Source organism: Melozone crissalis, unplaced genomic scaffold (assembly GCF_028551555.1).
Source record: "Melozone crissalis strain CALT ecotype California unplaced genomic scaffold, PUWL_Pcris_2 ptg000002l_1, whole genome shotgun sequence".
Classification (NCBI taxonomy): Eukaryota; Metazoa; Chordata; class Aves; order Passeriformes; family Passerellidae; genus Melozone; species Melozone crissalis.
In genome coordinates, this window is record NW_026535780.1 from 5,916,108 (window position 1) to 6,060,286 (window position 144,179).

The window sequence follows — 144,179 nt, forward strand, 5'->3', positions numbered from 1 at the left end:
TCCAAAGAAGAACAGGTGAGACCACAGCTGCAGACCCTCCATCCTTGGAGGCTTTCACACCTGGGTATGTCAAGCACAGCTGCTCCGATCCAGATACATTGATATTGACAAAATCCTGCTCCAAGCAAGCAACTGGGCCAGATGGTTCCAGAGGTTCCTTACTACCAGCATTGCTGGGATTGCACTTTAACATACCGTGGAAAACACGATAGGAAAGGATGATTAAATAAATTACATGAGGATTTCTTTCACACCCAATGACGAAAGAAAAAAAGCCTTCAGCTTTTGAACCAGAGGCACACAAATAAAAAGTGCCCTCATCCTATTTCACAGTGATGAAGGATGAAAATTGTATAAACAACATTATGCAATGGAGGGTGCAAAAAGAAAAATGCAGGTGATTCAGGCTACAATTCTCAAACAAAGCATTATTATTCCCTTTGAAAACAACCACCTTCTCACAGGGCTCCTTACTGTCTAAAACATATTTGCCACATGACTGATGTTGTCACACTGGATACAAATGGAACCCATCTGGAGGAAATATCTGAGGGAACCAGATGTTGAACCAGCAAGGGTTTCTTTGGGCTACTGTGTGAAAAAGCAGTAAGTCCCTCTAATTTGAACTCTACTAAGTGAAACTTGGATTCCCCTTCTACTGTTGTATAGAGGATTAAAAGGTACCTTCCATCTTTGCACAGCCCCAGGACACTCTTTCACTGGTATAATAATTGTTGAAATGCATCTGTGATGACTACAGCTGGGCAACATTCTCCTAACAAACCAGAAATAATTTGCAAAGCTTTCAGTAGTCTTAGGCCAACTTCTGGCTGGTTTTCATTCAAACTTGCCCATATTCTGAGCATATTCCCATGCCAGATTTTGGCTTAAATTCATGCAGGAATGCAGGTTTTTCAAGGTCACTTGGAAGTCACACCAGCTGTTTGATTTCCTGTTTACAAAGACTTAGCAAATGGAAATTGAGTAGTTTCAGATAAAATGTATTTTTGAGCCCCCTGGGAATGGAGCTGATATCCAAGACCCTTGAGTCCCAAACTACAGAACATAAACCACAAGTAATAAAAAACTGTCCTCCAAACCCTTTGGCATAGAAATCCTCTGGTTCACACAGCCTCAGCTGGAATTTCTTTGCTTGTTTAATTAGGTCCATATTCTTCAAAGGACTGTTACATGTAACTTCTTTCTTTTGCTTGCCTTTTCATAGCAAATAAATTTAAGTCCACAAGTTCAAGACAACCCCCTGAGACAAGTACAGTTAGCTATGAAATGGAGGAGAAAACTCCAAGTGTAACAGAAAGGTCCCTTTGCCTGACACGTCTCCTTAGATTTTCATAAGTGTTTTACTTATCTATCTGTTCACAGCTGTCTAAGAAGCAAGACTGTAAACAAGCCTCAGATGGCCCAAAGGCTGTAATACAGTTTCAGCCCTTCTTCCCCCAAATGTACTAGATATATACATTTATGTGTCTTTAATATGTGTATATATCCATATGTATGGAGAGAAAGGAGAGGGGAGGAGAAAGATTGTCTATTCACAAAGGCTCACGCTGGTCTTTGAATGAAACAGACCATGGCCTTGGAATAACAGACTCACAGAATGGGTAAGGTTGGAACACAGGTGGGACCATCTGGGTCCAAGCTCCCTGCTCAGGCAGCATCATCCCAGAGCACACAGCAAGGGATCATGTCCAGATGGCTCTGGAATTTCTCCACACCCTCTCTGGACCATCTATTCCAGTGCTTGGTCACCCTCAACATAAAAAAGTTCTTCCTCATGTTCAGGTGGAGCTTCCTGTGCATCAGTTTCTGCACATTGCCTCAGCACCACCAAATGGTCCATGCTCCTGACACCCTCCCTTCAGACCCTTGTCTGCATTGTTCCCCCTCAGCCATCTCTCCTCCAGGCTAAACTGGCCCACCTGCCTCAATCAGGGAGATGTCCTCTTAAGACAGATGTTCCAGTCCCCTTATCATCTTTGTAGCTCTCTGCTGGACCTGTTCCATGTCCCTCTTGAACTAAAAAAACCTAGAACTGGACAGACTACTCCAGAATAAAAGCAAAAAACCCACCAGATTTAGGAAAAATTGCAAATTTGGATTAAAGCTATCAGCTGCTCAGTTGATATGTGTTCAAAGATGTTGTCTAAATGCAAAGAATTACTGACAGGTATTTGAAAATGTTATGGAGCAGTTCCAGACATTTAGACGTGGTATCAATCTTCTAGCATTTGACCTTGGTAATTATTGCTTTGTAATGTAACTTTAATTACCTTCCACACAACAGAATGATTTTCAGGAAAAAAAAAAAAAAGAAATTACAACAGAGAAACAAAACCAAATCCTTACCCATGTACAAGATATTGTATCTCTGAGTAACAAGCTCTGTGAGCTTGTAAGAAAAGAAATCATAGCAGTCAAACTTGATTGCTTTTCTCAAGAATCAGTGAATAAAAAAAAAAAAACCACAACTATAACAGATCAGAAAATATACCTGGATTATACTAAGACACTGGCTATGGCAGCACAGTAATTTTGAACTTAAAAAGTGACAGCTTGAGCACAAACAGGCTATGGGGCCACAGAATATGACAGTGGAACAGAAAGTTTGTGGGATGCATCTAAAGCAGGACAGAATCAGCAGCATGCTGAGTCCCACCAGCTTCCCAGCAGTGACTTGACAAAACAAGGTGAGCAGCATAGTAGTGAGTAGAAAATATTTGTGGCAAGTGATGCTGCAAGGACCAGTGGAGTAAAAATTCCAGCAGAAAGGTAAACTCAGCAGCAATATAGGCTGACAGCAAATAATTAACCTATGCCCATGTTCTAAAATACAAGGCAATAGTCTGTCATGGCATGAGCAAACATGGCATCACACTGGGAACAAGAACACCTCAACATTAATCTTATCTCTGCCACAGATTTCGGGTACAATGGTGGGCAAGGCCTCCTTTTTTAATTTTTGAATATCACCTTTTCCTCCAGCTGTTGGCCATTTCCTGAATGTAAACTCTAAATTTTTCATAATAGCAGATTCCTATTCAGGATTTTTACCTCACCCAGCACACTAGGACAAGATCTAGACCACAGCCACTGTCATCTATATTCCATATAAAATCATGGAACCAATGCAAACAGTCAAAATTTACTTACATCTGGTCTAGCAAGAGAATGAATCACTGATTCATTGATTCACTGATTCATATGATTGAAGATGACACCATATGTTCTATGAAGTAAAATCCACAGTTTCCCATGTGAAGCTGCATTTATTCACTATTCATTCAAATAAGGAACAGAAAATGATCTTGTCTAGTAGAAAAAGAGGCATTTCCCTGTTTCCCATGTATCTGCCACTGTTTGCCATAAAAACCACATCAAATTCTAATTTGAATATTTGGGATATTTATAGAAAAAAAAAATAATTACATTGTCCATATTCAGACAAATGTTAAAAAGTGAATGTGGCGAGGATGTGAAACTTCATGGATCAAAAAAAAAAGCTGAATTAGCTTACATTTCATCCAGGGTAAGAGCTCAGTTTCCCAAGAGCAGGTGACTCACTGATATTTCAAGGGGTATATTGGCAATATGGGTACATGTCCACCTTGCCTCACCTTTCCTCCAGAGGATCAGCCTACCTTGCTTCTTGCACAGTCTCCCACCCTGCACCATCTCTGCATCCACCACATCCATCACCAGGATTCAAGGCTCAGAAAGTCTCTGAGTTCTTTCTTACTTAATAATCTCCATGAGATCATAAAGCAGCAGAGATCCTTGTAAATAGATGCCCAAGTAAACAGAATGCCACCATTTAAATAATAACTTTTACAGAGTAACATTTACTCCTTGAGCCCAAAGCAGAATAAATACAGACAGTACATCCATTAGCTGCAACTGAATAAAATGTTATTTATAAAACGGGTAATTTAGATCTGATTAATGTTTATAAATGTGTTTACATAAGAATCAGATATTAACCTATAGCTTTAAAGGATTTAATTAGCCTTGGAATATTGTGTCAGTGTACAATGAAAAATAACTAATTCACAAAGGACATGCAAAGAAAATCTGCAAGCTCAAATGAGGTCAATTAATTAAGCAATTTGCATAAATTGGAATGGTTATTTTCAGAGCATTACTGACATTTTGCACTTCCTATTCCCATCACACCGGCAAAAGCAGTCTTCTGTCACCCTATTTATATGGTACATCAATCATCTCATGGGATCCCAGAATACCAGCACACACCCCAGTAAAACAGCTTCTACACACAGGCTTTCTGAACCGTGCACAATCCAGCATCCCATTTCCAGCTGTACTATCTTATCACCAGCAGATGCATTTCAAGGCTGTTATAGCTTCATTCTTACCTCCAAATGGAGGAAAAAAATATGAAATATGACTTCATCTCCATTGCATTTTTACATCCTGAATACCAAACAGATGGTAACAATTACAGATGGGTGTATATTTCTTACACGAGAAGCCAAATGCTGCACAGCTCACCAGTTGAAATCTGGAACGAGTCACTTAATGAATTTAGTATATCCAGAACTTAATTGGTGAAAAAGGGTAGAGGAATTTGGCCTAACAGTTGCATATTCCCATGGTTACCCTGGGAATACAGTAGCAGCAGACTCCTCTTAATACAGCTGTGTCCACACAGATCCTTTGGTTTCTTCCTATTACCCATGGATCAATCAAGGCACAAATTAATATTTTGCTTTAATGTAATACTGCACCTACTCCAACATCTTTTTTGCAATACATTTGCCTGTATGTTTCATAGACTGCACTATTGAGAACTGTGATTAATTTTCTGAGTCCTATTTTGTCCCCATCTGTTTATTATAGTCCCAAGTGAATTTTTCAATTGTGTATTTATTTATGCAGCAATTCCTAGGCCAGAACTTCAGCTGATGCAAACAAGCATTTGCTGTACTGAAGCCAATGAAATAAAACTGCCAAATATCAGCTGAGAACAAGACTTTTGTACATGTTGTATGTCAAGTGTTAGCATGGAACCAAAAATACAACCCAAATATAATTAAAAGAAACACTAAGGAAACCTGGAATAAATATTTTTAGTTTGCTTCATTTTGTATCACCTGGAGACATCTGGGATTTTCAAAAAGATCTATTTCAAAATTAATGCTAATGTCAAGATATTTAAACATGTGCCCTAAAATCTGTAAAACTTTCAGGAGCTGAAAGAATGTATTTGGACTGTTTCATGTTTGAATTGATTTTTATTCTTTTTAATGACTGCAATTCTTTGTCTGTAGATCAATATATATTTCAAAATAAAACACAAGTTTAATTCCAGGAAGATCAAAATTGTTAATTTGGAAAATGTAATTTTCATCACTTTCAACACTTGTCCCTTTGCTTTTTTTACCAGACTAGCTCTTTTTCTACAAGCATTTGTAATCAAACCGTTCCAAGATGGTTTGATTAGATGAGACAGATTTCTTTCTCTAACTTGCTGGGTTTTTTTCTGTTACATGAAATTACAAAATTCCTACAAACAACCAAGAAAGTAAGCTGTCACTTTATGCCTTTCCTGCTCATTTTTCCTTCTTTATGCTGTTTTTACCGCTAGGTCTCTCAGGTATATAATTTCAATTGCTAAAAAATAACAGCAGCAGACGTTATTTCTCCAACTTCCACACACTGCTTGTTTCTCAGCAGAGCCTGTTTCTTCATAGCTCATCGTGTCTCCATCTGTCTCAGGCTCAGCCTAATCATGTAGAAAACAGAATTTCCAAAGAGCATAAAAGAATAGATGTATTAAGAAAAGATGTGATTAAGACAAACAACAGCTGGTAAAATACCAGAGAAGGTCCATAAGATCAGGAGATTCACTTTTCCCATACTTTTTCTGCTCCCCCTCTGCTTGAGGGCTGAGCATATTTTGATACAAATTGTCCAGCAAAACCTATTTTATGACACCCTGGATCCAGAATTTCCTCCTCTTAACCAATTCATCATGAAACAGAAATCTTTCTGACCTAGGTGGAATATTTAGTGACAAACATGTTAAAAAAAAAGCACCCTTTCAGTACTCTCATCAATTTGGCAGTGGAACAATTCACCAGAGATGGAAGTGTCTTGTTGCATCTAGGATCTGTACACAGTTTGTGAGACTGCTGGAAGGGCAAACTACGGTTATGGTATAGGTCCTTATTCTACTATTTTCCAACCCCCTTTCATGAGAAACTTGGAAGATTTTACTGTAGTCCTAATGGAGAAGCAACACCAACAATAATAAAAATCCAAAATATTTTACAAGATGGTAACAGCATGACCTTCCCCTCCGTAATTGAATGTAGATTCTTATCTGGGGTTTTTAAAAGCTGAAATATCTGTTATAAAGTTTACAATTCTCTGGGAATTAGTCTTTTCCTCCCATTAGTAAACTGAGTTGAAAATAGTGCTTGGTGAGCTGAAATTCAACTGCTCTGTGCAGAGAAATGGAGAGTCCAGGCTTGCCTTTTCAGGATGAAGGCAACACTTTTATCTGCTGCACAGTTTGCAGCAAACAGATTGCTGACATCCTCTGATAGAAGATTAAGAATTAAAGGATATATATGATTTCTGGAGGAATCAGTCAAAAAGGACAATTTAAAATTGTCTAAGCTATCTGCCTGTATCTTTGGCCATTCTTATGGCATTAAAGTTCATGCTAGTCATCGACTGAAGTGTGGAGGATAAATATGCCACAAAGTCTTGCAGCACATGAGCTGCATTCTGACACAAGAGTCTCAAAGAGCACGTGGGGATCTCTAGAAAAGCAATCACAGACCCTGGGCTGTGCTGTCACAGAGCACACAGACACATCACCTCCATGCTATTCACTCTCCCACCACATTTCCTCATTTCCCCAAGTAACTAGAATCAACACCAAGCTGGCATTTTACAGAGAGAGGTGCCAGGCTTGCAGAGTACAGCTCTTGCTCCGGGGCATCCAGCGGCGGCTCCATGCCCTGGCTGTCCATGCAATGAACGCAGCAAAGAACTGACTGCTGCACCTGCCCCTGTGGAAAACACACCAGAGCACTGCTGAGCACTGCTGGCTGGGGCAGACATAGTTCCAGGCAACGATATAGAGATTTAGATAGAATTTGGCAAAAGTGATTTTGGTCTGTAAAGGGTTTAAATGCACATGCTACCAAGTTTTCCTTCAATTTCTCTGCAGACGCTCCAGCTATGTCTTAACTGATAAATCAGAGACAGAGCAGAATTCTGAGCACTGTCCTGAGATTGTCACTGCAGATTAATTGCTACCACAGTTGCTGGATTGGGTTTTGCTCCAGGCAAAGCTCAGGTGTGTTCTGGGATTTGTCACAGTGGGCTGTGTGGAGGAGGCTACACTGTTTTGAAAGGGGAGAGAATTAACTGTATGAATGTGAGCAGTTATGTCACTTGCCTTCAGAGCCAGAAAGCAAGCTCTGTGCCATACTGTCTGTTTTTTGACAGAAATATCCTCAGTGTAGGGAAGAAAATCAGGCTTGAGAGTTGCTTGAGAGTGTCAGAGGGTTGTGCAAGCCCAGGGCACACAAACCTGATATCTCCACATCCCCTCTGGAGCTTGAGAGGGTTCATGCAATGAACTGGGCCAAAAAACAGAACTAAATTTTGTTTTGTTGAATTGATTCACTCCAAAAGAAAACTCAGAAGGCATGTTTTGCAAATTGGAATAGCAGTGGATCCAAGGTGTGGGGTTTCACTGCTGAGATATTTATTTAGCTGTAAAACCCAGCAGATCCTCAGCTGGTATAAGTTTATTCCATTATTATTGAAAAAACCCATCATCTATCTCCAGGAACAATGAACCAAGACCAAGGCAGCAGGACTGTTACAGGAGGGGGTGACAGGGATTACTCCTGGTCTTTCCGTATAAAAAGTGAGATGGGATTTGGGGAAGCCATGAAGCCTTCCAAACCCAGGAATAAGCCCACAGAAAAAGGAGAGGGAGCCCTGAGTCAAACACAGATGATGAAAACTGGAGAGGGCAGCAGCATAAAAAAGAAATCCAAAGTTTTCCAATAATCCTGCCTAATTCCACCAGATTGTCTCTAGTAGAGTCACGGCTCAAAAGAGATCGAAGAGAACTGCATTGACTGAGGGCTTGATCCAGGGTCCTTTCACAAAGCTTTTTCAAGAGCTGAGAGAAACTGATGAAACCTTCAATAAAAAATAAGATAGAGTCTCTTGCCTTCATGCTAAAATTATTTGATAAAAGGAACTCCTCAAGGGTGTTTCAATACTCTAATCTGAAAAGTGGCTAAGCATGAAATGGATGTTACTGGACTAACAGCTTCTGGGTGACTGTTCAGAGGTAATGGAATAACATCCAAATGCATTGAGAAGGAAAAATATTTGCTGAGATAAATGAGTTTGGGGTGATTTATGAGTGAATTTCTGGATTTTCAGCAGGACTGTGCAGTTTCATAAAGGCCTATATGAAGGTGTGTTTTCATCTATGTATAACACAAATTAGAGAAGCAAGTATTGAGAGGAAAAGAAAGATACATTTCTTAAGTAGAAATTTATAGAAGTTTTTCCCACAATGAAAAGAGTTATTACATGATTTTGTTGGGAATACACCACTTCTGTTACAAGCCTCTGCATCAGATGACCTCTAAAATATGAAAGCAATCACTCTTCACTAGCTTTTTCTAAGTCTCAGCTCTGGCAGACAGACTCATCAGCCTCAGGTGCTACTCCAGCCATCTCCCCATGCCTTAATCATTTCAATCTCTGCTTGAATTGTAAGCCTGAGAGCCCCTGAATGCCCCCTGGCTGGTGGCAGCCAGACTGACTTTGTGAAGTCTGGAAGAAGACAAGAAGCTGGTTAAGCTTGTGAGCTCAAATTAAATGGCTGACAGTGAGATCTGCTAACACTGCTCCTAAGAAAAGCACGGGAGGGTTTTGGATAGTAGCTAGACCTGACAGCTCCTTACAGATTTGTGGCTTGTCCTTGGAAAGAAAAGCAACAGGAAAACAAACCCTACAACAATACCTTTTCCAAGCAGTGCTCAGTTTGATGGTGGTTTTTATTGTTTAAAATCGAACCTTGAAAATATCCTCGTGACAGCCATTATCAAATGTCTTTTGGTAACACTGAGCACTGCATTTTCCAAAGGCATTTGACAAGGTTTATAAAGAAAAAGCCACTAAGAAAACGGTTTGATGAATTGAATTTGCTGTGGGACAAGAGGGAACATTTGATTCTGAGATTTCCTGAGCCATAGGTTGTTCCTTAAGAGTTTTGGTGACCTTTTCATCCATTCCTTTTTTTTTTTTTTTTACTTATATTTTGGTTACATGAAAGCTTTTGGCATCTGCAACATCAAGTTTAACAGATGATCTGTTTGCAATAGAAGACACAATGAACCATCATTTCCAATTTATCTTCTCCAGTCCAGTCATGACCATACAGAATTAAATCCTCTGCTGTTCAAGCAGCTCTTTGCAAAATCATTCTGCTCCTTTTTTTCCTAGAATCTGCAGCAGGCCATTTTCAGAGGAATTCTACTGGGTACAAGGATTTATAATGTGACCAAAGAGAGAAGTTTATGTTCACATGTCACACAAAACTGTTTCCTCTGTCCATACCAGTGTTAGGTGTAAATGCTGATAGCTGTAGAGAGTTATCCTGCAGGTTATGGCCCCACTCCCTGTAGCAAAGGGGGAAATGTCACTTGTCACTTGGCTGTAGATTCTCAGTGTAGAATTTATGCTGTTATCTGCAGCTACAAGGACCTCACAAAAGAGCTATCCATAGCATTTGGGAGATCTATGCCCAGGTTCCCCACTAATTGAAACCAACACTGAGTCACCAAAATTTCATCCAGAAGAGTTCCTGTTTCATTTTATACTGTGGGACGAATTTGGAGTTTATGAATCCTCACCTGAAGTTGGTTAAAGTCATCCTTCCCTTCAGCATGTATTCATCATTCACTATTTAATGTTGGATTTTTGGGGTGTAACCCATTAGGAAGATCACAGGTCTGGCTGAAGTTAAAGGTCTTTTACTTTCCTCAGTGTTGAGAGGGTTTGGGGGAATTTCTCTGATGGATTTTCTGCAGTATAATGTTAATTGTTTTAGTGCAGGATAGTCTGTTAAACGCTTAGCTGGGAAACTGCTGATGATCCTCCATGGCTTCTTCATTAACTTTCAGACTGATGGGACAGCCAGGTGAGTTTCTGGGCTAGGCTGTAAATCCTAGCTGATACCCCTAAATGCAGTGTATTTCTAGGGCTAATTTCACCTTGTCTTTAAAAAAGATTAGTAGTACACAGACTCACTTTAAGGCCTGCTTCCACAAATGAGTAGTGTAAGAGCTCTTCATCAGATCCTTCAGAAGTTTCTGATGAGCCCAAGTAGAAGCTGAAGCCATGAGCCATGTCTGAATTAAGTTTAGAGTTGTTTTTTTCACAGTGCAACATTGCAGACAATCTCACCATCTTTCTAAGCAAAGCACAAGAAACAGACAGAAAATAAGAATGTCGAAGTCACTGTCTCTTGCACCAGCCTTCTCTGTCACTTGATATTGTTGAAGCCTCATAAATAAAAGAAGGGTGACATACACAGTATTCCAGTTTAATGGGGATATATTTCATAAGTCACAAATTTTGAAAAATATTTCTCCTTTGTAAGCAAAACTAAAGCCTCCACTTCAGCATGTTTCATTTTCCTCTCCCAATGAAAGATTTCATGATTTTTCCTTAATACTTGCTCAGAAGAGAGTTCAGATTCATCAAAGTTAAAAATGAAGGAGAAAAATAAAAGAGGAAGGAGATAAAGATGATGTGAGCAAGGTGAAATGTACACATAATTTTATTTGGTTGTATCTGGAACATCCACAATACTGCTGTTTTAAAACTACAGGAGTTTTATCCAGGTGATCTGCCAAGAGCTACCACTAGACCATGAAAGTTTTATTGTACTTCTACAGTGCTTTCTAATTCAATGTTGCCTAAGCAGTAGGCATGCATATCCATATCACTTTCTCCTTTTGTATATTACATTTTCAGTTTAGCATTGAAATATTTATAGGGGAAATCTTAAATTAAAAAAAACAATCTCAGGTATATATTTTTTTAATAAGATGAAAATTGTGCAGAAATTAAAGATTAATTTTCCCTGCTGTTTGCAACAGTTTTCCATCAGTATTTCCAAAAGATTCCATGTTTTATTTTAATTACAGAAATCTTCAAAACCTTCCCAAAGCTTATTCAGTTTCCTCTTTCCATTTACAGCTCTAATGTATTTCAGGGAAAACTTGATATTCCCTTTGAGATCTTTGAGAGAAGATTGATATTTTACCATTCATTCTTTTTCGTCCTCCTCATGTGTAAATAGCATAATATTAACTAGGTCAGATAAGGTATGTTTTTATCCCAATAAAATAAGTCCTTTAACATGGATGGACAAACATGTTTAACTAATAAAAACTCCCAAACACATTGATACTGTAGTCAGGGAGCTGTTTTAGCATTCATTTGAAACAAACCTGAATTCTGAAGCCTTTGGGAAAGACTGTTTACAAAAACATGGGAAAATATCTCATAAAAAATATTTTAAACAGTTTTATTTTAAAAGCCTTATTTTTTCAAACCTAGGCTTATCTGCATGCATTATGCAAGACTGGTAATGAAGGGGTATTTCTAACAAATCCATGAAGGGATAGCCAACAGCATTTTAATGCACAGATAAAATCCAAATCCATTAAGAAAAGTTCATATGGAAGGTAATGCCCCTTTTCAATTTTTTTTTTCCTAAATTTATTGCTATATATTGCGGGTAGGAAAAGAAAAGAAAGAAGACATTTTTGAGTTCTGATCTTTGTGTTTGAAACAAATAGTGGAATTCAGGTTGAGCATAGGTTTAGAGTCTTAATCAGATCAACAAGTGACATAAATACAGTTGGTACTTAATCAGAAAGAAAAATTCTTAAGCATGTTAGAATGACAGAGAAAAAGGAATTTTCACAGCACTTCTAACTGCAAACAAAAATAAACATAAAATGGCAGTTCTTTAGCACTAAAAATTTTATGTAAAATATCTCAAGGATGTACTCAAGTGAAGTGTGCATTTTTGTAGAAAGACTCTATGTATTTTTGTATTTTTTAATCAATAGCCAATATTTAAAGCCATTAATATAAAATTGGATACATATAATCAGACCCAGAGATATAGGGGTGCTGCATATTAAAAGTAAGGCTCTGCAATACTCCTGGAAAGAAAAATACCTCTTTACTCTTCAATATAATATGTAAAGAATCTTAATTTTATTACAAAATGGAAGAGAATTTAATATAATTTGAAAAAAAATAAAATCAGGGAAAATCATCTGCTCTGTGCCTCCATCAATAACTTATCACATTGAATCAAATATCCAGGAGAATAATTTCATGAGCAGGTAGAAGTAAAGAACTGTTAGTTTCCAGTGAGCCAGCCAATAAGCTGGACATAAACCAAGTTTTTCCAATGTGTATGTCATAATAATTTGCTTGCAGTTTTTTAATCCCTGATTTGGAAGCATCAGATAACTGAGGGGTGAGAATCAGGTATTTTAATGAGATTTCTACTGCAAAATAGTGTTGGACAGTGTGCAATTAGCAGTGTGCATTTGCCTCAGTTTTTCTGAAGAATTTGTGTCAGAGAAAAATAAACCACCACCAAAAAACCTCCAAACAGAACACAAACAAACCACCCCACATGAAAATCAAGACTGGGATGATATCTTATAGTAAATCACTGGAAAAACTAAGACTATTCAAACACAAAATAAAATTTGTATAACAACCATTGATACAATGTAAGTGGGGGTTTTTTAATGCTCTTACATCAAACATTCAAAATTCCTTTATAGGAGTTAAGGGTCATCCCTAAAATTGGATCACATGGTATTTCTGGTCATCCTTCACTAGTTCTGAGCTCTGTTGAGTTAGAATCTATGTAATTTGGAATTTTTTTGGTTCTATTTTGATTTATCGAATTATCCCCTCTTCATTCACAGAAGTAATATAAGTCTATCACTTTTGCTTTACCAAATTTATGACAGTATTCTGCTTCTTGGCACTTGAAAGTGTCTGGAAGTAAAGATATCAAATAAGCACTCACCCTTGATAATTACTTTCTGTATTTTATATGTAAAATGTAAGACCAACAGAAGGCTATTTCATCTGACAAGGAAAAAGTAATAAAATTAGCTTTCTATTGATCTCCCCCTGCTGCCCTCCCAAGAATGGCAAAGGTACAACTCCAGCAGGAACATCATAGTTTTGTTGTCAGCTTGAATCTAGAGGAGCACCTTACCTGTAATGCTATTAATTAAATGTAAAATGTTTTATCTAGCTCTTTATATATTGAAGGGCTGAACAACTCCAATTTTCTAAACCTGTCTTCACAAGGGAGGTGTTCCAGCCCTCCCTATTGTGTGAGGCCACTGCTAGGAGCCACTCATTTTCTTGAGCTGTATTAAATACTCAAAGTGAAGCTTTCATGACAATGGAGAAGGAGATAATAACTTCCCTTGACCTGTTATCCTGCAGCCCAGCATATGAGAAGATTTCTGGGCTGAAAACAAATTTTTCCAGTCCATGTCTAACTTTTTATCTACCAGCATTGCCAAGTCCTTCTTTGCAGGGTTACTCTCAATCCATTCGTCACTTGGCCTGCATTGACCCTGGGGATTGCCTCAACCCAGGTGCAGCACCAGGTATTTGGCATTTTTAAATGTCATGAGGTTCATCTGGGTACACTTTTCCAGCCTGGCAACCACAGCCACTCATCTTGGTGTAATCTGCAGGGAAGCTGAGGGGGCCCTCAGTCCCAGTTTGTGTCATTGGTGAGGACAGGAGTGACTTGGCAACTACAGCTGCTGGTTCTGCTAGGGCCTTGGGACGTGCCTCATCCAGTCCCAGCATCTCCCAGGAGTGTTTCAGCCATAACCCTCATGCTTTGGTTTACTCCTGTCAAAAGGGAGAATTCAAAAGGGCCCCTTGCCCCAAACAGGCTGGAAAGCATTTGCTTTTATAATAACCAAATATTACACAAGGCAGTCAAAACCCATTTGATATATTGCATTTGTCAGGTTATTTTTCATACTGTAGGTAAATCAATGTAGTAGTCATTAAATTAATGAGATACTAAAATTATCAAACTTTATGATTGTCATAATTTTTATGAAATTAATAATAAGAATCAGTTTCTACAGTTATGAAACCTCTTAACATTATTAATCAGTACCTAATGCTGATAATAGGACAAGTTAAAGGGATAGAGTTGTAGACTTGAAAATCAATAGGACTCATCAGATTTCATAATACTAAATCAAAGTTAGTCAAGTCAAATTCAATATCTGATTTTTGAGAACAAGGTCATCTCATTTTGCTTAAGACTTAAGTAAGCCTTCACTTAAATTCTTCTGTCTCAGTGTGTCTTTAGTTCATTCTAGTTTTGAATGCAGTGCAGCAGGAAGATATATTGTGTGTTGAAAAGATTAAATGCCTGAGAAATATATTTTCTTTATTTTCCATGTAAAATGCCAGCTGGAAAAAGTCTCTGTTTTGCTTTGTTTTACAAAATCCGGGAGCAGTGGGGAGGAATTGCTTAGAAAAATATTGAACAACTATAACAGCTTTATGACTTCAATCTAAAACAGGCATAGGAAATTTTCAGTATTACACAAAAGGCAATGAAATTATATGTACACAGGATTGTAAGGAATTTGTATCCAATATATCCCTTTTCAGCTGCACATTTCTGTAGTCTCTATGAGCTAATGATATGTTCAAAGTCACTACTTTGTGCATTGATAAACAAGTGTAGATGTGTATGTTGTTTTTCCAGTCCATTGCTTCCAATTCTATTTTTTATCTTGATGTTCTCTCCTCGTAGTGAACAGAAAATATATTTTCTGCCTGAAACCGTAGAGGTCTTGTCCAGCCACAAGTAGGCAAGGAAGAGGAACCATGAGGAGTTCTTGGACAAAGTACTGCAGTACTGGATAGTAAATATAAAGTACAGGAGGATCTGAAAATTTTTCAAAAAACTGAGAAGCTGTATATATCTAAAATGGAAAACAAAACACTCAAATCCCAAGTGAACTGTGCCTTCAGCTGCTCAGAATATGGGAAGCAGCTCTGACTCATGTCTATTCTCTAAGAGCAAATGTGTAGAAAAAAGAATTTTTTTTACTGATTGAAAGGAAAAAAAAATTCTAAAATTAACTCCATAAAATTAAATACACTATTTTGTAGATATTGCATAAGAAAAACAGATTTATTGATTTTCCCAATGGAAAATGAAGTTAACAAAGTAAAATAAATCATAAAATTAAATACTAAATAAAAATCACCTGCAAAGTCTGATTTTTCAGAGAGTATTTTAATTCTTGCTTACTGTTTTTTGTTAGGCCTTCATATCTTTTATTTATGACATTTACATTCTGGTTTGCAAAAATACTTAGAGCCAAAAAAAAAAAAAAAAGGTAGATCAGTTGAACAGCTGAGTATTCTGTGCTGGCCAGCCAAGCTTCTTAAACCCAAACCTTGGATTTCACTTTGCTAGGAGGGATAGAGTATTCAGGTAGCAGAAGTACTGAAACAAAAAATAGCCTGTTTTGCATATACAAATTTGAGGATGAGTTCAGTTTTCTGAAAAAAAAAAGACATCCAGTGCTTGTTAAGAGGTTTGAGAGTAACCGAAATATTCACAAAGAAATTGGGTGTGACACAGAGCTGATAGAGACCTTTTTGGGACTGGTAACTGGAGATCAAGCAGCATGGGATATATAATACAATGTAATGCCATATAATATAATGTAATATGGTATGATATAATATATATTATAATTAGATAATATAAGGTAAGTATCATATGATGTGACATCATATAATATAAATGATAGATAATATAAAAGGCCAATGTCATACAATATTTTATTGTATTATAATATTCCCTGCAAAATTGACATTTCCTCAGGGAATATTTTGATTCTTGCTGATTGGCTTTTTTATATTTCCCTTCTGGAAAACACACTTGGGCTAGCTCAAAAGATCACAGGCCAGTCACTAAATTGATCCCTTTCTACTTCTACATTGAATAAAATTGAACATAGCCGAAATAATTTAAAATTTATTACACACTCATTTTGTTTTTCCATGTTTCTATGTTAACCAGTCATCATATCCATTACTTTTTTTTCCTCTTATAAAAGGTTTCTCATTTCCTGCTTGTTACTGCTGGTATCTTTTAAAAATAAAAATAATAATAAAAAATAATAATAATAATAAATAACTGTTCTCCTTCTATGATCAGACTCCGTCTCCAAAATAGGAACTCCCTTTAGGCAGTGTAGACATATTTTAGGCATCTAAATGCCTATTTATCTATGTTCATTATTATTTATCTATATAATATCATAGTACCAATGGTAAAGTGCACTGGGTTACAGTGTTTTGAATACATGAAAGCATTTCTTTTTGCATTTTGGTAAATAGATGCTTCCAGACCCTTTCAAAAGAACATCCCCTGAGAAATAGTTTTTTGTGCACATGTTGGCTTTTATTTGAACCCATTACAACACGCCAGATTTTTTTTTCTCCTTACAGGCTTTTTAATGAGTTTTAAAAGCCTTGTAGTTACTCTTCAATAACTGGAAAGAACTCTGAATTTCTAATTGCCTATTAAGCGAGGTCAGAAGGGCTTGTGCTACAAAGCAGTTCAGATCCAAGGGAGATTATGTTATTACATTATTTTTGGATTGTTACTTTTGCAAATTGGCAGATTTCTTGGAATAGCATGGCTATAGCTGTGTATATATATATATATTTTTTTTTTTACTGGTAGATACGCTCATCTCACTCTAGCAAAGAATACCAAGACTCAGCAGCAGGATGTGTGTAGGAATTGATAACTGTGAGCAGAGCTTCAGCTAACAAACCTCAGCTAACAAACTGTGCTGGGTGAGTGTTGGTTCCACAAAGCTCATCTGGAGGTTACCAGGGATGGCTGAGCAGGGAGAAATCAAGGAAGCAGCAACAGCAGCAGTTCCCAAAATATTTTGAATGTTGTTGTACTTTGGTTGTTGAGTGAAAAGTCTTTCACCAGAGCCTTGCAAATGTTGGATTGTGGGTGAAATTAAACTGGGTTTTGTTCAGCCTGGGAAAGCTGATTCTGACTGTTTCAAGTAAGCCAGCAGAGGATTTTATAGGTACAACATCCAAGGTGTAGTTGTCTCTTTTCAGTGAGGCTTGCAGACTAACAGTGCTCTGAAATTCCAGATTCCTTCATGCATGGCAATTAATGAATAAATGAGGACTAGAAATCTTGACTTTCACTTAATGCTGTTTCTAATCCTCACATCATCGAACCAATTGTTGAGTAAAGCAAGGAAGAGCAAGGAAGTGTGTGTGAGGCAAAAAAAAATCGAAGTACAATATCTTTACAAACAACATAAACTGTGTTATCTGAGCACTTCAAAACTGTTAATGGACTTTATCTTGACAGCTTCACTGTGAAGTAGGGTAGTGATAATAAATTTTAAATATAAAGACCTGAAATGCAGAAAGACCAAGGGTCAGTATTAAAAACAAGCCAACCAATAAATATATCACAAAACAAACAACTCTCCCACGAAAACATGAAACAAAGAAATGAACAAAAAAGTCTTTAAATATTCCTAATCTTTCAAGAGTGCTGTTCTCAATTTTGTGTTCTATGATTAACATCTATATTTGGGACAATTTGGAAAGCAAAAAATACCTGAATAACTTACAATCATGCTCTTTCTTAAATGTGGACTGAATAAGAAAGCAGTCCCAGCTCTTCTTGGCTTTAGGTACCAGACAGATCCTGTACCTGAATTGCATCACGGTGGGTTTGGAAGGAGTTTGGTATTTTTACAGACCAAACATAGGGAAGTCCTAGTCTTCCCTATGTAAAAAAAACCCAAAAAAACCCAAAAAAACCCCCAAAAAACAAAAACAAAAACAAAAAAACAAAAACAAACAAAAAAAAACCACAAAAAAACCCCCCCAAAAAAAAAACCCTAGCTTTCTTGACCCTAAACCTATAATAATTCAAAGACTTTCTCCACAATATAACAGCTGAAGAAATAAGATCCAAGTATTTGTTACTAAAGAAAAAACTACTCATTAACACAGGTCATATATGGGCTAAATAAAACCCTAGTCCCTTCTATCCAGGAAATGGTGCTGGGAAAGACAATAATAATTAAACATTGAGAATAGCAGAAGGTTAATCTGATCTTTCTTTTCATCCTAATTGCTTTATCCAGACCCCCAAACTTAAATCTTTGTATTTTAAAGCTGAGACTTTTTAGATGTTCAATAATCTGTTGCTTGTATAAACATCTACTTATTGCAAAGTTTTAGTTGTTTATTTTTATATACAAAATATTTTGACTTGATTGCAGGTGTTTGAATATTGTTGCATGCATAATTGAGATTTCATATAATATAAAATTTGTGGTGATCTATATGCATATACACAAGGAAGTAAAAGCATATTTAAAGGAGAAAAATAATTAAGTAAGTAATATTAGCTATTAATGGTCCATGAAAGTTACTGAGGTACCCACTTTACTACTGAGAAATCTTTTCTCTGAGTGTTATTGAAGAGCCATGCCCAACAGACAGCTCAGCTATTGAGCATCCAATGTCAGTGCAGTCCCATTGATTTTGGTAAGATTTTGTGTTACTGGATCCAGGTGCAGAATTGGAGTCAAAGTTAGACTAGAGGGAACATTGATCCATGGTGGTATTGTGATTCCTGTGTCTCTGTGCTATTGAATCACATGTTTGAAAGTCATTGAATTAAAATGAACATGCCTGCAAGTAAGTGTGAGGCTTTTGCAGACCGCAGCACAAAGTATGTCGAATTACCCTCTGAATGATTCAGCCAGAATTTCTAAATGACTGGCTCACACAATCCATGGAATTTATAATTGACAGCATGCAGGTGCATGAATATGGGTGAATTTTTCTTGGATGTGTTTCAGAGACCCATAAAGCCTCAGACATTACTAGAGATGTGCCGAATCAACCATAAATAATTCAGGTAGCCCAAGAACCTCTGCATCTGCTGTTTTGCAAGGAATCTGCATGTACTGCTGTTAGCTTTCCTTCTACTCACAGCAATTATTTTGGAAACAGCAGCTTGCTTTTTAGATGTGCAGCAGTTATTTGAAAGAACAGTTCTTTAAAAACTGAACATCCAGATGTGCTGTATCGAGTTTCTCCAAGATGTGTCAATGCATTATTTTGGGGTCACAGACTGATGTTATGTGATTCTAAATGTCAAACGTGAAAAAAAAAATAAATTGCTTCTCTGCTTTGGACAGATAGACCTGTTCTTATACAAAGTATTCTATCTAAGATTTTGATTGCTTTTTAGAAGATCATGCCCCTCATAAAAATTCTCCTTCTGCATTTTTGACTTTGCCTCATCATTTTTGTTTTCCTCCCTTTTGGTAAAACTGATTCATGAGGCACATTTAGTTCTCATATGCACTTAGTTATCCTAGAAATAGAGTAAATGCAGGGAATTAGTTAAAACTTAAAAGAGCTAACAAAACAAAGCATGTTACTTTAAATCCAAAAGAAAAAAATTGAAAGAGACTGACTATTTTGAGCTCAGTTCAGTTGTATGATCTGTAGTCCCTTGAGTAAAGATAGGTGTAGTGTGTTTTCCTCCAAAAATACAGATTTGTGTCAATCATAGAAGCCATTAAAAAGTAACTTAAAATAATGCCTTTATTTCAAGACATTTAAAAAATATTTTTTTCATTAAATTATTTTTGCAAATGCACTTGTGAAAGCAATTTGAGGCAAAAAAAATGTTTGTTCTTTTGCAGATCTTGAAATAAAATGTACTTTTAATAATGATCTAAAAATCTTTACTTTTGAGAAAAGTAACATAGTTTGTTCAGTGCAAAATATTTTTTTCCAGAGCTCACACAAACCCAAGATTTAATTGTTTGCTCAGTTCTACTCCTGAGTTTAAAGGAGCTCCCTGAAGGCTTTTTATAGCCTAGATATCTTTTTGATTTCTTTTCTCAATGAAAATTTTCTTAACTTTTATACTTATATATTAATTATATATATTATGTGCTTACATAAGTGATATATTTCAGGAGAGGATGATAATCTTGAGATATCAGTCTGCAGTAGACTGCAGTGATCTCAGTGATCTCAGTGATCTCTGTGTAAGTTCCAAAGTGGTTTTAAGGAGGTTTTGCATTCTTGTGGTTGTACAATACCCACCAAATCTGGCTTATTCTCTTGAATTATTGCACATCAGCTGAGAGGTTCCTGCCTCTCTCAGGTCAGACCACCCAGCTGAGGTTCACAGTCTGACTCACAGACTGGTTTTAAAATGAGACAGCAAAGGAGACCCTGCTGAGAGGATGAAACCCTGCTCCAGCTTCCTTCAAAGCACAAGTGGAATGACACAAGATCCCCCTAAGGAATCATTTTTTTATCAACAGCTAGACACCACATCAGATATGTTTACTCTAAGCAAGCAAAACTGAAGCTGAAGGAGATTTGATCACTGGAGGGAATATTAAGTTCTTATAAGTGTTGCTTCTGGGATCCCAATGCTGCTCCTTAATGATGTTTTGGACCTCAGTTTCCACTGCTTGTTCTTCTCTATCTCCAAACCTTATCACCACTCTGTTTAAATTCTTATGTACTCTTCAGAATTAATTTATCTTGTCCAGTTTCTTTGGGGTGTTTAATGACTCTCAATCCTCATATCATATTCACTGCTACCTGTAGCATTCATAACTGACTCTGCCCACTTCCTGTTGCTATTACATGAAGTACAAGGCAAGAAACACATTTATATTTTTATAAAGCTTTTCACTCAGTTCTTTGCTTTCTGCTTAGGCTGGGTGGTTCTTAAAGGCTCCCTTACCACTGGAACAATGTTGGCTCTGTAAAGCCCATTTAATAATCATGATATGTTGCAAAAGAACTTCTAGGAAGGTCAAGTGCACAGGCAGGATGCTGCAAAGTTTGGTGACTCCATGGAGTGAGGATCAGCAGGGGATTCTTGGGGAACCAGAAGAAGAGATGGGATAAATCAATATTAACCCCCAGCCCAGAGCCCCCAGCACTGTGGGGATGTTGCAGCTCCACAGAACAAAGTTAGGCCATTTTATATACCAGAGCAGATCTGGTAATCTCTTTCCAACCTCCAAGATAAACAAGAAAACATCCAAAAGTTGCTCCTTTGGATGTAACTGTAGTCTATTTCCCTGAAAGAAATCTTTTCTGGAAACTAAACCCATTATTTTGCTTAATATAGGCAAAATAAATTGGTTTTTGTTTTTCTCTGTACTATAAAGTAGTTTTCCTAGTATGTATTCTAATTATATCTCCAACTGAGTTTCTCTTCACTGTATAACAATCAATACTGTGATGAGCTTTTGCAACTTCTAAACTTGCTCAACAGTTTTGGAAAATAAATTTAACTGCACATGTGTATTAAAAAGTACACATTTCAAAAGACACATATTTAACTTTGAAAGCTTTAGGGTGTTTCAAGATTATAAAGATAATATAAAATATTTTTTGTGAGGTTTTATACAGGGCAATACATGACCTATCTGGAAAAGAAAGGGAAACCTGAATTATAGAACACAGAAACCCTTTAAAAAAGGCACAAGGCTACTGAATATGGAAATCCAAGGATTTTCAAGTTTCTGACTTTCGGCATCTTTATTTTGGTGAGCATTAATAGCAAAATTGCCCTGTTAATATAAATCCCAGCAGAACTTGCAAACCTTGAATCAGAATTCATTTCCTATTGTCTCTGCTGTAATAATGAGTGTATATGGAAATAAATCTCCCCTTTCTGCTTTCTTAAAGCCTTTGAAGATTGATGAGAGGGGGATTTTTAGCTAGATGACAGAAGTAAGGCTGTGTGCAGCTCACAGTTCTATGTTGCACATTTGCTATTTATTTTATAGGGGTGCACACTGGGGGCAGGAATCCACTGATTCACAATAAGTGAGTTTTCAGATTCCAACATCATCCCAGGCTGGCAAAGCCTGTGCAAACACAAATGCCAAGACATTTGCCAAAGGTCACAGAACAAGCTAATGGCAAAGCTCAGGAAATACTCTATTTGCATCCAAGCAAGGGTCTGAATGACTTGACTGGGCTGTTTTTCAAGACTTGGTTTTGGAGGATTGTTTCTTCTGTGAAACCCTGTATCTGAATGATGCAATTCACATTCTGATCTGTTAAGATTCAGCCCAGAGTCCAAACCAGCTGCTTTGTGGCTTACTGGTGAGGAATTTCTGGACCTGTTATGAATGCACCCATCCTTTCCGTGCTGAATGAAGCCTGTCTGTACATGGCAAGTGTTTTTCTCAGGTGTTTGAGTAACACCAACACAATCTCCCCTCAGTGGTGGATCTGTGTTAGAAGAGCAGCAATAATACTGCCACTATCACTGTGTTGATATTTTCCTGATATTTCCTGTGATTCTGGGCACAGGAATTAATAAGCTTATACTATACTGGTGTTTGAATAAATCATTATGTCAAATTAGGTTGTACTCAAACCTATATATTATTGCTCCTCTAGTTCTGTGGAAAACAGAGTGGTTAAATTTCAAGATTCTACTTGCTTTCTTTCTGGGTTCAGAAATTCAATATAATTTGTGGAATAGAGGGCCAAAACCTATAAAATCAAACTCTCCTCCCCCATTTACATACAACTTAAGAGGAAAAATGCAGACATTTGCCCTGAGTGCAGGCCCTCTACACCAGGAAACTAACAGGAACCACATTATTGTTATAATCACTGTCAAAACATGAGATTTAGAGGAGACAAGAGTTTAAATTTTAAAGGACTTTTATGAAAGGACTTACATTCTCCCAAGTAATATCTCCCATTAATTTAACATGTTCATTGTTCTCTTACCCGTAGCCATCAAATTATTCTTCCTTTTTCGCATATAGTGCTGATATCTGCTGATGGATTAGTTTGTTTACAAAGTCTGCAGCTCAACAGATTTTGAAAAGTGCTGCAATTCAGAATTTAATAGCTGGTTCTCTTGAAAGTGGAAGGTCAGAATTAAAACTGTATACCATGAGGCTGTCACTGTGAGTATGGGTTTGGTAATGGTCTCTGAGGCACAAACAGAATACACTACAGCAAAATTTATTAGATAACTTTTAAACAATCAGGAATATGTTTGAGATTGATATGTAGGCATTGGAGGCACTTCAAAAATGGATCATTTTGGAGACCATTTTGACAAATGATGCTTCCTTCAACAATTGGCCAGCAATGGAAGCTGTGTCACTTCTAAGTGCATCTAAATTGCCTAGTACTATTAAGAAGTCATTTAAGCTTCAGCAGTGTTTTGTCTGATTCTGAAACTGAGCACTTAAAATGTATGTCTTGTCCAAACACACAATGAAAACATTATTTTTAACTTTCTTTTTAAGCCTGTCTTTCTCCACAAACATACACACATCCCCAGCTGAAAAGAAATAAAATAGTAAATGATGATGACATGTTCTATCAAACGCATGAGTGGAATAGGATCTATCACTGTGTCAGTCTGGCTATAAGAGCTTTCTTCTAGGACTCAAGGGGATATTAAAATAAGAAAGGCTTTTTTTAGCACTTTACGTGATTCATGATTTAGACACAACATCCTTGAGTTTCATAAGCCAAGGAAAAACTTAGGTAGATGCAGAATAATACAGAATAAATGAAATAGATTTTTGGATTTAACAAACCACTCAAATGGACCTAATAATCTAGATACATTTCCACAGTAAAATGAGTGGGAGAAAGCTTCTGTGGAAGTTTCTAGGTATAATTTACAAAGTCAAACAGACTATTGCAATTTATTTCTCTTACATCCGTATATGATGTGCTGTGGTTAAAACTGGTAAAAGTTAAAGCAGCGATGGGTATCAAAACCAAATCCTCTATTCAGTAGCCAATGGAAATTCAGCTTTTTTCCTTTGATGAATGTGGTACCTATTTTCTCCACCTCTTCCAATGTATGGGGAAATGTATAGGCAGTTACAGCACAGCCATTGCTCAGTCCTGCAGTGGTGCGCAAAACAATTTAGAAACTGATGACAGTATAAGTGTTGAGAAGTGGCAGCTCAATGAATGTAGAATGATCTGACAGTGTATTCTTATGAAAGGATGAGGATAATAATGTGCTGGCTATATGTACATCTTACAATGATTCCCATTGCATTTCCTTGAACTCCACTTTTCAAATGTGTCTTTGTGTATTGAGTAGGAAGACTTACTTGTTTGAAAAAAAGTAACTACTTTTTTCTTAGGGTTCTTCTAAAAATTCCCTTTTGCTCTCACAAAAAAATAGATAAATGAACAGCAATTTGCTGTTATGCCAAGAAACAATCCTGGCTTTCTCAGGGTCTCCAAAGCTGTCTGTATTTCTGAGATTTCTACTTAGATTTGCAAGATTTCTTAGCTAGAGAAAGTCTTCTTTTTCTTCTTTGTTCAAATTCTGTGTGGTCCCCACTCAAACAGGAACCTTATTCCACAGCATGGGCTTCCAGGCAGTACAGAGCTTGAGACATCTATTATCAGGAAAGTGGTGTGTAAGTGCTTGGTAAGTGGCTGACTCCTCATGCACTGATGGTAACTTAAACAGTAGGAATGTTCAGAGAGCACTGGGATGGCACAGAAATTGGAACAGCAGCAGCTGTGTTCCCAAGATTGAAGACTTCGTCACAAGAAATCTGCAGCTATGAAGGTACAAATCCAAAACTATCTTTGATTTACCATATGCAATCACTGAAGGCAGAGGAAATTAAAAGAAAGAAATAAAAAAAAATTGCACTGCTTCAGTGGAGAAAGGAATGTAGAAAAGAAAAAGTTCCTCTCCACACAGAGGTCCAGAATCATCAGTGATTTAATATTCAAATCAGTTATAGATCTGCGCATGCTTATCTTAGGAATTAAATGTACTGTTATTTGCTTGGCTGGATCAAAATCTTTGCCTTTGAGATGAGAGCACAAAATAAGCAGGGAAGTGACTAAATTTAGTAGCAGGTGAGTAATTTGCCCTTGTTTTCCTGACCACCAAGCTGGGATTGTTTGACATGCTTTTTCCATTAGTGTTCTTGAACAACATACCTCCTGAAGAAGAGACTTATATGCATTTTGAAAATCTGTGAAGAAAAAAGTTGTTTCAACCAGGCAACCTTAAAGCCACAAGAGCTCTTGGTGATGTATATCAGAAAACATTTTTTAACAACAATATTTGATGAAATGCAATGCAGTTTAAAAAAAAAAAGCATTGTTTATAGCAAATTACAGTGAAACTGAGATTCTATCTCTAATTATCCTTTGAAATACAAACTGTATGGTGTACTGTAAAAAGGACTGCATAAGAAACGCAGACATACCACTGCATTGTTGGACAGCTATTTCATCTTTGTCCAATTTATTTATTTAGTGGTTAAAATTAGAACTGGATTCTTTCCAGAAGGTTTCAGTACCTGATTTGCTCTAAAGCACAGTATCAGAGCCCTGAATACAGTAAAACAATATGCTTTCACTACAATAATTACTGAAATTCAGCACTGACATGCAAACAGGTTCAACTGAGTCCCTTCCTTCAGCTTCGTTAGAGTCCAGCTGACTAATTGGTGACTGAGTCAGCCCTTGCTGCACTCAGTCCAAAGAGATGAAAATGAGAAGAAAATACTGTTCTTGAAAGTGTAATTTCCAAGGGATATTAGCTTAAGAGTTCACAGTTACATGCCACCAAAGCACTGACTCAGCCACTCAGATAAGATGTCACTGGGAGAATTTATCTTTGGAGCAACATGAAATTTTTGAATATCTACAGAGGTTCTTCTGGTTAGACAATTCTATTCAAAGTGCATGGTGGACAGGGTAACATGAGAAATACTGAATTCAGGTAAATAAGTAACTTATCCAAGAATTCATTTGTATTGGAGGTGTGTGCTTGTGAATCATTCAGATTCACCCTCCAAAAGAAAACAGAAAATACACCAATACTACATATGCACCATTAGAGTTAACTGATTGGTCAAGCATCCCCCAATTCACAAAAAATTTTCAGGCATTTATCATAAAAAATGCAGTTTCTGCTATTGTGAAACAGGTCAGGAAGCAAAAGAAAAGAGATCTGTCTTTTAATATCTATTTATTCTTCATTATCCTTTGTTTTTTAATTTCAACGATTACAGGAAATCATGAAACCGAGGTAGCACTTTAAAGTAATCTGCTTACATTTTTAAAAACCCTCACCAAAGGCTCTAGTAGCTTGCTTATCCTATTTTTTTAGAACTAGCAAATGTTTAAAGTACTAACCTGGAAGCCTGAACTAGGATGTGGCAGTCATGGCATCAGCAGCTCTGTCTGTGGTTTTGACTCCTGCTGCCTGCCCTATGGCTTCTGGCACTTTTCTCTGCACTCTGCTTGTATCACAGCCTCATTCTCCTTTTCCAAGGGCCATACTGTTTGATGTGTTTCAAAAAGCTGCATTCCTGCAAATCTGCAAAAATATTCTTAGGTTTTTTTTTTTTTTTTTTTAGCAAAGAAATGCTGGAAAATTCAGAAATACATAAAGAAGAAGACTGGGAGAAATAATAGGGTTTTCCTAACATTGCTGTGATGAGAGCCTTGTTCATCTATTTCATGTTCCTTAAAGAAGTTATGTTCATGCAATTATACATTATTTTGTACATTTGTGAATAAGTTTACCCAGTATATCTCAGGAAAACCGTTTTGACACCCAACTGAAAAGGCCTTTGGAAAAGACCTTATCTATAATTCTAGTTCCTTAAGCGGCACCTGAAAGGTGCTTCAAAGAGAAGAAAGTCTGTTTACATCCCTTTCCCTGCTACAATATCCTAGGAAAAGACATGACACAAACTCTGTGACATAAAACCCTCCAACTCATGGCAAGTCCAATAGCAGAACCCATTGCCAAGAGAGCAAGGCTTCAGTGCTCCTTTGTTTCATGAGAGAATCATTAGCTTGTCAGCAAACATGTCTAATTTCAATGTTTTTCATAAAAAAGGATCTATTGAAACAACTTTTAAAGGTATTTAGCTATCATCACTTAAGCAAAAAGGAGACCATCTATTTTTAAATGGAATTGTTTTTAAGTTAGGTTGTTCTTTTATAATATTTGGGGTATAACTACAAAAGAAATAGACAGCCATAAGATTATAAATTTGGGTTGAGAAAAACCTGCTGTGGTGCTGTGGATAGGATGAGGATTGCAGGGCTGACACTGCCTGAGAGTACAGCACTGATGCCATTAAGGTGATGGGGAAATGTTGCAGTAAATTTATTTTGGATGAAAGAAGTCCACAGGGCTTCTGTTTCATTCTTTAATATTGGAAAAATGTGTGAAATGTGCTTATTTTGTATAAATTCCTGTTCTATTTCCAAGTGCTCAAGTCCTTTGGAAGGGTAAAAGTACATGCTTAAACTGATATAGGTATGATGGTTCTTCCCTCCTGAGGCTAAGACACAAAATCAGCTGCAGGAGTTCTTTCCTGGAGCTCAACGTATTTTTCAAAACTGGGAAGAAAAGAATCCATCGTGCATTGAGTTTTCTGTTAGATCAGGAAAAAAGTGAGAAGAAATTATTAACCAAATGAAGTCAAATCAACCAAAGCATCACTTAAGAATCAGGCACAAAAGAAAAAAAAAAAAAAGAAAAAAAAACCAAGAAACAAAACAAACAAAAAAAAAAAAACAAACAAAAAAAACCAAACAAACAAAAAAAAAACCTGGCCCAACTATTTGTCTTTACTTGTTTTGTAAATTTATTTTCTTTTCCTACAGGCCCATCGTTGTCACCTGTGTACTTCTTGTTATCACGAAAAAAATTTAAAAAAGAGAAATAAAAAATCAATATGAGAGACCATTCCCCTTTTGCAAAGCTCTTCTATATGGTGGCTGCCACAGTTCAGTAATATGACAAAACATAACACAGAATACAGCTGGGTTTTTTTATTTAATTTTCATAGTTAAAAGACCTTTCTTGAAATTGCTTTTCATTTTTTTATCTTATTCTCACTTAAAAAAGCAGGACCACCTGCATATAGATAACAGGAAAGGAAATGAGTTTTGGTATCTCCTATTTAAAGTACAAACATTGCTCTTTATAGTCCAAATCTTCTAAGGGATTGATGGTATCTTGACTGTATTTGTTTTACTTCTCCTCAATTCAGTTTACAGAAAATGTCCTAGTGCAAGAAGCAACAGAGTAAATACAGTGATGCACAGAATAACAGCATTAGGTTTCTCTCATTTTGGTCACTTGCCAATACTCCACATGAATATGAAACAAAGATTCCAGTGTGTCAACAATTCAGCCTTAGAACTTTGTGATTTGTCTGAATCACTTAGTGATGCTAGGACAGAGAGCACAGAAATGAATATTTTTGGAGAGCTGAAAAACCTGCTGTTTGTCATATAAATCCAGCAGAAAAACCTGCTGTTTGTGTCCCCATAATCTGCCCGGGAGATATGCAGAGCAGCCCCTGTGTCCCTGCTTCACTGGTGTGAAAATCCTATCAGGAAGGAGGGTAGAGGGGAAAGGAAATAGATGGCTGGCATTCCCATATCATTTTGCTAATTTGGGATATTAGTCAGGACACGGAGTCCCTGGAGCTAGAATACAATTCTAATTTTCAGTATATACTTCCTTTTATCATCTCAAAGTACCATTTATACCCTGGTGCAACTGGGATCTAAACCCAACTTTACTGATCTAAAATAATTCTTAAAATCTTTTCTTGCTTAGCTTGAAATATAATTCTGTGTCTGAAAAGCATGACTCTGAACAAGTCTAGAACACTTCTGTTAATGATTGGATAGTCTTGGAACTGTCTTAGTCCCAAGGGAGTCAAGGTACCTTGGCATATTCTGCAAGGATTCTGAAAACTCCTGAGGTTTATGTGGAGACATGGTACAAAACGCTGTTATGGCACAGCATTCAACTTTCTAGGTGACTTATTAGCTGGGACAATCAATCTGAGTTTTGGCCTTGGATCCAAAAATGGCATCTACTTTCTGTTCCAAGAGCTATTTGGTGTGGGCTGTGTAAAACTGGAGAAGCAAGACCTGTACTCAAAATCTTCCATATAGTTCAGTGGCTTTAGCACAGAACAGAGTTCTTCTTGTGGTTTTTTTTTTCCTTCTGCTTATTCTTCCACTCCATGTCTGAGGATGTCACCCATCTTTACTGACAGGAAGTGTATCTACAGTAAAAAGAGCAAAAAGTTAACTTGCTTTCTGTTTGTTATCCTGCTACTATATTTAAGGAGAAACCTAATAATGTCTTTAGAGTAAATTTTCATTGGAATACAAACTAATGTCATGATAAGTTCTGCTTTAGATCAATTCAAGACTCCTTATAGTCTTAATATATTTTTAGATATTTTTTGCACTGGATTGCCTTAATTCATCCTGGAGTAAGAGTGAAGAAATTGAGCATCCCTCAGAAGAGGTATACCCCATTTTCCCCAACAATTTCATGAAAAGTTAAGAATCTCCTACAATTATTAACAAAACAAGCCCTGAAACACATTATCATGTGAGCATGACTTCTAGTATTTTGGGATTGCAGTTGTTGGTGTGTTCTGCTTCTCCTGTCTCTTCTTTGCACTCGTACCATACATTTGCTATAAAATAGTTACAGAGGGATGGGGTTTACTTTTCAATCAAGAACAATTCATAGTTATGTTTTTCACTTTCAAACTTTTTTTTTTCATTTTAATTCCTTCAATGCCAGGAAAAGGGATCTGACTGTCGGATAGTAATTTCTGAATTTGGATGATTTAGAGGTAGCCTTAGGTGGCTGATTTTTGGTATAAATTCTCCAATAGGCTTTATCTCTGTGTTTTGAAAAGCCCAATTGACTCTTGCTCATGAAACACATTGGATTTAAAGAAATTTGGCAACCTGAGAAACTTGGCACCTATTTACTTTTTTTTTTTTCATCTCTGATCTTCAAGTTCTCTACACACTGATGCAAGGTGAGATGTTACTCATAATTTTCCTGAATAAATTGTAGTAAAAAAGAAAACTGCTAAGCAAATCTGCCACTAGGTGTGAAGACGAAAATAACAGGGAATCTGTGTTCCTTTGAAATCAACATTTTCTTTCACACCAGCCACTACCAGGTAACTGCACTTGGACTGCAGACTTAGGCTAAATAAAACCAATGTCTTAGTGTGATATCTTCATGTCCCATTAGCCAGATTCCCTGAGTCGTGCTTGCTGCAAATGAAAAGTCAGTTGCTTTATTTCGTTGGCTGGGTTAATGGCAATGAAACACTACTACTTCAGGAAAACTTCTGACCTTTTGCTGCATCTTTTTGAGAACTGAGCTGCTAATGACTGTTCATATTAATTGGAAATCTGGAAAACAGATGTTTCAGTACAATTCTTCATTCCGTGATGTTCAGTCATCCTGCCACCCATCAAGAGATAATAACCTGAATATAGTGCAGGAGGAATAAACCAAGTATTTGACTAACATCAGTGCCTAATCTCTGTGCCAGATAACTCACCCAAACATTTGAAGAAGTTTTATTTTGTTTACTTTGTTACAACACATGTTGAACCTGACCCTCTTAAAAAGCCTAGGATATTATCTAGTGCTTATAAACCAATGGAACAGGAATTGAGTACGTGGTACTTGCTCAGATCTGCCAATCCTGCTGTCAGGGCAACAACCTTTCTTCAAAGACCAGCATGGGCTGGGTAATAACTCCTGAGAGAGCCTCCACATCCCTAATTTCAGTTGTAACATATTTAGTCACTGTGTATCAAAGTGGTTCAGTTGTTCAGATGAGCTGGATCAGTTCAGTTAGCTTTTGTCTTTCTGTTTGTTCCATTCAAAGGGTGAAATTAGGAGACTAAATGTAAAGTCATCATGCACCATAAAAGTGAGGAAACACATCTTTCAAACACTATTTTGATAAGATATTCAAAATATATTCCTATTTTTTTCCACTACAGTTAGTTTTTAAACTTGAAGAGCTTGAGGTGTGTCCCAGACAGAATCTTGGAACCACATTCTTTTTAGATCAGTTACAACAAATATGTATTATGTACATATGTGTAGTATATAGTTCTTTTACAGTGATTAGGAAAGGGTCGTTCCCTGTTCATCCTTATTTTCATCCCATGGATGTTTTGACCTAATGAGGCTGATCTTTATATCAGGGATATAAATTAGTGTTTTGAAAGCTCAAAGGGTTTGTGTCTTTACTTTCAAACCAGTTGAATATGTCTATATTTCTGAGGGACTCATGCATTAACAGAAGGATAATATAAACCCAAATCTAACTTGTAATATAAATCCAAAGGTAACTCGAATTAATATACATTATTTTAAGACTAAATTAAAATCTAAATTAAAATTCAGTTCTGTCTACAAATATGGAAGCATTGGGTGTGGACCTGTGCCTATAAGAGCCCTCATGTATATATTGGAGTTTTGCTCTAAGAAATACTATGCTAAGAGGTAGAAGAGGTAATAGCAATTGTCCTGACAAATTGCCTCCCTGACTATATAAATAGCACACTTTTGCAATATTAATTGAAGAAGGATACAGGAATAGTAAATACACATTTTATTCTATAAATCAGTTTGACATACTATGGCTCACTTGAAACATATCCATCAGTGGTGATCAGAAAATTAATTAATATAAGAAAAGGGAAATGAGAACAGAAGACATCCTGTAAGATTGTTCAGATTTCCAAAGGAGCTTATTAACAAAGATATATTCCTGTTGTCAAAACCCTTTTTTCAGCCATCTTTCTTCAGGGCTTGCTATGAATAGAACCACAGCCATTTACAGGAGAGCTGAAGACATATGGCAAATCTCTTACCAGAATGTCTCTCTAACTTCACTGTGAGACTACACATATTTTCATAACTTTCTGAGCCATAAATCTTCAAATCAGGAAAAGAACTTTAAGTCTTTAAGCTTCATGTAAGACTATGACTTCTTATACACCATGTGATGTCTCATAAGGTTCTTTTCATGTGACCCAAATTCAGGGAACATCCCTGCCATCCAAGCTGGTAATGCCTGAGGGAGAAACAGTTTCCAGAACAGGCCAAAGGCAGCAGTGTCAGAGGAGGAGGAGGCCAAGGAAGGAGCAGCAGCAGAGAGACCCCAAGGGGGATGAAGGACAGGGAGGGACAGAGGGGCTCCAGGCCCAGGGCAGGAATCCCTGGTAAAGGATTTCCCTGTCCTTATCTCAACCCACAGATTTTTCCACCCTATTTTCTTCCCCATCCTGTTGAGGATAGGGAGTGAAATGCTGTGTGAGAGTTTGACCCTCAGCCATGGTTAACTTTCTCTGGTTCTCTTGACTTTTAGATGTGATGTAAGTTTAAGGGTCTCACAAGAGAAAGGGAATAGGACAGTTCCCAGTTTAGAATGACACCTTCTGTGAATGCTATTTTAGCACTTGGACCTCCTATACTCTGGGGTTTACCCAAGGTGGCTCAGATTAATGAACAGTGGGTTTTTTTTTACAGTCTTTAAGTCTGTAGAGTAGGTCTCGTGCCCATCAATAAATAACAGGAAGGGCCTTCATGACTGCCAGAATCCCCCGTTTCTGTGCTCAACAGCTTCAGCTCAGGTTCTCATGGTGAGTTATATCTCAGAGCAAGTAAAAAGTTTCCTTCTTCATCAGCTCCTGCACAGGTTTACCCTGCAGACCCATGCTAAGCACATTGCAGTCTCCTCTTGTAAAACCACATCACAAGGATCTCAGCCACACCAGTAACATCTGATGCTGTCAAAACCATCAGAAAGATGTGAAACAAAGTTTTGCTGACCATTCCCAAATTTGACTAAAAGCACCTGCACAACTGACTCCATTAATCTGTAAACAGCAATTATTGTCTGTTCACATAACGGAACATTAATTGAAAGAATGAATGCTAATGTAATATATAATTATTGTAACAGGTCTAAAAGCACATGCATTAGCAAAGTAAGAATAAGTCAGTCATACCTTTAATTATCTATTTATGTTTGGGTTGTTTTCAGTGAGAGAGAAGCATAGATTATAAAATCCAGAAGACCTTTCAATTTTTCTCTTGTTTGTTCAGCAACGAGCGGTATATTTGGATTATTATTAGCAAATAAATTTCTTGCTTACAGCAGAATATAACCTGCAGACATATAAATCTGATATCAGTCCTGTTACTAGTGAACTAGTTACTAGTCAGGTTTGTATTCCTTAAGGATTTAACCAGTATTTACACTATTATAACTAAAGATTTTTCATTATTTTGACAAATTTTAGTTGCAGAAAATGTAGCTATCTAGCATTAGCTAGGTTGTGAAAGAAGCAGAGCCATGGTAAACCAGTGTTCTCTAATTGTGATAGACTATGTACTCGCAGACTACATCTCTCAGGGCTTGGGATTTTTCCTATGAAACTCCAACACCTGCCAACAGGAATTGTGTGGATGTATGTACAGCAGAATACAGCCATATTTCTTCATAAAGAGTAAAAATACAAACAAAAATATTAAAGCAACATTTGAACCATCTTGTTGAGATAAACAATTGAAGAAGATGCAAGGACAAACAAGGGTAGGAATGGAGGGAATGACTTTAAGCTGAAAAAGGGCAGATTTGGATTAGATGTTAGGAAGAAATTCTTTACTGTGAGGGTGGTAAGGCACATGTTTCCCAGAGAAGTCATGGATGCCCTGCCCCTGGAAGCCAGGTTGGATGGGGCTTTGAGCCACCTGGTTTAGTGGAAGGTGTCCCTGCTGGAGGGGTGTGAGAGGTGTTTGGAAAAAGGAAGGAATCATAAAGGTCCCTTCCAACCCAAACCATTCTATGATTGTGTGAATCTGTTCAAGATCAAGAAGCTTTTCAACAAGATCAAGAGCCTTTTGTTTGAAAAGATGACAGCTGGAAGCAGAGGAAGAAGGGACAGAGAAAAAAAATCAATACAGTTAAACCATATCTGGTGTGGAGAAGGTAAATAGGGAAAACTGGAAACTTGGGGGGAAAAAAAGTCAGCATTAATGGATTTCTAAAATAAGGAACTTTTTGACAGGGGTTAGACAAATTAATGAGACAAGTATATATCACAATCTATTAAATATGAAGAAAAGTCTTCTGATTAAGGAGGCCTCTGAATCACCTATCATGGTACTGGAAAAATATTCTAGAAATTATTACAATATCCTTGTTCCACTTTTGTCCCTTTTTCTTACACCATTCACAGTGGTCAATTCTACAGACTGAATATGAGGCTATATGAGCTTTTAATGAAACCCAGAACCATTTCCTAGTTGGAAAATTTAAAAAAAATGTTATCAATAACAGAGAGTATCTCATTTGTAGGCATAAAACCAATAATTCTTTTGTCTTCAGTGAGCATTAACAGTACAGTCATCTTAATTACTGAAATATATCCTAAGTTACCTTTGTTTTTAAGAGCTGGTGCCAGTTAGTACAAACCATTATGATGCAAACTGCAAAATATCTGCATTTTAGCAGGTAATATTTTTTAAGCAGCTTTCTTTCTTATGTTTCCAACTTTTAAAAGTTGCTTGATTCCTAGCAAGTCTTGTGTAGAAATGTTCCTGGAATACTCTGAGATTATTGTCAGAGTGAGCAAAGGTCAGGCAAAAGAAGAGCACTATTAAATCTTAGAGGAGATGACAAGAGTGTTCAGCAGATATTGACTGATTGAATTATGCTAATCAGCTTTTACTTGCTGTCCTGGGTTTGGCTGAGATAGAGTTAATTTTCTTCCTGGTTGCAGGTACAGTGCTGCATTTTAAATTTAGGATGAACACGGCATTGAAAACAACTGGATGTTTTAGTGGTTACATTCAGTCAGGGACTTTTCTGCTTCTCACCCCACCTCACCAGCGAGGAGTCTGGGAGTGCAGGAGGAGTTGGGAGGGGACACAGCTGGGACAACTGACCCCAGCTGGACAAAAGGATATTCCAGACCACACTGTGTTGTGCTCAGTGTATAAAATGGGGAGGAAAAGCTGGCTGGGGGGCAACTGCTCAGAATCCAGCTGGACATCAGTCAAAAGATGGTGAGCAATTGCATTGTGCATCACTTGTCATGTAACTTCTAATTATTTTATTATTGTTACTATTATACCTTCCTTTTTCATCCTATTACATAGTCTTGATTTCAATTCATGAATTTTACATTTTTTTAATCCTAATTCTCTCTCCCATTCCCCAGGATGGGGTGAGTGAGCAAGTGACAGTGTGGTGTTGAGATACCTGCCAGGTTAGACCACAATGCAGCTCAAACATGCAGTTCCTCCAGATGGGTTTTGAATAAAGTGTATTTTTAACAGGATAAACATCAAAGCTTATCTTTCTGCAGGGAAGCTTCCAGCAATGATGTTGTACTGTATTGAGTGGAAAAACCTGTGTAAATGTGGATGTGCATTCCTGCAGGGATGTGCACAGCATTGATCCAGTGTGGTGAGAGGAGAGTGTTGTCTGCACAGCCAGAAGCTCACCAGGATGTTGGTGCATATTAGAAAATAAAAGCTTTTTACCAGTCTCACCCATGCCCACTAAATATACTTACTCATTTACTCACATTCAAACACTGCTTTGATTATATGCTAATTTCTCCATTTTTAGTATTGCAAAGGGCTGTGAGGTAGATAATTTGTGACTATATCCTTTTTAACTAGAGAGCAAAAGGATTTTCCATTAGCCAGAGAGAGATGCCTCCATACTCTAGGCCCTGACTGGTAAGTCCTGCTTCTCCCAATTTCTGGAAGCTTATTCTCAAAGCGGCTGAAAAGAACAGTCACTGGCATTGAAGGAGATAGCCCATCCATTTATTCTCATTTCTTAATAGTTTCTATGATGTAGTTTAATTTTCAATTAAGTTCTAGCATATGCAGAATCAACATTTTGAAATATGCACTTTAATAGATAAAAAACCTTGTATCTTTGAAAGCTCTCTTTTTTATTACACTTTTCGTTATTCCAATGAGCAAAATCCTCTACAATTATATTTATCTTTCTATTCTATTGAAAGGATCAAAATCGTTTATATAGCTAGCAATATATAAAAATCATAGTTCATATCAAAATCAATACTCATTGACTTTTTAAAGCAAAACTGTTTCTACCTCAAGAGTCTTGGTTTATTTTTGTGTTGTATCATGAAACATCACTTTGTCTAGCAATTCATATTTTTACTAATAACACTTATCCAGCACATTTTCACTTCAATTTATTTCATGCTGATCATCCAAGCATAAAGAAACACTTTGCAAACATTATCTAACTTCAAAAAAATGAAGAATGTTAGCAAAAATAACACTTTTCTTCATAGTTCTTCTCCTTGTGTGTTTTCAGAGCAAGGTCTGTTGAGTTAGCTAGCAGTTGCATATTTTTCTTACATTTATTTATATTTTTCTTGCCAAAGTCACTCAAGGTTATGAAGGTACCACTGCAATATTTTTATTATTACAGTGAATCTATCTTTATGATTCTAATTTAAATCTCCAGGTCTGCAGGAACCAGAAACCCAAACTGAGCTCAAGACCTGTTTTATTAGATATTATAGAACAGTAGTGTAAGGATGGGATTCATATCTTAACTTTATGATAAGTGATGAAGTAATAAACTCTTATAATGGCCACTACTACCAAGGATAACAAAACTATCACAAAGGTCCTTTAAGTAGGAGATACTCAAATATGCCTCTGAAAATAACTCATAATTACTGTAAAGAAATATATATGTTAAGAATTTATTTCTGTTATTTGCCATAGATAAATGGTACTAAAGATCCTAAAACAAAACCCCTAATATTTTTCTAAAATGGAAAACCAGCATCCATGACTTACTTCTTCATATTTTACTTGCTGATATAACTTCACCTGTTCACATTTACATTATTTTTATGTTTCAAAATGTAGAAGGAATTTTAAAAAGAAAATGCATGGAATATTTTGGTTTCTGGATAAGGTATTTTTCGGGTTTGTGTGTAATAAACATTTTTTTCTGAGTATCAATGCTTATTGCCCTTTAGGGTAATTAATTTTCTTTTCAGCTTAGATCAATATTTGTAATGTTAAGTCAATATGCCATGACAAAATACTTGAACTTTATTGCTTCAAAATACATTTTGCATTCTCTGTAAGGCAGTGTTCAGTTCAACAGTGGACACCTCATGCCAAGGTTAGAGTTGTCTGTGCAGTTTGGAAAATCCAGAAATGGTCAGCATGGAGTGAAACTTCGCAGGTTTTTTCCATTCACAGAATCACAGAAACACAGAATTATTAAGGCTGCAAGAGATCATCGAGTTCAATCCCCACCTTCTCAGCTAAAGAACAGCATTGAGTCCCATGTCCAGTTGTTTCCTAAACTCCTTCAGTGATGGAAACTCCTCCAGCTCCCTGGGCAGCCCCTTCCAAAGCCAAAGTCCATTCCAAAGATTTCAGTTCCATGCTGTGCATTCCAGGTTGTCCATGTCTCCTCCCTGTGACCCAAGCCAGGTTTGTCTGACAACTCTGCTCTTCCTCACTTGCAGATCTTTGGGTTTGGTATTTGTTATATTATTTTCTGCTTAACTTGAATTCCCTGCAGTTCAGTTCATCTCCAGATGAAGATGAAAACTTAACTCTATCTCTCTCTTCTGCCTACTTATTTACTCCCTCTTTTAAGCCATTCCATGATCTTTTATGGTGAACACTAACTCCATAACATTTTACTCCCCATTTGTTAAAAATAAATATTCAATTCCCTCATTTCTGTGCTCTCTTCCACTTAATGTTTGTCTAGAAACCACACCTTTTTTAACTGGATCATCTGTTTGTATACTGCTGTAGCACAAGCTGTAATTAGGTTTGTAAGTTTAGATTTTGTGGTCTTTTACCAAGTTGACAATAACTGAAGAAATATTTGCTCTGTGTTTTTCTTCCTTCTTCCTGCATATAGAACACTTCAAAGACCTCCTGTTTCATTAAGAGAGCACAGCAATGTAAGGGTTATTTGTACCAGAAATTAGTACTGAATTTCTACTGTATTGAGCCCTGAATAAGTGCAGATATAACCCTTACCTGAGAAAAAAAGGCTACCAGCAAAATTCTTCACACTCCAAACTGGGGAGCACATAGCAGATTAAGAAAAATTATGGTTTTCAGGACTGAATCATGAAGTATCAGCAATAAACAGGCAATATTCTTCCAAGGGGATGCAGGAATGAAACACCATACTGCCTCAAAAGGTAACTCAGTAATTTCACAGAATTATGGAATACCCTGAGTTGGAAGGGACCCACAAGGGCCATCAAAGCCCAGCTCCTGGCCCTGTACAGGGCAGCCTCAAGAATTCCACCAGGTGCTGCAGAGCATTCTCCAAAGACTTCTTGAGCTCTGCCAAGTTTGGTGCTGGGACCACTTTCCTGGGGAGCCTCTTCCAGTGCCCAGCCACCCTCGGGGTGAAGAACCTTTCCCTGACATCAAGCCTAAACCTCTCCTGGTACAGCTTAAATTTCCTTGATGCAAAGCCCAAGCAGATGAAAATCGTATTTCCCAATTATGACAATGAAGGCAAAAACTGCCATTAAGGTTTCCTGAATTCACAAAGAATATGGATCAAGGAAAAGATGCACATGAATTCGCTACTAAAGTCTAAGCTCACAATCACTATCAGACAGGCCTTTTAATTAATGAGGTCTTTTTAAGAATTTTTGGGTTGCTTCTTTCTTTCCTTCTATTTTTTTCCTTATTCTTTGTCCAGGTACAAAAGCCTGAAAACCACACTGCAAAAGTACTTGGATCTGCAGTTCTTGTCATAAGGATTTTTAATATGACCTTTTTTTTTTTTCGCAGGTCTTAAGTGGCTGTGAAGATAAGTACACCTCACACCACAAATGTAATATTTTCTCAGAGAGTATAGATAATGCAATTTCAAAGGCAAGTCCTAACTAGGAGGCTTGAGAATTATTTAATGAAACATCTTTTTTTTGCTATTTTGGAATCATGTGTTTATTGCAGCAGACAGATTTTATAAAATCAAATTATCAATAGAATTCATATCAGAAAAGGTTTCTTGGGGTGCAAAATGTCTGCTCAACACAGCAGACATATATTAGCCTGAGAAAAATTTGGTGAGGAGGCAGTTAGGATGTTTGGGGAAAGGAGAACGCAGGGCTGAAACTGTCCCTAGATTGTCATCCAAAATTAATTCCCAAAACTGCACACTGATGGAAGGGTCTCTCAATTTCATTTGAATTTCACACACACCTCAAAATAAAGTTCTTCTTACCAAGAACTTGTCAACAATATTTTTTTCTCGCATCTCAAAGCTTCTTTTACTACTCTTACCTAATATATTAACTTTTTACATGATTCCTGTATTTTGCATATGGACAAGCCATACCAGAAAAGGCTGCATTTAATAGGCCTCCTGTGCTACATCTGCCACAGCCATGGATATAGGTTGTGAATACCCCAAAGCATCATAAATAGCAATAGGTGTCTGTTCATAGAAAGCTGAACTGAATCCCTTAGTAGAAATACAGGAATTCAGAGGAACATTCAGATGACTTGTCAGTAAGTAAATTTAAAATATTTTCTCTCTAGTCTCTTAGAATTCAAAATTCCATTTAAAAAAATAAAAGGGAAATTGGGTATGGATGGCATATGAAGACACCAGTATTCACCTGTCTTAGTCTAGAGCGGAAATCCTAACTTTAACTTTAGATTCATTCTAGAATTTCCATGTGATGTCTTGTAAGTCAACAGTAGTTTTACACCAAATATTCTCAACTTAATACATGTGCTCTGGGGAAGGGCACTGTGAAGATACATGTTGTTCTTAAAGTGATATAAAAAACCTAGATGCATATATTTTTCAGAAGTACCACCTATCTGCAAGGTATCATTTATGGAAACATTTCTGCCCAACTCTCTTTGACATAGATGGCAAAGGCTGTGCACTTCAGGATGAAGTGAATAAGAATACAATACTGTGAGGCTGATGATCTGCAGTACAGCTCTTGAGCAAATCAATAGATCTATTCAGCTTTAAGAACAATGTGCAGCAAATGGGACCCTAAATTATGTGCAGTCAAACTACAGGCCTGCAAATCTGCAAGCAAAGCAAAGTATTATTTCACATAATTCAGTGAAGTTCTTGTCATTAGGTACTACCACCAAACAAACACGAAACAAAAAAAAAGCATTGAAGAATTTTACATAATTTGGTATCTCAGTATTCATCTCATGGAATGCATGACACCAGCAGGATTTTATGAGCTGTACGAGGTCACTCCTACACCTTGTGGAGAAAGATGGATGCTTTCACCAGCAAGGCATTTGACCTGCTGTAAGTCCCTACTTTAGAAAAAATTCTCTTGTTTCTTCTCAACAGATAAAATCTGTTTTCCTATAACAACTGATAAAAACTCCCAGACACCCAACTCAAATCATTCATTTTTAATGCTCAGCAAGGTAAGGCTGCCTCCATATGAGTGTTTGCTGTCATTCTGGGCACTGTGGGACTGGAGAACAACTTAACTTTCCCAATATCTGTGACACATTTGCCGTCTGAGTGCAGATGTCTTTAGTATCCTAGAACATTGCTAAAGACCTTAAATGCCCATTTTAAAGCAGCTTGGTTTACTCTGGTGAATTCACTTTTCTCTTGCTCAGCCCGTCTAGAGCAGCCACTTTTCATTCAGTCTTGTGTTACTTCAAGCCTTTTTCTACATCACACCTAGAAAAAAAAAAGGAACGTAAACAGGAAATAGAAAATAAACAAACTATTTCAGATCACTTACTATACCCAAAAAACCCTAAAATCAAAACAGCAACAGCAACAAAATCAGTGATAAAGATTATCATGGAACAGAAGTAGACAAAGAACATTTGAGTTTGGTCTGCCAAGCAGTCTGTTAATTTTGAGTGGACTTTTTAAAAAAATGAATCCTTAATGGAATCAAAGTACAGATTTACATTTTTAAAGTAAATATATGCAAATATAAGCAAAACTAGATACTATATTTAAATTCATGTTATTTTCCTATATTTTCAAAACACAGAAAATTACCCATTAATGATTGTTTTGATTGCAGCTTTTTTTGCCCATTGAAAGACAAACACTGAAAAAAACCCCATCATTAATACACCATCTATATTTTCTGCTATGCAAAAGCATAAAAATATTTAATTCAAAACTTTGTTCTGTGCAAAAGGAAACATAGCTTCTATGTAAAATCCAGAACATGTAATTGAAATCTTAACAACCCACACAAAGAATTGGAAGTAGTCTAGACAAAAATAAGGCAGGAAAAACTATATATAGCATTTTATACATATTCATTGGTGCTTTACACCTGCTTTTGCATCTGTGATTTGCTGCCTCATGCTAATGTTGAACTTACTGTGTGTGAAGTGTCTTACCTTTTCTCAATCTAAATGGTGTTGATATTCTGGGAAGCTGTGGTATGTATGAGAAAATTGAATTTACTAAACTTAAGGGTTACAGAAGTAAAGTATAATGGCATTTTCACAGCTAAGGTTGTTTAGTACATAAACCATGACATTGGTAATTAAGACATTTTAATTCCTTTGCTTAGACCTTCCCAGATGGATCATGACTTTTACCTTTCATAGTTCATTTTAGTGTCCTAAGAAACAGAGCAATATTGCATTTGTTGCAGAAATATCATGAAGATCAATTAAATAATCCTTCAGAAGGATTTCAAGATCCTCTGAAGAGCCTTTATCTGTGGTGAAGTGCAGAACACCACAGCTTTATTGCAACATTTAAACACACATTTAGCCTGAACTGCTGGGACTTCTCATACATTTAAAGCTGAACACAAGAATGAGTATTTCAAGGAAAAGAATCAGAATGCACAGAACAAAAAGCACCCAGCAGGGTTGAACTCAGAAAGGTAACTATGCAGGATTAAAGTATTATTTGAATTATTTTCCCCTTCCCAAATCTTGCCAGGCAACCATGAAAACCAATGTGCACTGTGACTGATACCTTGGGTACTTTAATCTGTTGTGAACATCAGTGAGACTAAGTTTGCATTCCTTGATCTTCTGGAGCATCCTTAGGATGTGTCTCAGTGAAATCACTGGAAAGGTACTTCTGCCTAAGCCACTTCTTAAAATTAGTATCACTATCAGAATATGGAAACTTTATTTTTTTTCTTTTTCCCCTCTCTTAATTTTTCTTTTGCCCTATATTAGTCTATATTTTCCTTTTTTTCCCCTTTTTTCCCATCTCCCTCTCCCTTTTTGCTTCATGTCTCCCCTTTTTTTCTTTTTCCTTTTCCCTTCCCATTTGACTATTAATATTTTATTCAATTCTTTCTAAAGTAAAACTCACACTGAAATCAGAATGGAAAAAATGGCCACAGGAACCACAGGAGCCAAACAGGACTTGTCCATTTAAATAAGAATACCAGAAAGACGCAAGGAGATTGCTGAGATTTCCTCCTTCAGTGGCTTTCAGCAGAGGTAATTCAGGCATTTTCCTGGGAAGAAGATGCTTTCAGAGATGCAGAGCTGCCATCACATCTCTAATTTGCTCATACTACACCTCAAGACTGTTTTGGAGTAATGGTGATGGGTGGGACAATAATTCCTGAAGTTCTGGAAGGACAGTAGCTCCTACTGCAGAAGTGTCCACAAGTGACATAATTTTGTTGGACAAATTAAGCCCAACATAATTTTCCAGAGGGAGCTGATGCTAGGGGAAAATAGCAAACCAGACCAGAACATGTGGCTGTTCTTGGTTGTCGTGAGCACACTCTGCCCATTCTTGAGCAAGAAGCATCTTCAGGACAAGAGGGAATGGCCTCAAGTTGGAGCAGGAGAGGCTTAGATAAGGTATTGGGAAAATTTTCCTCACTGGAAGGATGAGGGTCAAGCATTGTACCAGGCTGCCCAGGGAAGGGTAGGAGGGATTTAAAAGATTGCAAATATGTTAGGTGGGACATGGTTTCATGGTGAACATGGCAGTGAGGGGTTAAGGGTTGGAGTGGGTGATCTTAGAAGTCTTTTCCAACATTAATGATCTTGCGACTTTAAGGAAGACTGTTCTGAGCACAGCTTATTTAAGATAACATGCATGTAGACTTTGCACTTGGCCTGAGAATCCTGAAGGACACCAGCATGCCCTCCAAGCAACACAGTCCAGTGGGGAATTAGAAAACTTAAGTATTTAAAAATCTTCCTAATCTTTTTACACACAAGCTCACAGTCAATGGGCCTCCAGTGCCAGCAGCAGATGGGTTCCCAGTCCAAGTGCATGAACAATGCACAGCAGAGCCCTTTTCTGCCTCTGTGGGCTGCTGGGCTATTGGAGATTTGAGATGTCAGATGTCATTGTGTGGACCTGTGATGTGTGGATACGTTTCAACACAATCTGTGCTGTTACATTGATTAAACTATTTCAGTTATCTGGGTTATCAGACTACAAGGCCAAGTCATTGATTCATTGCACAAGGGTGAAGGAAAAAAGGTGGGCATTTATTTTCCCTGGTTTTATCCCCTTATCACTGCAATCAAATTAATATATTATTTTTACATTTGCAAGACACAAAGGCTTTTATTTTTTACACAAATTTAGAGAGAAGTAGCTTGTTATTTAAGGTCTGAAACTCTTTATTCAGTTCAAAACCATGAAACTGCAAAATTTTAAGTACCCTTGGGAGAAGCTGCTCTGGCTTGATTTTCGAGAAAGAGTCAATTTAATTTGTTGCATTACTTTATATCTGATACTTCCTGAGTCCTTCTCTTGCTTAGTGAAAAAAAGTCTAATATTTGATTAGTTTTTCCCTGATTGGACAGGATTTTAATATATCCCCACAGATATTTATATTTCTGAAAACTAGAAAATAAATATAAAAAAGATAAGAAAATATTATTAGAATGAGAAATTTAATGGTGTTTTAAAGTTGTTTTTTTTTTTAAAACATAGACAAAAACATATCTGAGTAAAGTAGTGCCATTGGGTGTAACAATTTAGAACTAGCTAAGGAAAAAATACAGATATTTTAAATCTTTTTTCTTCCTTTTTACATCTACTTACATCCTAAGACCTCAGAGTTAGAGGAGGTGATTAGAACATGAAGAAACAGAGCTCCAGTATATTGGCTTTGAAGTCTGTGGCAAGTTTCCCATTGACTGACAAAACCACAGGCAGTAAGGCAGCCTGGTGCTTGGTCTGGCCTGCAGAGAGCCAGGATCTCAATCAGGTTATCGAATACCTGCCTTCAACAAGTGTAACAAAATGATTAAATTTTGAATAAAGCAGTGGCAATTCACACCAAAAAGAATTCAATTTTATCTATCCATGAACTTCAAGTCTGGGTTACATGTGTACGTCCTCACTTTCGGGTAGTTAAGAAAGAATTAACTTCACCTTCAATGGATGGACAAATCACATTCACCCTTTTCAGACTCAATTGTTACTGCCTTTATGGTGTTTCCCTTTTCAGAGAAATGCTGCTTAATCTTTGGATCATGTGCCTGAAGGTGGGAAGGGTACTATCAAATCAAAACCTTCCATTTTGCAGACATGGGTCTTGGTGGTTAAGAAAATGGTGTAAGAAGTGAAAAATTTGGTCCCAGTCCACACATCATTTTCTTCTATATTTCAGATAGTGAAAAAGTCTCTTGTTCCACACTGGATCCTGAATATCCAGTTACTTGTGCCTCTTCTTATTGCACAGAAATCAAGGTAAAAAATCTGTGCTTCCTTTTTTTCTTTAACTTTTTTATGTGATAGAAGGCTGAAGGTTTTCAAAACCTCTGCCTTCTATTTCTGCTGAACTGATCAGTCTGTGCTTTGGTAGGTAAGGGGATGGAACAGCTCTTCTCTGGGCTGGGAGGTAGATGCAAGTCTCTTGCTCCCTGCAGAAATGTTCTGACTTCATGCAAAGGAGTTTTCACTTTCTCTGACCCCATTTCCAAATGTCCTGTCTGAGCCTGCTGCTTGGCCTGTGCATTTCTGATAGAGGAAGCTGTAGTTTCTTCACAGCAACAAATTGCCTTACCACTCACACTGGAGCACTTTGGAACCAGCTCTAAATGTCAAAGTATGCTTGAGACTGTGCTCCAAAGTAGAGAAACTGATTAAAACTGATTAAAGTTCAGATAGTCCTAAAAAAACTGGCCAAAATCCTCCCAGAGTCCTGCCTAACACAAAAAGTAAGCAATATAAACTTGAATTTCAGATATTAAAGCTGTGGAAAATGAGATTAGTGAAAAAAAAAAAGAAAGTAGTGATTTCTCGCTGATCTAGACTGCCATTTAAAGCAGGAAATGCTGAAAGTATCATCCAACACCATGAAGCTTCAGCAGCAAAGACAGCAGAATTGGATTGGAGAGCTCTGACAACTAACTATTCACCAGCTATAGATGAACCAAGGACAATATCCTTGCTGAACTAACAAGAGACCTAGAAAATTTGCCTTTTGGCTAGAAGACTGAAGGAAAATGTTCTTCAGAAGTTATTTGTTACAAGATACTTCCTCAGTTCTGCTTTTAATCTTTACTCTTCAGAAAGAAACCCTTGCTGCCTTGGGAGGTTCACAGTCTCTGCTGTTCCCACTCCTTGTGTTTCCCACTCTTTGGATGAGTCACTGCTGAGTTACCTCAGTATTTCAATGTGTAGCTGTCAATTCTCTTGGCATCCTGCATAAAGAAAGACATGCAGCAATAATCTGAGATGATCAACATACTTCACATCATAGCAAAGAGGAAAGGTTAACTTACATGCACAATTTCTTTTTTTCTTATGTTTTCCTGCATTGTGTTGGTGCCAACAGAGGAAATTATTGTCTTTTTATAGCTCACTACTCCCTTACCATCATTGCTTTGCAGCCTCAGGTGTTTTTCATCCACCTGATGGGATGTAGCTTCACAGGTACTTCCAGGTCTGACAGTGCATTTTTCAGCCAGCAGATTTGACTGTTCCATCACTTCTCATTGACTCATCAGTGGCACCCTTGCTATAAACATTCACCAATCCTGCTGTATCTGCCTAGGGTTTTCTGAAAACACTTTGTGGGATGAAAGAGACTCTCAGATACATTTTCTGCAGAATTTTATTTTGCAGTTAAATTCTATTATGCTTGCTGAGCTAGAGTATCTCTGTTCCTGGTCTCCTCTCCTGCAAACTACTGGGACATTTATTTCAGGAAACAATTCGTCATCATCACATATTCATATCTTCAGACTTTTTAATACTTTTCAGGTATAACTAGAAATTTGTTTCAGCCTTCATCCAAAAGAAAGGATTTCAAAAAGTAAAATATTTCATACCTTGACGTACAGCTTCCTTTAGCTGGATATTCTTCAAAGACTGTATTATATGGAAATTCTGTAATTTTAAAAATTTAATATGACCTTCTCTATTACATAATCTCTATCAGATTACTTTAAGATTACAAAATATTAAAATTATTCCCTGTCTTTTTCTCAACCTATGTGCTTTTCCATCTTATTTTTTGCCTTTGTCCTGTTGATGAGGGGGGTGAGAGAGCAGTTGGGTGGACTTCTGGTATCCAGCCAAGGTCCACTGGGTAAATGTATTTTTAATGTTTGATTGAGGAAAAAGAAGCTTGTCATCAACAGAAAATTTAGGAAGTCTTTGGAGGACTTTCAATGTGAAATAAGAAAAAAAACTGTTTTGGGACATTGTTAAAATGTCCCAAGGAGACACAAGGAGAAGTGTTGCAGATAAATTAATGCACACATGTGTATTCTACACTGTAAATTCATTTCATTGTAGCTGTCAATCTTGGAGAACTATCTGTGCTCTTTAATAGAGATCTCTGTTCCTCAATCATGGAAACAAATGTTGTTTTTTTATTACCACTTGACAGAGAAATGTATTTGTATTTAGACATTTTTAATGTTCTTTAAAAATTTTAAAATATGGGCACATTTTGTTGGAAGAAAAAATATTTATTTTCTCAATAAATAAATAAAAAAGTAAACCATTAATTGTACTACTTTGTAAAATAATTTAGGACCACACATAATCTTGCTAGAGGTAAAAAGCAGAGATTTCAAATGTTACTTTCACTAAAAGATTTGCTCATGTTCTGCATTAAAAAATCAAAATACAGATGTAGGCCATCAAGAAGAAACATTGGGGACATAAAATTAGACATGTCTAGTTGCAGAACAGCCTTCCAAATATTTGAAAAACCTTTCAGTCTTGCAAATTATCCGCTTCCTTCAGGCAGACACTTTTAGGGCCTTCTTGAGGGACTCATCCAAGAAAGGCATCCGTAAAGGAGACACAATTTTGTCATGACCTATTCTGAGCTCGGGCCAGGCAATCTCCCTGTTTGCCTTTCCTCACCATTACCTGGGGGAAAATACACCATACACTCACAGGGGTGCTCTTCATGTGAAGCCTGGTCCATCTCAGCAGAAGTTTGAGCCTTTCAGAATTTCTGTCAAACCACAGGTGAACAAACACGCATAAAAATACATGCACACGTGTTCTATCAAGTCATGTCAGTGAGCCCCATCCTGGAATTGTGCACAATTTACAAGAGAAACAACACCTAATTGAAACTTAAGAAACAGGAAACACAAATAAATAACATTTTAAACAATATATATAATTAATAATTTAATAAAATTCAGTAGAAAGAATGTTTATACTGATTCCAATACACAGGCTTGGAGTCATATCACATGTCTTGGCAATTTTTTCTTTTTAGCTCCTGTAAAAGGCAACAGATTGCAAAACAATAAAGTATCACTCAAAACATTCCAAAATTACTTTTTACAAATAGATCTGGACAGAAAGCCTTTCTTTCCCCCTTCCATTGAGATTTAGCAACATGCTTTTAGCAAATTGCAAAGTAATCCTATCACAAGGAGCATGGCAGTTTCTGTGTTACATCTTATTTCCAGCAATTGACTTACCATGTGGGTGTGATGGTGAAAAAACAGCCCTTAGAAATCTATTTTGTTTCATTAATTTTTACATAAAATTTAAGACCACACAGTCATATATCATAAATCAGGTGTCATACTGCATTGATCCTTTACAGAAAAGGAGGTTGATCATTCCTGTTTTATTTCACAAGGAAATTATTTGACTGGATTACTTGAATGTTTAATTAAATTGTCATATAACATGAATAAAGTATAAAATATCGAATAAAGTAGTCTTTTGCTGTGACACAACATTAATTTTCTGTCATCAGAAGTGTTTATCTTGTTAGCTGCTTAACTTAAACTTGCTCAGCACCAATTAAGTGTTATATCTGAACACACTTAGAATATTTAAATTCCTTCTTTTATTGCCCTCTTGTTAAACTTTTAATTTTCTTTTTTGTTGCAATTAACATTTAGGGAGCGCAATTTCTTTAATAGGCTCCCTTTAATTTACATTTTATATTACTCTACTTGTTTTTCATGAGATCAGTGGAGCAACTGCAGATTTGGTTAGTGGAAAAAAATGTGCAATAGTATACAGTTTATGAAATTTTTAATTCACTTTCTTTCCTAAGAAGGAGAGATTTATTCATTAGGTTTTTTGAACTTTCTGTCTTTTGAGTCCCCATACCCCTCATGTCTGAGTGCAATATTTAGTATTATTCAAATCTGATAGAGAAGGATAGATCTCAGTGATAATTAGGTTGATATCAGCAGTCCCTAGAATATTTCCTGCCCATGGCAGCATGGTCAAAACCACCTCATTGGGTACAGAAGTTAGAACAAGCTGAGGACTCTTCACAGTGCACAGATTGTTGCCCCTTTCTGGAGGCTAAGGAAGTTCAGCACCCGCCATAATAGAAAACAGATTTTCATGGCCAGTCATCCAGAGAGTTCCAGGTACATTCCATGCATTCCCCATGCCCAGTTATGCCTCAAGTATCACCTGCATTGCAAGCTCAGATCCAGGCACCTGGAAAAAGGCAGAATAAGGCAGGATTTGCCATGTCAAAGTGGCTCTTGTTTCAGGGCAGCACAGAAGCCAATGTGGGGAGTTGATGGGTTTGTGGCTGTGTGAGGTCGATGTCCAGAGCAGGGTATGGTCATAGTTCTTGATGTCTCCCAAATGTGCAGACTGCCCAGGTCACCATCCCTTGGTGTCAGACACTGTGTGCTAACAGGGACATCCCAGCCTTGTCGGAAGTCATCTTGCTCTTGAGTCTGGCACCCTTAAAAAGCGCAAAGTTAGTGCAATTAAGATCAAGCCCTTCATTCCCTCTTCTCAAGTAATAACACTTTGGAGAATTATTTGAAGCTTAATATTTTAACATACTTTGAGATCATTTGCTTTAAGTGGTGTTACAACAGCAGACAAAACACTCAGAATACATGGGTGCATTTTTCAAAGGCAGGAACACATCCTTTGCTTTAAATTAACCCAAGAGCCAAAGTACTTTTATCTACTTTCTGCCCACTTGTTCCAATTTACTAGGTAAACTTCTAGGGAAACTCAGTAATTTTCTCTCCATCCAGAAATAAGCTAAACAAAAAGTCCTCCTTTAGTCATTGTCACCCACTAATTTTGTCCAGGCATTTGGAATAAAGAGTTTTTGAGAGAAGTTGGTGTTTGGTGTGGTTAGTTTTAATTAGTTACGTGTCTTTCCAGTCACCATTATCCAAAGTAAGCACTATTAGTTTGAAATTAATGGGAGGATAATGATGCAGCACAGGTTGCAGGAGCAAGGAGCTTGATTGTGCTGGAATACCATTTTTTTTCTCCTTGCTGGAGGCTAACACCTGGTTGAGGAAAAACCCATTCTATCTTGTTTACATAGCATTCAAAATTGTAGAAATTCTGATGGTTACAAGAAACAAGAACTTCTTGCCTCTGAATAGCCTTTAAATGGTCTTTGATACAGGAAGAGGTGGATGTAATATGAAGAGAAACAGTAGAATGGCTCAAACACATATTTCAGGTTGAGCTGGATAGATTTTAGATGTCCTAAACTAAACTCCACCCCTACAATGTGAAGTTGGATCCCACCCATCCAGTCTGTCTGCACACCATGCACTTCAGGGAGGGAGTTCTTGATCCCCACTTGACCCTGGCCCAGGTAACCTTGCAGTTTCTGTCTGCTGGCAGAGTGACAATTGCAGTAAGTGGTTATTAACCTTGGCAGCCATGGTCCCAGCCTCTTCAAACTCTAGCAGAGACTTCAGGAACACCTTCCCTATGGCATGATTCACACAAAAATGCCAAGCAGCATAGAGTAAAACAGCACTGAATTGTCATGCAACACCAGCATGTGAGAAAAAGACACTTAAGTGGGATTAAGTAAGATTAATTGTATTAAATATGTTAAGTGGGATACATGATGTGGGGGCAAGTGGGTGTATTGACAGTCAGTCTTAGGAACTAAAATCTACTACAAGAATCAGAAAAATATGTGATCACTTTTATTTCCAAATTCTAAATTATTTTTTCTAAGATGGGACTCATTTGACTTGTGATTGAACACATTTGTAATATTTAAGTCCTGAAATCATGAACAGAAGTTTCCCCATGTTGTGGCATAAAAGCTGCAAGCACTGAAAAGACAAGATGTACCCTTAGAAAAGCAGACACTTCTGTCTCTTCCATAGCGTTACTCTGATAAAGGAAATTTTAAACCACAGGATCTCTATACAAATGGGACGCATTTTTTTCCTGAAAATGCTTTATGCTCTATGCACAACACTGATGGCACACACCTTGTTTCCACCTCAGAATTCTGAAGTATTAATTATAATTCAGCATCCTTAAGTTGCCTATCAAGAGACAATAAAATATTACATTTTTTTTTTGTCCAGAGCTAGAAGCTTTCAATATTCAGCTACACTATAAAATTTTTGCTCTGAGTTTGTTTTCCTTTCTTATTCATTTAAAGGCATACGCTGCCAAAGCCTGGCGATGTATTAAGAATTATTTTACTTACCCTTGATTGTAAGCATAGTTTGAGACCTAGAATTTTGAAAGAACAGTGTTTCAGGGGAAAGTAAAGAAAAAAATGTGTGTCAATTATAGGCACAACTTGATTCACAAAGCAGCAAAACCACTGGTGTGTTTTAATGAAGACATTGCCCTTCTCAAGGTAATCCTCCAACAATCTTTTCCACCAGAGCAAACCTTATCCAAGCAGAGAGCTCTTTTGAAATCCATTGAATAAGCTCCCTCCCACTGGATGAAGAGGTTTATTGGTAGCTCTGAGATGGCAAGGTGGGGGTACAGCAAATATTTCTGCTATTGTTGAAACCCAGCTGCAAAGGTTTAACATAACACAGCAGTGGGTGGTACTAATACCAAAAGTTCACCAAGTCACAGGAAGCCAACTGGCCCCACTGTATCTTATCAGCTGACAATTATTATTATCTATTATTGTTCTATATTTATAATAAATACATCAAAATCTTGAAAAAAATAATCCATTTGGAGATGTAAGAATTCTTGCCAAAAATAAAGTAGGAAATTTAAATTAAACCCAGCAGCTGCTCCTAATCAGCAAGCCAAAAAGAAATAGCCAGTAGTAATAAACTGAAGTCCAGCCCGTTCCTACATTTCATGCAGATTTCAGACCTTACTGTGTCACTTCCTGAGATACTGCCTAAAGAGACAGACTGAAAGCAAATCCTTGGAGTTCCTTTTATTTAATCTGACCTGCAGTACCAACCTTCTCTTCTATTTTACAAGGATGCTTTTTCTTTTACTGCCAGATTGCATTCTGGGTCACCTTTAAGATGTAGCTTAACATGCCATTTACCTGATGCTCTAAACCCAAGGGCACAGGAGAACAGAATATAGCAACTAAATCTGCTTTCTTTCCAAAGCTGGCTTCTTTGATATTGCTGTTGTGGGATTGCTGAACAGCAGCTGGAAATTCAATCAAAAAAAACCCCAGAGGTCAAACTTCAGTAGCTAAACACAGGTGCTGGATTCAAGCTGCTACTTCTGTCTCCACTATAAAGTCAGTGAGGGCCAGCTAATCATGGAGTGCTGTATCCTCTGTGTGACTTGTCTGATGTCTCATGTAAGGGAGATAAATATGTTATTTAAACCTGGGTACCAGAAGGGTGTCAACATTACAGTAAAATGTCTGCTATTGACCTGTACCCTTTTATTTATGTTGAACAGAAGGAAATGTGGTACTGTTTTGAAATTTGTATTGAAATATCCCTCGGAGCGAAGAGAAATTGTACAGATATTGTTTCTGGGAATAATAAACCAAAAAAGACTCCAACCCATGCTGACAGCTGTATCATTTTCTCTTCCAGTGTGGTCAAACATGTTGCCAATCCTTACCACTATCAAAGGAAATTAGCAATATAAAATATAAAATTAGCAATGTAAAAATCCAGTTTAACTCAGAATCGTGTTTACATTGGACATTCATACATTAGTGGAAAACAAAAGTCCAGCAAGTGATGATAACTTATGAAAATTCATAAAATACTCCATCCTACATAAACTTTTAATCACTTTTTCAGCTTTCTTTTTTTAAGTTTGCTGAGATTCTCTTTGAGTTTATATTATGGCAAAGCATAGTAATGGTTTTCTGTGGTATTTGCCCTGTCTTTTGTATTTATTCGCTGCATTATCACAACAATTGAGTTCTGTTTTAAAGACTTACAAACTAATATTACTAATAAAAGACTTTAAATAATTTTTCATGAAACTTTCAAGGTTCACAAACCTGCTCCAAAATAACTGTCGGGGGTTTGCATAATCAGTAGTATATCAGACAAAGCTTGCAGAAACATTAACGAATGAAAACAAAAAGCACCAGTGAAATTCCTGCCTTTTCAGTGAGGCATATTGGAAAATTTTCTGTAGTTTTTGGTTCAAGAAAAATTCTCATTTATCAAAACTGTTCCATAACATTTTCACTATTTCTTCAATGGTTTTTATGAGGAGGGTTGGCTCTATAACCTTTATTTTATTTTATGACATTCAACATTGAAAAATTTTGATCTCATTTCTGGTATTTAGGCACTACTTTATTCTGCAAAGCAAATCATCCAAGGAAGGAAAATTGCAGTTTTAGTAACCTTTTCCATGACTGCTGTAAAATGTCCAAATGCATCATTAAGGTCAACATTCCTATATTTGTTTCCTTACTAAACTGATATAAAACTTAACATTTATTTTCTACTTTCAACTTCTTTCCATAACTTTTTGTTTATATTTGGAACTTGTATGAAGCCATCTCACCTCCAAATATATTTTAACCTGTATATAGTCTTTGCTGGTTCTATTTTGTTGTTCCTTTAACATAACATGACTTTGGTCATTTTAATAAGCACTGTCCTTTAGAGAAAACTTTTCTTCCTCTTCTGTTTTCATTTTGAAATAGTCCTTCCAGGAAAACATGAGTGGTAATGAAAACAGAGTTTGAAATTCCATGTGCCAATGGGAAATGTACATTGAATGGATGTGGCATCAACAGAGCCTCCAGCAGCAGCATTTCAGCAACAAAATGAGGCAATCAACCAGCTGCTGGCAGAGTGATTCCTGGTCTGATGGTATTCCAAATGCACCCTTTTCATTTGCTGGAATTCATCTGAATACCAATCTCAGATTTCACACCAGCATTTCTACAAATTTCCAACAGGAAACAGGTTGGTTTCAGGTGCTTTTTTAAGTGCATCATTCCACTTGGTAGGGCAGTGTTCATTGAATGGTGATGTGTTATCACCTTAGATAGGGAAAATGTTGTTTTCTTTTTGTTATTATGTCTATGTTATTTTTGTTTGCTTGTTATTTTTAAATTCTGTTATTTCTATTATTTCCCCTCATTTCTAATTTTAATATTTAACTTGCTGCAGTTGCATTTAAGAAAGCCCCAAATGCCTGCAAATCTTTGCTGATATTAATTCACACGATGAAAATGTGAACAGCCTTTTGATTCTTACCTCACAGCAAGGAATTCTTATTTTTCTCTATTTACCTTTCTTCGCTCTTTTTATTTTTCTAATGGTTGCACTTGTTTTGCATCTATTCTTCATCACTACAGATATCTTAGTGCAGAAGGAAGCGCTCTCAGCTCTGTTCCTGGGAAGCTGTTGACACAATCTTTGTTTACTTTACCACAAGCAGGACTTGAGGTAAAGTCCTGTACTGAGGTAAAGTTTGTACTGAGTGAGCATTTATTTATATTCAACTTTAGCATAAGACTCCATTTTAAAAAGCACTGAAGTTTCACAATTTCAGGATCCAAGCTACCACATGAACAAGAAATATTAACCCAAATACATTAGCAAAAACTTTGCAGAGGTAAGATTCATCAATCAATTATGTGAATTATAGATTTTTAATTTAAACAGATTAGGTACCAGTAATCAAAGTTCCTAACAGGATACTTTTTAGGTAGAGAAAGAGGAACAAAGTTAAGCACAACCATGATTTGTCCCTGCCAAAGTAAAGCCAGGACAGACAAAGCCCTGAAAAGATAAACTACGTTAAGATGCTAAGGGAAGTTGCTTTTTCAAAAGGCAATTCTGTAAAAAATCTCTTTACAGGATAGCACTGACAGTCTAGATGAATGAGCCTAGAGCTAGAATATGAAACTTAATGGCCTGTGACATAAATGTAGCCATATCAGGAATGAATTTAGGTGAACAGAATGCATTAATACACAGATAATTCCCAAAGTAAAGTGAATCAAACCAGTATCAATAAATTAACAGGCAGAAAAATTTGATATTCTGTCAGACTCGGTGTTTGTGCTGGAGGAGAAGTAATAGTCCTGAAAAAGACTAGTAGGATGTTTAAACAGGATCCACTTTAAGGACTAAGTGTGCTTTGATATATCCAAATAAGATAGCGTGCAGATTACAGTGCTCAGTTTCAGAAAACTCATTGAGTTTCAGAAATCAAGTTGCCCACTCCACCAAAGAAAATAATTTTCAGGTGCTATTCATGGGAACTCACTCCTATGATTTACCCTGGATTTTCAAGCCTTGCTGTGTCCACCTGAGGGAAAGGGAAGATGCAGTTCTGTGCAGAGGAAAGAGAGCTGACCCTGCTGATTTCTGTGTTTCTATGGCCTGCAGGGGAAAGAACTGTGGGAGCAGGATCTGGCTCCCAGCACTTCTGAGTGCAGGTAATTTCCTCTTAGAGAAAAAACCTGATTTATCAAAGGACCATTGAATACAGCACAGCAGGAACAAAATGGAAAAACACTCAGAGCCTTTTGTAGACAAGTTACATTTTACAAATCATTGTTTATTAAGTTCCAGAAGAAGAGATTCTGACGGATCTGGCAGAACCTGGATATGGTGACAGTTCAAGATTCTTACATGTCAGCTTCTAGAAATCTGTGGGTTTTCTTGTCCCCAAATGATATAAGCCATTTATTATAGTATCATGAAAGCAATTTTTAGAATTTTTTCAGCTCAACAAAGGTGGAAGAAAATATTCTAAGAGTTGTTCTCTTTCTTGGGGTTTTTTTTTTTGATGTTTTTTTGTTTATTTCTTTCTTTGGGTTCTTTTTGTTTGTTTGTGTTTTTTACTTTTTTTCTCTTATATGAAACCTGTAAAAAAAATCGTGCATTTATCCATTTGGAAATTTTAATGCAGAAAGCCATTAAAAAACTGGCAGAGATGAACCCAATGAGGACACAATGCTGCCTTTGTACCATGTTTCAAAAGTGTACAATTAAGGCAAGCTGTTTTGTTAAGGTTTGGTACAATTAAAATTTTCTGGGGTTTTGGGTAATTTCAAGCTATGTCATTTTTTAAGTCTTATTTCCCCTTTCCATCTTTTGTAACATTGAACATATATAGCAAGAACTGATTTTGTTGATCTAAGAAACAAAAAATTTTGAGCTTTCTGTTTTCTGCACAGACCTAGGAGGACAATAAATATGGAGATAAGAAAGGTCTAAAGTATGCTAGAGTACAAAAGAAAAGGTTATAATTTACTCCAGCTCAAAGGGTAATATTTTACTCTAAGGGTAATAATTTTTTTTTAAATCTTCTAAAATGGACAAGCCAGAAATTTTTAGTGGTGCCAGAAATTTTTAGTGGTGCTAGAATTAGAGAAAACGGAGGAAAAAATAAAAGATTTTTACTTGCTGATTTGAATTTCCACTATAGTAGTACATTGCATTTATTTGTTGCCATCCAACTAATATTAAAGGAAATATATTTATTTCACTAGTGTTACCAATTAATCCTTATGTGACAATATGGGATTTCAGAATTTTTCAGAGAAGTGGCAACTTTCTTTTCTAGGGAGAAGTTCCACTACAAAGTGGTTTAATGTATGAAAAATGCACTCAGAAAATTTACCAAGCATTAATTTTATATAATTTATTTGTGAAATGTGTTGCAAGAACATTATCTTCATGAATATATCAATGTACTTAAGATTCTGAAAATTCCTAATAGAAAGCTAAATACTGTCTACAGGAAGCTGTGTAACATTTGAGATATCAGAGTAAGTCTATAAATAGATGAAAATTCATGTTTAGAATTACTTGACATTTTGGAAATGTCTATTTGTCACTGTCAAATTTCTTTTAAGGCTTCCTAAGTGCTACAAATTGCAAAGAGCAGACAGGAACTAGTTCAATATCTCTTTATTGCCATCAATGGCTCTGTTTTCCTCCAGAAAAAAAAAAAAAAACCAAAAAAAAAAAAAACCAAAAAACAAAAAATTCTTGTGAGTTTTATTCCAGTTTCAGAATAATAAAACATTATGCCTGTAGAGTGCATTAAAATTGTCTTTGTTCCTAGTCTCACTGCTGTGTGTCCAGTTGAAAAGTTGAAAGTTACTCCTGGGTTCCTTGGTGTCTAGCATGAAATGTGGAATTCTTCATAACACCTTTAAATTAAAAAATCTCCAAACCTTTCCTAGCATGAGCCTGCAACACAGCGAGTGATATATATTATATTGCACAGATTCCCCTGACCCTCCTCAAAGCAGACAGGGCTGTAAGCAAGTGACAGAACAAGACGAAAATTGCACCAGAGGAAGTAGAGAAGCTGCAAGAGAAAGGTTTGTAAAGCATTGGAGCTGACTGCCCATGGAAGTAGTGGGGTCACCATCCCTGGATGGGCTCAAAATGTGTGTACACAGCACTTGGGGACATGCCCTAGTGACAAACATGGAGCTGGTGCTGGGTTGGACTTGATCATCTCAAAGTCTTTTCCAGCCTTTATAATTCTATGATTCTGGGATTCAGCCTAGCTGGAAATTGGTCATTGTTGTCTCCCTATGCATAATTCCTGTTATTCCATGCTAGGTGTCCTAGAGCGTCCCACAGTTCTGTGTGTGCTGGAAGACACAACACACACCAGCATGAAAACTGTGTGATGCAAGATCAGCAGCTAAATGTCGTGCAGGATGACACAGACATTTCAAACAACAACAAATGTTTGGTTCAGACAGCTCCATCATGCTCTTTAGTTCAAAATGCTTTCAAATAGCAAATAGCAGGAAGACGTTATGAAAAGAAACATCTTTCTACCACTATACTTTGTGTGTGTGTGTATGTGGATTTGTAGTCACTGATATCTGAACAGGGAGTCAAAAAAAAAAAAAGAATTTGTGATGGTGTTTGTACCCCTCCAGGGAGTAAGTCTCACTGGTGAATTTGAATCTTTCTGAGATAAAACCTGATTCAAATAAATACTAAAGCATGAGAAATCAGATAGTGAACTGCTGCACAAAACATCCAGCCCTGCTGCTTGCCTTGTCACCTCAAGTGGAGGGACACTGAAGTGCCTTCATTTTCTCCTTGACCTTAGAACAGAATCAGACTTTCACTGTGCTGCATTCACAGACACCTAGAGCCAGCACTTGTAACAAAAGTGCCCAAAAAGTTCAGAACCTAAGGTTCTAATGCTGTTACTGTACCAGAGTGCACTGATTCCTGCACATGGATAGCCCTATTGAGTTAGAGAACAATTATCTGCTCAAAAGGAGGTCTGAGCTTTTGAAGGACAAGAAGCAGTATGACAAAAGCACTCCAACATTGCAGAGGAAAGCAGAAGCTCTTTTATCCATCCATCAATACAAAGGGCAAACCTAGAAGTTGTTCATTTAATCATAATAATCTTGCTGCCACTGTCATATTTGTTTTTCCTCCTTTGTGAGCTTACTTGCTGCATCAGTCATTCTGGTGCATGCACAAGCATCTTCCTCTCTGTATATTTTGTCACAGGGGAGTGCTGGCATTTGTGCCAGATGATTGTCTTTGCAGCCATGCTCTATATGTGCATCTTGAATTGCACAGAAATGTCTGCAGCATATGGCAGTTGCCACTCAGAAACCCAGGCTGGCTTCTAAAGAAGTGATCATAGTTTTTTATCAGTTTGGTGAAAGCTTTTATATTGAGCTCTCCCATTTTCACACAGGTTCACTGTACAAATTCTAGCATAAAGTAGCACTTTAAAAAAAGCTTTCTGGATTTCAAATAAGAGACTTCAGAAATATAGTGATGTGGGTGTTTTCTCTCCTCATTTAATTTTTCTTGCTGTAGTATGTTTTCTGCCATTTATATGTTTTTCTCTTTACAGAGGTTTGCAGGTCATATGCAAACAAGATTGGCTCACAAAGAGGAGAGAAATCAGCTACAAGAAATATACTACAAAGAAATCAGCTTCAAGAAATCTGCTTCTTGCTTTACTGCTTCTTCCTTATGTTTTTCATGCAAGTTCCAACATTTCCCAAACTATATTCCTGTTTTGTAATTTTTTCCTTTTTCTGTCTTTTCATCCTTTCTTTCCTAGTATGAATAAAGTCTGCCCATATTCTTTTACATATCCCTGTCCTCCCTCTTTTCCCCTTTTTTTTAACTCTCAGAAGAACGATTAAACCTGAAACAGGTTTGCTGTTTGTTTTTAATTGGTTATTGTTAGGGTTTTTTTTTTTTTTAATTGAATTAATCTCTTTAAATTCTGAACAGAATGCATCTTATGTCAGTGAACAAATAAGATTGTGGTATTCTTTGCAAAGTTGTTCTTTGCTTCTCAAAACTGTCACTGAAATTTCTGTTTGCATATTCTGGCTCTGAAAATTTTAGCTTGTATAAATGAAAGGGTGTACTAGAGCAACCAAAAGTTAGAATTAAGTCACTTCTTTGCTGTTATGATGCAACATTTGTGAACTGCTGAGCAGTGATGATTTTTCTTTCATGTGAGATTCAGTGCTCAACATTCTGGATAAGGTATTTGCTTATAATAAATATTGTAGTGAAAACATTGATAAACCTATGAGAAATTCAAAAAAGGCAATGTTGTCATTTTGTAGCAATCATTGCCTGCGGTAATTACCAGGTACCCCCTGCATACAGCACTGACTTGGAAAAGTGAAAAGCTGTACGGATCAATCTGTTTTGTTGTAAAACCATGAAAGATGTTGAAAGAAATCAACAGATTCTCTCAATTAATTTCTAAAATATAGAAATAAATACTCAAAAAAATTAAAGTGCATCATTTTAAGAACAACATTAAAGGAAAATATTTCATACTTTAAGTATGCAGGGTAGTGATTGTCTTGGTTTGGTTCATTAACTGTGCCCACTTTAGAAAAAAAAAAAAGTTAGAAAACTTCAAGGGTGCTCCCAAGCAGATAAAAAACCTGTTCATTGTTCAGAGAATGACTGCAAATCCCTGTTAACTACACAGGCCAACAAGGAATGTAAAAAGTGAGATTTTATGCCACCTTCTCATAATCTCATAAGAAGACCTTGGGAAACCACAAGAAGCACCAAGAGCTTGGTTCCAAGGAGATTGCAGAGTGGCTCGCCAGCTCCTCATGGCTGAAGTTGCATTCAATTGCATTTTGAGAAGCAGTTATGGAAAAGGTTAACAATAAATATAGATACTTTGCATCTCTTACGAAAGAAGAAATAGAAGCATAAGGTATTCTGAGGAAGATCTGGGGCAGCAAGACTGAGAGGAATCCTCTCAGTAGTCCACTAAGGGTATGTTAGTATTCTTTCCTCAGTCATAACTCCCTTCTGTCTGTAATTATTACAGAATTATTAAAGCAAGTTTCTTTTTGTTTGCTGACTGATACATTTGCTGATATGTTACTTCCAGCAGGATTTTCTCCTTTGTTCCCAAATTCAATGGCTGTGAGATAAATTTCTTCCACATGTCCTCCTTTTATTCTATAAAATTGTATCTCTTCAGTAATTCAAGAGAACAGCCAAGATATGGGTTTGTTTTTCTGTCTAAGGGCAGCTCTGCAGTGCAAATAAAACATTATCAAATTCCTTTTTTCTTGTTACATAGAGTGATTACACTAAATCCACTAAATCATTCAGATGAGGAATGTTAGCAGAGGATATGTAATGTAAATATATGCACAGTGCAATCACAGATTTGCCTCTTCTCTCAAGCAGCCAGACAAGTAGAATTTCATGACAGAACTATCCTTGTCCTCTTTTATTTTAACTTTTTTAAAATATTTTTTTAATTTTATTTTTTAGTTGAAACCTTCAAAGCCATATCATGGTAAAGATACACAATGAAGAGTCTGCCAGAAGAGTAACACTTCCTCTGTTCATTGTGAATCTCCAACATCCTTCATCAGCCAATACTGCCTTCAGTTTTCTCTGGGATGTTGGATCCTATTTAAATTAAAAACTCTCCAGGGTGCAGATACCAGGAATGCCTACAGTACCACATATGTCTTCAATGTGTTGATTTGCTGCCCATCCAACCATTTCACCAGATGTAAGAATGTTGCAGTCAGACCGTGCAAATCCTAAAAATCCATAGAGCAAAAAAAAAAGACAAAAAAAAAAGAAAGGAAGTCCTTCAATTATAATATTAGCATAATGCATCTTTCACTTCCACTTAATAGCAATTGGGACTGGTTTCATTAAGGTAGTAATAAATTGCACTGTGAAGATTTCTCACCTCAGGGGGGAACAAATAACTCTTCTGCATGTGTTTTTTGACCTCGGTCACACAAGTAGGTGATGCTTTTCCAGTGTGTGGAATTCAAAACACACATGTGTCAGAATCTGGCCCTGAGGACTCAGCCACTACTGCCACAACCCCCTGCATAGACCTCTAAGGTTTTTATTTCCAAAGCATATGGGTAACACATTCCTGTGACAGTTCAGCTGTAATGTGGATGTTTCCTGACCACGGCAACACCTCTGCAGGGATGTGGGCTGAAACCACCAATTTCAGTCCTGCAGGCCACAGAGCTTTTCTCCTTTGCTATTACTCGCTTGAACTGGTATTGAACTATGTTACCCAGAGGTTAAAAAGCTGCTACTGATCCCCAGAGCCTCATGAGGCCCTCTGTGCTAGCATTTATTTGTACAACAGCTAGTTCCCTGTGTTTTTACAGTAATTTAAAGGATGGTACTGAAATTTGTGCCATCTGCAGCTATGCATCTAAGCAATGGCTGCTTTATTTCCCAGTAGCATATTGTATATTAGAAATATAAAGCTGTACTCACCACAACCAGCTCTGGAATTAGATAAAAAAATACCAGCTGGGACAGTGACTACCCTGAAGAAGGCATTTTATGGGGTTATACAGGTATTCTCTATCACTTTCATAGACACTTGCATGGTCCTAATGTCAAATGGTATAAACATGTTTCCTAAACCTGACTATACTTCTGGCTTTCACATACCATCATCTATTTAGCATTTTTCAGGTCCTTTTTTTCCAAATTTCCTTGGATAGAAAGGGGCAGGGAACTTTTCTTCCCATATTTTTGAGGTGTTTTAGTCTCTTCCTGCTGATAATGTGCCCCCTCAAGGTGATGTGTGTGGTTGTCTCTGAATATGGGTCTTTATCCAAGCCTTCTCACAGCATGCCTTTTCCACTTCTTTTGAGTAATCACATTTGCTTCTCTCCTTAGCTTGCTCATATTAGACTTTCTCTAACCCAGTTTCTTTAACTGTATATGATTCATTAGTTCTTTTTCTATGCATGGATTTGAAAATTTCCTGCCTTTTTCCCTAACCAATTTTATTAGTTTCATTCTCTTCTTAATTCTTTTCTCCCTTCCTGTAGGCTTTGAATTTGGGCATACTGAAGGCAGAAAGGTGTGCAGAAATATACACAACACTTCTCAGTCTATTCCCATTTTTATGAGCTATCCTACAACCTTCTTGAGGACAAATCCCAAATATTAAAAATAAAGATGTACTCAGCCCTCAGAGATTTCCCAGAAGGGCCAGAACCAAGCTACAGGATTTGTTAGCTTGGATACAGACACTTACTGCAAACCAGTTAAACTGAATATTGGATCATGATCCACACTGCATTATAGAAGGAAAGAAACATTTTCTGAGCCATGCTCTTAGTCATATGATTTGGTTTTAGGCAGTCCTGCAAGGAGCAGGAAGTCAGATTTTATGGTCCTTTTGAGTCCCTCTCAGTTTGAGATACTCTGTGATTCTGATTCTCTGAGTGCTTTTTGTGGTTTTCAAGGCTTCATCTCCCAGTTTTTCCACTCTCCAACATTGCTGTGTCCAAAAGCCTTATTCCTTCCATAGCTCTTTCTTTTAAAACCAAGATTCCTTGGGGTATAAATAGCTGAGGCATAAACCACGTCACTGAATTGCAAGCCAGCTTCAAGGAGCAAGCTGTGCTGTTTTATTTCACTTTACTCTGCCTCTTCTCCGGTTTCAAAATTTAAATCAGATGTATCAAAACTCTCATGCAAGCAATTTTTAAAAGAACTCAACATCTGAAATCTGAGCATTTTCAGGTGAGTGCTTATTGAGGTATTTAAAATAAAACTGAGCAGAACAGATTCAAGTCAAACTAGACATCCTAATAAGCTCAGTCTGCCCATTTAGAGAATGGTTTTTAGGAAGCAGATTCACATTTTAGGCACTAAACATGCGCACATGTAGGGCCTCTTTGGAGGCTCTTTCAAGTATTGTTGACTTTTAAAACCTCACAACGACCAGAAGAATTTCACTACAAATCAATTAATTCTATTAATTCTCCCCATATTCAGCCTCCTAATTTTTATTTTACCAAAGTATATTTTCCAGTAAGTTGTGGCTTCTAATAACCAGAACTGGAGAATTTCCTGTTTCCCTTACTAGAGAGGTTTTTTTCAGGTTTTTTTTTTTTTGCTTTGAATAAAAGTGGATTTAAAATAGTTTGTATTTCCATATGCCAATATAGCCACTTTGTCAGTGAAAGCAATAACAGCTGAAAGTCATCACATCACAGCAGCCCATAAAGAATGTGATAGAGAAATACAAATAAACAATTCGTGTAAATACATGATTGTCTCCTTAAGCAGTGATTTTGAATGCTAATTATGTCTGACTCTAGTTAGACATCAGTACAGACAGTTTGTGCTCCTCTCAACCTGCAATTAAGAGACTCACTTAACAAATTTGAAATTGCATGAAGATACATTATTTTGTGAAATATTCCCAAAGATGATTTCTTCATTAATGAAAATGATTTAAGAAGCATTATTTGCTTTGTCACTGGAACTCAGTGTGCTCTTCCTGGCCCTTATTATCTTTTTGATGGATAGTTATCTGGTCTCCCATTTCTATGATGTAGACATTTTTGGTAGAAAAAAAGAATAGGTTTGGTTATTAATTACATGGATGTATACTTAATCCCTTAATCTCTTTGAATTTTAATGGAGACATTACAGAGAGTAAGACCCACTAAGAATTACCCTGTGACTTGCAGATGATTACAGAAGTTTTAACATAAAACTCCACTACCAGCCCTGGGAGTGATGTGGAGTCTGCTTAAATTTCAGTGTAAAAACCTAAAGGCCCAGAACATAAAAAGTGGAGAACATATAGTAAGATTCAGTCTATTTTAATTTTAAGCAGGAGCTGAGGGAGCTGGGTGTGTTTAGCCTGGATAAAAGGAGGCTCAGAGGGAACTTTGTTCCTCCCCACAACTACCTGAGGTTATGTTCAGGTGGATGTTGGTCTCTTCTCCCAGGCAAAAGTGACAGAACAAGAAGAAATGGCCTTAAGTTGAACTAAAAGCAGTTTACATTTGATATTAGGAAAAATTTCTTCACTGAAAGGATGATCAGGCACTGGAATAGGCTGTCCAGGACAATGGTGGAATCACCACTCCTAGAGGTATTTAAAATAAATGTAGATGTGGCACTTGGGGACATGGTTTAGTGGTGGACCTGGCACTGCTCAATTGAAATGTTGGACTTGGTGATCATAGAGGTCTTTTCCAATCTATACATTCTATGATTATATTATTCTATGTTTCAGAACAGTTAAAATCATGTTAAAATCCCAGTATTAGACAAATACGAAAAGAAGGTTGAAGGACTTTTCACAAGGCTATATCGTGTGAGGACAAGTAATCATGGCTTTAAACTGAAAAAGGGTAGATTTTACTTCAATAATAGGAACAAATTCTTTATTGAAGTGTTGTGAGGCATTGGAACAAATTGCCTAGCGAAGCTGTAGGTGCCCTTATGCCTCTGTGAAGGGGGTGATGGTTATTGGAGTTGTATTGAATAGTCTGGGACCTGAAACGATGTAAAGTACATGGAATAGAGTGTAAGGTGCTGGTTTTGGTTGGGGTGGAGTTAATTTTCTTCATGGTGGCTGCTATGGAGCTGTGTTTTGGATTTGTGTTGATAATACAGAGATGTTTTTGTTATTGCTGATCAGGGCCCACACAGAGCCAAGGCCTTTTCTGCTTTTCATACGGCACACAAGGAAATTGGGGGTTCAGGGGAAGTTGGGAGGAGACACAGCCAGAACAGGTGACCCAAATTCTGCACACAAAGTGGGGGAAGAGGAAGGGGAGACATTTGGAGCATTGGTGTTTTTCTTCCTAAGTCCCCATTACACATGATGTGGCCCTGCTCTCCTGGGAGATGGCTGAACATGGGAAGCAGGTAATTAATTACTTCTTTTAATTTGCTTGTGTGCTTGGATTTTGCTTTCCCTATTTAACTGTGTTTATCTCAGCCCATGAGTTTTCCAGCTTTTACCCTTCAGATTCTGTCCCAGATCCCAGTGCTGAGGGAGCAGGTGCCTGGCTGCGTGGGGCCTGGCTGCTGGCTGGGGTTACACCATGACAATTCTCCATCCTTGGAACTGCTCAAGGCCAGGCTGGATGGGGCTCTGAACAACCTGGTCTAGTGGAAGGTGTCCCTGCTCATGACAGGGGTTTGGAATAAGATGATCAAAAAGGTCCCTTCTGACCCAAACCAGTTTGTGTTTCTGTGGTTCTGTGTAGTACATTGAGCAACTGAGGTACATCCTAAGACCTCACACATTACACTTACTGTGTCTGAGTGAAGTGAAACTCAGATGTACATAGACAATCAGAAGGGGTTATTTATCCAGGTGAGCAGATACTGCTGGGCTGGATTTCATCTGAACTGAATTTGGAGAGAGAAAATTCAGCTCCACACTCCAGACACACGTGTGTAAAGGTGCACCACTGATCAAGATGTAAAGGAGCTGATTATAATTGGTGATAGCTTAGTGGCTGAACTCTGGATATCTGAATCTCCTTCCTCTGAAGGGAATCCTTCTCTGACAGGACACAGGAAATGCTTTTCCAACACCATCTTTCCTTTGTTGACTGTACTGATGAAATAAAGAAACAATAACTTTGGGAAGGGCAGGTTTTATCTCATATTCAGCCGGTCTGAAATGTAAATAGGATTCCTTTGCTTCCCTGCTATAAGCAATATCCCCTGAAGAAAAGATCTTGCTGAATGTTTACTTTGGTTTTTTTACCACTCTCTTTAATCAGCTTAAAGATTAGACTGATTTGCAGATTTAATTAGTAACAAAAGCATAAACTCACACATACATGCAAAAAACAACCCCCCAAAAAACACCCCCCCCAAAACACCCAAAAAAACCCAAATCAGCAAAAACTCTCTAGTTTACTTCACATGTATCAATATTACTCAAGACAGATTTAAACCTAACATATTTTTACCTTCAGTGGACTAATCTGGCTAAAAGCTTGTCCATGAAAGAAATGTATCACACAGAAAGCTTGGGTCCTGATGTGTTTTGACAGCAACATATAAAACAGTAGTCCAGGCATGTGGAAATTATGAACAAAGAATCTTTTTAAGTTCATGACAACCTGAAAAAATTGCATGCTGAGAAGAGTTTTGAAGTCAGTGAAGTTGCCCTCTGCAAATACGCTTCTTAAAAGTTAGACTGAACTGTTGCAGTTATGTTAGCTGTTAGAACTGAAAATTACTATGATGGCTGAAACTATAAAAGGAAAATATGTAAGATCTGAATCTGTGCTTTTCCAAAGGGAAAATAACCTGATGTCACTCACAAAGGCAGCTAGACCTTTGTTGTCAGCAGCCTCCTCCAGTGGTCTAATAATTTTATGGCTTTCACAACACAAAACTTTGCCAGCATTACACAAAAAAACACAAAACATTTTGATGTGGTGAAAAAAAGAAAAAAAAGGCACTGTCCTGATTGTCTGCAATCAATGGCAGTCTGTGTGTTGTCTGACAAGGAGGCTGGTAGTAATTTTCAACTTTACCTTCAGTTCTGAAATGGTCATTTGTGACATTTATTTATAAATATGATGCCTGAGTCAGAAACTCAGAAATGTGAAGCCTGAATATATGACATTCTCTGCATTCATTAATTTACCTTGAAGATGTTAACACATTTTGCAAGCTATATACAAACCAGAGTATTTTGCCCTCCCAGATGGCCTGCAGCACAGTCCATGTTTGAACCTGAATAATGGACAGTAACACTCTTCAGCAGTTGATGGATGAAAATGAGAAAAAGTGTTTCCATGTTGTTTAGAGTAAAGAATTTGAACCAGAACAACAAAAACACCACCCTTAATGTATATTAATGTATATTAAATGTGAGGGGAAAATTTTAATGATTTCTTAATTATTTTAATAATATCTTATTAAAGTACTTTCTTAATTTAATAATTTGATAAATATTTTAGATTTATCTTCTCTTTTTTTTGCTTGCTCATGGACCAGTTTCTTTTAGGGTCAATACTCTGCAGATCATTGGTTTGACCTGCTAAGGAAGCAGCATCACAAGAGGATAACTGGATATGCGGCGGTGCGTATGTGGCCAATAGGGCAAAGTCCGGCTAGCTGATGGTCTGTGGCCGACACCCCAACTGCATGGAGGGCCAACCCCCTTCGGCGTCCTGGCCTCAGGCTGGGTTGGATTGCGGATTGGATACTCACGGCGCTGAAAGGACGAGGAAAGGAGTAGCACACCTTGCTGGGGGTGAAAGGTCGGTTTATTGGATGACACGGAGGTACCAACCAGGGAGGACACCAACCAGCAAAATGGCCCCGAGGGGCGGGAGAAGCAAGGTTATAAAGCCTAGGGTGGATAGGGGAGGGATCCCCAGCAGACCAATAGGGAAGGGTATAGGGAGGAACTTAACATAACAGGCATGCAGAAACATCCAATACATATAGAGTGAGGGAGGGGCCCCGGGACCACAGCCAACCACAACCCCCAGAGAGTAGAAGATTCTGGAAAGTAGGGAGGAGTGGGGGGTGATTGACTGGGCCCAGGGAGGAGAGAAAGTCCCCAAATAAGGGCATACATGGGAGGAGAAATTATATAACTTAGTTAACGGACAGAACCAGGGGCAAGGGTTACCATAGCAACTAAACTGTCAGAAGGGCTGTGGCGGGAAAACTGGGGAGGGCAGAACCATCTCACAATACAAGAGGGGGAAACTATACATAAAATAGGAGAACAAAACAAGAAATTTATAAACACACTACAACATCTCCCCGTTTCTTAACAAATAAAATAAAGGAACGGGAAGTCCGTATAAACTTAAAACACAGGGGACCCGCGGCTGGTCCGGCCAAGCCTCGCCTTCCTCAAGCTGGAGTCCGCTCGCCCATGAATGTCCGGGGGGCGGCGCGGTCGCCCCCTCCTCATCTGCAGCTTCTCCGGCCTCCGAGGAGGGGTCCTCTAGCTCGACGGACTCATTCTGTGGAACGATGGCGTGGTTAACTTCAGGCGAGGCTACTTTGGCTATCAGTCTTTTTGCCAAGCCGCGGACCAAGGCAACGAAAACTAAGAGTATAATGAAACTTAAAACAACTTTACACACAGATTCTATAACAGAACTGGCCCACCCGCTAAGGCCCCAACCCTTAAAAATGTCCCCCAGCCAGTCCGATGTTTCCAACTTCACTTGGTGGACAAGGTCTTGAAGACGTTTGATGGAGTGTCTGGCGTCCTCGGCTCTTGAGGACAGGTTCAAGCAGCAGAGGCCCTCAAACTCCTCACAATGATGGTGATGGAGCAGCAATAGAAAGTCTATCGCTGCCCTGTTTTGGAGCGTCGCCTTCCTTGTTATTTCCTCGTCTGTGAGGAGGTCGTATAGCGCGGCTGAAGTAAGATTGGCTTGTTTAGCCACCCAACACTCTAGGCGGCCCAATTCACCTAGAGACTTTGCCACCGATACCCAAGGCAATAAAATGGTAAAGGCGACAGATTTTGAATGTGACCAATGAGTAATTTCATCATCACAATCCTCTGTGAGATCTTTGAGATCTCTTTTAGCTCTGCCCAATTCGGATGTGATGTTAGTTCTTTTCCAATTAATAATTTGAGTCATGTTGGGGGTAAACAGCATCAACCGGCCCAATGTGCACGGCCCTCCGACCAGACCAGAGGGGATGCCTGCCCACGCTCGGTCGCCACAAATCAAAAATGTTCCCCTAGGAAGGGCGTAAGGGGTCCGTCCAGTAGTGGTGGGGCCACTGATCTTCAGAACAGCCCGACACCACTGACTGGCTTGGTACTCTAGCTTGGATTGTTGGACCACCTCACTACCCTTCTCAATGGGGGTAATAGTGTAATCGAATTGAAAACAAATAGAAGAATTGGCGGAACCGAGAAGGTGTAGTTCGGTGGGCTCGGAGGGTGCAGGATCCAGCCTGACTACTCCGTCTCTCCAGGCATTGGAGGAGTCAAAACTGGGGAGTATGGTGAGGCTCCGGGCCAAAATAGGGGAAAGGGCAGATTGGAAAGCGGAAGGGAACTCGCCCGGAGAGAAAGGGATCCCCACAAGGCAAGACGACATCGGGTCCTCTGCTGCGCCGGTGTCCAGGCAGATATGATCTTGCCCCAGGGATTGAGCCAAGGCACGCCAGACGTTGACCTTTGGCTGGGGGATGACCCACGGCTCCGAAGATGGCAACAGGAGTCCGTAGGTCGTCAGTATTGCTAGTAGAAAGCCAGGGTTGGGAGCCAGCGATGTCAAAGCGGGGGCCATCGGGGAGATGTGCTAAAATAAAAGAGAAATGGTGAAAGCATAGGGAATTCACTAAAACGGTTCTGCCTCAAACAAAAGGTTGAGGTCTCCTGAGGATCGGGAGAAAACAGGCGAGGAGGGTCTGGAGTCCCAAAAGAGCGGGAAGTCGAAGGGAGGAGGGGAAGAAGGAGGTGATGGCTCTTCAGGGATAGGGAGGAGACTGGAGGAGTAAGAGAATCTCCGGAGGGAGGGTTTCCTCCGCCGCCGCCAACACGCCACCTGTACCTGTGGCACAGCCCCTTTCTGGGTCCTCTGCTTCGGGACGAAGGGCCGGACCCATTTTGATGGAATCCAACGGGGGCCTGAGGGAGTGGACACGCAAGCATATCCTCTCCCCCAGGTCACCAGGTCGAAAGGCCCTTCTGTCCGCCAGGTCTCCGGATCCTTGACAAGGACCAGAGGCCTGGCCTTAGGCTGCAGCTGCTGGTGGCTGCCGAAATGCCGGACCACTGGAGGGTTCTGGTTGTCAAAAGAGCAATTCAAGAAATTGAGGGTGTAAAGAGCTCTTGACAACCGGACGTGGGGGGTCTCCACCTTCACGGCCGCTTGCTGACGCGTTAAGATCTTTTTCAGGCTCTGGTGGGCCCTCTCCACCATGGCTTGGCCTGTCGGGGAATAGGGGATGCCGGTCTTATGCACTATTCCCCATTGCTGCAGGAAGCTCCGCAGCTCCTTGGATGTATACGCTGGGCCATTATCAGTTTTGAGGGCCCTAGGGATGCCCAAGACCGCGAACGCCTGAAGCAGATGCTTCTGGACATCCGTGGCCTTTTCCCCTGTGTGGGCAGAGGCGTAGATAGCTCCGGAGAAGGTGTCCACTGAGACATGGACGTAACACAATCGACCAAAGGAAGGGATGTGTGTTACGTCCATCTGCCACACCTCACAGCTCGCCAAACCTCGGGGATTAGCCCCCGAGGCAATGGCGGGCATTTGATCTTTCTGGCATTGTGGGCATGTGGCCACAATCACCTTAGCCTGGTCTTGGGTCAGGTTGAATTGCCGGACCAGGCCAGGCGCATTCTGGTGGAAGAGTTGGTGGCTGATCTTAGCCTGGCCGAACACATCTGGGAGCGGGCTCATCGCAACTGCAGCCGCGGCCAAGGCATCAGCACGACGGTTGCCTTCGGCAATGAACCCCGGCAGATCGGTGTGCGATCTCACATGCATCACATAAAATGGATGCTCTCGGTGGGAGACCAAGTCGACGAGCCTTGAGAGCAAATCAAATAATTTTTGGTTGGAGACCTCCTGAAGAACTGCAGATTGAGCTCTGGACACTACACCGGCGACGTAAGCGGAATCTGTGACCAAATTGAAAGGTCCTGGGAATTTCTGGAACGCCCTAACGACTGCGTCCAACTCAGCGATTTGTGGAGAACCCTCCACAATGGTAACATCGGTCTCCCACCGCTGAGTCTGAGGATCCTTCCAAGTCATCACTGACTTGTGGGATGCTCCAGATGCGTCTGTAAAAACTGTTACAGCATCCAGTGGCTCCCTGCTCTGGACCTTTTTCAGTGACAATTTGAACTCCGAATTAAATAATTTGTGGGCCGGCCGATCGACCGCAATGCGCCCGGTGTAACTGTCCAATGCAAACTGGAGGCTTTCATTTGTTTGCAGCAGTTCATTGAAGGTCTTCAATTTTAATTGGCCTGTTTCCAATTTAATTGGTATGTGAATACATGCGAAATCGCATCCTGCCAGCTCCCTGATCCTCGATCTTGCCTTGAGGATCAGTTCGGCTACCAACTCTTGTGGCCTTGTCATTCTTTTGGACCGATGGTGACTCAGGAAGACCCACTCTATGATTAAGAGTTTATCTCCAGAGCCTTGGTCCTTTAAACTTTCATCCCACTGATGGATGATGCCATGGAGGTGTGGCAACTTTCCCAGCACTATAAATTTGAATGGCAGGCCCGGATGGTACCGGTGGGCCTGCCTAGCCGAAATAGCTTTTTGGATCTTCTCCAGAGCTACCCGAGCCTCTGGGGTGAGAACCCTAGGGGAACTAAGCCCCTCTCCCCCTCTTAACAAATTAAAAAGGGGGGCCAGGTCTTCGGTGGGGATTCCTAGCCAGGGTCTCACCCAATTTAAAGACCCACACAGTTGGTGGACATCCGCTAGGGTCTGGACTTTTGTCCGGATAGCCAATTTTTGCGGAACAATGGTCCGCTTAGTAATTTCAAGGCCCAGGTACCTCCAAGGTGGCATCCTCTGAATCTTTTCCGCTTGGAGCTCGAACCCTGCAGCAACCAACGCATCGGTTGTCAGGCCAAGCGCATGGGCAAGTAGATCATCGTCGGGCGCACACACGAGGATGTCGTCCATATAGTGATGGATCACGACGGCATCCCCGAGGGCTGTACGAATTGGGGACAGCAGAGAAGCGACGTACCACTGGCAGATCACTGGGGAGTTCTTCATGCCTTGCGGAAGGACCCGCCAGTGGTAGCGCTTGTCTGGGGACTCACGGTTGATGGAAGGAACCGTGAATGCAAACCGTGGGGCATCGTCTGGGTGTAGAGGAATTTGGAAAAAGCAATCTTTGATATCTACAACAGCCAGATTCCAATTTCGGGGGAGCATTGCTGGGGAGGGCATCCCTGGTTGGAGAGACCCCATATCTACTATTTTTTCATTAATTTGACGAAGGTCGGTCAGGAGCCGCCACTTATCTTTATTGGGCTTTTTTATAACAAACACTGGAGAATTCCAGGGAGACATGGTCTCTACGATGTTGCCCTTAAGAAGCTGCTCCTGAACGAGCTCGTTGAGCGCCTTCAATTTCTATTTATTAAGTGGCCACTGTAAGACCTGTACTGGTTCATCAGTTATCCAATCCAGCTTCCAGGTCCGGCGCTCCTCAGTGGCCACTGCCCGAAAAACCTGGGGAGCCTTAGGTAGGTCAATTTTGGCTCCCCACTGGGCTAATAGGTCTCTCCCCCAGAGAGGCTCGGTGTAATCTAAAACAAACGGGCGCACTGAAGCCAATTGCCCATCGGGTCCCCTAATTTGTACAACGCTCCTTGATTGTTTGGCCAATTGGAGCCCTCCTACACCCGAAATCGTGCCAGCCGCGTTTTGCAAGCCCCAATGTGACGGCCACTCCCGGGAGGGAATGATCGTCACATCTGCCCCTGTGTCCAGAAGACCCCTTACAATTTTGCGATCCCCGCCCAACGAGAGTTGACATGTCAGGCGGGGCTTCTCCCTCCCCACTACTTGTGCCCAGGCCACTGTCATAGGTGTTCCATCCTCTGCCGGTCTGTTGTGCTGATCTTCTTCTGGGACCGGAATGGCCTGGGCGATGATTTGACCTTTGGGGAGGAAGAGTGGGGGTCGGACACAGTACAGCCCTACCGCGAAACGGTCCCGGTCTGTAGTGACTAGTCCCGGGACGATGTAAAGGTCTCGCGGCGTGTGCTTGGTGTCTCCGACGATGGTCCACCTGCAACGTCCAAGCTTCCTCCAGTGACCGGGATGTTGGAGGTCGACAGACACCAGCTGCACATTACTGTTAGGAAGATGTAAATCTTTAGTGAGCTGCAGCCTGTATGGGGAAGCAGAGGACAAGGTGTTAAGTGCAGGTTGGGGCTGAATTCCACAGGTATATTTCGTAAATGGCATGAGGTACGTCAAATCCGGTAGCGTGTGAGGCGGTTCTCCCTTTTCTCCTCCCTCCCCGCCGGATGTTACAGTTCCCGCCACACTTTTGTCGTTGCGCAGGGAGGGGCTGCGCTCATGTCCTAGTTTTTTTGTTGTTTTTCTTTTTCCTCCCTTTCTCTCCTATACTCTAGGTAGTCTCTCCTCATAGGGCATTGGGGCATCCAATGCCCTAATTTGCCACATAAGTGGCAGGGGTGGGTGGCCGCTGTTCTTCTGCCGGACCCTGGTGTTGACGGTCCGGCGACGGGGGCAGCTTCTACGTCGAAGAAATCAGGCTCAGGGCATTCGGCAAGGGCTATAGATGTTCTCTTGGGTCGTGATGTTAGTGAAACCCTACCGACCACGGCCTCTATCATCGCCTCCACCGTGGGCCGGGGACTCCTCGGGAGGCTCCGAATAGCCTTTTTGCACTCCGAATTGGCATTGCTATACGCCATTCTCAGGAGTGTGTTTTCCCGATCTGAGTCCCCGGTTGCTAACGACTCCACATAACGGTAGAGGCGCTCGATAAAGGCCATGTACGGCTCTTGTGGCCCTTGCCGAATCTCGTCATCCTCCCATTGGGAGGTCACCACAGCTAGCTTATAGAAGGCCCGCTCCGCTGCCTTAGCGGTCTCTATAAGCTGCTGTGGGAACAAGGCCCTGGCCTGAGCTGCCCCCTCTGCCCATTGCCCCTCGCCCAACAGATGGTCTTGAGTCACCACCTGACCATCCGCGTCGTGAGATGTTGGAGGATTCCCCCAAAGCATTGGGAGAACCTCCAAGATCTCCCTCCTCCATTCACCCACCCAGACCCTAAACTCCATGGGTCGGGTGAGGCTGGAGAAGAGGGCCCTCAGGTCAGCCGGCACCAGATCTCCCTGCGCAAGGGCATTACGGAGCAACCCCCGGAAGTACTCGGACTCCCGGGAGTAGTCCTTCTGCGCCTTGCACAGTTCCTTGATCCGGGCCTGTGCAAGTGGCACCCATTGAGCCTGGGGGCTCCCCTCTCCGCCCAGGTGGTATGTGACCGGAGCGGCTTCCAATATAGGCGCCTGCTCCGGCTTCCGGTTATCCACCCCCCCCCCTCCAGCACCCCAAGCGTGGGAACCGGAAGGAGGAGCGTGGGAACCGGAAAAGGAGGAGGTTGAGGCGGGGTCCGGCAGGGAGGTGGGACGAGGGCATGGGCGCGGCACACCACCCTGCTCCGCCCCCTGGGTGGTATTCGGAGGCGGAGCTACACTCAAGGGAGGGATGAAGGAGGAGTTAAAACGGGGCGGAACTGTGGGCGGAGTAAAGGAAGGAGTTTTGGGAGGAGCCGAGGGCGGAGGACAAGGCGGGTAAGAAGGAGGAGCCACGGGAGGGGCAACGAAACTCGAAGGAGGAGCTACGGGAGGAGTCACAGAACTCGGAGGAGAAGCAACCGGAGGAAGGGTTGGTTCCGGGGCAAGGAAGGGGTTGGGTTTAGGGAGAAAGGGATTAGGGGTAGAAGAAGGGGTAAAGGCGGGAAAACCCATGTGGTCTCCGCCATTTTGAGCTCCTTGGGAGCCATCTTGTGTGTCCTCGTGAAACCGAACAACTTTAGGAGGGACAACTGGGGACTTAGGTGCAGGGAAGGAGGGAGCGGAAAGAGAACTCCAAGGGGCTTGGCCAGGGTCCCTTGAAGGGGGAGGCCGAGCAGGTCGAGGGGGTGCAGGGGCTAGATGGACGTCCTGCTTCTTGCCGGCTTTTAGGATCCCCCTCGAGGGCTCCTGCCTATGGGTAGAGGGTAGGGATGAAGGGGTAGAGGGTAAGGATGAAGGGGTAGGGGTAACTGAACTGGGAGAACCGGGGACCAAACTAGAACTTGAGGGACCTTTCTTCATTCCCCCAGGCGGGCGAAGTGCAGCTTGCACTTTGCGCGCCCAGTATGCCACGGTTGCCAGATTGGTTTCCCCAGAGTCAATGGCATTATCTAATTTGGCCACAACGGCTGCCCAAAACCGTGGCTCTTTAACAATCTCTGGGGAAACCTCGGGGAAATGAGAAAAGACCCATTTTATTAACAACTTCAACTCCTTCTTGGGGGCTGAATGCCCACCCTGAAGTAACGAACCTTTAACAACATTATAAACTCCTTTTTGGGTTTTTCCTAAACCAGCACCCATGGTTCTTTCTAAGTCAGAAAGCCTGCCTTAGAAAGGGAAAAACCACTGATGTATCACCACCCGCTTGGAAAACAAAGGAAAACTAAAACACTGACGCGCCCGCCGCTGGCCCCTGCTCCTCCCACTGTCCCCAAGTCTGGGGGTTCAATGGAAGGAAAGAAAGGATTTAGGGTGGTGGGTCCGGGCCCCAAGTCTGGGGAAGCCGGCCCCACAGGAAAGGGAAAAATAAAAAACGCAAGGGATGAGGACTGTCCCCGAGTTGGGGGATTCAGTCCTTAAGGTTAAAAGGGAGGGAGTCGGTCCCCAGGGCAGGGCATGAACTCCTTGGGAGGGTTAAAAAGGCAAGGGGGAAGCACGGAGAGCCCCCAGGTCAGGGCCCGGGCTTACCTTTCCAGCGGCGACGAAAATAAAATCCAGGCGGGGGTCCTCGTCCTCAAGGTCCTCCTCGATGGGTGCGGGGAGTTGCGACCTCGATCCCCAGGGAGCGCCGCCCCTAAAACGGAGCCTGCTACAAGCTGGGGTAGCTGGACGGCCAAAGGAAAATTTTATTTCCAATCCGCGGGGTCCGGCGGTCAACTGTCCAGATGTCCACTCTTGGGCCCCACGTTGGGCGCCAGCTGCGGCGGTGCGTATGTGGCTAATAGGGCAAAGTCCGGCTAGCTGATGGTCTGTGGCCGACACCCCAACCGCATGGAGGGCCAACCCCCTTCGGCGTCCTGGCCTCAGGCTGGGTTGGATTGCGGATTGGATACTCACGGCGCTGAAAGGACGAGGAAAGGAGTAGCACACCTTGCTGGGGGTGAAAGGTCGGTTTATTGGATGACACGGAGGTACCAACCAGGGAGGACACCAACCAGCAAAATGGCCCCGAGGGGCGGGAGAAGCAAGGTTATAAAGCCTAGGGTGGATAGGGGAGGGATCCCCAGCAGACCAATAGGGAAGGGTATAGGGAGGAACTTAACATAACAGGCATGCAGAAACATCCAATACATATAGAGTGAGGGAGGGGCCCCGGGACCACAGCCAACCACAACCCCCAGAGAGTAGAAGATTCTGGAAAGTAGGGAGGAGTGGGGGGTGATTGACTGGGCCCAGGGAGGAGAGAAAGTCCCCAAATAAGGGCATACATGGGAGGAGAAATTATATAACTTAGTTAACGGACAGAACCAGGGGCAAGGGTTACCATAGCAACTAAACTGTCAGAAGGGCTGTGGCGGGAAAACTGGGGAGGGCAGAACCATCTCACAATACAAGAGGGGGAAACTATACATAAAATAGGAGAACAAAACAAGAAATTTATAAACACACTACAACATGGATAGACCCAGGATCTACCTGGTCTGATAGTGAGTGTCAGCTGATGTTTGATAGTGGGTATAAGGATTGAGTTATGACAAGAAAAGATTTAGTTATGACGGTTTCTGATAAGCAGTAGTTTAGAGGTTTCTTGAGCTGAAAGTTTTAGCTGTGTTTTTAGTAGTGTTAGATAAATGGATCTCCTTGTTTTGTTTGATTTTTTTCAATTCATGCTCTTTCACAACCCATAATACCCATTCCTTGTAAGTTGTGCCATTAAAGCCTGGTATACACAAAATTACTTTATTTTTTTCTAGTTTTTAATGTGTTTACTGATGATCTCTTGGGGCATTCCTTGTTCTGGTATTATAAATGCATTTAGATAAGTATCCTTCCATCATCTTTTTTTCCATTCCCACCCTCTCCTTTCCCACTTCCCAGAACACCCATGTTTTCACACTGGTCAGAAATGGATCATTATCTTGGATGGCTTCTGAAATGTTTTATTTTCTGAGATTCTATAAAAAATGAAAAAGCAGAAATGAACAGAGAGATTACAATAAATCAAGAAGCAGCTAAAACAATACATATCCTTCTCTGTGGGCATTACCCATTATTCCCCTCTGGTCATTAGCACGGGAGAGCTGACTGTGCATGAATTCATACAGAGGAATTAATGGGCCACAACTGAAAAGATAATAGCTGAGCTATTAAAGACAAAAAAGAACCTAAAGAAAGAACAGGCAATGCTGAGGAAACATTAGATGAGAAAATACTGCACCAGGCACTTTGTATATGAAAAAATATCCATATTCTGTGTTACAGTGTGGTTGGTTGCATGTCTTCTGATTGCTTTAGTTTCATATTTTCAGAGCAATTGTGTGTAAGAAACACAACAGAATGAAGCCACCACATCTGTCCATGCCACCACCAGCACAGAGGGTGCCCCTCAGCAGCCTTGAACAGCATTATATGAGTGAGGAGATCTCAGAGGAGACCTCATTGCAGCCCCCAGTACTTAAAAGGGGCTTTGAAAAAAAGGAGAGATTTCTTGCACTGGCAGATAGGGATAGAAGGGGAGACAGATTTAAGCAAAAAGAGGGGAGATTGGAATATATGTCAAGAAGGAATTTTTAAATCAGATGATAGGGAGGCACTGGAACAGGTGGCCCAGAGGAGCTGTGGATGCTGCATCCCTGGGTGAGCTCAAGGCCAGGTTGGATGGAGCCCTGGGAAACCTGGACTGGTGGAAGCTGTTCCTGGCCATGGCAGATGTTGGAACCAAATGATTTTTAAGATTCCTTCCAACACAGACCATACTGTGATCCTATGAAGGGTTCTGCCAGGACTTAGTTAAAAGTGAAATTTGAGATGGTCACTTACTAAAACAAACAAACACAAACAACAAAAAACCAACCTCCCCAAAAAACAACCCCCAGAAAAACAAACCAGAAAGCAAAAAATCAAAACAAAAAACCAAAAGAGAACCAATATCACTCCATACCTCAACCAAACAGGACTCCTAACAATTATACTGACTCTTCCAATCTTCAGTTTAATTTTCTTTTTCTTTCAACAAATGTGAATAAGGCAGACAGTATTTTTGTTCCTTTTTTGTTGGTAGTGGTTATGCTTTTGTTTTCATTTTGTTTTGGTTTTGTTTTTAATATAAAGAGAGGAAAAGATATCAAGATAGATAAAGAAGCAGACAGCCTGTTTATATAACTAACTAATTAGACCAGTAGCAATCAGCTAGGCCAACCAAGTACTTTCTCTTTCCTGTAACAGTTTTCTTTCTTTTAAATGTTAAAGTCTTCCTAGTCACAAGAGGCAAACTGCAGCTGAACTGACCTTTTGATGTTTGACTGTGCCAGCAGTGCCTTCCTTCACTGTCTCAGCACAGCTGAGCTTTGGTACCAGCACCTTTCTCAACCTGCTCCCCTCTCTTATAGGTACTTTAGTGCCAGCTTAAGAGCTTTGTACAATATTTTTGCACAGCATTAGAAAATAAGAATGGATGACCTATAGCCTCTACTTTTGTCCCAGCTCTAAGGGGATGACTTGATAAAAGATGACATTTTTCTCTAGATCATACTGCAGAAATATCATATAAAAATTAATTTCCTTCTATTTTCTAATTAAAAAAAAGCTAGCTTCCTTCCTTCCTTCCTTCCTTCCTTCCTTCCTTCCTTCCGCCACTTCCTTCCTTCCGCCACTTCCTTCCTTCCTTCCGCCACTTCCTTCCTTCCGCCACTTCCTTCCGCCACTTCCTTCCTTCCGCCACTTCCATACTGCTCTTCTCTTCTCTTCTCTTCTCTTCTCTTCTCTTCTCTTCTCTTCTCTTCTCTTCTCTTCATTTTTCCCCTCTCTGCTGCAAACAAGTGTTAAGTTTATGGTAACTTTTTACTTCCTCCTGAATGTGCTCAACAGAGTTAATTGGGCTGGATTTCTGTACTTACAGTCTTCTCTGCTTTATGCAATCTTTTTTTTTTTTTTTTTTTTTTTTCAAAATAATTCCCTAAAGGAATAGTGTGACTTCTTAAAAATTGTGCTTTGCCATGCCCATTAGTTGTTTCAGTTTATCTAATGTCTTGCTCCATGAGAAGTTTCCTTCCACAGAGCATTCCTCCTCTGGTGGACTCCCTTCCCTCCCTTCCCAGGTCACTCTTGAAGCAAAGACAGAGGATTTACTCAGATGAGATAGCCAGACAGCAGTGCAACTCCTGAAATGTGATGAGTTAGATAAAACCTGATTTTCTCTCTCATTTATTTTATGCACTACAAATTTTAAGGAGAACTGAAATATTCACCCCAGGTGTAGATGTGTCTGCCAGAAAGCACAGAGGCAGTGGAGGGTGAGTTGTGAGAATCTGAATGTAGCAGGCATCAGTAATGTGCTAAAGCTGTGGTGCTTACAGGCAAAACAAGACAGTTTGTTTTTAAAACCAGTTGGAAGGGAAGAAAACTATTTCCATACTGAATGAGTGGACAAATACTCTTGGTCTCTGTCTGTTTCGAAAGACAGGTGTCTGCTAAGGAAGGCAGGAGCCTCCCCTGAAATGAAAAATGTAAACTCCCTCCCTCTGAATTGCTATAAATTTTAAATTAAGGGGCTCTCAGACAAACAATATGGGAGCAGAAAATAACAGTTCTTTACTAGGGAAGAAAATAAAAGGATAAAATTAACAATGCAGTAACCTAAAACAACACTGTCAGAGTCAGAACCCAACCTGACACCCTGTGGGTCAGGGTGTTGGTAGCAGTCCAATTGGAATTGTGGCTGCAGCCCTCCTGGAGTGTCAGGTGTGGTTCTGTTGGAGCAGGGATCCTTTAGAAGGGTATAGTCTTCCTCTGAAGATCCAGTGGAAGAGGCAGTTGCTGTTCCTCTGGGAAATCCAGGGGAGAAGCCCTGCTGGTGTTCCAGAATCTCCAGATTATATCCAGGTAGGGATGCTTGGCTCCTCCCTCTGGGCAGAGCATCTCACAATGGGATGCTGTAGTCCTTATCAGCCATGCAGTGACATTCAATAGCCTGTTATCAGCAGATGTCTCCCCTGAGGGAGGATTGGTTGTGGAAGAGATAAGGAAAACTGCCCACTTTACAGAAGACAACTGTCATGCAGATGGCAAATAGAATACAATTTTCTTGGCAATCCAGGACAGTGTCTCAGACAGCCCTGTGTGGTCAGAGACAAATTCTTCCAGACTGCAGCTCAGAGGGCCCTGGACAAGGCCCCCAAGGTGTGATAAATGCGCTTCCAGAACTGACTTTTACCTCTGTCCTAAGAGACATACAAGGGTGTTTGGGTTTCTTTCTGGCTATCTGCCCACCTCATTGGCTTTTAAACCTGTCACCATCCATCACCAATTTCAAATACCCTGGGGTTAGAAGTAGGAGGCTCATGGAGGGGAACTGTTGGGAGATTTTGGCTCTTCTGGACAAGGCAGAAGGACCGTACCTCGAAATATCTCAAATTGTTACAGACAGCTTTTTGTGAGCACATTATTCAATAACTTAACAATATGGAAGACAAATTCCACCCTAACTGCAGCACTTCAGATGAACAAAATTACAGGCATTTAATAATTTAGTATTATAAAAAAGGACAACAAATAAGGATGCAATGTACAGCTTAGATTCAGTATTACAATAGTGGATTATATATATATAAGTACAGTTTTATTTCAGATTTATTTGCATTTTCATTTATTAATATGGAAGCAATTGGGTAGATTTTACTTATATCCTTAATTAGAGCCACTTCACATTTTGAGCAGTGGAGAACTACTAAAACAGTGTGGAGAAAATTTGACCTGGGTATAAACTGCCTGATTTTACACTATGAAAATAGCTTCTTAATTCTCTGTGGGTGACCTTTGTCTGATTCAGTAAAATTGCATTTAGACGGATGAGAAAAGTTATGTATTCAAAATCTTTCCTGAAAAGAGATTAGACCAGAGTTATTAATTTTTTGGTCCCTGGGCAATTGAAGTGGCTTTTGACTCCTAGTCATTTGTGTTTATTTTTTTTCAATATTGTATTTGCATTTTGCAAATTATTTGCAAAAATATTTATATATTTATGGCCATTACTGAAATGGCCACGTGAAAAATGGGAAAAAAATCCAGTAAGCCTGATACAAATAACAAATTCCAGCAGAAGAAAGAAAACACTAACACCTCTTCAAGACTGCAGATTTTTAACCTAAAATGGAGGAATGGGGTTGGAGAAGGGGCTTAAGATTGCAAAGCTTTCTAGCTTCTTTCTTTTTGCTGGTTATAGCATTAGAAAATACTTTTAAAGAACCTTTCTAACTTGCTTCACCAAACTCACTGAACTTCTCTTTAGCATTTTGTAAATCATACAAACCATGACAATTATAGCAAGTGCAGATTTCGAATAAATGTCCCCTGATCTTCTTCTTTACAAATGTGTCCTGCTGTGCTGTGGAGTTTGCTCTGTTCCAGCTTCATGGAACAAGAGCAACAAACTGTCTCTATTAATTTACCTTTTATCTCAAAGTTACAGCATGTGACAGAATCTTGTTGTGTGACCTACAGCAAAGTAGTTAGGGCTAGATTTTCAAGTGCTCAGCACCCTGTGTTCCACTACAGTGCTACTTTTGCACCCTTTGAAAAAAAGCAAAGAGGTTTTATCAATGAATAACCCACTGATATGTGTATGATGGAAAGTTGTCTTTTCAAGAAAAATGATAAGAAAATTACTTGGGGAAAAAAAGGTGGGGGGGGGGGAAAGTTCTGAAAAGTTTCAGCTGGAGGGAAGGATTTGCAACAAAAATGTAGCTCTTTTCAGATTTGTGCACATTCCGCGTGGACTCATTAGTGTCAGCTGGAAAGACCACTGGATAGGTTATATCTCCTGCAGCCCCAATTTTTGCTTGTTTGTGTTTTGCAGGATGGAAAGTTGTACCACAGGAGTTTATGAACATACTGGCAGATAATACTTCACCTCAGGTCATGGCCTATCAAAAGTGAAGGTGAAAGGGATGAATTATTTTTTCCATGAGTTTCCACAATTTCCTTTTGAAGAAAAAAATACTTCCCTCACTTCAGAGTTTTGAGGGGAAAATATAAATAATTAAAATATATAGTGATTTCAACTGGAAATAAAAATACTCTTGATATACTATGAAATACTGTGTTGCTGAGTGCTGTTGAAAACCACAACCATAAATTCTACATTCCAACAGAAACTGTGGAACTATTTAGGCAATTGAAGTGCAGAAATACATCCCCACCTCCCAACTGCTTCTTGTTTTTCCCACCTGCCAGTTTACAATACCTGTAATTTGCCTTATACTTGGGCTGTGTGCTCAGCAGGGACACAGAGCTCACAGGATGTGTAGAACTGCAGAGGATTGCTCCGTGGCTGTGGTCACTGTGGACTACACTAATTAGAAAGGCACAAAATAATTTAGCAAGCTGTGAAATGTGTACAGCCGAACATATCTGTCCCAATGGCATACTACAGGAATTAATTTATTTATTCCCTTCAGTGTGTTAAAAACTGCTCTGGTAAGAGGTGTTTCATAAGATGTAAGAATTAGCCATTTATTATTTATAAGTCATGTTGCCTCAGTTTATTATAAGTGGAGAGAAAACAGATAATGAAAGCCTGATTCTTTAAGCTTAGCATTGCTCAGTTTGCACTTTAGGCAGTTTTTGCAGATTCCCTGGATTTATTTGTAAGCACAAAGAAATTGTCACATAGAAACAGATCAATGCACTAGCTGGGACAAGAACCTGTCTTTGAGTTTTTAGTAAAGCTGCTTCAGAGAAGGAAAATTATTGCACTGAATCTGATTGTGTGGTGTAAGACATTGCAGGACAATTTTGCCTAACCTCAGCAGGTCATGCTATTCCTTAAAAATAGATTGCATAGCTCTTATATTTGTTCTCTTCTAGTTGTACCACTGTTATTTGTGTTTATGGCACGATCCAGGTCTATTCTTAAATCTACAAAGCTACCCAGTGGTATTGACACACCACCCTCCTGTAGCAATGGATTACAATGGTGAGTTATCCAGGTTTCACTGGAACACATTCTTTGAGCAATTTTTTAAAAAGGATATGCTTTTGAATTGAATTGCCTCCTCTCCCTGAATTTGTTTTGTTTACTTTCAGGGAAAAGAGAAAAAGGAGAATCTCAGTGTGTTTTCATGCACATTCTACAGGATCCTTCTGACTGGAAGTTCACTAAGTTTCCCCCACAAAGTTTGCTGAAGTTCAGAAACTCAGCAGCAGGGAGTTTCCTTTTGATCCTGAGCACAACTTTTCAATTGCCCTGAGCTACTGCACTATGGAACAGCTGATGGAGACAAACTCACCAGAGGAATGGATTTGCAATGCCAAACTCATTTTATCTCAGCCAGATGTGACACTGGGTCTCCTGGGCTCCAGCTTGAATGCATTATCTTGGTCTTAAGAGAAGCCAATGTTTTACATCCCCATGGAATATTCTTCACAGCCATCTTTTTAATATGCTCTGAATTTTCTCATGGCACTCCTTGCTGTTGACTTTGCTAAAGCCTGTGCCTAGATGCTTTTTGGCAAGCCCATTAAATTTGTCCTTTCAGTGACTTCCTGTGTATTTCCTGGTTTGCATCCTTTTGTCCCAGAGAGGCTGGCACATGCTCAGCCTCATGTTCCTCTCTAGCCCCTGACATTGCATCTTTTACTCCCCATACTCCCTTACATATGACAGACAGAGAGGCCACTGCTACAGTTCATCTGTCTGAAGATGTATTACTTGAGTGTGTCACCAAGCAGGGTCATTTAACAGCATAACACAGCAATTCATTACCAGAGGAATGGTATTTTCCTCATGTATGGCTGGGGTTCATCAGAGAAATGCAAAATGGCAGAAAGGCTGTACATGTGGTGATCCTTATGGATCCAAACTACCAATGGCATGTCTTCAGCCAACTGAAATCTGAGGATCCCAGCAGGTTTTTTCAGGCTAATGGAGGGTTATTTTATGAATTTCTCTCTGCAACTATAGGGATATATTTCCTTTTGTACTGTCTCCCTGTCCTTTCTTGCCATGTGTTATATTTTTCATTAATATTATTCCAGAATCTTGTTCCTGCCTACTAGTAGTCTTATATTTGTGGGATTGTACTAATTTCTTCAGCAATGCACAATGAAGATTCAAACAAGCCAGGGGATCAAACCCTTTTGATACTTGCACAGCTCAGCACTACAGATTTCTGCCACTGAGACTTTGATAACAAAAGTGATATTGGTCTTTACATTCTGAAAAGGATGAAATTATGTGCAAGATGAGTTTTAGATTGTCTTTCTTGCCTGTAAAGACTGGCTTGTTGTTTCCAGAGGAACAGTGGAGGTTGTGTGTCTCTGAGGCAGAGACTTCACTTGTCCATCACTCCCCCTCTGTCATCTCCCCGTGGATGTCTTTCCTTCTGTCTGTCCTTCCTAGTCCCATGACAGACAGGTCACCATTCTCACCATCACCATAGCTGTACCCCATTGAACCCCCTCTCTGAAATAGCTAAGGCAGCTCTATGTAACTGCCTGGAAAATCAGAGATCAATCTCTGCAGGCATCATCTCTGCGTTCACATGGCTACAGGAAGAAAGAATAGAGTGATTCCCGCAACTGCAAATTAAGTCTTTGGACTTATGCCAGTGTCATTCATGGTTGAAGGAAAAGAAGAACAAAATAAACAAGAACAACTAATTTTCAGGGTTGACTCTTAACACACAGTGTTCTTCAAAATTTTTATTCCCATTAAAGGAGTCTGAAGCTTGGCTGTGGAACAAGTTCTTCTTCTACTGCTACATAAAAGGTCTCTATTTTCTTTAGGCACTTTTTGCACCCAGACTGCCACAGTAAGACCCTTGCTTAGCACAAAATAGCACTTCATATGAAACAGGAGGCATGAATCACTGCATTATAAGAATAGCTTCCTCATCAAAAGCTCCCCAGTAAGTAGGTTTTCTTGAAGTCAGATTGTAAAGCAAGAGGAAAAGGCACTCTGACTCACTGAGTGGAATGAAAATCTGCCTTATATTTCTAGCAATATATGAAAGACATTATCTGATTATTCCTTACTGCTCTCCTGCAATTTATCAGAAATAATCTTGTTGTCACTTTGCCCTTACAATGCCTGTTTTGAGTTATCCTTACATGAGGTAAATCCAGCATATGGCCTCTGAAGTCAGTGCAAGTACACTGAAGCAAAATGAGAGGGAGGTAAGAACTAGACCTTCTATTTGTTCACTCCACATAATTTTAGAAAGATTCCCATGATTCAAAATATTCTGTCTCATTTATGCATAGATATCTTTTCAAATCTTATTACAGGATAACTGTTGAATCTGTTTAACCAGCTTCCATAGCATCAGGAGGTACACTTTGATGTACTTCTTTGATGTTCAAAAAGAAGAGCTTTACCATCTTATGAGACATCATGACTGGACTTCAACAAGCTTTCTATTCATGCAAAATCCCTCAGCTGATATCCTTGCTAGTTTGCACCTTTCCTGCACATGGAAAAAAAATTATTTTTATAGTGCATGCACAAACAGGTGTGAAGGTTAATTGCAGGCATACAAACAAAATACAGAACAGTTTGATATTTTCAGTGCTCTGTCTGTCCCTTTGCATTTGTGCAAAGCTCAGAACATCTTCCAATGCCTGTTAAATCAGCTCCTGTGCTGATATAAATTGGTCTTACTCTATTGACTTCAATGGGACTCTGCCAATATACACTGGCAGAGAGTCCTCCATCATGTCTAGATCTATAATTAATTCCAACTATTGCTTTTTCACTCTTATATATTACTTTTTCAGAGATTAAGGTCAATAGAATGCCCTCTTTTTAATACATTACACATAATAATAAATAAGCCAGTGAGATAATAGTGCTTCCAGAACACTGAGCAGAGATTATAATAAACTAGCAGATTATGAAGATGTTTGAATCCATCATTTTAGATGCTAGCAAAACAACAAGTTCAAAAGATGAGTACATTTCATGCACTTTAAGTATTCTGCGATCATGAATCACCAAGTTTAAATATTACAGCTCGAAATGCTTTTTAGCCTTTTCTGAAGAAATATTCATCTTCTAACTGCACTTTTTCATTTCTTACGGAACGGATTAGTCCTTAAAAAAGATTTCTCCATGCTAATTATGGGTACCCATCTAAAAGCAAATAGCATCAGAAAAATGTTGGTGATCTGTTAACAGATTCATCTTAGAAGATTACATTTGCTCAAAGATAGATCTGTTTATCTAGCATATATTCTCCTTTAAACTGGCAGAGAAAAACTGATTTGGAACAAATTGTGGCTGATAAGGTTTGGAGCAGCATCACCACTGACATTTCCCTGAGAGAGACTGTCATGCTAAGGCAGCAGGCTGAATTTGGGTGGGTGGGATGCTGTGCCTTCAGAACCAGAGAATCTGGCTGGTCCACTCCCATCTCACCCTGGGAAATCTTTGAATTTCATTGTCAAAGGAAGGTCAGTGGCCTTGCCATACCATAATTCCCCTTTAAAAAACAAGAACAAACGTGTGGAAGGGCATTTCCAACCGGGTTACCCAACAAACAGAAACATTTGCTCCCTTGAAGCTCTACTCTGCTGTTGTGGACTGCAGAGCTCCTCAGGAACTCTGGGCAGGAGAAACCAGAGACATTAGTCAGACTTTGAATTCGCTTTTTCTCCCCAAAATGCCATTAGTGACCATCATAATTCAAGCAAGTACATCTGTATTTTTGATTTATTTATACTTAACATGATATTGCATTATTTGTCAAGAGGGCAACATAATACTTCATCCTAAATGGATCGGCAAGAAAAATGTTTTTACAATGTCATGAATTGTTGATGGCTTCCTCTGTCAAAGCTGACATCTGGAAGTTTAATATAGCAGTATGTTGCCAACAGCATTTACACTCCTTAATGACCTTTTTTCAATTTGAAAAGCAGTAGGCCATATTAAGATTATCTACATCTGGTGCCCAAGGGGAAAAAAAAATCCTAATTTGAAGGGAAAAGCAATGAATTTAAGGTGTCTGTTTTTGCCTGTGCAAAGAGTCTGCTCTATTTTCCTTTAAAGTGTGTGCATGATGTTGTGTTAGTTGGCAGCTGTGGCAACAAGTTGGAGGAAGATATTTAGCCAAACATACACTGATGATGTAAATGTATCTTTATGCAATAGCACATGCAATAAATACAATATACAATTCTGCACTGGAGTGGGGAAATTGCATGTGCTCTGAAAGAACATGTGCAATTCCTGAGGTAAGCAAAATCTAGTAGTTCTCCCTGGCTATGTGAGCAGGTGCAGCACAAAGAGAATCAATGTAGAAGAAGCAGATTTTATCAGCTGTTACTGATGAAAATCAGTTTCTAAAAGCAATATATTGAACTGGCTGACAGCATCCAGCAAGCCAGCCAAGCAGCCCTTGGCTGTGGGTACTCACCTGATTAAACAAACCTGCCTACAGCAGAGATAGCTATACTTGAGTAGCTTCTGGTTTCCTTTAAAATCAAACAGGATCTAGTCAGCTTGTTTACTGTGTTCAAATCTCCTCATCCTAAGGAGCAGTAGAAAATTCATCCACATGACAGGAGAGAGTTGTTACCCAAATTTCTACATATGTTTACCAGCTGTAGGAACCTGTCTTGGTTTAATAGCTGCTGGTCACAATGCTGATTTGTTTGCTCTTGCAGTTGCTGGGCTTGTTTTGAGAATTCAGAAGAAAATTAAAACTCTATTCCAGCTGAAGCCAGGACAAGAAGTGTTCAGAGCTGCAGAGCTTTCACACAGTTTAGTGTAGAATTGAACTCCCATCTCTCTGAAGCCTAATTCAGAGCCTGTCAACAAGGCTGGCTCACCAGGCAGCTCAGGGGAGGCAAGATTCATCTCCTTGCTGAAGGGCTGGATACTGAACATAGCAGGATGAAATATCCTGGTGCAGAAAATTGATATTCTGGGGTTTTCAATGGCTTCTAAATATTTTTGTGCATCCACTTACATTTTACTTTTAAGAAAATGAGGCAAAAGAAATGTTCTATCTTTCTGAGATTTTTCTCTTTCTTCTAAATTATGTTTAAAAAACAAAAAATATTTTTGACAGCAACTATACATTCATCCTAGTTTGTCTTAAAAGATCACTTCTTCCCTGAACCATGAATTAAATGCATAAGCCCTTTCATAGCAAGATATTCTGGAGATTAAAGAAATAACTATCTTTCATAATTCACATATAGCAGGAGTGAAAAATAATCTGTTGTTATCTAGAGCAAAGAAAGTAATTTTTATCCAGACATGAATACTTAATCATTAGACCAAGTGATGTTGCCCATATTAATACAGACAAAATAAATCAGCCTTCAATTCTACTGCAGCCTTTAAAATAAAAGGAAGATAAATCATCTGTTTGCCATCATAAAAAAGATCTTTTACAGAATGAGCATGCAGTGACTATCCCCTAAAATTAGAAAAGAGGATTATTTTGATTATGATAGGACAAATTAATTATAAAAGTTTTGCTGATACCTGCTGGTTTGCCAGAGCAAGATGATCGAAGGACATTTTCTTGGTTTTGGGGGCATGGACAGGCTTGCCTTTATTTTGTGTCTTTTATTCTTTTCAAAACAAAATGTCCTGGAGTGGTGTGACAAAATATTATTTTCTGAGTCTCCAAGTCCTACTCAGTGCTATGGTTCACATGGCAGCCCATCAGCATCAATCAAAGTAAAGAGCTTCCAGTAATCTTAAAGTCAAGCCCAAATAAAAGATACCTGATTCTGGCACTCAGTGGTAAATGAATGGGTCACCTCTTTCACCAGCAGACAGCCTGGGTGAGGGGATGGATGCAGCAGCCATGCAGGAGATGAATATAACTGTGTTGTTTGTGGGGGTTTTTACCAAAATTTATGTTCATATTATTCCACTTTACTGATAGAGTGGATCAGGAATTCACTGGAAAGGGGATTTCATGGAATTGTTTTGCTTTACTTCTCTTGTGAGTCACACATCAGGAATATTAATGTCTTGGAAATGCTGTTCTTCAAATGCTTGTGTAACCAAAAGAAATCATAACTTGGTATCTACTGTTCATGCACCCAAGTAGTAAAAAAAGTTAATATATATTCTTGGTGTATTTGTTTTCACATTTGGACTTTTGACTGGGGACAGACTGCAAGCTTGCCAAATATGTCTTCCAGACACAGATTGAGAGCTTCCATGGATGCCTTTATCATTTTCATATACAGAGTGACCAAATATAATAGGCTGTTTTTCCTCTGTGTTCTTTGCCAGGCATAGTCCAATCAGACTGAAGAGTATAACAAAAAACATCAGTGAGTCTCTAATGCATCATTTCAACCACACCTGACACTTGTAATTTTCAGCAAACACATTCAGCTATTCCAGTGAGAGGTTTGACCATGGTGCCACACAGACCTGCCCACACCCAGCAGAGGTGTGTGTGAAACTTAAATTCATTGTGTGTTCTGCACAACCTTTTTAGGAAAAATAAATATATAAAGTTAACTTTATGGGAGGAGATTGAGAGATCTCTAGGAAGGGAATAGACCTACCACATTTCTGTATAACTTTTACAGAAGTAACAACCTCAGTGCAGAGCCTCCTTCAGTAATTTCAGTGTACCTGGATCATGATGAAGAGAGATGAAAAGTCATGAGAATGGGAAATATTTAATGCATGTCCACTCACTACTCTTCTGAGGCTCACAGATGAGATACTGCTAAATTTGTGCCTGCTTTTGTAAAACCTTTTTTATCTGTGTTCATAAAGTTCCTACAACAGTGATTCCTTGTAATGGAGTGGTTCCACTTAATAAACAAGACCCTGACAGGACAAGGCAATTCTGGAAAAACAGAGACAGCCCAGCAATGAAAGTTTCAGGATGGACAGGAGGAAATATTTCTCTTGAATACCTGCCATGGATGGAAATATATTAATAAAACAAGATGATAATAGTGAAGATGAATTCTACAAAACATTCTTAGTTGATGAAAATACTTCTAGTCAAATGTGAGAGCAAACTGACAAAACATCAGAAAAATTGCAATGATTTTAGTCAGGTAAACATTGCTATGTGGATAAAATCCAAAGTGCATACATGCTTGTGTGTGTATATGAAATCAATTATACCATTTAACCTATTTTATGCTTACACTAATTAAAATTAATGCTTCTGCAGTATTTTGGTAATGTGCAATAAAATGGTGGGTTCACAGAGCACAACTGAGCAGAGTTTTTTAAGGTAATCTGTGAGTTTAAACATATTTATAGTAGTAAAAATCCAAACATAGCCTACAAGCATGCAAAAATAAGAGTGAGGAACTTAGTGCATGAAGGTTATTTTTTTCTTTCAGTATCTAAACTAAGCTTGCAATGCCTACATATGCTTGGAAATAAAGAGGTGTCATTGGAAAAGAGAGAAGAAACATTAAAGAAAAATAGCTAGCCAAGGAAGAGTTCACACCACAAATAACTTCATTATCAAGCTCAAAATATTTGGACCTTAAGTATTGTTTCATTACATTGAAAGGTTCATCAAGAAGAGACCAAGCGGGCACTTTGGAGGCCTTCTGCTGTTGAAAGAGAAATCTGGTGCAATTTAACTTCACAGAGTTTGTTCTTAGTTTTTTCTAAGAGATTAGTTAGAAACATTCCTATTACAGTCTTTGGGGAATTTTAGCAGAGTAGAACCAAAGACCTGCTTTAAGCAATTCGCCAGCTTCAGAAGAGCTCAGCAGATAACAAGGACTCAGGGGTTAGACCTTTGCCCTGTAAGAAAAGGAAGAATATTTGGGATCAACTTGCCTGCTTAGCAAAAATGTGCCTGGGACACTTCCTCATCAGGAAAGGAAATGAGAGTGTGACCTCTGCCCATATACTAATTAATGTTTTGTGTTTCCTTAAATTTTTTTCAAAATTATACTTCAACTTTGTTAAAAATATGTATATTTATAATATTTATTATAATGTAGCACTTATATATGAATACTTCCCTCACAGTCCTTTCTCACCCTTCAATTCCTGCTTCTCTTCAGGAGTACATTTATTTTTTATCACCGCAAGCATAAGATTTGACTTCTAGATACAAAGAGATTTTCATTTTCTAGCTCTCAACAAAACTGTGAGCATTAAACCTTGTTCTATCTTTGAAGAAAACATTATTCAGTTTATTTTTGTGTTATGTATTTGTAAGAAAATTGTGCATCTATAAGAAAATAGGAGAATAACTGAAAAAGAAACTTGTTTCCCCTGGGAGCTAGTTAATTTACAAAACCGATATATTAATGAGGGGTGGGGTTTTTTGTCTCTTTAATTATGATTTCTGAATTTACAAGGAAAATATGTGGTGATTTTGTGGTTTGTTTTCTTTGTGGGGCTTGATTGGGTTCTTTGGTTGGTTTGGTTGTTGTTGTCTATTGGTTTTTGTTTTTTTTTTCTTGGGTGGGGGGGCTGTCATGTGATAACTGCTCTTTTTTTGTTATTGTTCTTCCAGAGGTGGTAATTTCATTCATACACCACAATGGAATGGAATGGAATGGAATGGAGAAATAGAATAGAATAGAATAGAATAGAATAGAATAGAATAGAATAGAATATTTCAGTTAGAAGGGACTTACAAGGATGATCTAGTCCAACTGCCTGACCCCTTCAGGGCATACTTGTGACTAAGTTAAAGTGCATTATTAAGGGCATTGTTTAAATGTCTCTTGGACACTGATGGACCCAAGGCATCAAAAATTTTTCTAGAAAGCCTTTTCCAGTCATTTAGGAGCTTTGAAACTGAATATTCCAATTTCTTCATCTGTATCCTTTAACTTTGCCTTAAACTGAAGAAATCATGGATATATACAAAGGGAAAAGAAAACTGTAACACAAAACCATCTTTGAAGAGCCCATGAGAGACATATATCACCTGTATATCACTACAAAACGTTCACCAGTAGGTTCTCCCAGATACAGAGTGCCACTCTGATGTCACAATTTTAAAGGCCCAAGAAATACCCCAAAAATAAGAAAGAGCCTCTCCACATGATCTCCTCAGGTGTTTGTTCAATAGCAAAGGCTTTCAGTGGATTAAACAGAAGAAAAGGAAGGTTTGTTTCCTTGACTGGGTAAAGGGAAGAGGTGGAAAGGGAAGAAGCAGAGCCTGCTGAGGAAAGCTGCTGTGCCATGAGCCTTCCTGTAGCTGATCCAGGCTGCAAGGACCCCTGCTCCAGCCTGTACATGAATTATTAGAGTCTTACACACCTGTGTAACCTCAAATGGCCCAAACTCTAAGGGCATTGCAAAGTGTAAATTAAGGAAACTACAGGGAGGATGTTTCTGGTTTTATACCAAAGTTTAGGAAAGTTGCTGTAGAATAGCAAAATAAGGCAATAAGGTGGAATAAAACCATTCTTCCCACATTTTTATCCGCTCCTGGCTCAAGAGAGAAATAAAACTACTGAGCATCTGCCATCAGAGAGAATTCCTCCATTAAACATCCCTGGCAAACTCACTGTCCTGGTGGTTCTGTCTCCAGGAATATATCCAGAAGAAAAATGGCCTTGTGAGCACATCCTGTGAAACCAAATGTCACAGTGAAACCTTGGATCAGTACATTTTTGAGGTGATACTAAACTCATTGTTACCAGCTAAGGAAATCTGACTGTCTGCAAGCCTGCTAGGGTCTATGCTGCTGTTCTTTGCAGGGATCATGCTGACATCCCTCCCACAGTTTGCTTAGAAAGCAGATGAAATCTTTGTCAGAAACCACAACACCTGCCATAACTCCCTATCTAAAAATAAAATCTGAACCTTGTAGCTCATCTTTTTCTCTTCTCTTTTGTTTTATACATCGGGGATGACATCAGTAATTCAGACTATTTGACTGTTTTACTGGAGCTTGCCAAAAATCTGGCTTCTCACACCTTTTCTAAAAAGAAATAACACTCTAAGATTTTGGTGAAATAAACAGGCTGGAGTCTCAGGCACACAGCACTGCACATTACATAGAGGCAGGGAGAAAAAAGGAGAGGATAAATAGGCAGGAAAGGCTTTTGTGAATAATAAAGAATGAGATGGATAACTGATCTCATACAGATCCAGAGGAATAAATCATGTTAGTTTCATGAGAGAGAAAAATAACTATTATTTTATTCAAAATGGTAAATTCCTGTTTTGCTGTACATTTCTCATCTCTCCAAATGTGACACACTGGGGTAATAGAAAGCAGGAATCCAAAATTAATAGAGTAAGAAGGTATTTTCATATCTATCCACCATGACAAATTAACAGACTTACAAACAACTAAAAAAAAAAAAAAAAGAAAACAAGAAAAGAAAAGCTCAACTATAGAAGGTCCTCTCCATCTGTACAGTACAGACATCAGATTCTGATTAACTGTGATGCAGAACTAATCTTTTCAATTAATGCAAATGAGCTGCACTTTTATGTAGACTGTTACCAGAGGGCATTCAATGATATTTTTATTCACTACATTTGACCTTAAAAATGTTTTGTAGTCATCAAGGATACAATTTTTCACACAGTGGGGATGTAGGAACAGCTAATTAAGTGGTGTTTAATGACATTTGTTCCTTAAAGGAGGGCTGATTAAATGTAGCATGTAATTTTTTACCAAATCAAGCAATTCAGCCAATTTCCACATGTGCTTAATAAGCTAGGCCTTAATAATTACACATCTTGCATAGATGCACCAGTCACAAAGATTTGTGGGCTGCTAAATGTAAGGTTACTCATTTGCAAGTCTTGGTTGGTTAGAATGCAGAATTCTGATTTCTTTTTCCAACTCTATTAGTTTCTGAGAATAAAGGAAATTTTGTCCATTTTAGCAAGTGGAATACATTCTATATTCACTTGTGAGCTGTTACTGCAAAGAAACTGAGAAAGAATTTCTCAGATGCAGCTTTCTGAGATCTTACTTTGGCAATTTTAAACCACTCCTTGGAAGCAAAAACACAGCTTGCCTTGGCTTTGAGCTCTGACCAGCATGGCTGGTTTTGAAAACCCTGGTTTTGAAAATAAAAATGTCAAAAAAAAAAAAAAAAAATCAATGCTGTCTGCATGTCAGCACAGCATCCATGGTCTGAGAGAAACTCAAGAAAGTAACAAGGGTGAGTGAGCAGGTGAGTGAGCTCAAACACTAGGAAAGCTGTAAGAGATGGAAGAGATTTCCCCACTAAAAATAAAGCACTTTTTTCATGAGGAGAGGAGAGGAGAGGAGAGGAGAGGAGAGGAGAGAGAAGAGAAGAGAAGAGAAGAGAAGAGAAGAGAAGAGAAGAGAAGAGAAGAGAAGAGAAGAGAAGAGAAGAGAAGAGAAGAGAAGAGAAGAGAAGAGAAGAGAGCCCTCACTACAGTGTGCATCTTCCCCAAAGGAGGTAGTGGGATGGGGAGTGATGATCTCCTCTCTCTGGTAACCCGAGATAAGATATGAGGAAATGGGATGAAGCTGCATCAGGGGAAGCTCAGATGGACATTGGGAAAGGTTTCTTCACTGAGGCAGTGATCAGTCACTGGATCCCCAAGGAACTGGTCATGACACCAAGCCTGTAAGAGTTCAAGGAGTGCCTGGACAACACTTTTCGTCATATGGGGGATTTATAGGCAGCCTTGTAAGGAGCAGAGAGTTGTACCCAATAACCCTTATGGATCCCTTCCAACTCAAGACATGACTGATAATTCTGTGAACTTTCCCTCCACACTGTAGTAACTCAAGTTCAATTGATGTAAGTGAAACACCTAAATATGAGTTTTTTCTGGCTGAAAACCTTATCCAATGTCAGAAAATACTTTACTGATTCTCAAGAGTTAAATACACACCCTTTGTATAGAAGCAATACAAAACATTCCTCTCCAATAAAAAAGTCAGTATTCAAAGAGATATGACTCAATTGTATGGCAACGAGTACCCAATTTTTCAAATGAAAAGTATCTGCAATCCTCCTACAGCATGATAGTTACAGGTCAGGGATAATGACACATAAATAAAATACTTAGCATGTTCATAATCAAAATGTTACTGCTTTACAAAAACGTTAATTTTACTGTTATAATTACAAGCACTCTAATTACCCTGTAACAGCCATCAGGGGTCATCTCCCAGTTCCATCCACCATCCGGCAGTGGCACTGCTGCCAACTGCAGGAACGTATGTGCGTGTGTGTTTGGGAAAATAATGACAGTTTTCACCTACTTCCAATGCTCTTTCTAAATTGTTCGGGGCCTCCAATGGTCTGAGGAGCTCCAGTGAGTGGCACATATTCAGGAGAATCATAACAGGAACCTGGTTGTATTACACACTCATCCTTATCTCTCATTTCAGCTCTCTTGTAGTGATGATAAATGCACATTAAGCATTATAATATTGTAAAAATAAACTGTTAAGGTCAAAGCAGTATTTATCAAAGATTGATGTACATGATGATCATTTTGAGATGATGTAGCATCCCTGGCCTTCCCTATTCATTGGGAAGGATGGTCTGTGTTGGTGTTCCATGTGTTTGGTTAGGGCCAATAGCCACATTAAAACAAAATTCCTACTTGTCTGTAGCAGTTCTGGCACTGTATTATCAAACCCTGATGCCTTGCAGTACTTTAAGGTGTGCATTACAGTCCAAATATGCACTGTGAAATCACAAAGAAGTATTTCTTATTAGAAGTTTCTGTCTGTATTAAAAATAAAGCAACTTAAAGCAAACAATTAAGGAGCATGCTTTAAGATCTCTGTAATGAGAGATATCAAATAACAATCATTAATTCCAAGTAATATTTGCATTTCAAATCTTTTCAGGACAATGAAACTCACCTTGCACCACAGATTCTCAGCAGCCAATTAAAGATGATGTAAATTGACTCCACTGTCAGTATTTTCTGACTTAGCTGCCTAAAGTCAATCCCAGAGGTGTTCTTTTTTTTTCGCTTTTCTTATTCAGTATTCCAAGTTTAAATCAATCCAGCACTAACTTTCTTCCTTCTTCCTCTGGAGAGATTCAGATTTTCAGCCTCATTTTTTTTCCTGTGAGAACCTTCTCACCAATCTTTTTTTCTGAAATGTCAAGGGCAAACAACCCAGTATCTGTAAAAACTGTCAGTGACTTGAACTCATTTCTGCTTCATCATTGCAATGTCCCACCTTTAAGGAGAAGGGAGCACCCAAGATTCATAGAATCCTTGTACTCAAAAGAAGCAAAAACAGTCAGAGGTTTTACAATGACTTGCCAAATTGTATTGGCAAATTACACTCTTGACATGGAAATTGGGAAAATTTATATAAGCACATGGCAGTGGATTATGGATAGAGGTGAAAAATGATGAAAAAATAATGAAAGAATGAAAAGGAAGGAAGTGGCGGAAGGAAGTGGCGGAAGGAAGTGGCGGAAGGAAGTGGCGGAAGGAAGGAAGGAAGGAAGGAAGGAAGGAAGGAAGGAAGGAAGCAAGGAAGGAAGGAAGGAAGGAAGGAAGCAAGGAAGCAAGGAAGGTGTGGAGTTTCTGTGCTGTTTAGATGGTCTGGGAAAAAGCCCAAAGATGGCCTTGGGCCCCCGGGTTCGAAAGGACGAGAGGAAGCTTCAGATTTGTTCTTGGTCTTGGTGTTTATTAATTGCTTATCTAAAAGATTTTCTCTTGGCCTGACAGAGTTCTGCTCAGCAGTCAGCCATGGACACACACTGAAAGCCCCTGGGGCGGTCACCTATCTTTATACTTGGAGTTACGTATACAATATTTATCATTTTTCTCCAATACCCTCTATCCTTACTAACCAGTGTTCCCCTAGTAAGGTCCAATCCCGGAGTGCCAACATCACCACAGAAGATGGAGGCCTAGAGGAAGAAGAAGAAGGAGAAGGGCACGCCCCAGTCCCTCCATCTTGCCTCTCTAGACCCCCCTGTACAGGGATCTTAAACCCTGTATCTCACACTCCAATTAACTTGTCCCTTCACCATTCACCCCAGTGAAATCCTCCCGTCCTCATACTGATGTCATCTCCCATGTGGGATCAAAGTCCAGCCACCAGACATTTCTGGCAACATTCCAGGACTCCCGAGCCCCCCAGGGGTAGTCTGGTTCACCCTGCACCCCAGTTCTGAGAGACTGAGATCCCACAGGAAGGAAGGAAGGAAGGAAGGAAGATAAAAATAAAAATTAAAAAAAAAAAAAAAAAGAGAGAACAAGAAAAAAAGATCACAAGTCCTGGTTTCAGCTTCAGTCCAGGTGATAGAATGTCCAGGATCCTGAGTCACACAGCTGGGCTTGATGGAACCACATATTTATAGAGAGACTTTCCCTACATTGAAGAGAGGTTTCTCATTTTCTATACCAATTAATTATGCACAATCTGTTCTTTCAGACTTTCTGGAAATGATTGGAGGCATCAGGACCTTGTGTGGTCTTTTTCCTCCCCTACATTCCATGCCCACTTCCTGTGCTTGCACTGGACTGTGTTGTGCTTGTCTCCAGGAACTTCAAAAACCATGTTTGTCCTGCAAAAGGGCCCTACTTCTGTATGACCCCTTCTCCAGCCATATCTTGTTCTTTCCCACAGTGTTACTACCAACAATCTTTGGTAACTACCAAGGATTCTTGTGTTATTACCAACAATCCAGCCAACCAAGCATTGATGTTTGAGCCATGCGCATTAAACCCTTGTCTTCTGGGATTCTCCAGTCTTCAGTTTCCAATGCACTCACAGCATTTCACAGTTTGAAAAAAGAGAAATAGCCTGGGGATTCCATTTTAATAAAAGGCTGGGTGGAACTAGACTCGTTTTGGCAATTGACCTGGCTGACACTAAAGGTTAAGGTTCCAGAAGTGGCCAGTCAATACCAGACTCAGCATTTCTGAGAACCTGAGCATCAATGAGTGCTGACTGCCAGCAGCTGCTAACAAGGACCTGCTCAGTAGCTGTGCTGAGCCTGGATCTTCACAACTCAAGGAAGGAAAGCTGTAATTATAACCACAGAAGCCAGAGATGGGACAGAGACCTTGATGATCAGCTGGTGTATCTCTCTCAAAAGGAAACTTTATTTTTCACAATGTGTTTTCCTCCACATCTGTCCAGTCTTATTTAAAAATATTTTAAGCAATAAAATTTCTATCACATTTCTTCTGAGATTATTCCTCAATAGATTTCATGGCTGGGAACTAAACCCTAAAATACAGACTGTGACGGTGTTCACAGGGGTCTTAGGATGAGGGAAGAGACGAGAATGTTGACTCCATGTTTCAGAAGGCTTGATTTATTATTTTATGATATATATTACATTAAAACTATACTAAAAGAACAGAAGAAAAGGTTTCATCAGAAGGCTAGCTCAGAATAGAATAGAAAGGAATCATAACAAAGGTTTGAGAGCCCAAGTCAGCTGGGATGTGATTGTCCATTAATTACAAACAACTTTATGAGACCAATCACAGATCCACCTGTTGCATTCCACAGCAGCAGATAACCATTGTTTACATTTTGTTCCTGTGGCCTCTCAGCTTCTCAGGAGAAAAAATCCTAAGGAAGGATTTTTCATAAAAAGATGTCTGAGACAACAGACTAAATGTATTCAGAATCATAGAATCATTTAGGTTGGAAAACACCTCTAAGATAATTGACTCCAGCTGTTTACTCAGCATCAGCATGTTCACCACTAAACCATATCTCCAAGTGCCAAATCTACAGGTCGTTTTTTGATGGCTTTATTTAAACTTTTCTCATTAACTCTTCATAAGAAGTGATACCTCTAATAGAGTTCCTCATGAAGTGTGGTGAAATTCCCTCTATTACAACTTAGCATGTTGTAAAAACTCACTACCTGTGAGATTTCTTGTTAAGGGGGGGTTGGGGGGTACGTTTTAGGGGTTTTTGTTCCCTTTGTTGCCTTTGCTTTATTCCATCAATGCAATCAGCATAGATAAATCAAAGTCACATGCCATTGAAATTTCATTTGGCACTTTTCTTTAAGATTTGTGTCACTTGAACCTGCAACTGAGGCATGGGTTCAGCATTCTTTAAACCTTATTTATTGCCTCATACTGAGTAACACATGAGATTCAGTTTCATGTCACAGTGCAATTTGTAAAATGAGCGGAAGATACTTCTGTTTTGGCCTGTTCATGCTGTGAGGTCTCCAGGGAAGATTTGAGAAATAGTCAAGAAAAGACCACATGGTAAGAAATTATCAAAATATTAAAATAATCAAAATCATGCTATGATTAATTCTGACACAGCATTGTCTTTGGCAATATATATATATTGCTTCTAGTAGAAGACTTTCTTGTTAATTGAATTCACACACAAAGAAAATGTTTCCTGATACTTTATCTTTGCTTTGAGTATCTTGCAGTGGTTGTGACAGCTATTGTTTTACAACACTATTTTTTTTATCAGAAAATTCTAAGTATACCCAGTTGTGCAAATCATATTTCAAAACAACTGATTTATATGTTTGTATACTGGTCCCCATATTTAGTACCCCCATATTTAGTGGCCCCAAGCAACATTTGCACCTGCCTGTGGTGTTTGAATCCTGGAATCCCAAATTATCATTGTTCAGTCTCAGAGTAGAAGTAACTATTTTAGTATAAAAATAAAGGACTTTATGTGTGAAAGCACAGAGATCACTTTTTAAGGCAGAGTGTATTCTCTAGCTGGAAAAAGTATTTAACTGATTTGCTCCACTTGTACGTGATTTCATGCAAAAAACATAAAGTCCTGAGATTAACTAAGTTTGAGATTTTTTTTAATAAATGTAATTTAACTGATTCAAAAGAAAGTTGTAAATTTAGTAGTACGTTAGCTTTGAACTAATGAAAAATATTTGACTACAAATAAAAATAGTAATAGAAGTACTAATAAAAACAAAGGACAAATAAATTGATTTGTTTAATGACATAGCTTTCAATACACTTCAAATGAGTTCAAATTTTTACCAAAAAAAAAAGTTGACTTGCAGTTTTAAATACATTGATTTTTTTTCTTTTGTATTTCACTTAAATGAAGAGACCACAAATTCAGTTAGATTTGTTGCCTAGTTTCAATGCCAATGCTAGAGCTAGTAAAACTCTGCAAGGCTAAATATCACCAATCTTTCTTTTTCATCTATTCTTGAGGAAATACATTAAGTGGCAGTGGTAATGACTTTACATCACTTAACAGTAGGTGTTCAGTGTGAGTTTTTCTTACACACTCTAAACACAATGCATTTCTCATTCAGTCTGTGTAGGGAGTAGAACTCATGTGATTAAATAGATGTTTTCATTTGAGGTAGATAATGAACTTGTTCATTAATGTGTAATAAAACACAAGATGCAAAAGCCAGCATTAAGAAAGATTTCTGAATCCCTTTTGTGATGGCAGCTCAAGTTTCTTCCACCCAGAAATAATGAATTTCACATTATTTCTTTAAAATACAACAGTTCTCATATTCATTTCTTGTATTTCCTCTGAACCTTGCCTAGCAAAGGATACTTGAGTTCCAAAACTGGAAGTTTTTATAAACTAGAATGTGGCGGTGTTTGAGGGCTCCCAGGACAAGAGAAGAGATGAGAATCCTGACTCCATGTTTCAGAAGGCTGATTTATTATTGTATGATATATAATATATTAAAAGAAAATTATATACTTAAACTACACGAATGAAAGAGAAAGGAGGCATCAGAAGGCAATAAAAGAATGATAATAAAAACCCGTGACAGATTCAGAGAGCCTGACGCAGCTGGCTGTGATTGGCCATTATTTAAAAACAATTCACATGCTGGGTAAACAATTCTCCAAATCACATTCCAGAGGAGCAAAACATGGAGAAGATGAAGCTTCCCAGCTTCCCAGGAGAAGAAATCCTGGCAAAGGGATTTTTCATAAAATATCACAGTGACGCTAGAATACTTCCTTTCCTGCTTTCCTTTTTCTCAAACAGCAGACTTTTTCCCTGATAAGAGAATTTCCCCATAAGCAGAGAGAAGTGTGGCATCCCTGGGGCCAGCTGAGCTCTGGAGTTGCCTGGGCAGCTTTCTTTTCCAACAGGTGTCCAAGCAGGATAACTTGGCTCCATGATGCTGTTTCAGCATTAGCTTCATTGCCAGTAGCTGCAAACATTTTCAGGATAGGAAGCAGGTGTTTCCACATGCTTCACTGGGCAGAATGAAGAACAATTCCCTCCCTGGTGCCAGTATACATGATATATTCAATGATTGCTACTTTCTGATCAGGAATACGTGCACTCATGTAGTAGAGAGCAATCAGTCTGGTTTTGTAATCAGGAGTGAGTTGCTGAAATAGAAAGTCATTACTTTGGCAGGGAGGAGGGGAGTAGTATCTGGCAACTGGCTGAGCATGTTTTGCTTAACTTTAAAACCAGCTGAACACTGGAAATATGGCTAGAATATATGAGGGTTGGGTTTTTCTTTACATATAACATATGTAAGTGGGAAGAAAAAAGAAGTTGAAAGACGAAAAGAGAAGTCTAATTAAATTGAATAAAAAAATCTTATAAGCATCAAATTCTTACCCAGAGTCTGTTCCAGAGGGAATGTAGTTGTGCTGACTAATGTCAGCTGAGGGTTTAATTATGTGGTTGGAATCACAGTGCAATTTGGTTGGAACAGAACATTAAAGGTCATCTAGTCAAGCCCCACTGCAATGAGCAGGGACATCTGCAACTAGATCAGGTTTTCAGAGACCTGTCTAGATTGACCTTGAATGTTTCCAGGGATGGGGCACATCTCTGGGCAATCTGTGCCAGGGTCTCACCATGGTCATTGTAAAAAATATCTTCCTCATATTTAGTCAGTGTACCCTTTTTTAGTTTAGAACTCTTACCCCCTGCCCTATCACAACAGGCCCCAATAATAAGGGATTCCCATCTTTCTTACAACCCCTTTTCAAGAACCAAAAGGCTGCAATGAGTTCTACCTTGAACCTTCTCTTCTCCAGGCTGAACGACCCCAGCTCACTCAGTCTCTCTTCACAGCAGAGGTGTTCCACCTCTCTGATCATTTTTGTGGGCCTGCTCCGGACTCACTCCAACAGGTTTGTGTTTTTCCTGTGTTGAGGATCCCAGATCCAGTGTTCCAGTTGGGGCCCCATGAGAGTGGAGTAGCAAGGAAGAATCACCTCCCCAACCGGTTGGCCAAGCCTCCTTGGATGCAGCCCAGGACACAATTTGCTTTTTGGGCTGCAAGTGCACATTGCCAGCTCATGTCCGGCCTTCTACCCCCTCACAGCCCCAAGTATTTCTCAGCAGGGCTGATCTCAATTCCTTCATTCCCCAGCTGGTATTTGACAGATGTATCCCCAGCCCAAGCATGGGACATTACTCTTGTCCTTGTTGAACCTCATGAGGATCACATGGACACATTTCCCAAGCTTGTGCAAGTTCTTTTCATCATTGTCATATTTTCTGGAAAAATTCCTTTGCCAGGATTTCTTCTCCTGGAAAGCTGAGAAGCTTCAGAGAGGAATGAAAACAATCATTATCTGATTGCTTCGCCTCTGTTTTGCTGCTTTGGAATGCAGTTGGAGATTGTTTATCCAACAGGTGGGTGTTTGTTTGGTTTCATGTAAATTGTTTTGACTCAATGACCAATCACAGCCAGCTGTGTCAGGACTCTGGAAGCAGTCACAAGTTTTTAATTAGTATCTTGTTAAGCCTTCTGTAAGTATCCTTTCTGTGTTCTTTAATATAGTTTTAGTATGGCATTCTTTAATATAATACATTCTATCATAAAATAATAAATTAGCCTTCTAAGAACATGGAGTCAGATTGTCAATTCCTCCTTCATCCTGGGGAACCAGCAAATACCACATCTTTCCTTCCAGCATTTCCTTCCAGCTTGGTGTCAACAGCAAGCTTGCTGAGGGTGAGCTCAGTCCCACTGTCAATGCCTTTGATGAAGCTGTTGAACAGAACTGTTTAAAATGCCATATTTAGAATCCTGCTATCAATTTAGCAATCACACTACAAAGTCTGCATTACCCTTAATTTACTGGAAATATCCAATTTCCTCTTTCAAATAAAGAAAAATATTTAAATTCTTTTCTTACAACAGCTGTTGGCAAATACTGCCCTCCCTAAGGGTGATCACAATGCACAATGTAACACCTGCATTACTTAGAAAAGCTCAAAAATGGCTTTTGATGAAGAGAAGGGGAGAGTAATTTCATGATGAATGACATTTAGCACAGTGCCATGGTGGTGGCCAAGGGAAAGCAGCTCAGGAACCAGAACTCATGTTTTCACCCCAGAAACACAGAAAATAACTTCCCAGGATAGCTGCTTTTATTTACTAGAAGCAGGTGTAAATTAAATGGCATTACATTCTTTCTGCTAATAAATAGGTAAAAGGGCTCTTTCACTTACTTTTGCCCAAGAATTAAACTAAAAATGAGTTCCCCACCATTGTGAACTCGACCCAGTGGTATTATAGTATAAATCACTGTGATTCTTTTGTGCTCTGTATCTTTATACCTCTATGAAATGTACCTTTTGTAACAGCAAATTCGTCATCTTAAACCTAAAATTGTTTATGCCCTCTATTTTTCCTTTATTTTCTTTCATGCAGATAGATAAAGAGGCAATCATAAAGGAACTATGGAGTACACCCTGAAGAAGGAGGACAGAACAAAATAAAGTAAGAATCAGCTATAGCAAACTCACTTTATTTTTTTTTATTCATTAAAGATGGTGTTATTAAGAAAATGTTAATACACTGAGATAAGTTATTTTAAAGGACACAGAGCAATTTCATGGTTGTTTTTCTAGTTCAAAAGACCATAGGGAATGCTTGAAAAATATAATTTTAAACTTACAACTTGGATCAAAGTTTAAAATGTATAAAATTCTGTGCACGAATTCAAGAAAATAAAAAAAAAATGGACAAGGGAGATAACATAAAATTTCTTAACCTAATAGTCTCTTTCTTCATGTGGAAAAAAAAAATCCAAAAAATTACCATGCTTATTTAGCACAGAAACATGACTGCTAGGAATTCAAATGCACTTATCAACTTGACCTTAATCTGAGTGCATTTGGAAATTGTGAGCTCTCACAGGTTTCAGAATGATTGGAAAATTGCCAGACCAGTTTTTCTGATATTTTAGTACTACCTCTCAGAAAAAAAACGGACTGATAGTAAATAATTTTGCATGGGGAGAAGATTAGACAAGTTATCCCATTAATGGGTTGTCAGCCTGACATATCCTCAACAACCTTAAAAAATTCTCCAAACCCTATAAAATATGTTGCATAGGTCACTCTTTTTCCTGTGATTATTAAGATTATTTAGGCAGGGAAAAACCAAGAGCCTACCCTGTGAAATTAATCCCCAAACCAAATAAATTTAAGATCACACACAAAAAGCCAAAATATTAAAGTTAGTGAGAAAACTCCCATCACTAAATCAAAATTCCCTCATTAGAGAATTGTTCGGAGAGTTGAGGATTTTAATAGGGCACTCTGATGCTATGAGCTGGTGACATTTAGAGTGCTCCTTTGGCAAATCCATGCTTAATCCACAACTCAGATACAGTGAGAAGCTTCTGTTCCTCTGTTCCCCTTGTAAAAAGGTGCATTAGAAGGGGAAAAGAATCAAGGAAGGCAGAGAGTATGATCAGAGGCATGGAACAGCTCTTGCCACTGAGAAGCAATAGCAAAACTTCTTATGAGAGCTCATTTAGAGGAGATGTGACAGGTCTGCAGAGCCATGAGGGGCATGGAGGAAATGGACAGGGAGCCACTTTTACTCTCCTTCAGTGTAAGATCTGAAGGCAATCAAATAAAGTGAGTAAGAGCCCAGTTCAAAATGAAAAAAAAATAAAAGGAGGATTTAGTTCTTCACACAACCAGGTTGTAGATCTGTGTCACTCCTTGAGAAAGGATCTCAGTGGATGAACACAGATTCACTGGTTTAAAGGAAGATTGGGAAAATAGGGGAAGTAACAATAAGTGATTATAACATACACTTAAATAGAGGCACCAAAATTGCTCTGCTCTTATTTGCTTCTGCGCTTCCACTTCCAGCTGGAGTTGAACACAAATGGAGGACTAAATGAGTGGTTTCCTGAACCAGTATAGTCACTTCTTATGTATATTTAGAGGTTCGAAATAACCTCTAAATATATATAATCCTTGAAAACTTTTTTAAATTACTTTTATGTCAATTTCAGAATAAAACAAGTAAATCCTCCTTGATTTTAAAAAATATTCCAGGAATGTCACAAGTTTACTTTTTGCTTCCATTTCTCAGCCAAGTAAACTGCCTTCACAAGAAGAGAAATATTTTTTTTTATTGTAGAATTAGTTTGGTGAGTAGAATCCATTTTGTTACACAGATAATAGGAAAAGACTTCAGATGAAAAATTTTATCAGAGTTGCAGAGAACAGAAATACCCATGATGTCATTTGTGGCTATACAGTTTCTTTCCCATAAGCTTGTCAGCCCATATTAATGTTTGCTTTTGTCAGTATGGAACTTGTTAAATATGGCAGGAAACTTGGGAGAGTAATATGCGCTGCAATTTATTCTCATCCCATTGCAGTCTGCAGTCAGAGTGGCTTTATCCTTACACACCAGATTTTTTGGAGGAAGAAAGTTGTTGGGATTTTGTTTTTCCCCATTAAGTGAATGCAGTAGAATCTGATAAGACTTGCATTGTTCCTTGCAAAATAATAAAAGCATAAATGAGATGTGTCAGACAGATCCTGTTGTATATTCATGCAGACATCTACAGCTATTCTGGTGCATTGCTAAAGAAAACAATCCTGCATTGTTTACAGTATTTTTTTTATTGATGTAAATGAGCAATTGAAACTAAATTACAGAGACGTGCTTTCTTCCTATTGCAGTTTGACTCACCCATATGTTCCAAAAAGGAGGTCTCTTCTACTCAGGCAAAAAATCTCACAGAGGAATAATTGATGAGATATGAATCACTCAATTTCTCTGAAAGAAAGAGGATTGGTTTTATAGTCTCACATCCTTTGGTCCTTCCTCACCTTTAATGACATTCACATGGTGCCAGCTGGAATAAGTATCATGAGATATAGGAACAGTTTGAAACAATCAAAGCCTCTTTTTTTAAAAGAATACAGAATCTTAGAAGGAGAAAGCCTATAAACATATGGTGTTTAGACAGGTGCTCTGTAAAATACAGCTTTCCTCAGGTGAAGCTGCTGTCAATGCTTTTAATCAAAAGACTACCAAAAAACATATTGTTTGTCCTTTTTCTCTTCCCTTTCTCTCCCTTGTGCTTTTTTCCCCCTTCTTTCATGAAAAATAAAAGTCCTCCTTTTGTGTTTCCATGTGTGGGTTTGTTGTTTTGTTGGGTTTTTTTCTCAAAATAAAGGAAGAAAGCAGGGGGAAAGAATAAATTATTCTAAACAACATCTAAGAAGTGTAAGAAAATTATGAGGGCAAGGGAGATACAACTCCTTATTGACCAAGGAAGGGAATACAAATGACTTGATTTCTCACTGAGTAACAGTCCTGCAGAGCTCTCATCAGCTTCTTTTGAGGTGGCTGAGCAGCAGCATGGACTTGCTGGGAGCAAGATCTGTTGAATTTTAAAGGAATATAGGCCTTGGTTTTGGTTTGCACTTAAAGGCAGGTGCACGGTGTGTGCATATGTGTGCCTGTACATGTGGATAAACACACAGGTCTGCCTCAACACAGAGATGTCATTGTCATCACTGGAACATCAGTCATCCTCCTCTTCATTTACTATTAAATTACTACTGAATTCCAACAAATGTATGCCCCAGAAATCCTGCGGTGTGTCTCCTTGCTCTCTTACCTAAGATTTCAAATGTCCCCACAATTTCACTGTACAGATTCATTTCTTGGAATGCAGGTAGTGAGGAAAAGTCCCTAAGAAACAGACAAAAAATGAGAGTGTAATTCTCCCCCAGATTGATTCAGCTGAACTCAGGTTTCTGTCTGCAATTCCCACATTTGTGCTGGATATCCAAATTCCTATTGGGCATCAGGGCAGTCTAGGTTTGCACATACATATATGGTACCCCCATTCAAAAGAAAATTGGGAAAGATTGTGTGCCAGAGACCCAGAGCATTTTGCATACCCATCTGGAGATAAGGGAATGTGATCTAAAGCTTTTGAGATATACCTGGGCTACTGAGTAAAGCCTGTACTCAATGCAGCCCTGACTGTAACTCATCTAAAATAAGTTCTTCTGCCTGGTCATCTCAAAGATGGGCTCCATTCAGGTTTCTGAGTGCAGTGGGAGGAGGCAGTCCTAGACAGACAGTGTAGAGCTGGATACACCAGTGCCAAAATTCAGTCGTCTTACTCTGAACATGAATACAACTCTGGAGGCACAATTTGGCTGCAGAGATGTAGCTATGTAGGTGTCTGCTGCTGTGTGAAACATCCTTGCCAAACCTCCTCTGCCTTTAGGTACTGATCTTCCGTGGGTCCTATCTCCAGTGTCGAAGCGCAGGTGCCTGTGTGGGAAGAGCCAGAACCTGTCCTGTGTTGGACGCAGCATCTTCAGCCAGCTCCAACAACCTCACTTCAGGCCACATCTCAGTCCAAAATTATATTTTTCCTCCAGTCTGTATCTGATTGAGATGTGGAAGCATTCCTCTCTATTAAAATGTCCAATATCAATACTCTACTTCCTCAGAGAATTAAAATCCCCCTTGCACCTGCAGGTGTCTCAATCCTGCCATTTTCCTCTTAAGTGTGCATTTTGAAAGCTATTCTCAAAAGAAATCTACTAATCTATAATTTTCTATAATAGTTTGAGTGCTAACACCAAGCACAAGATGCATGAGGAACTGCCAATTTATTTTGAAAAAGGATGGGGAGTTATAGTGTCCTGTGGCAAGATGACATCCTGATGCTTAAACAGTCAGTCAATCATTTTAGACTGCTGCCTCTCCAGATAAGATCTGCTTTATTTTTGTTGGATAATAGCTAAATGATTGCAGCTTCATTTCCAGCTGGATCTTTGGCCACTGGTGCTATGCAAGTAATAAACAATTTCTCTCTCTCCACGCTTCTGTTTTTTCTTTTCTCGTCTTTTGCACTTTATTTTTTCTTTTTTTTACTCCTTTTTTTTCCTTTTAACCTTTTCCATCTTTTTCACCCTAGCTGGATTTCCATCCTCTTTTCATCCATTTCCTTTTCTATCTGAAATAACCCTCATGTAGAAGTCCCATGCTGCTAATCAGCTGCTTCTGAATGTCTATCTTCCTCTATTTCTTTTCCTTAATTGAGAATTTACCCTCTGACAGAGCTTTCCACGTTTCCTCTGAATTTGATTTGTCTGTCAGGAGCGGGGAGAAGGAAATCTCACCCGAGTGGAGCCGCGGTGTTGTGAGCAGGGGAAGGGCAGCGGGAGCCGCGGGGCCGCGCGCAGAGCAGCGCTGGGAGGTTTCCAAGCAACCAGACAGAGATGTGCACAGGGGCAGATGGGGAAGATGAACAAAAACGTGGCAAAAGGATTGGACAAAATGAAGGGAGGTGTTGCCATGGCCTGACCTCTGCCTTATTTCTAATCTCCAGTTGCAATGGTGCCCGTAAATACGGGCTGTGGAAAGATCCCAATTTATTTATAGGGACACTTGGAGGCAGCAGAGATGGGGAAAGGCTGGAGAGTGATCTTGTCATTGAAGGATTGTTCTGTCAAGAGTCCACTGTGTAAGTAAAAGGGGACAGATTGTGCATGTGAACACAAAAAGTGCATGTTTATCACTGGGAGAGAGGGAGTCATCACACAAACATCCTGTTGTATTATACATTGACTAAAAACTATTAGTCAGAACCTGATTCAGCTTCAAAGGATTCACAGTCCTTAGAATGGCTAAAACTTGGAAATTAGCTTTTCTTTGGTTTATGAATTCCTTTAAAACTGCTTTTGCACCAATTTCCCACACCTTTGACTCACCACAAATAATTTAAATTAACTAGGTCTTCTCAAAATGATACACAAAAAAAAAGTTGTAAAGTTGTAATGTAGAATCCTTATCTCCTTGCTTCAGTTTTGGCAAGGGGATTCACATCTATCACGCCTTTTAAGCATCTTCTATTCCCTTGTTAGGTTTCCAGGCTTGAACAAACCGGGATACAGTAAATGTTTAAGGAACCATATTTGCCTTTTGAAGAGTAATATGGCAAGATAAAGCATCAACAGCTGTCTTCAGCTCCTCCTGTACTCTTTAAACCAACTTAAACAAACCATTGATAAACATAAGAACCTCAAGTTTCCCTAAAAGGTTACTTAAAAGCATCCTAAATATGCAAGATAGGGGGAACAGATGTAGAACAAAAAGATGATGAATACACTAGCCACTGTGTTTTCCTGTTATTAGAACTGAAAAAGGAATACATATGTTGTCAATAAAATGTTACAATATATTTTAGTCTACTTATTTTTGTAAAGGGCTAAAAAGTTCTTTATAAACAGAGAAGAATGAAAATGTTCAGAACACATGATGATTGAAAAAAGTACAAACTTTCCCTTTTTTTATAAAATACCTTAAATTTAACAATAAAATACACTAAATCTAACAATATTACATACAGCATAAACATGCTGTGAAATATAGGAACAAGCTTTAGTCCCTTTCTGCTGAAGGGAGCATTATTAAGTCAGTTTGAATTCATGGGGGTGTCTTCACTTGTGGATATAAATTCTTAGAATTTACAGCACCTCTTCTAAAGTTAACAAAATAATCTGCATAAGTATCTTGTATTGCCTGATATTGTCCCAAGATATTTATTTGGAAAATTATAATATGCATGTAATGGTCTATCCAAAATATTCTGAAGGACCCTGAAACTCTTTTTTTTTTTTTCCTTAACATGCTTCTTTTTCAGCTTTTACCAATATTTTTCCTCAACACTCTGTTAAATTGAGAACTGATTTTTGAGCCTGGTGACCACAATGATCCAGCAATTCATGTGAACAAGTCAATTTTTTCTAGGTCATTATGACAGAGTGATGTTTTTAGAGCCTGGTGTTCAGAGAAATGCAGCAATTTCTTTCTCCTTGGAAAAAAGCCTAAAAATGACAGTGACCATTGCAAGACACTGTGTTCCTCAGTAGTACTCTCTTAGTGGAATATAAAAGTTTGAGCGAAGAAATAGCTCTAAATGTTGCTAAGTCAGTGTCTGAAACTCCTCTGACATACAAAAACTGGTTTCCTTGTTATTCAGCTACCATTTCAAAGTGTTTCCCCAAGGTTAGCTTGAGGGTGAGCTGCACCAGCAGGAGACTCCATCATGTGGTCTCAGCATTTTTCTGCCACATCTTAGTGGCAATTCATGTCACACATAATTCATTATAGAGCTCAGGGACTCCCAGACCTGCCAGTTGAGAGGTGTGTCACCTGCATTTACAAGCTACAGAAACATGGCCTGATCTCTCAGCCCTTATAAATTCAATTTCTGGGCAGCCTTTAGAGCCAAGTTGCCACATGATCAGCCTCTCTTGAGCTCTCACAAAGGCTTCAACGGGGGGAACCCAGACTTACATTATAATAATTTTACATATCTCCTTCTGTAGCTGGTAGAAACTACTGAAGTTGGAAATGAGACATCAACCAAATAAAATGCATTTTTTAAACTTGAAATTATCCACCCACCCAGTTCATTTTATTTTGCCTTGCTTGCCATGAGAATGGCATTCAGATTGTGAGATGACCTATTTGGGGCTGCAATGGCACTTGTTTATCAGAATGGATTTATACATCATGCACACATTAGAGCCATGCATATGGCCATCAGGATAATCAGAGGAGAAAGAAAAGGTACAGATTGCATCTGCCAGTGAAACAACCTCCTACAGCCCTAATTAAAAAAAAGTAATAAAGAAATAAATGTAAATCCACAGCTCAGTGATCTCTGAGTAAGACATAAGCTGGTATTTGTTCTCAAACAAGATGATCATTAAGGATATTTGTTACTTAAGAAAACATATATACTTCTGAGCTGAAGTAACAGGAAAACAAACTGATTGAGTAAAACCTGTGGGAGTAAAATAGAATATTGTAAATTGAGAGACCAGACTGGGCACAGGAAGGCAGCTATCTGGAGAAACTGTGGATGCACCAGATATTCTCCTTGGAGCTGCCTTAGGAAAAGGATTTCTAGCAGCGCAGAGGTCAAAAAAGCAGTTCTCATAGTTTCTAGAATGAGAATGCAAATTCAGATGCTGTAAGTTATTCAAATTGAATATTGCCCTGGATGTAGGACTGGCAGGGAGGGACTCCTGTATCATACCTGGAACTGTAATTTTTTGGAGAGAGGACACAGCAGGGAATGGAGGAAACAGATGATCCCACATCTGCCTGTTGGGGAGCTATTTTTGTAAAGGTTGCAAGCAGAGATCTGGCTAAATCTTTTTAGCAAAATTATTCTCCTTAGAATATGCTACTTTGTCTTAACTGAACCACTTCATGATGAAATGTGTCAACTGAATTTTGATCAGAATTTCTTTTTCTTTGTGTTTAGGGCAAAATTCCCAGTGAGAGAAAACCTACTTCACAGTATCCAATATACTAATGATTAAGCCCTCCATGATCTCTGCAGCTGAAGGAAACCTTGATTCTCTGTCACAGCTGGACATTTTCCCTGTCACCAGCAAATATTTTAACCATGCGCTAACCACATCCCTGCTATCCCAGGGTACTACTTCCTTCCTCCAAGAGCTGCATACCAAGGATTTTCAAAGATGCTTTCTACAACCTGAAATCGAAGGGCAAAAGCCTTCTCTCTCAAATGCTGAGCTTTTCTTCCCATTAAACTCTTGCAATATGCAACTCAGCAAGAAAGATTGGGAAATTGCCATTTTCCAACTCGTGTGCTCCTGAGCTGGCACCAGGCACAGTTGGCACTAGAAAACACAGCCTTAATTTAGGGCTTTTAAATGGCTTTAAGATAAAAGATGGTAGATTTAGATTAGATATTAGGATGACATTTTATTGTGATGGTGTGAGACACTGGCAGAAGCTGCCCAGGGAAGTTGTGGACCCCCCATCCCTGGAAGTGTCCAAGGCTAAGTTGGATGGAGCTTTGAACAAATTGGTCTGTGGAAGATACCCCTGTTCAGGGACATTAGAAAAAAGTGATTTTAAGGTCCCCTCCAACCCCAACTATTCTGTGATTCCATAATTCTGTGATTCTCTTGCACAAAATAGAGAGTCCATGAGGATAAAACAGCCACGACTTTGTAAGGTGTTATGGATGGTGCTTTATTCTTGTAATTCCTCCTCAAATGGAGCAGTTTGGTTTCACAATTAATCTGTGCTGACCTTATTAGGCTGTAATAACTGCAGAGTATCAGAAGCCACGACTCCTGCCTGCATTTTGCTCAGTAATTCAATTACAATGCATGTGGAACAGCCGTGTAACGCCAGCATTGTGTATGTAGGCCACTTGAAATATAAATGGACACTATTTAAAGAGTGGAGGCATTTAGATATAAATAACTGAGGAGTGCAATCAGCTTTATAACATCAGCTTTAAAAAACCCAAGCTTGCCATTTGCTTACAATCAACTATTTCCCATTTGCAACAGTTATTTCTGAAAGTTTGCTCTTCTGTTTTCAAGAATTCCTTAACCCCAGTTTGAAGTGAAACTTGCTGGTGTCAGCTATTGCTGGGGGGAAGGAGGGGAATCGTATTTCAAGTAAACTGGGCCAGTTCCCTTCTTTGTCATTATGAATAATTTCATTGCTGCAATTGAAAAGAACTTATGTAAGTTGTCTGGATCAGGGAGATACTCAATTCACACAGCAGCAAATGGCCATGAGATGTGGGGTTGCATCTACCTACAGCATATAAACCACCTACAACATATGTAGGCAAGTCAGAGAAATTTTTTTCTTTAAGACAAACTCATTACAGTAAGTAAAATTGGTTCCATTAACACAGAAGTTTATATCTGTATCTAAAATGAAATATTACCACACATATATATTACAAGCATGGCCCTTTTCATTTACATTACACTCTTTTTTTATTTTATCTACTGAGTTTATTTAAATTATTAGGTATGAATGCATAATTCATCAATAATACATATTAAAACTGCCTTAAAATGTTGTATAATTTAGCACAAATGTAAAATTCGATGCTGATTTATCTATAAGCCTGTTGTGATTCTTGTGAGTCAGCATATCACCAAATATTTTTACTTTTACAGTCTTTGAGGTCTTATTTCTTTCCAGATTTCTTTATTTCCAGATTTCTAAGGGATTTTCTTGGTTCGGTATTTTTTGCCTGAAAATATATTATGTATGATCCCAAAGAGGCGGAAAGAGAAGAACAGTAAGACTCACAAATAACATGAGTTCTTTCAGAAGAACTTTTCCATAGGGCTTTAAGATACCAAAATATTTATGCATTGTCTTTGAGTTTCAATGTTATCCTACTAAACTCTGTTTTCTGTTATGCAAGTGAAAGCTGTCTCAGGGAGTCTAAAAAAATCTTATTTTGAAATACAGTCAGTCATCAGAGATTTAAGTTTTGTAAAAAGCATTTATATTCATCAGATACAGAGAATAGATGTGAAAATTCTACAGTTGTTAAATATCTTCTTCTTTCTTTTCTGGAAGAATAATCTTTACCTTTGACCACTGCATCATATCAGAGGGGTCAGCTTCAAACAAAGAAAAGATCAGTTTCCCAAACTGAAGGAATTAGATCAGGATTCAAGAGATTAAGTTTATTTTTGAGTGCTGATACAGGTTTCCAAAGCACCCTTAGCTAATTACATTGGCTAAAATTGTTCCATTGCTTGTATGAGCAGTACTGCACATCATAAATCCTCTCATTTGTGTGAATAAGATTAATTATGAATTATTCATGTCAAGTGTACTGAAAAAAAAATTCCCAGAAGCAATTTTTTTTTTTTTATTAAAGAAAGAGTACTTTACCATCTGATCAAATTCCTATCATTCTACTTCTGATATTAGAGCAACACATTTTGTCTTTTTTTTTAGAAATCAAGGTAAAGATTTTATTGGTTGAACCATATTTTCTTCTTCCTCATTACTCCAGCAGTCTTTTTTAACGAATTACGGTAGATCATGTGTGATATGGTTTGCAGGCTGTGGTCTCAAGACACAATGTTTTCACTGCTTCCCCCAGGACACCGTGCTTCAGCCTAATGTACTGCACAAACAATTCCTAAATATTGGCACACTGCCATCATGCCTTTAGCATTACACTTGTTTTAAAAGAAGTCATGGTTGGGCAACCACCTCACTTCCTTTTCCAGCTGGCACACAGATGGTTTGGGTTAAAAGGGATCTTAAAAGTTCTTCTTGTTCCATGGCCAGGGACACCTTCCACTAGACCAGGTTGCTCCAAGCCCACCCAACCTGGCCTTGAACACCTCCAGGGATGGGGCATCCACAGCTTCTCTGGGTAACCTGTTCCAGGGTCTCACCACCCTCACAGTAAAAATTTCATCCTAACATCTAATTTCAATCTATTCTCCTTTAGTTCAAAACCATCCTGCCTTTTCTATCACTATTTACCTGTGCCAAAATTAATTCTTCCAATAAATATCTTTCTTACATAAATATCCATTATTATTTTGGTCAATGAAAAGTTTATAGAAAAGTCTTTTTTTTCTCCTTCAGGACAAAGAGCTTTAAGACCTTCAGTCATAAGAGCAGAAATTACCTAATCTCAATCAGCAGCTTTAACAGAGTCTAACTTGGACTAAACTGTGGAACAGAATCTTCTAGACAAGGTTTTTCATACAAAACAGACATTGCTTCTTTGGCTATTCCCCTAGATGTCCTCACAGGCCATCCAAAGTCACTCACAGGCCTGTGGATGTCGAGTAAACCTTAATTCTTCACAGTGCTATAATTTCGCTACTCCTACACCCTCTCCCAGCAGGCTTTGATGCTAAGGCTGTTTTCACTAAGCCCTACAGGCTCCAACCTTGTTATATAACAATGTGAAAGACCAAATTTGACCCCTTGTACATGGCCAAATGATGTGAGAAAGTTGTTTTCTTACACACAGGAAAAAATACACGGGAAGGTGGTTCGAAGCTAACTAAATTATTGGCAGATTTAATAGATGAAAAAAACATATAAAGAAAAGTTTGTGAAAGAGGGATGGGGTTCATGTGCTTTATGCATTGCATTGTACTGTACAAACATTAAAATGACCACATGGAGAGGGGTCTCAGATGTCTCCCCTGCTCAGCACTCAGTAAAATGCAGAACAGGGACACCTGGAGTATAGCAAGGTGAAATGGACATTGGCTCTGTGTCAAGAGGATCCTTGAACAAAAAGGGTCAAGGGGAAAAAGGGGTGAGAAGAAAGCAGTGTGGGTGGTGGACTGAAATAAAATGCTAATAAAGATGTTAGAAACTTCTATTTGTAATTAGGTTGAATGAAATCTGCATAATTACAAGTCTGAATAGAAATGCTCAAGGGGAAAATATGGAGGCTGCTGTGCCCCATCAGTGAATATTCATCAACAAAAAAGGAGGAAATGAGTCCTTGACTTCTGCTGGGATCCCTTGGCAATAGCAATGTCTCATGGCATTTCTTAAGTTATAATCTGCCCTTCTGACTTTGCCGTTCCTTTCCACTATGATGAAGTCCTGTTCACTTTCAAGCCATAGACTGACTACTTTCTAGAGGAGAAATATCATCCACAACTTAGAATAATGACTGGAACTAACAACATTTTATTTACGCCACTAGGTCTTTCAGAAGAAACTGAACCCAGTCCTTTAAATGATAAAATGCACTAAGGTATACCCTAATGCTTAAGTGCACTAAGAAATTGTCAGAGAAGGACTTGTATCCTACTTTATGCTTTGCTACATTTGCATTAATGAAAAATTATAAATAGGTGTCACCAAGATTGACAGTGCCTACCCAAACCCTCTATTATTGTAACGTCCTACTAGATCTTGTTATTCATTATCTATGGTTTCATTATCAGGTTTACTGTCCATGGAAACCATTACATCAGGCTGCATCTGAGTATGATCTGATGGATTTATTAAAAGCCACTTCTGGAACTCTACAGCACTTTACAGTTTTCTCAAAGTTAGTGCAATGGATGATTCATGTTCTATCCCTTGCCTTTAAGGATGATGGAGCTAATCCAATTTGGGGGTGGGAAGGAGTGAAGCAGACAGAGTAGTGATGCACAAACACCCAGGGTTCCTAGATGGTGTCTGGGGATGCAGCTGTCTGGGTTTGGGAAACAGAAAAACAGGAGCAGTGAAGTGTTCTCTCATGGGTAATGCCAGGAGGCTGCAAATGCACTGAAGTCAGGCTAAGGAATGCATTTTCCATTTTCTAAATTGTCATGCTCCCAAATGGGCTCTTAGAGATGCTTTGCCATCTTAAAAAAAAAAAATCAAAACTCATAGGGTTTCAAAGGTCAATTACATTAAAAAATGCTGAATCCTTTTACATTAATGCTCTAAGTGTTTTTATTCCAAGGGTTTTCACTGGGATGTCAAATTCAATTTCTCTTTTCCTTCTCCTGGGTCACGGATACTTAATATTTTTTACTGACACATAATGAACTCTTTTCTTTAATATGTAGCTGCTTTAAAATTAGTCTCTTAATGATTAGCTCAATTTATTGTGCAGTGCTTGGGTGAAAAGGGCCTTTTTGGGGGTTGGGTTTTGGGCTTTTTTTCTGTTTTCTGTTAGGTCTCTGTTATTACCAGGTATTGTTAGGAAGAAATTAGATCAAGCAGTAACACTAAGATATCATCAAGCACCACCAACACAAAAATGTGAGGAAAATGAAATGCTAAAATCACTGATATGTAGAATTTTGCCCATCTCTTCTTTTGAGAATATCCTTTTCTTCCTCTAATGTAAAATAAGATTCATCAATCTTTGGTGAACATTTATCTGGAAAAAATATTTTTCTTCTTAGAGTTTTGAGTTGTGTACTATCATTTGTGTTGAATTATCAGAGTAAAAACTGAAGAATCTGGAGAAAAAAGGGGCATTTTGGAGAAGGTCTACAACTCCTGCACTGGTGTAGTTCTCCATCATCCTGAAAGGAAAAGGCAGCTGTGATAAACGCTGCACTGAAAGCATCTAAAAAGCTTCAGATCTGAAAAGTCTTTTTTCCATTCCAGATATTTTCTAGTGCTCAGCATTAGCTATTCTCAACCCTCCTCCTTTTTCTGCCAATCATTCACACATGAAGAAGATGAAAGCAGCAGGAAAAGAGGACAAAGGAGAGAATTGCAGAGAGAAGTGCAGTACTCTGAAAATAATTTAGAAGTCAATGAAATTAGGATAGCTGTATTCATGTGTAATAATGGACTCATCTCTTAGCACCTTTTAATGTCAATATTCTCTATATGTTGCTTGGGTCAGGACATTGTGCAGACTCATTTTTGACTGAGCCTCTGCTTTGTACTGAATCCTTGGATCTCAATTCATTCTTCCCAGCACTCACCTGACATGTGAGCAGCGCACCATATAATTGCACATTTGTTTTTGCAGTGAACACAGAATGGGCTCCTATTCCAAACCCTTTGCAAAAGGCAGGTACTATTGATTAAGAGCAAACATTTTGAAATGTGGCAGGCTGGAGAATGTTAAAATGCCACCTCAAGAGGCTCAGAGAACATCCATTACCAGCTGAGGGCTGTTTGCTGAGCTGTGTGGGATGAGCTGCTGGATGTGGCACCCATGGGCTCTGTCTGGCTGCTCCCAACAGAGCCTTTGGTGTCACATCTATTAACAGCTTGATTGCCCTGCCAGTGGGAGTTACCCCCCTGCCTTGCCTTTACTCAGACCAGCTCCCACTGAAGTCAAATTCTCTCCCAAGTCAGAGAAATCTCATTGCTGGTTTCTCAGGTCATCATTGTTAGTTGTATCAGCACTGAAGCTAAGAGAGATGGGAGGCACCCAACAGCCTCTAAACTTCTTGATTCTTAAACATGATTTCCCTGCTCAAGAGAGCTTGTCACTAGAGTAAACAAGAATAACTTCAATAAAGAAGGAAACAAAAATTATTTTCTGTGAATAATGAAGGGATTTGAATAATATGGAGGAAAAAAAACCACACAAACAACCAAAACAATGGAAATGCTTCTAAATTAGAACTAACACCTTTACAAAAGACTGTGCATTGTCTTGAAGGTTTGTTGGGTTTATCCAAGTGTGTAAGTTCTGTGAGTGAGCACTTGCTGCTCTAATCACTGGCATCAATAATAAGTGGAACAATTAGTTTAAGACAAATCACTGCTGCTCACAACTCTGTTCTCTACTCCTCTCTCTTAGTATGGATGACATTTCTATGGCACACTGAAAGTGAAAAGGGAACCTTCCCTGTCCTGCCAAGTTCTTGCATATAGAACTGACCAAAGCTTTCCTACAGCACAGATTCTTGCTACAAATTAAATATTTCACACTTTTCAAGAAAATGTCAAGATTGGTGACCACTTTCAGTTCATTTCCATAAAATTTAGGAAATTATTTGCCTGCTACTTTAGAAATAAAATACGCTTGCTACAAGGATTTTGAGAGTGCCTCAGCTGTTCTTTCCAGCATTTACAGTGTGCTTAAGAAACTTAGATAAAAAATATTGGAGCGTACCTTGATATTGGCTCTTTGAAACATTAATAAAAATATAATACGTGATTAAAGAGTGACAGCATTTTCTGCAGCCATGTTTTGTGTGTGCAAGCAGATCCTGCCCAGGACTGGATGTGCAAATCAGGAAAAACACCTAACTGGCCATGCTCCTTTCTCTCTCACAGCTGTCAATGCAATAATCTGAGAAAACTGAGGACACTCTGCATGCAATGCTAAGTTCCATTTTGCATATAATATGAATATTTATTGTTTTGTTTACATACATTCCCTGCCATCAAATCCTCCATTTCTTCACTCTTCCTCCTAGCAAATCTGTAAGTCTTTTTCTTCTGGAAGTTTCCATTCCTCTGCATGATTTTATCATCACTATAAAACCTCACTGGTCAGTTGAGAGCATCATGGGGGCAAAAACCTCTACCTGGCTCAGACAATTGTAAAAGCTGGTTGGGCTGCTCCTCCCCTCTGCTCCGTGGCAGAGATTGTACTGAGTGTAAAGAGAGACAATGATCTCCTGCAAAATCATCACTACACTGAGCTGGCCATTTTGTCATCCTGGGCTGAGCAAGATACAAAGGCAATACTGTTTCTATGACACTTTTCAAAATATTTCAATATTAATTATTAAACTATACAGCTCAGATCCAAAGCCACTAAATAGCACATAGTCAGAGACCATAAAAGCCTTTTAAATTGTCTAGTCCATCAATTTTTTTGATACAGAATTTTTGCTTGGGTTTTGTCCAATCTAGACTTAACATGTCCCAGCATTTTCCTTCAGAGGCTCTTCTCCTGCCAGAGCTGTTCAGGCAGATGGTATAACCAAATCAGGAAAAAAGGGACGTTTCCTGTTTTGTGAAGCTCCAAATATACATTATGATATACATCTTGATATTTGGTGATGATATTTGAATTTTCTCATGCTAAAATTTAGCACATTTTAGTAAAATCATCCTCATCTCTTATCTCTTACACGACACTCCCTTGAAATCCTGATCATATTTTTGTTTGATAATAATCAGAAAAGAGATATTTGGAAAAAATATGAAGTCTATTATGGAATGGCATTACATGTGTTCCACTATGTATTGTGATATATTATTATCCTTTCCATATATTTTATTGCATTATATCACATGTATTTTAATAATATTAGTCTATTGAAATTGTGATATAAACAATGCCTTATAATGTGTTGTGCCTATTACAGCACACACTTTATTAAGGTATGACAGAGTATCTGTGTTTGCATATTATTTGAAACATAATCAGACACAAAAAAACCTACAAATAAAAGCAAGATTTTTTTTTCACCAAGAGCTTAATTTCAGCTCATAAAATCAATGGAAGTTTTGCCATATCCTTGAGTAAAAAAATAGGACAAAAGGTATAGGCTTTAAGATCAAGAATGATAGATTTAGATTATTATGAAGAATTTCTTTATTATGATTGTGATAAGAAACTGGCATAGGTTGCCCAGAGAAGTTGTGGGTGCTCCATTCCTGGAAGTGTTTGAGGCCAGGTTGGATGGGGCTCTGAACAACCTGGTTGTGACCATGGTCACAAGGGTTTGCAGGTGAAGAGAGATGAGAATGTTGATTCCATGTTCAGAAGGCTTGATTTATTATTTTATGTTATATATATTACATCATAACTATACTAAAAGGAATAGAAAGAAAAGTTCTCAGAAGGCTAGCTAAGAATAGAATAGAATAGAATAGAAAAGAATGATAACAACGATCTGTGTCCCAGCAGAGAGCAAGAGCAGCTCTGCCATGAGTGGTCAGTAAATCCAAACATCCACAGGAGACCAATCACAGATCCACCTGTTGCATTCCACAGCAGCAGATAACCATTGTTTACACTTTGTTGATGAAACTTCTCAGCTTCAGCAGGAAAAATCCTAATGAAAGGATTTTAATGAAAAGATGTCTGCAACAGCTGGTCTAGTGGAAGGTGTCCCTGACCAGGGCAAGGGTGTTGAGACACGGTGATCTCTAAGGTCCCTTCCAACCCAAGACATTTTGTGATTCTAAGTGGCTTTTTACATGCATTTTAAAATCCATAAAATCCTATATTCTGAATAGAGAGATTATATTACAATTATTTGCCTTTTTTCCCCCTGAGTATTTGTATTAGCCCATATAATTCTCCTTAATTCAAACTACTTACTTCATTTCCTTATTAGTTACTTTTTGTGAGTTTGATTCTTTTGACTGTCTTCTGTTAGGGCCTAAAATAAATCATGAGAAAGAAATGGAAACATTTTTTCTCAAATTCATTGTATCTGACATATTCAGCATTTCTAACACACTGATTTTTTCCATGCCCAGCTATAAAACTAAGCCAGAAGACAGAAGGCTTCTTTAGAAAAAAAAAAAAAAAAAAAATCAAAAGAGAAAGACTTTTACATGAGCAGCAAGCTCAAATCTTAATTACCTGTAGACATCCACAGATAGTTTCAGACATTCCCAGAGGTGAAGAGGGGTTGTTCAAGTCACCTTCCTGTAATTATATGAAGACAGGAGTGGAAACCATTGACACATGGCAAATGAAACCGATCTTGAGGAGCACACTGTTATAAAGAATCAGTGAAGTATGCACCACTAGGCTTTGACCTTCATGCAGCAGGAGGCAATGAAACAAAATTCTTTGATTTAAGAGAGCGTGTTTTATAAAAAAAAAAAAAAAGAATTGGATAGTTTATGAATCACAGGGAGCCAGGATTGCAGCTGGCACTGCATGGGTGCACAAAAAGTTAGGAGAAAGCGGTAAGGAGACTTCACCCTCCTTAAAATCTCTTCTTGGTCCTTGGACTTTGTGGATGTGAAGGCTCCAGTGGAGATAAAGGACTGGAGACCCAAAGGAGTGCAGAAAAGGGCAGTGGTGCTCTCATCTTCTGGGCTAGCAATGTCAGTGGGGAAACAGCACAGGGGAAGGGAAAGAGGAGTATATCCCCTTTACTTTAAATGCTTTAACAGAATGTTTCCAGTCCCTGTGGACTCCCTAAATTCTTGCCCCATCTTAAACCAAAATTAGACTATATCTTATGACATATGTTCAATTCTACTTTTCAAAATGGGCTGTGGCCTTCTGCATATCTCTGAAGTAAAAAAAATAGCTGAGGAAATGAAACCTGCTTTCACAAAGCCTAAATTTTCAGGATAGGGTTTCGATAATTTGAAGACCGATGAATCAGGCAAGATGAACAGCTGAAATCCTGCCCTGACCAAAAGCTATCAGCTACCTTTTGCTTTTTTCCCCTAGCACCTATTCAGTTCTGTTTGTGTCTCCTGAGCACAATGTTAAGGTGTATTTCAGATTCTCTTGCAGATCTCTTGGGGTGGACATCCCACAGAGCATCAGTGTTTTTTCCAAGGTTATCCCAGTACTTGTGAGCAATGGTAAATCAAGGATGGACTGGAAGTTTCTGGCTATAAGTCAGAAACAGTGGTTTTCAAGCCTGTTCTGTTCTCCATGGTTTAAATGTGTGTTTGCAGAGACTTGCAGACTTGCAGCAGAGTAGCACTGGGCTGGGATCTGGGTAGAGAGTAAGTTGGACAGAAGACAGTCAAACAAGGGAATTATGGCAAAAATCAGCAGCAGAAAACGATATTAATTCTTCTTTTGATTACCAGTCTGGTCTTCAAGCTAGAATATAAGCTTGTTCACATGCCATGAAACTGTTCTTAAAATTTTCCTTAAACCCACGCTTTGTACAAGGAAAGAAATCTTTGCTAGTCCTAATACAAACAAACAGTGAATAACAATCAATGCTTATTAACTCATCCCGAGGGCGATGAGTTAACCCACTGAAATGTCATCACTGCAGTGGAAATGCCACACCAAGCCTCATCAGTTACTGATTTTTGTAAATTGTAAATTTACAGCTAGAAACAAACACACTGGGGTGAAACCTTAAAGAGGATAATGTGCCACCAGGTCACATTTAGATTAGCCAAGGATGGGTATTCCACCAGCAGCGTCCAATATTTCAGGCAGCATCCAAAAGCTGTGGCTTTGTTTTCTCTCCTGGTCACTGCAGATAGTTTGTGCTACACCCCCATAAGATGACAAACCTCATTATTTTAGTTGGCATTACGAGCCATTTTAATGACCTTATGTTTATCTTGTCTTTCAGTGCTAAGAACAGTGTTTGACTCTGCAACTTCCCCTACAAATGTTTCACCAATTGACACATTATTAAATTCTCTACCTGTAAAGGACAGGTCAGGCGCTTAGCACCATGTGTAGTTGTGTTTGCTATGGTTAAAGCCATTTTACTTTCACACTTGACATGGATTCCCTGCTACAGAGAGCTCCAGCACTTCTTTCCCTGTCAGCCCTTAACTACAACAATAAACAACCCAGCACATTCAAAATGCTGCAGCCAGAGAGGAACATATAAATATTTCATCATGCACTAGCTCTGAGAAAAATGTGAACAAATTAAGGCTCTCATGTTGTGCTTGTGAGACCAGTATTTTATCTTCTCTCTATTAAAAAAGTAATAATCAGAGAAATGCTGTAAACTAACATGAGGTCTCCTGAGCAACATGCAGCATGTCATTAGTCTGGCTATTTATATCCCACCCAGAGCCCCAGAAGTCATGGAATAAGGAAAGGGTAAGCAATAATTAGTGCCGGAAGAGTACTGAGTTCAACGTGCAAATGAAACAAGTAGTAATCATCCAGATGGTGTCATCTCTTTGGAGGTTCACTCTGACTGAGGATTATTAATCTTTCTTTTTTTTTAAATTTTTTTGTTCTTTTTAATGCAGCCCACAGAAAAAAATAAATGCCAAGGGTTAAGAGCCAATACAGTATCATTTATTACTGCTGTTAATTAGTTGTGTGATGCTGATGCCTGGAGATGTAAAAGAACAGAGAGCAGGGCCCTGTTGTGCTGAAATTTCTACAAATAGAGAGATGGTCCCAGCTAGGAACTGTGAATGGACCACAGGCAAAGTGGCTTAGCCAGAGAGCATGGCTTTTCTGAAGCCCTTGCCACATGATCAATATTTTGTCACCTTTTTATTTCTATTGTCATTTTCACCCTTTCCCTGCCTTCCCATTCTCATCCTTCTAATTTTCATTCTCTTCTGATTCCCTTCTCCAAAATTCTACTCTCAGCCTGACCTTGGATTTCTGCAGGAATCCTGATTATGTTCACTTCTCTCCTCTTTTAGAAGCTCTTTTGGAAACAGCACTTTTCCACCCAATTCCTTCCTGCTTTACAGAATCCACAGCCATTAGCAATTTATAGCACTGTATATGATCAGAGTCATCTGTGAGGCTAAAATCTGCTTTTAGAAACCAATATTCTGCTTTTGCTAAAGTCAGAGAAGTAACACAGTTTATAATGAGGGCAGATTCTGATGTGTGTTCTTTTCTATATTTTCAGGCACTTTAAAGCCAGACTTAGCACCTCCTACAGAGATACACTACCACCAACAAAATGTAGGGTAGAATTTCCTTTGCCCTAAATTCTGTGTGATCTTGAGGTTTATTTGTCCCTTCCTAAAAATGAATATTCTTCTTGGCATTACTATTATTGCTGATATGGCTATTAACCATATTCTCTCTGTATTCTGCGTTTTATTTGCAATAGGGGTTACCTGGTGCTGTATACCACCTAAATCTCAATCAGGACTGACACTTTGGGGGGGAAAGGAGTTAGTTTTACTATGAGACAACATTTTTAAGAGGTTATTGGTTTTTCTTGTTCTTTTATTGTTCTTTCTGCTGCTGCTGTTCTTTTTTATACATTTAGAAGATTAAAAAAATTGTGGGCCTCAATTCAGGCATTTGTGATCACATTGCACACTCATCTTAAACTGATGCAAACAAAGGTATAATCAGGTGGATAAAAGTCACACTTTTGTTGAGGAAACCAAAATGTAACTTTCTTGCATTCAAAGATTTTCTAATATTTAACAGAAGAGGCCAAATCACTTTGTTATTGAGATGGGGTGTCACAAGGAGGAGGGAAAAGAGGGGAACTATTGGCTGGGTATTTAATTTCACTCCATGATTTTTGCAGACCACCAGGCTCCTCAGTCCTCAGCAGCTCTGGCTGTCAATTTTTTTCCTGAAAAATGAGAATTCTGTATTTCAGCACATAGATAACCAAAGATCAACAGTTGCTGTGACACTAAAATGGGGAGAAACTGCAAAGAACATGTGAGAGAAAAGCAAGAAGGGCATATTTTCAACACCTAAGTCCTTTGCAGATTCTCAGCCCAGCTATCACACAGAATCCAACACCTGAGCTTCCTGTACAGTGAGCGAGGAGAGATTAAAAACTGATTTCACAAAACTACCCTCCACGCTGAGGCAGAAGGAGGAAATTCTGAGGAGAGGACACCCGAGTTTCTGCTCTGGCCCTTAAGTGCTCTTAGGCTTCAACCACCCTTAGGCTTCATTAGGCAATTACTTCCCACTGGGGACACAACTGGAGGTGGGTGAGGAGCTGTGGAGCCACAGCCTCGAGGCTGCAGCTGCTGATGCCAAGATGTTCCTAAGGAAAGAGAAGAAAATATTTTTGGGTTATGGTTTTAGGGGTTTTTTTGGGGTTTTTTTTCCTTCTTTTTTTTTTTTTTTTTTGTTGTTGTTGTTGTTATTATTGGTTTTGGTTTTTGTTGTTGTTCTTGTTGTTGCTGTTTGGGTTTTTTTTTTGTTTTGTTTTGTTTTTTGTTTTTTTTTTTTTTTTTTTCACTCAGATCTTCCAGAGGAGTACAAGACTTCAATCTGAGCACCCCTCTTAGTCTGGATGCTTTTGTTATGTGGGGGAATTATTGCATAGGGGCTTCAGTGAACATTTTCCCCATTAACCAGACACTAGCCAGGCACTCTACACAACTCTAACCCACCACTTTCTTCTGGGTAACACGTTTCTCATCAGCTTTGTGTCTGGGGAATGAAGAACTGGCCAAACCAGTTTCCTGCTGTGGGTGCTCCTGATTATCTGCACAGTGAGCTGTTCTTCCTGTCAGCAAGCACAGGAATACAGAAAGCTGGTGACTTTACTGCCATTGTCCTGCAGAGATCAGCCTGTGCCAAGCCTGGGGCACCCATTAGGACCTTCAGTTGTGTGAGGGGCAGCACAGCCTCTGCTTGCCAGCCAGGATGCAGAAATTGAAGCGTATTTGGAGGTGGGAGTTGAAAAGGAAGACTTTTCATGGGAATATGCTGCTTCTATCTCCTCTTGCATGATGAAAAGTCTCTCCTAGGTGTCCAGAAATGGAATTTTTATTATTATTTTTCTATTTTTTTCCTGCAAAAGAAAGAGCAAAAAGTGCAATGAGGGATATTCTGCAATGTGGTGCAGCTGAGATGTCTGTCCCTGCTCCAGATAGTGTGGCAGAGGGCCAGCCTGCATGGCTATGAAGCTAAACGTTGGACTACACAGCATTTTTTTCATTCTTTGTAAAAAACATACCAGAATTTAATCACATTCTTGAATGGTGCCAGTATGACAGGTTGGAGAAATCCTCTCAAAAAAACCACAAAAAAACCCTCAAAAAAAGCTCCCAAGTGCTCCAGAGTGCAAGGGGAAACACAGTAACTACATTTTATAATAGCTTGCCTTGAGCTAGAGCAAGGGTCAGTGGAGTCAGTGTTGGCTTTAAGAGCAGAAATAAGACATGGCTGTTCCTCACACTTGCTGTAATGCAGTTTTCTTCCATCACAGCTCTTGTGACTAATCCATGAGTAGTTTATTCAGGCCCACGGATGCCGGATCTTTGTCTCTCCTTTTCTCACTCAAAGCTGGAGTGCTCATCTTGCATGATCAGAGAAACACAGACTGACAGAATGTTAAGAGGTTGGAATGGACCTTGAAAAGTATCCATTCCCAACTCCTCTGCTGTGGGCAGGGACACCTCCCACTGGACCAGGTGGCTTGAGCCTTATCCAACCTGGCCTTGGACTCTGCCAGGGATGGGGCAACTTGATCCTGTGTCTCTCCAGTCTGACAGTAAAGACTTCCTTCCTAGTATCCAGCATAAATTTCCCCTCTGTAAGTTTATACCCATTATTCCTTGTCCTATCACTACAGTTTCTGATGAAGAGTCCCTCTTTGACTTCCCTGCAGCCCCTTCACATCCTGTAAGGTCACTCTGAATTCTCATTGGAACCTCCTCCAGGCTGAGCAGCCCAGCTTTCTCAGCCTGTGTTTGTGGGGGAGATGCTCCAGCTCTCTTATCAGCACCAACATCATGGTTCTCCTCTAGACTTGCTCCAAAAGCTTCCCTGTGCTTTTTATTTTGGGGGCACCAGAACTGTACAGAGCACTCTGGGAGGGGTCTCACAAGGACAGAGAGAAGTGGGAGAATCCATTCCCTCATCCTGCTGCCCACTGTCCTTTTGATGCAGCCCAGGATTTTGTTTGCTTTCAGAAGAAACCATAAGAAGGTGTTTCATAAGAAGCACAAGGCTGGCTTTCCTCACCTTGGCATCTCAGATCCACCACATGTAAAATGGTATCTTGATTTTGTTCATTAATGTGGAGTTCTGGAACTGGCAATCAAAAAGCCTCCACCTGTGATTTCCTTTGCAATATAACCAGAGCAAAAGATAACACCCAAAATTCACAGCACCATGGCTTTCCTGGTGGTGAGTCACCATCAGGTGAATCTATTCTGTCATCTCTGGAGGAGTCAGCAGCATGGGAGAGCTGTGCTCAGCCATTAGCTCATTTCTTTCTTTTCAGCCATGTGCTGCCTTCAATCTCTTGGCGCTGCATATGTCAGGAGCAGGAAGTAAGTGGGCCGTAGGATTTTCCTTTCAGCATTGTTCAGGCAGTGACAGGATGCAGCACAGATGGAATCAGCTTGTTTATACTGAATGTGCTGGAGTTATTGACAAAGGACAGCTTCATCCCTGCCTGAACAACACCCTCTGTCCTGGCGTCTTGAACAGGTGCCATGAGCTTCACTCCAAGATTAGCCATAACCTGCAGGAAAACAACTTTTTGGAACAAAACCATTTTGAAAAAAAGTCCTGGTTTTTGCTGGGTTTTGGGTTTTTTATTTTTTCTTCCAGTTTTAAATGCCATATTTTCCTTTAACTGTTTTCTGTCTCCTATATACAACTGAGATGACAGTGTTGTATTTTGCTGAGTAGGAGATTATGTGTTTCCCATACTAATATTTCTCAAATTTGGTGTTTCCCAGAGATGTCCATACCCAAAGAATGCAAGAATCACCGTGGAACTGTACTCAGTGATGACCTCCAATCCTCCCAAAGAGAAACTCCTTCTCAATTCCAGGAAAGAGTCCATCAGGTAAGATCTCATAGCCCACCTTTTGATTCATATTCTGGTACCACTTTTTTTCCCACCTATGCCTTTATATAAAAGTTTTGTTAGAAACCCTTTTATTTCTACATGAAGATTACAAAATATACTGTGTTTTCACAGAATTAGGTTGAACACAAATTCCTCATAACATAGAGTCACATCTTGAAAATGCCTCCTCAGTCCTCAAGAGCAGGCAGAATGGCAAGGGTAACCAACTTATGGAATCATTTATTTGGAAAAATCCTCTGATAGCATCACATCCAACTTGAATGATCAAGTTGGACTTGAATCACTTGAATGTGAAGCCAGCACTAAGTCACCACTAAAACAAGTCTCTAAGTGCCACTTCTACATGCATTTTAAATATCTCCAAGGATTGTGGTTCCACCACTTCCCTGGGCAGACAGTTTCAACATTTGACTAACTTTCCAGTGAAGAAATTTTATTATAATGTACAATCTAAACTGCCCTGGCACAACTAGAGGTCATTTCCTATTGGCCTATTTCTTGTTATTTGGCAGAAGAGACTGATCCCCATCAGGAGGATTTGCAGGAAAAGCACAGAGAACTAATCAGAAAACATTGTCATTCTAATCTGTAAAAATATAATAGTCCTTTATCTTATGTACTGCATCAATTATCATACCATATTAAAAATAAAAATAGGACTAAAAGAAATACTAAAAGAAAGAGATTGACGCAAAGAGATGGACCATTTTCTATATGGACAGATACTAAACAGAAAATTTGTCTGCAAACAAAAGTTGGGGGAGACAAAATGGTGAAACAGAAAATTTTTTAAAACTTTGGAGAAAGGAAATAGGCAATGGTCATGCATTTTTTTTCTCACAACCTAAAAGTAAGAGGGAGTAGGGGCATAAGTCATATGAGGAGCAGCTGAAGGAGCTGGGGTTGTGCAGCCTGGAATAAAGGAGGCTCAGGGGAGATCCTTCTCATGCTCTACCACTGCCTGAGAGCAGGTTGTAACAAGGTGGGGGTCAGGTTCTTCTTCCAGGTTACAAGTGACAGGATGAGGGTACACAGCCTCAAGCTGTGCCAGAGGAAGTTAATTTTGGACATCATGAAGACATTTCTCACTGAAAGGGAGGTTAAGCATTGGAACAAGCTGCTCAGGAAGTGATGGAGTCACCATCCCTGGAGGTGTTAAAGAAATGACTGGATGTGGCATTTAGTGCTGTGGTTTGGTTGACAAGGTGGTGATCAGTCAAAGGTTGGACTCAATGATTTTGGAGGTCTTTTGCAACCTTAATGGTTATGTGAGTATATGGTAAGTGAAATAATGAGACAGGAATTTAGCAAACATGAAAAGGATTTATACTTTCATAGAGAGCACAAGAAAATAGTGGAACTCAGAGAAACACAATTCAGATAGGACAAAATGTGATTTGACAGAATATTGGAAACAAAATCCATCAACATGTTTATACATAACTATAGAGATGCAGCATTCAGACAGGGAAGTACCTAAAGTGCTGGCTCCTGGTGTTTAGGGTGTTGTATCAGGAGAAATTTGACTTTTGCCTTTTCTTGTCTTTCCTTGACCAGCACTGAGGAGCAGGATATTGCTTTAACAGGTTATAGTCTCGCTAGGAGCCATTCTTTGGTTCAGGCTGAACTGTGGTCACATCAGCGATTACATCAATATCACCTAATTAATAATGACATTGAAATATAGTACTTGGTGCTACTGCTTTCATAGAAGAAATGCTAAAGAAGAAGAAATTCATGAGAGGATCTTTTCCATCCACATCTTCACATGATAGGAACTGAAGTTACTACATCTTGGTTAGGAAATAACTGCACAACCTGAAGTCAAGGAAACAGAGTCAGAGTTAACAGTTAAAGCTTCATTTCCTAGAAATCCACGTCCAAATGCTCTCAGTATTTGTAGGACTTCTGCTGTGCAGCTGGCTGTATCCCTGCTGGCTTGTGTGGAGACTTTGCAAAGTAGCAGCCCTTCCTTCACTGTCCTTCCTTCATCTATCAAACTTGTTCAGTTTGTTAATCAAGCAGAGGTGTGGACAGAGGGTTGTTTAAAGCTTCCTGCAAACCATCCTCACCACATGAGTAGTACATAACAAGAATAGGAAATGCAACACTTTCACCCAGGTCTTTACCCTGGGAGCAAAGCACATTCACACAGACCTAAGAGAAAACTTGGAGAAGTGTTCCCCATGACATCTGCAAAACATGGCAGGCACATGTTCTTTCTCACAGTGGCCAAGTCTAAGCTGATAAGACCAGCTGAGAAGTCCACAATAACTCTGTATTTCTCCAGCACAAATAGAAGTGCTGACTGATACACACATCCAAACTGATCTTAGCTCTTCACCCTTCTTTCTGCTGCCATAGGATGGAAAATTGAACATTCTATTTTTGTTTGTGTCCTTTAGATAAAACTTCTTCTGACCACCACACGTACAGTTGTGTAACAAAATCAGCAATGAAATGTACAGGGCCACAGCAGTGTGGAACTGCAAAAGCAGAGAGCGCCAAGTGGGGGAATTAATACTTAACTTTGAGTGATCCTAAAGGACTTCCTCAAATTCTAGCAGGTGCAGACACACAATTTCTAAAAGTATTTAAGCTTTGTTATGACTTGCTGGGTGTGGCTTCTGTCTCAGTAGGGAACAAGAAGGCAGAGAGGTCAACTGGCCTGCACAGTGTGGCATTAACAAACCATTAGCAGACTCACTGAAGGGATGTGTTCCTGTCAAGAAACATGCTTCCTGCCTTCTGTGGACATCCAAGCTGTGCCAAAGTAAAGAATAAGGCAATAAAAATATTAAAGACAAATAAAGACAATTAAAACCAATAATTCTTCTATTAAAGACAATAGAAATATTTCCACTTATTCCCTGTGTTCTGGAGATCTCCATTTTCACAATTAACATAAGACAAAGAAACAGTTGTACTGGTAATACAGGAAATAAAAAGTGATTTTTACTTCCCCATCCTCTTGCTGAACAGATTTTTATTACTCCTTGCTCCTTTCTGTTCCAACTGTTGGCATCTCTGTAGAGCTTCTGCTTTGAATCATTTTTCAGAATAAACAGAGGAAGCTGAAGCATCTCAGAGAAATGAACATGGTATAACAAAATAACAGCAGTTAATGGCATTGGCAAAAGCAATGGTTTTATAAAATTTTCACTTCTTTCCCACAAGATCATGAGATTTAAGAACTCAATGAAATTCCATATGTAGAAGAATTCAGGAAAGGTGACATATGAAGGTCAAATAGTTAAATTTAGAGGAAGGTCAACTGTGTATGATCAAATCCATATTCTTTAGATAACTTTCATAACTTTTTGAGTTATGAAAGGGAAATTAAAATTTTGCAAGGTAACTATGTATATTTGAATTGACTCTGAGTTTATTAAATCAGAGGTTAGGTGGTGAGATTTTCTGCAGCTGAAGACTTGAGAGAATGACTCAGAAGAGCTCTTCCTGGTCTAGTCCCCGCGACACAGAGAAGGTAGCAAGTGACAACTTGCGTATTGAAAAAAATTCAAGGAAGAAATCTGCTGTGCCTAAATGATTGTTGTTACCCAGGTCATTTCAGTGCTCTTAATTTCATTTTTTGTCACTTAAGAGAGTAATAAAATAGGCACCTTAATTGTATGGTGTGAATTCTACCCTGATTAAGAATTGAGCCTGACAGGTTGGGTTTGTAATTCAAAATTATTCTTCTGATGCAAACATGAGAGCTGGCAGCTACTCTTCTTTCCAAAGACTGCAAAGTGAAGCTGAGGAATACCTTAAACTGGGAAGGTTGAGCAACAGATTTTTAAGGTCTTAACTGGCCTAAAGAATCCCAGAGGTATAAAACTTAAAACTTGACTCCATAGAGGGAGAACAGAATTACCTTTTCTACTCCCAAGGATTTCTCTAAGCTGAGGTACCAGAGCTCAGGTACTTGGCTAGGTACAACATCATAGGTCAATTAATCAGATACATTTATTTCACTCTAGTATGCAATTTTGTATAAAGTCATAGAAAACAGATGACTAACTACTTTTCTTCAATGGCAACTACTTGGATGCCTTAAAAGCTTTAAGCTGAAAGAGGGTAGATTTCAATTAGATATGAGAAAGAAATTCTTTCCTGGCACGGGCTGCCCAGAGAAGCTGTGGATGCCCCATCCCTGGAAGTGTTCAAGGCCAGGTTGGATGGGGCTCTGAGCAGCCTGGTCTAGTGGAAGGTGTCCCTGCCCATGGCAGGAGAGTTGGAACAAGATGATCTTTAAAGGTCCCTTACAACCCAAGCCAGTGTGATTGTACGATTCTAGTTCCTACTGGAAAAATTATCTTCCCCCTAACAAAAGACTGCATATGCTTAATGGATTTCTAGGGCAGGGAAAATTCCATGGTTTCGTGAGAAGTGTTGGGGCCTGGGGCTTAATTCAGTGGGAGAGTCTTGCATTTGGTTTAAGAGGCTGATCCTCCAAATGGAAGAGAGAGATCAATGACAGCAAGATGAATGTTTGCTGAACAGCTGCCTCCAAATCACTCAGTGCTCAATGCTGAATTTGAGGATGTTGAATTCCCTTTTGGAAGCAGGCTTGGCCTCTGCTGCAGAGGCAGCAAAGCAAGATGGAGCACGTGTTTAGTTCAGCAATGGAAGACAAGGAATGGTCCTCCAGGAGAAGCAAGGACAAATCACAATCACTAATATGGGGGATAAAGGCAGCCCTATAAAAAGAGGGCATTGAGGAATAGAATTTATATTTATACATTATAAATTTAAATATGTTCCCAAAGTAATGTACTTCTTCCATCTCTATTTGGAGGCACTTGAAGTTCATAAATATGACTATTTTCAGTGCCAAATATCTCACGAGCCCTCAAGTTCTATCTCTGAGCAAATGGAGGAGCACTTCTTTTTATTTGCTGGGTAGTTTGCTGAGCAATTCAACATCAGATTAACAAACAAGCTTAACTGAGACTAGGAAAGCAGGCATTTGTCCCCTCATTTTCTCCTCTGGGAGTTTATTGTGAAAAGGGTTCTCAGAGAATAACCAACATATCAGATAAAAGTGATTTCAAGAAGGAGAATTACAGTTAAGAAAATTCCACACTCCTGTAAAATCTCCTAATGGTCACACATCTGGCCCTTAGAAGAACTGGCTTCCATTCTTTCATCAGAAGGGGGGACCTCAAATCTGTACCCTTGTAGGAAATTCCCTGCCTCCAGGGAATGGGGCAGGCTGGGTGGAAAGGCAGTGAAATTCCACCAGACTTGTCTGCTCAGATCCCCATTTAACCTGGCCTTGAACTAAGTAAATTAGGGAAGTGAGAGGACTGGAATTTCTCCCTATGCCCTTCTTCTGAAAAGGGAAGGAAGTTGGAACATTTAATCTACTCTGCAATAGTAAATAAAATTGACCAAGACCTGTTGTCTGTCCATGAAACCATGGTATAAATCCGTGGAGCAAGGCTTCTCACCCAAGAACAGCATAATGTCTCCTGTGCTGTCTACTGAGAGCAGTCACTGGCCTATTCCCCTTGTCACATTCAGGCACCATCCAAAAGAATTTTAAATTTGCTTGTCAAAACTACTTCAGAGAAAACAGTAACAGTTAAATATGAGGGATAAATTCCTGGTTGTGCTTGACAACATTCCTTGGCCCAGTATGGTTTACCCTTCATTGCCAAAGAGGCTGACACTCAGAGCATCTTGCTTCTCAAGCAACACAAAACAAAATGTATAAAGTTTGAGAAACTCCATCAATAGGCCAAAACAAGGGGAAAAAAAGCTTCATGGCATATATTTGTATTAGGACTTCTTTTATTGGAGGGAGAATATGGGTATGGAGGCATTAATTCCTAACCCAAAATTCTAGCAGTGGCTAGAAAAAAGCAATATGAGTCAAAAAGAAGGCTCCTCCTCAAAATTTATTATTTTATTTAGCTCTGTAGCTTTTTCAGCATTAAATCTCATTTGGCAAGGAGAAGTGCCTTCTTGCAGATGTACATTTTATAACAGGCATTTCAAGGATCCAAGGACTAAAGGAAAACATTTCTGTCTTAAGTGCACTCATCTCTCAAATGACCAGTCAGCATATGTAGACAGAATATTCAGTTACTGTAATTTAGTACACTAGAACAGAGAGTACTGAGAAGCAGAAGTCAATAAGAATATTTAATAAACAGGAGCAGAACAGGAAGACTACACTGAATTATCGCCAACTTGTTATCCTTACGGGTCCTATTCTATCCAATTTGCTCTCCTTAAAAACTAATTTTCCTTTATTTCAGTCAGGCACTCAACCTTCTCCACCGTTCACAACAATTGCCTCTTCAGAAAATAGACAGGGGAAATATAGAAAAACATAGTCAAGCTGAGCAGGAATAATGTAACTGAAGCAAAGGCTGCAATTGCAAAAGAGGAGATAGAGCCACTCATCCTTAGATCAAGGGCTGCTGGTGGAAGCTTTCTGGGGCTCTGCATTTTGCACACTTCACTAATGAATTCATAGCAAAATGACCTACCTCCTCTCTTTCCTTTTTTTTTAATTTTTTAAAATTTACTTTTGTTGTGATTGGCCTTTCTTTAAGCAGATTGCTATTGTGCTAATAGCTTTAGGCTGGGAAAGACAAGAAAAAACAATTAAAAGGGAAAAAAAATAGGAAAAATTAAGTTATCCATCCCAAAATAAAAAATAGTATTTTGGGTCCATCCTGTGAGCTCACTACCAGAGTGTCAGCCTTACTCAGTTCCTTGACTCTCACGTTCTCCCCAGGGAGTTGAGGTCCATAATAGATGAGAACCAGGGAACTCTCCAGTAATTGCAGTGGGGATTTCTGATCCCGGTGACAGCATGGGGGGTCATGAAGCAGAGCTTAGGACCCATCTGTTAAGTCTGGGTTTGGGTTAGAAAAGCAGACAGAAGTACTGTGAATTCAACAGCTCTTCATCTCTTAAATGCCTGACTTGCTTGCCCTAAGGAATTGCTCACCTCTGCCTTTGGGAGGCTGCTCAGACATCTGTGCTGCAAAAAACGGCCCTGCAAGGTTGAAACACCAGACAGAAACATCAGAGCAACATTCCTTTGCTCACCCAAAGACCCAGCCAGAAAGGTCATTTTTGCTGCTGCTCTGGAGTGTTCAGTAAATTTAACCACTGACATGTACTTACCCTCTGCAGCGCATTATATTTATTCAGGAAAAAAAAATATTTTATGCAGAAAGTAACTCAGTCCCAAGATTTAAACAGGCCTGCTTAAAAGTGTATGGGTCAGCCATGCATTTGAACCCACATTAAAGATCTACATAAAATGAACTTTTACTGACAACTGTCACTGAATTAATCTGGATTGCTATAAAGCCAGAGGCTGAACCGTGTGTTAAGATATTTTCTTATAGATTCATAAAGAATGGACTCCCCTTCAAAGCTGGCTCCTGGTCACCTAGGAGAGAACAGAGGATTTGTCTATGAAGGAGAGGTACCAGGTTTGAGTCCTGTGTGTTGGGTAGACAATAGTGAATCCTAATTCACTATTATTCACAATAGTGAATCACTAATTCGCTCCTGTCCCAAGGAGTCCTCTAGGGACTGTCACCCCAGTGTATGAATGTGTCCATATATCTGTGCTGTTATTTCTGGAAATATGGACTGGGTTTCTGAGAGCCTTCTAATTAGAAATTGAGTCGAGGTTTTCTGTCTGGTGGTACAAGTTTTATGTAAATGAGTAAATACATAAAAAAAAAACAACATAATTTTTGAGGTTGCAGTCTTTCCCTCTTGCTGTTCATTTTCCTCCTATAGCAAGAAATAGTCCCAGGACTCTGGTAGAGAAAGCACAGACAGCTCTCCCTTCAAAGTTATCTGACATTACCTGAAACCTCATGAAACCTCACCTGCCAGTGTAGAACCAGCAATAAAGGCATTTTGCAAAGTGAGTTTGAGAATATTATATACTATGGGCTAAATTTCAGAGGATGTTGTGCATCATGAGACTTAATGTGGCATAGAGGGATTCAGAAGTAGCTTTTAAAAAGGTCTCGCCACATCTGCATGCAGCAGATCAGGAAAGAAGTGCACAGTATCAAGAAGAGAGGGCATACACCTCCAAGAGAGACAGATCCCATGGCAGACCTGAGTTTGTAGTCACTGCAGTCACTGCAGTCACTGCTCAAGGAGAAATGTGAAATCCTGTGCCATGTAGACCGAGCCCATCCACTTGTCTCTGTGTGTAGGGAGAGATGAGGACTGAGATGAAAAATGTGTGTGATAACAAAACCCCTACTTTCCCATGACTCACTTCAGCTTCCCATGCTGAGCTGCCCTTGCACAGTAAATGTGTTTTGTTATTGGTTTTCCTCACCCACACTCTCCCTTCTATGTCTCTTTCTCTCTTTCTTTGCCTTTTTTATGAAACACAGCATTTCCTATTACTTTCCCCGGAGTTCTCACAGAGGCTTTTGTAACCTGTTGCCCTGAGTGACCTGAGCTGGAAAGTGAGCTTTGCAATACTTCATGACACTGACCTGGAGCAGTGAGCAAACCCAGCTCACACCAAATTGCACTTTCAACCCAAGAGCAAACTTATCTCAGATTCATTTTTTTCTTTCTCCAACCTCTGCCTTTTTATTAACTCTGGTCAAAACCCCACCCATGCACAAGCCCAAGTGCAATGTAACATTGAGGTTCACCTTCTCATATCCAAGGCAATTTTGAACTGCAGCTTTGTTGTAAAGGGAACACTCATCTTTTGCGGTTCAAGGCTTTGTTTTACACCACTAAAGCCAACTTGGGAATAAAAGTCAGCCTTATGAATCTGAAATTTATCCTTGCACTGTGATAATCAGCAGCACTGACAATTTTCTCAATGGTTTGTTGTGGAAATCTGCACTCTAATGCTCACATGGTGTGGGTAGACAACAGCTTTTAAATAAATCCAGCCATAATGGCATGAGACAGTTATTGGTTAAAGAGCATCTGCTCTCAATGCATAACCCTGATTACCTCTCATAGGACATACACACGCACACATGATTATGGGCAAGATACATCATGCCAGCACCAACAGGTTTCATCTGCTGCTGTCAGGGTTGAAGCTTTTCAAATTTAGCTGTAGTAGGACAGAGCTCCCCATGGAGGAAAAAGCAACCCAGCTCTCTGTGTCCCAGCATTTTCTTGCTAGAGGATAAGCACAGGGATGTTTGGGCTGTGCCCAGTGGGATCAGGGATGTTTGCTGGGCCAAACAGATCAATAAATGACATATTATCAGTCATCCCATAGAGGAGCAAAGGGCAGCTATGTTTAAATTTTAAATAAAGAAGCATCTGTATCATACTAAGACCTACTTTTCCATGGTTCATCAACACTACTGTCTAAAGAGGAGAAAATCCAAGTCTCTTCATATAAAAAAGAAAGAAAGAATCTCCTCAGTGTGTATCTGCTGCCACCTCACCTCTGCAGAAGAGTCACTGAGCCTGCACTTGACAAACATAATGATGGCATGACAGGCTTCATTTTATAAATATTATATTGTAAAGGAGGAAAATCTTCCCTGGATTTTGAAACCCCTTGTGGGAAATGTCTTATAGGCAGCAAAGTTGCATGTCTCTTCTTTTTGAGGTTCAAATCTTTTAATTTTGATCATATTTTTTTCTTACTGATTAGATCTTTAAAACTTGGGGATTGTTCTAGAAAAAAAATTATATTTTGCTAGTGGAGGATTCTACTGTCACATTTCAGATGACAATGAAACACCTTGAATTACTTGTGAAAAGGCAACTTAAATAGTGCTCTGCCTCTGAAAAGAATGACTACCTTTGCTTTGAAAGGCTGACCTAAATTGAAGAATGCAAAAAAAGGAGAGAAATACCTATCAGTGAATACTCAGAAACCTGAGCAGTTGTTTGTACTGTGATAAAACTGTCAAAATAATGACTTTGATAATATCTACCTCTTTTCCTCATATCATACTTTTTCACATTTAAGAGTCAGAGAGAGACTGTAATTCTGTGGCTTTAGTTACTAAAGCCCTTGAACTTTGTTTTAAACTGTAGTGCAGGGAAACTAAATTCAGTTGAAAGTCTGTCATCAGAGAATGAGGATTACAGTGCATTTAATCAATTCTGATGTAATCAGACTAGATTTTAGCCCCCTTTCCTAATCCCACAAGGCTTTAGTAAAAACTTTTTCTGAGTCAGCATAAGGCATACTGCATTGAGGCTTTAACAAACAAGAAACTTTCTCTCTTAGCCTCTCAATGTCTGCATGTGTCTGAAAGACTTTAATGATGGAACAGTTCTGATGCTGAGTGTCCAAATTTTCTTGGGCAGTTGCCAACACAGCATTGTTTAAACTAAAGAAAGACAGAAGAACACACACTCATACAAGAATGAGTTGGACTTTTTGGAAACAATTATTTAACTGTGCTCAAGTGGAAATATAAATGATCTCCTAGCACAACAGACAACCTGACAGGTTTATATTGGATAGGAGCTGAGATCAGCTCTGAAGAAATACAGATAGATGCAAACAAATTCTAGCCAACTGTGCATTGCTATATATTGATACAGACATATTTGCAAATTCATACACTTTATGAAGCCAGACACAGGATTATTATTGCTTGCTTGCAACAGAAAATAATAAATGCTAGCACAGGTAGGTACATAAAGCATAAACAAATGGGCTCTTTGGAGGGTTATATTCTGACTTCCTTATTATGATCCTTCATTTTAACATTAATTAACCGAGGTAAAACCTTTATGTTGCACACAGTCTCTGGCTGTCTCCAGTCCTTATCCAGGTGAAGTCACCTTGCAAAATTATGAGCACCATTTGCAAAAGCATTAAGAGGGCAAGTGGCTTCAGTGCCACTCTCAGAAAGGGTTTAGCCTCTCAGCCTTGATGGTGTTGCAGCTCCCACAAAACCTCCAAGCTGCCAGTCCCTCTGAGCTCCACGGGCCCCAGGCTCCCTCTGTGCTGCTCAGTTCCCCTGACTGCCTCTCTCATGCAGCATTTCAGCACCTCAGTAATACTTGCAAGGTTCTTTGACGACTGACCATTAATTATTTCCTTGAAAACTGGAAAGCCTTTTCCATTGTTCCAAAGAGAAAGCAGTTTCATAACAATCCCCCCTCCCAGTTTTCACACTAAAATTCCTGTTTCTAATTTTATTCTTTTCCCATTGAGAAACTATTTAATAATCCAAATGAGAACATTTTAATTTATAAGAGACTTCATTCTCTCCCTTAGGATGAGGACTTTCACTTTTAAGAATTTAGCAGATCAAAAGTGTTTAGCTTCCATATGAGATGTGCTGTCCCATCAGGAATACTTTAGTTTTTAAAAGTGAGATAGCCCAGTCCTCTCCCTGGTTTTTTCTTCCACAGTGTGAAAATTGTGGGGTTTTACTCCCAGTGAGGAAATATTTTTCTCTGGACAAATGGCAATTCTAGACATACAAGTAACCCTTTCAGATTCAAACAAGACACACTGACTCATAAGGTGTTTTCAATGATTCAGGGATTGGATACAAACAGCATTTTACACTCCTCTGTTCCTTCCAGAGAAGCAGTGAACCTTGGTTTTGTCAGATATGGCCAAAATCACTCAACATCAGACTATTTTGGAGGTGAAAATAAGTTTGGGGGTTGTGTTCTTTTGGTTATACTTTTCTCATTCTCCCATTAAAGAAAAAGATTATGAATTTAAAACCAATTTTGAAAGTCTCTCAGGTGTTATTACCCATGTTTGCCCTTGATTTCTCCATAATAATCACAGAATCATAGAATTGTTTAAGTTCATACCAACTCCACTGATTTCATCTGCCAGATGGTTTCCTCTCTTGTCTTCATATAATTACAGGAAGGTGACATGAACAACCCTTCTTCACCTGTGGGAATGTCTGAAACCATCTCTGGATGTCTTCAGGCAATTAAGATTTGAGCTTGCTGCTCAAATAAAATGCTTTCTCCGCTTTAATTTTCTTTTTTTTTTCCCTAAAGAAGTCTTGTGTCTTCTGGCTGGGCATGGAAAAAGAGCATTAGAGATGCTGAATATATCCAATACAATGAATTTGAGAATATATAATTCCATTTCCTTTTCACAAATTGGCTTGGCCTCTAACAAGTGACAAAGAATCAAAACTACAAAAAATACCCAATAGGAGAAAGGAACTGAAATAAATCTTTTAAAACCAGTAAAATCATGTGGGCTTATGCCTACAGAGTTCATTCAGGGGGAAAATGCAGAAAGCTATAATATTCTGTCTCTATGTAGATTTCACAAAGCAACAGAAAAAGCCACATAGAATCATAGAACGTTTTGGGTCGAAAGGAACTTTAAAAATCATCTTGTTCCAACTCCCCTGTCATGGACAGGGAGACCTTCCACTGGACCAGTTTGTTCAAAGTCCATCCAGCCTGGCCTTGAAGACTTTGAGGTTTGGGGTATCCACAGCTTCTCTGGGCAGCCTGCTGCAGTGCCTCACCATCCCCACAGTGAATTTCTCCCTTGCATCCAATCTAACCCTCCCTCCTTCTGCTTAAAGCCATTCCTTTTGTCCTGTCACTCCATGCCTTTGTCAAAAGCCCCTCTCCAAACCTCTTGTATTCTCCTTTAGGTACTGGAAGGTGCTGTAAGTTCTTTCTGAAGCTTTCTCTTCTCCAGGCTCAACAGCCCCAAGTCTTGCAGCCTCATAGGAGAGGTGCTCCAGCCCTCTGAGCATCTCCCTGGCCTCATCTGGACCTGCTCCAACAGGTCCCCATCTTTCCTGGGTTGGGGCACCAGAGCTGGAGAAGAAAAGGTGAAGATGACTCAGTGGCCATTTTCAGACTGCGGACAAGGATTTCCCCTCTCCAGTTTGTCTTTCCAGTTCCTTGTGCATATTCCACATTACTTATGAGAAACCCCTCTGAGCAGCAGTTAAAATTTGAGCTTTGACCTTGGAATGTCCCATCTGCACCACACCACTTCAGATGCTTCCAGAGGGTGAGAATGAGCTCCTTGTGCATGAGAAGTCCATGATGGATCAAATTCCCACAGCCTCCAGTACAGGTCACCCATCAGAGCAGGGCAAAGGTAGGGAAGTACAGAATGAGAACCCCAGAAAAGGATGTGGGGTGACCTCAGCCAAGACACCTCAACCCACTCCTATCAGTCAGCTGAGCTGCAATAAAACAACAGTGACAAATATTTCCCTGGTCTCTGCTCTTCTGTTGGCTGCCTTGCTGAACCTGGAGCTTTGTGTTTATTGAATCAACGCTCTTGGAGAGTGAGCAAAGGCACATGAGCTCCTTGGAAGGATCATGTTAGAGGCAGTCCTTAATTACCACCCTGTTATTGCAGCTCACTCTCCATTTCAGGAATGGCCACTCCAAGCTCTGCTGTTCTCCCTTATACGCATTCTAAATAAAAATAAATCCAGTGAATCCAATCAGGTTATTGTACGCAATTTAGAGAAGAATTCAGTCTGTTTTATTGCTCTTCTTTTATTTTGTTTCTTCTTAATTTTTAATTAGAGTGTAAAAAAATGAAACCTGTTTTTTATTAAATCCTTATTTATGAAGATTGCTTCAAACTATGCACGGAAGAGCACTGGGTGATTGTTCATTTTACCATGATTATAAATATTGTATTAAATTACATATGACACAGAGAATAGTCAGTAATTTTAAAAGTGATTTATAAAAAAAGCAGGGTAGGCAATTGAGATGATAGAGAAGCATGTGTATGGATAATGCGTGCATGTGCATACATAAGCAAAAAAATAAAACCCAAGAAGTAGCACAGCAGATAAAAAATTGAACACTTCAAGAACAAAGCCTAAAACTACTATGATACTCAGACTTTCTTTTCCTAGACCATATATATGCCATAAAACCTATATTAAAAGAAAACCTGAAAGAAAACAGAGATAAAAAATTAATGGATAAAACACATTGCATAGATTCCAAATCAGAAATTTAAGAAATAAAATTATTATGCAGCTTATCTTTAGTTTTAGAGATTCAGTCACCTATGTGGAAAATGTGACATTCTTCCTAAAAACAACAAAGCAGGTGGAGGTGTGTGAACCAGTGCAATGGCTGCTGCATGCACAAGACTGGAAGATGTTTAATGATCAGCTGTCTTCCAGGGCTGTCATAACTTTGAGGATTTTTGCAGTTAGATTTTCATTTATGATTCTCCTAGTGCACAGTTCACCTAGAACTGAAAATTATACATTGATTGAGGGAAAGGGGAAGCAAACTCCAATATATATGTATTAAAAACGAACCACATGCATAACACCTCTGTTGGGATAATTTTGATTTGTCATGATAAATATATATGTAAGAAACCTCTCTTTATGCTCAATGCTGCTGATCACAGCTAAGTCATTCAAGCAACTTGAAAAAATAAATTCTTAATATTTTTTTTCTTTGTGACCCATTAATTTATCTTAATTTATACTTTTGCTGACTTACATGTCAGAAAAAAACCCAAAACTCTTCTTCCAGTATTAGATGTCAACTTTATTCTGTGCTGTCAAAACTTACTTATCACAACAGGACAAAGGGTTAAGAGATAGTGACAAAGGATATATGAAACCAGGACATTAAACTGAATCCCTTCTTTGAAGAAAACTGGAGGATGCTACTGATCCTGGATGTCTCTTAGAACAATTTTATCTGATATTAACAACATAGCTAAAAAAGACAGAGAAAGACAATACTGCATGCAAAACAGGCACTTAGGCAGCTGAAGTTTGTTACTCAGGTTGGTGACAGAGTTTATACAGGACCTTAGGAACATGAAAACATCGCAAATAATACATCAGCATTGAGCAGCATTCCAAGGAAATCTTCCCTGTTCAGAAAGGGTTGCTATCCCAAGCTAGAGGCCTTCTGCCATAAACTTTAGATATACAAGGAAAGTCAAAACACCTCAGGGTGGTGGCTGATCACCTGGAGTCCTGGATATTAATGCCAATCATTTCTTTTTCTGGCAATCTTCTCTATATTTCTATTCCCTCCTCTAAAATACAGTGAGTGTTTCCTATTTCCTTGAGAGCTGGACATGCCTGTGAGGTGCTTAGATACTACAGAATGGAGATCATACAAAAATAAAGGGGCAAGATCAGCTCCCTGGCACCCTGAGGCTGGCTTTCAGGATGAGCACTTTCCACTAATTTTCATTCCAAGAGACCTCAAAAATCCTTCACAGGTCCCTTATTACACTCAGAAATGCTGGGAAATGAATAATTTTTCCCTGGACACATTTAGAGATATCCATGTTTTTTAATCTGTCTCTGCTACATTATCTGTTCATCCTCGAGTGTCTCAGCACACAATATACCTGTACTTGAGTGCCTCTAAATCCATAAATGTCAGTAAATTCTTCAATTGCAAATCCACATTAAAGCTGTTTGCAAATCTCAGACTTGGTTCTCCTTTTATTTGCAGTGGTTAGACTCACTCCTTTACTACTGTGACATAAAGTGAGATTTTCTTTTTCAGACCAGATCCTCTAGATGAGGAAATGCCTTTTTTCCTGAAAATGCACATTGCCTGGAGTCATGTCAAGCAGCAGTGAGAGACCCTTTCAGCACAAGAGGGGCACTTACAGCAACTGGTGACCAAGGTAAGCAGTGTGGTTTTATCTGCCAAAAGGTGACTGAGAAGAGAAAATTCCACTGCCTTGTTTACCAGTGATGTCGTGGTGATGCCACTGCTGCACAAGCCACTGCTTTTGCCCCAGCTGGCTGTCACTGTCCTTGTCCCCAGGGCTGCAGGGGTTGCTCCATAAGAGCATCCTGAAGGAGCTAACTCTGCTCTCCTCAGCATCCTTTCTTGAGAAGGAGCATTCACGAGAAAAATGGAAAAATGGCAATTTTGGAGCTTGTCGTGCTCTGGTCAGGAGGTGCAGACCACAGACATGCAGAACCACTGTGGGCAGTTCATGTTTTGCCATTGAGGGTTGTTATCTCATGGATCCCCTGACGGCCAGCCAGGATGGAATCAGCTACAGCGTGGCGAGCATTAGGTAGGGAGATGTGACAGTTTTAGCCCAAAATGTCAATTGCTGACGTGCAAGTTTCATAACAAGAGCATTTCCAATAAACTGGGGGCAAAAGGAAAATGTTAATTCTATCCAGATTAGATCTATGTAAATCTAGATGCTTCTCAACTACATGAAGGTGTGCTGATAATAAGGAGTGTATAGCCATGAAAAACACAGAGTTGGCCAAATTTAAAAACTCAAGACTTTTTCACAGCAAGTGAAGCGTGAAGTATCTTGTTCACTTGTATATACATGCATATATATGAAGCTTGAACAAAATCTTCTGATTTTTTTTCTTTACAGCTCCTA